The sequence below is a fragment of the Neovison vison genome, chromosome 7 (genome assembly GCF_020171115.1).
Source record: "Neovison vison isolate M4711 chromosome 7, ASM_NN_V1, whole genome shotgun sequence".
NCBI lineage: Eukaryota > Metazoa > Chordata > Mammalia > Carnivora > Mustelidae > Neogale > Neogale vison.
In genome coordinates, this window is record NC_058097.1 from 93,024,594 (window position 1) to 93,168,772 (window position 144,179).

General features: G+C 40.9%; 2 protein-coding genes across 2 annotated transcripts; both read left to right on the forward strand.

Moving 5' to 3' along the window:
* Positions 1-11,514: 11,514 nt before the first annotated feature.
* LOC122913426 lies at positions 11,515-83,692 on the forward strand. Its single transcript, XM_044260165.1, has 6 exons — positions 11,515-11,528; positions 11,589-12,009; positions 44,183-44,278; positions 55,531-55,593; positions 72,526-72,653; positions 83,518-83,692. The coding sequence occupies exons 1-6, from the start codon at positions 11,515-11,517 to the stop codon at positions 83,591-83,593; spliced, it is 798 nt and encodes a 265-aa protein (XP_044116100.1). The 3' UTR covers positions 83,594-83,692.
* On the forward strand, positions 62,473-65,206 carry LOC122912209 (importin subunit alpha-7-like). The gene has a single exon (XM_044257671.1). The coding sequence runs from the start codon at positions 62,647-62,649 to the stop codon at positions 64,255-64,257; it is 1,611 nt and encodes a 536-aa protein (XP_044113606.1). The 5' UTR covers positions 62,473-62,646; the 3' UTR covers positions 64,258-65,206.
* Positions 83,693-144,179: the final 60,487 nt, after the last annotated feature.

Consider the following 144,179-nt stretch of genomic DNA (forward strand, 5'->3'; position numbering starts at 1 on the left):
CAAATACTCAAATGTCCCGTCCGGCGGGACTACAAACGCCTCTGGAACGTCTTCCAGGGCTGCGAGGGAGAAGTCCGAGCCCGTCAGCTCCTTCTGGCCCTCGCCAAATACAAATGGATCCGATCGAACCCCAAACCAAACGCATGCGCAAATTCACAAGTAACAGGTTCAGACGCAGCCACAGACGCAACGAACAGACACAACGAATAGAGTGCTGGCCAGCTTACCTCCTGACAGTGGGTCGGTGGTCCTTGGGTGGGGGGGTCTCGTATCCCGGACGAGCCCCCAAATGAAAGATCCCCCGGGGCTCCAAGCACCCCGGAATGGACCCCTTCTCAGGAGGAGACCCCCGGACCCAAAAACCAAGCCGAGTCCACTGATCAGATGCAAACAGCACGAGGTTTATTGAGTTGACACAGGTACCTGCGGGCGGTCAAGTCTTAGGAAGACTCGCGCGCCAGCCCTTTGTTCAGGGCCTTTTTATGGGGTTTGGGGAAGCAAAAGCATACGTACAGAAGCAGAAACATAGTTACAAGGTTCTTATTGGCTGGTTTGAATGTAAGGCATACTCGGTGTTTGTGGATTGGCTTTGAAGGACCCCGGCGTGCGAAGAGAAAGGTGGGGAGGGGGAGTGAGGAGGGGGAGTTGGACCTTATTACTCAGCAGAGAAACATCCTGCCTACGTGACTAGGCCCACGTACCTAGGCGACCCCCCTTGCCTACATGACTATGCACATAAAGTATCCTGTTGAAACAGGAGACCAGTATCACCCCCTAAAAGCCAAGTGGTTACAGAAAGGCAAGGGAGTGGTTAAACAATTAACTGGGGGAGGGGTCTAACAGGGGAAGGGCGAGCGATTACAGAAAAGCCAAGAAGCAGTTAGTTAATCAATGGCTGGGGGGGTGTCTATATGCGGAGTCTTTCAATTTGACAGAGATGAGAAAGGCATGAACTAAGGCAATGGCAGTGGGAGGGAGCAGGTGAAGAATGACTTGAGATATAGAATAAATAGGGCATGATGGTTGCTTGGATGTGTAGGGAAAGATAGGTAGGAGGTGAGAAAGGCTATAAGTAACATTTGATAATTGATTATGAGGGGTTGGCAAGGAAAAGGAGGAGCTGACCTACATCAGCAAAAATTCCTGCTTTAAGCATAGAGATTGTATCAGGTGGCAGCAACACACATTCAGCATGTGAAACAGAGAGAAGTAGGGCAAGAAAGAAAGTCCTTAAGTTCCTCACCTTTAATATAGTTCACACACATTGTAGAATAAACTCTTTGTCTACCTGACCCACTCAAAATGCCATCCTTCCTTATAAAATGTTTGCCTGTCCCTTCCGATTTTAAATTATCCTAGTATCCACTGTAGCCTAACATATACTTTTTTTTCAAATGGTAAATCATGGGATACCTGCTGACTCTATTGTCTAAGCATCTGCCTTCAGCTCAGGTCATGGTCCCAGGGTCCTGAGATGGAGTCTTGTAGCAGGCTCCATGCTCAGTGAGAAGCCTGCTTCTCCCTCTGCCTGCCACTCTCCCTGCTTGTGCTCTCTCTCTCTCTCTCTCTCTCTGGCAAATCAATAAAATCTTTTTTAAAAAAAGGTTAAAAAAACAAAAACAAAAACAAAAGGTAAATCACATGTTGACAGATTACAAATCTGTAAAACACATGTTGGTTACCTTTTAACCAAATTTCCTATATAGAATTGCTCTGTAATGGAAGGAATTGGGAAGATTAAGTAAGCATAGTTCTCCATTAAAAAAGGAGGGGGCATCTAAAGTGAATCCTTCCAGACAGACAGATATAGAGATCGAGAGAGAGATATGTGTCTACATGAGAGGGCCTAGAGACATTGATACCTCAGTAGCGGCAGCACACCCACTACCCATATCTTGGTTTCTAAGTGCCACTCTAATAAAAGGAATCAGAAAAGGCTGATTCTAGGGACAGGCTGAGAAAATACAGTTTGAACCTGGAGCATCTTGTAGTGTCAGAAAATAACAAAGTTCTTTTTAAAAAAAGCAATTTCTCTGGAGGACTCAGAGAAAACCTGAAAGATCCCCCAGTGGCCAAAGATGGAACAATTTGAACAAAATGAATGATAGAACTCTAGGTTGAGGCAATGTTGAGGTTGGCCTTTTCTCTTCTTTCAATACTCTAAAAATGTTGCCCCACTGTCTTCTAGCTTGCATTGTTACTAAAAAAATATATACTCTCATTCTCATCTTTGCTCTTTTGTATACGATGTGTCTTTTGGGGGGCTGCTTTTAAGATTTTCTGTTTATAACTAGTTTCTAGTAATTTAATTATGATGTGCTTTAGTGTGGTTTCCTTCATGTTCTTGTCCTTAGAGATTCTGGAGCTTCTTGGATCTGTGGGTTTATAGACTTCATCAAATTTTAAAATTTTGGCCATTATTTCTTGAAACATTTTCTGTGCCCCTCCCCATTCTCCTCTGAGGACTCAAATTATATATTAAGCTAACGTGAATCTGTCATACACTGAGGCATTCCACTTCTTGTCCAGTTTTTGTTTTTAATCTGTGTCATTTTGCATAACTTCTATTGTTATTTTCAAGTTCACTAATCTATTCTGCCAAGTCTAAAATGTCATTAATCCCATCCAGGGCAATTTTCATCTTTGACATCTTATACATTATTATTATTATTATATATTATATATTATCATCATTATATATTATTAACTTTATATATTACTAACTTTATTACTAACTTTAACATTATATATTACTAACTCAAGTGGAAACCACAGCAGGATTTCATTGGATAACCTGAATGGCTGACTCTGTTATTCTTCTTAGAAAATATATGGTATATATATATATATATATATATATATATATATATATATATATATTTTAAAGATCTTATTTATTTATTTGACAGAGAGAAATCACAAGTAGACAGAGAGGCAGGCAAAGAGAGAGAGGAAGGGAAGCAGGCTCCCTGCTGAGCAGAGAGCCCGATGCAGGACTCGATCCCAGGACCCTGAGATCATGACCTGAGCCAAAGGCAGTGGCCTAACCCACTGAGCCACCCAGGCGCTCCGAAAATATATGGTATATATAATGGATTTCTTCAGAACTGGTATTTTACTAGGCACCTTGCCTTCAAAGACCTTTTCTAGGACATGTCTAGAGGGGATACTGCAGGCCTGTGTGTGCAGTCTAAGAAGTACTTTCGAGAAGATGTATGCATATGTCTGTTAAGGGGAAGGTGATGTGCAGAGAGAAGGTACGCTGGAGTATCAAAGGAATTAAGTCTTGGACGGGTGATGGGATCGTAGTGTGTTTCATTCCTGCACTCCTGAGTATAGTTCCTTTTACTTTGTGTTTGTTTTCTTAATGTCTGCCATGGTGTTACACTCATAGAACCTCAGCAATTGCTCTATTTCTCCTTCAAGGCCCATGACTCTACTGTCTTTAGTAAGCAATTCCCAGACATTAGTCTCAGTGAAAATTCCACCATTCTAGGTATTTCTCTTGTGCACAGAGGATCTGAGCAACCTAGTTATACTAAGCACACTGCTCCTACATCCCCCTTTTAAGTAACCCCTTTTGGTCCTGCCTCGAATCTGTATCTTTCAATCCTCATTGCTACCATCCTATTCAAGTCACCACCACAAGGTACATGGACCACTGAAGTAGCCTCATACCTGGTTCTCTTACTTTTGTTGTCACCCTTCTCAAATTCATTCCCTAGAAAGCATGGAATGATTGGTTTTATTTTATTATTTCCCTGGAGAATACTGACTGACTTCTGCATGTTGATTTTTGTGTCCTGCAACTTCAATGAATGTTTATTATTTCTTTTTTTTTAAGATTTTTATTTATTTATTTGACAGACAGAGATCACAAGCAGGCAGAGAGGCAGGCAGAGAGAGAGAGAGGAGGAAGCAAGCTCCCTGTTGGCAGGGAGCCCGATGCGGGGCTCAATCCCAGGACCCTGAGATCATGACCTGAGCCGAGGCAGAGGCTTTAACCCACTGAGCCACCCAGGCGCCCCTGAATGTTTATTATTTCTTTAAGATTTTATTTAGGGGCCTCTGGGTGACTCAGTAGGTTGGGCATCTGCCTTCGGCTTAGGTCATGATTCCAGGGTCCTGGGATCAGGCCGTGCATTGGGCTCCGTGATCCTCAGGAAGCCTGCTTCTCCCTCTCCTTCCTCTTCTTCTTCTTCTTTTTTTTTTAAAGATTTTACTTATTTATTTGACAGAAATCACAAGTAGGCAGAAGGCAGGCACAGAGAAAGGGGGAGGCAGGCTTCCTGTCCAGCAGAGAGCCCGATGCGGGGCTTGATCCCAAGACCCTGGGATCATGACCTGAGCCGAAGGCAGAGGCTCTAACCCACTGAGCCACCCAGGCACCTCTCTCCCTCTCCTTCTGCTGCTCCTCACTGCTTGGGCTCTCTCTCTGTCTCTGTCAAATAAATAAATAAGATCTTTAAAAAGAAATTATTTAAAAACTATTTAAATAATTTTTTAAAAGATCTTATTTATTTATTTGAGAGAGTGAGCTCAAGTTGGGGGATGGGCAGAAGGAGATGCAGAGGGAGAAGTAGACTTCCCACTGAGCAGGGAGCCCAATGTGGGGCTCAATCCCAGGACCCTGGGATCATGACCTGAGCGAAAGGCAAATGCTTAACTGACTGAGCCACTCAGGTTTCACGTGTTTAATATTTCTAATAGTTATTTTGTTGTTGTTGTGTCTTCAGGGTTTTCTATATGTAGTATCATATCATCTGCAAAGGTATTTTTACTTCATCTGTCATTAACTGCCTTTTATTTCTTTTTCTTGTTAAGTTTCTCTGGCTAGAACTTCCAGTATTACATTAAAGAGAGGTGGTTAAAGTGCACATTCTTGCCTTGTACCAGATCTTAGATAGGAAGTTCTCATTTTTCCCCATTTGTTATGAAGTTAGATGATATGGCCTTTATTGTTGAGTTAGGCTCCTTCTGTGCCTATTTTGTTGAGTTTTAATGATGAAAGATATTGACAAATGTCTCCTCTGTATCTGTTTATATAATTATGTGGTGGGGGTGTTTTCTTTCATCTTGTTTATGTGGTGTGTCATATTTATTGTGAACATTGAACCATCCTTGTGTTCCAGTGATAAATTCCACTGGTCACGGTGTATGGTCCTTTCAATGTGCTCTTGAATTCAGTGTGCTAATATTTTATTGAGGATTTTTGCATCTGTGTTCATTAGGAATATTGGCTTGTACTTTATGAACTCAGATGCTGGGTGTGTATATTTTTGTAATTGTTATATCTTACTATTGAATTGACCATTTCATCATTATATTATGACCTTGTCTTTAAAGACTGGCTTTGACTTAAAGTCTATCTTGTATAATATAATTATACCACCTCTACTTTCCTTTGATTAACATATGCATATAATATTTTTCCCATCCATTCTTTCTTTCTTTTTTTATTTAAAGATTTTTTAAAAATTTATTTATTCGACAGAGATCACAAAGAGGCAGAGAGGCAGGCAGAGAGAGAGGGGGAAGCAGGCTCCCCACTGTGCAGAGAGTCCGACACGGGGCTCAATCTCAGAACTCTGACATCATGACCTGAGCTGAAGGCAGAGGTCACCAAGCCACCCAGGTTCCCCGTCTTTTTTTATTTCTTTTTTTAAAAAAGTTTTCTTTAAAGATTTATCATTAAGTAATCTCCACATTCAGCATGGGACTTGGACTCATAATCCCAATCGAGTCACATGCTCTTCCAACTGAGCCAGCCAGGCGCACTTCCCATTCTTTCAAGCGTAGCCCGTGTGTCTTTAAATCTGAAGGGAGGTCCCTTGTAGACAGCATACCACTCCATCATATTTTTTTAACCATTCAGTCACTCTATGCCTTTTGACTGGTGTGGTTAATTCAAGTATATCTAAAGTAATTATTGATAATTGAAGACTTACTATAGACCACTTATTTATTTACTTAGATTTTATTTATTTAAGAGAAGGAGAGAACAAGCCAGAGAACACAATCAGGGGGAGTAGCAGAGGGAGAAGCAGTCTCCCCACTGATCAGGGAGCCTGATGTTGGACCCGATCCCAGGACCCTGGGATCATGACCTGAGCCAAAGGCAGATGCTTAATGATTGAACAACCCAGGTGCCCCATCCCTTTTATTTATTTAAAAAATCTTAAGATTATTTATTTTATATAGAGAGGGTATTAGCACATTTTGCTCTGACATGGCAATACTGATCAACAATTGTTAGAAGGTGGAAGAGGGATATACAAGCATCATCCAGATGGAGAAGGCACTTTAAGACCAAAAAATGAAGAAAGCCACTCTGTATGATTTAAACAGTTTTACTCAGGGCAATTTAATGGCAGTGGGGGGTGCGCAGGGGGTGTCAGACAGATGACCATCCAGGTGCTTTGCAGCTATTCTCTGACAAGCCCAGATCTCAATCTACAGGTTTTACAGGGTGAGTTAAAGTGGTGCCATCTGTGTAGCAGAAGGGATGGAGGGGAAGAAACTGTATTATCTCTCCTAGTTATCTAAAGAACTTTAGGGAACCTCAAAACAAGCCTTCCTGAATTCTGGTCATGGCATACATTAACCTCCAAAGGGCTTGGAATACAGCCCTGAGCAAGGTCATTGCACAAACAGAAGCAAGATGTGGGGCCAAAGATCAGGATTATCAGCACACCTACCAGCATTACAATGACATCCTTATCTTGTACTGATTTTAAAATAAGCCTTAGTAGAATCATACCTTGATCTATACACCCTGCCAATGTTACAGCAAATTTCAGTGGATGCTATGGAAATGAAAAAAAAAATAAACTTCAAAAGTCTCCACTGCTCCCTCCAGAACAGCTCTCTACTGTGAGAGTATCATAAGAAAATGGCTTACAAATTTTTCTGGTTTTGGTCCCAGGAGTCAGGAAATGATACTCAAGCTACTAAGTGATACAATCATTATAATCAAATAGCATGACATTGTGCATACATTTTCCTTCTTGTTTAGAAAACTGTTTGTTGAAATTAAATATTCATTCAGAAAAACAGGCAAATCATAAGTATATAACTGATGAATTTTCACCAAATGTACATGTCTGTGTACCCAGAATCCAGATCCAGAAAGAGAATATGATCAGCCCTGTAGAAACCTCTACAATACTGATTATCCTGACTTTGAACAGCACAAATTATTTTTTTGCATTTTTTTAAGATTTTTATTTATTTGACAGATCACAAGTAGGCAGAGAGGCAGGCAGAGAGAGAGGAGGAGGAGGCAGGCTCCCTGCTGAGCAGAGAGCCAGATGTGAGGCTCAATCCCAGGACCCTGGGATCATGACCTGAGCAGAAGGCAGAGGCTTTAACCACTGAGCCACCCAGACGCCCCATTTTTTGCATTTTTGAATCATGTAAAAGGAATCATATTGTCTATATTCCTTTCTGTTTGACTTCTTTTGTTCAGCATCAACCTGTGATTCAGTGATGCTGTTGAGAATAGTTACAATTCATTCATTTTCATTGTTGAGTGCTATTCTACTATGTAAACCACTGTGATTTAGGAGATAATGTATATATTTCTCTCCAAAATAATACACTGACTGCATTACACTGTACAAATTCCTTTGTGTAAAACGGGGTTTCTCAACCTTAGCATGGACATTTTGGCCTACATAATTCTTTTCTGTTAGGGACTATTCTATGCATTGTAGGATGTTTGTTAGCATGTCTGGCCTCTTAGCAACCTCTTCTCTCTGGTGATCCGGACAATAAAGAACATTTCTAGAAATTATCAAATGCCCCCTGGAAAGCAAAATTACACCAGTTAAGGACAGTTGGTTTGAAGAATCTGACAATTTTACAGAAACTTGAGACTGGTATATGTACCATTAGAGAAAGTCTACTTAAAAAAAAAAAGTTCCTCTTGTTTTTGCTTAGATTTAAGCATGTGAGCAAATAGCAAATCTGAAACTATTTCTTTTATTTCTTTAAGATGCATTTTAATTTTGGGGTTTGTTTGAGGGGTTGTTTTTATTTAAATTCCAGCTAGTTAACATACAGTTTTGTATTAGTTTCAGGAGTACTATATAGTGCAATCAATATCTGGTACTCATCACAATTCCCCTCCTTAATCCCCAAGAAACAGACTCTTTTTTTAAAGGCTTTCTTTATTTATTTGAGAGAGAGAGAAAGAGAATGAGAAGAGAGAGGGTCAGAGGGAGAAGCACACTCCCCGCTGAGCAGGGAGTCCAATGCGGGAATTGATCATGGGACTCCAGGATCATGATCTGAGCCAAAGGCAAACACAACCAACTAAGCTACCCCAGGCATCCAAGAAACAGACTCTTACCTCTAGAGAACACACTAATAGTTACCAGAATGGAGGTGGGTGGAGGAAAGGGTTGAACAGGTGATGGGGATTAAGGAGTACACTTGGGACAACCCGATACGATTTCAACAAGAGAGGAAGTGTAAATAGCACGTTAAAAGAGGCAACAAAGTCAAAGGCTTCTGCAAGGTCTGTGTGTGTAATATTTTCATGTTACTCAACTCTTCCCAGAGTCACTGAATGAGGAAAGACAATATCCAGAAAGAGAAAATAACTGAGAACCTTACATAACAACTGCAACTAATTATCTCTACATACATATAATCATATAATGTGCTCTCTGTAATCATCACAACAGTCCCAAGAGGGTGGGTATTAATTACCCCCAATTTGTAAATGGGGAGAATGAGGATTATGGACTTTAAAACACTTTTTCGAGGTCACACAAGCAATAACTGGTGAAATAGATCCCAGCTCAAGTGAGTCTCTCAACTATTACTGCTACCACTTCCTTTTGTCTATTTCTTAAGAGTTTCCAGTGAAAAACCACAAGTGTGTGTGTGTGTGTGTGTGTTTATATTAAGTATCTGATCTACACAAGCCTCAACTATCAATTCCAGCTAAAGTTCTAAAACTTGACATAGACATACCAGGTAAAAACAAGAGGAATGTACTTGTTTATAACTCTCTGGTATGTCACTTGTTCCACTTGTCCCTATGAACATTTCTGCCTTCCAAAACAGGATTAGCAACACACAATATACTGTATGAATCCAGTAGAATGACGTAGGAAAGACTTCCAATACATACCATGGGGCGTTTCTTCCTAAATTCACCCTGTTTGAAACAGTATTAACTGGCTTAATTTCTCCTACAAGCATTCACTGACCATGTCTTACATTCTGGGCACTGAGCCAGGCCATGGGACTATAAAGCTAAGTGAAAGAAGTTCCTTGTTCTAAAGAAGTGTCTGGTATGATAGGCAGAATTCTAAGATGGTCCTCATGATTGTTGTACTCGAGTGTACACATGCTGCATTACCCTTCCACCAGACTGCAGGCAGGACCCGTGAATACATGAGATATCACTTCTGTGTTGAGGCTACTCATCAGTTGACTTTGGGTAAATCAAAAAGAAGATAATCCTGGGTGGACTTAATCTACTCAACTAAGCTCTTTAAAAGGTGAAGTCTCAGAGAGATGTGGGAAGGAGCAAACTGCTGCAGAGAGGACCACTCAGCAAGTAACAGAACAGCCTCCAGATGCTGAGAGGAGTAGCTGACTAACAGCCAGCAAGAATATGGGGCCCTTGGTCATAGGACCACAGGAAATGAATTCCAGCAATAACTTGGGAGAGCTTGGAAGCAGACCTTTACTTGGTTGAGCTTCCAGATGAGTATGTAGTCATCTGACATCTTGATTTTACCCTTGTGAGACCCTCAGCAAAGACAGTTAAAATATGCCAGATTTTTTCCCCACAGAGACACTCAGATAATACACTGGTGCTGACTTAAGCCCCTAAGTCTGAGGTAATTTGCTATGTAACAATAGGAAACTAGAAAAGTATAATTCATTATATTTTTTTAGATTGGGAAATTGGTCTGTTTTATTTTTCTGATTATAAAAGTATACTATTACATATTCATAGCCCCAGATCAGAAGCTTATATGAAAAATATTTTTAATCCTAGAGCCAATCATTATTAAAAAATATTCATTCTTTTTTGATTAATGTTTTTTAAAATGATCAAACATTATTGTTTTACAATCTTTCTATGCTACAATATTGTATTCATATTGGAACTGTAAGAAATAAGTTTCTGTTGTTTAAACCATCCACCCTATGGTATTTTGTTATGGCAGCCTGAACTAAGACACCAAAGTTAAACTAGCTCAAGGCCTGGGAGGGATCTAAGCCAGTGTGCAGACTGTGTCAGAGCACACAAAAATCTTTAAGATTGTGCATGAACTGTTTGAAATGTTAACTTTAAAAATAAAACTGCCAGTTATTTGACCAGCAAAAATGGATTTATTCAGAAATATCAGAGAATTGCAATCCAGGGCAAGCAAGGAAGCTAGTGTTAAAACCATAGACAAGCCCCAAGAACCAGAGAGGAAGGTTCTCTTACAGAGAAAGTTGGGAGGGCTGTTACGAAGAAAAAGTCCACTGGAGTAAACCAAGGGTTTGAAGTATAATGGTTTTTCATTGGTTGGGCTGGTGGAACTGGGGAGAGAACCCTTCTTCCTCCTGCTGGAATAAGACAGTAGCTAAAGCACCATAGACTTGCAAGGGGAGTCTCTCTCTGCTGCGTCTACAAATGATACTCTGGCATGGAAGCTCAAGCTTCTGATTTCCTTTTATTAACTCTCATAGTAATAACACAAGCTGTAAATCAACAATGGATTGATTGGACATATTTTATTGTTAGTTAAGTCTACCTGGGTTTCCCTAATAAGGAGAAAGACGTAAGGTCTTCAAGGTTTCAAGCTAATTTCTCTTCTTTCAAGGAGGCGTTGAATGCTCAACCCTCTAGCAGGAAAAAATATTCTGACCTTATCTGTACTCCAAATTGGTGCAATAGTCCTACCTGTTTGTTACCTTAGCTTTGTAACTCCCAAGTCACTTACCTTTTGAAGCTTGGGTTGGCACCTGCAAAACAGAGATGTGGTATCTTACAAGGTCCTTTATGGCCAGTAATCACGAGAGCAGCATTTACGAAGCCCGGCTTAGTATTGTTTATTTCTATACATCATCACCTTGCCCAGAACAGGCTATTATCATTATTTCAGACGTAAAGTTCTGTGATTCTGAGTAACCAGTTCATATCCGCCTCGTTGGAGCCATCAAGTAGCTACTGACTGGAACAGGGGCTTGCACGTTTCCTCCTACTGTCCTTCCCACGCATCCCACAGCCTCACCGAGCTCCCCAGCAGCTTCTGTAGATTTGGGGGAGGAACATTATATCTTAGATACAGTGCATACAGCACTTTCCCAGTTCTGGATTCCCGACAGGGGTGGGGGGAGTTTTTCCCGTGTCAGAACGTGTCCATTCTGTACCTGACGAGGACACAAGGAATCATTCCAGAGCTGCCGTAATTACAAAAATCCCGCGCCTCTAGGTAGGCTTGCCACACTGGGCGGTGTCTCAGGAAACAGAAAGTACGGTTGGGGCGGTCCTGGGAGATGACGTACTTCCGGTGCGTGGCAGGTCTGGAGACGCGGAGGGGGGGCCCGAGGTGGGCGAGGCGCTGCTGAAGAAGGCCTTGGGAGCTGGCCCGGAGGTTGAGGCGGGAGTTTAGGCGGGGGGCAGGGCGTCCTGACCATCCCGGGCGGCAGCCGGTAGAGTGGCGGTGTTTGCGGCCAGCGGCGTCAGTAGCTACTGCGGTGCCTTCGCTGTCTCCTCAGCGGCTCCAGCCCCAGCCGCCCTTCCAGCCCTACCTGTCGCCGCTGGCGCTGCCGCCCGACGCGCAGGCCGCCGCCAGCCGGGGAACCCATGAGGGCGCGGGCCCTGCCGCCGCGTTCGCGGCGTCGCCATCGTCCGAGAGAGTCCCGAGCCGGCGCGGGCATGGCCGCGGCATGAGTGCCGAGCCGGAGCCGGAGGACCAGGCGGCGTCGGAGCCTGCGGCGGGAGCCATGCCAGAGAAGCGCCCGGGCGAGCAGACCGCCGGCGGCGTCTCGGTGAGCGCGGGCGTGGGTTCCGGCCGCGGTGCTCAGCCGGAGGCCCCGGGTCAGGGGAGCCTGGGCGGGGCCCGGGCGCTGGGCTGCGGGGTGCGGGCAGGGTCCTGCGTCCCCCGCGGTTTGGACAGACATGGAGCGTCGGCTTTGGCTCCGGCTCTCAGAAAGCCCGTCCTTTCCGGGGTTGGCCATTGGATTCCTCACCACTGGGCTTTCCCAGCGCCGCTGCTGGCCACACCGAACTCGAGGGGGTTATTGTTTCAAAGAGCGCTAGACACAGGGCCCCGAGTACAAATAATGTAGTTCTTTCAAGAATTTCCAGACGTGTGCCTGGCGATGAGATTTCCGTGGTGTGTTTCCTGGCCGAGCCTGCATGGACGTGTAGGGGCTTCAACCGGGAATTTGGCTGTGGAGGCTGGGCAGCACCTCCGCTGCTTCTTCCTCCTCCCCGCGGTTGCGCCGTTGCAGGGCAGGATCTCGCAGCCAGCTGCTGAGGCCAGGGCCCGGCTGCGGAGCGTGCGAAGGCCGGGCTCGCGCCCCAGTTTTATGCCAAGTTCAGGCGGCTTCCAAGCCCTGACCTAAGTGGCCCAGATTCGGCAGAGCAGGCTTTGTTAGTGGCGCTTTGGTTTGCTGTGGTGGAATACTTAGCAGAGAGAGCCAGTCATTTCTTAAAGACTTTTGGAGGCGGGGGAGTGTATTTAGGACAGGAAATACAGAAGCCTTACAGTGACTAGAAACTAACACAAAGAAAACTAGAAATTTTAGGAAAATTAAGTGTATGCAGTTGGCTTCACATTTGAACTTAGGTCTTTGTATTTACTTTTAAAAAACGCTACATGATTCTTCCTTGGTGAGGTGAGTCTCCATTAGGAGAATTGGGACGGTGGATGAAGTAGGAGCAGTAAGTAGAACGGAGCCAGAAGAGCGGGTTTCTCATCCTGGTTCTCTAGACAAGGTCTCGACACAACCCTGACACTCAGTGTCTCCTCTGTAGCAGGAGAGCTTAGGAATGTTGAGGGACCCTCCTTGCTCAAGTGAACTCTAGTTTTTGAAAAAGCATTAGGAGTTCCTCGTTCCAAAGACAAGAGTTCCATAGAGAGTTTTGTGTTCGAGGGAAGGAAATTCCAGAGAATTAGTTTTTCTCGTTTTGTTTTTGGTTATTTAAAAAGTAGACTTGTCATCTCCCCCCCACCCCCAAACTAAACCAAACTGCCAGGTCCTCCTCCTGTCTTTGAATTGATAGACCGTAATTACTAACCAGAGGCAACACCAGTAACGTGAGAGGTAGACTCCTTCATCCCTTGCCATGCTTACAACTTCCAGTACGTTACCAAGTCTAGGTAATTCTACGAGACGCAGATTTTAGTTTTTTTTTTTAATATTTTTATTTATTTATTTGTTTATTTGATAGAGAGAGATCACAAGTAGGTAGAAGGCAGGCAGTGAGACGGGGGAAGCAGGCTCCCCGCTGAGAGGCGGCTCCAGCCCCGAGCCCGATGTGGGGCTCGATCCCAGAACCCTAAGATCATGACCTGAGCTGAAGGCAGAGGCTTAAACCACTGAGCCACCCAGGCGCCCCAGATTTTAGGTTTTTATTCTCTGCATCCCTATGGTTCATTTCCTCAGCATTTTGTGCTTAGACTTATTTGGGGGACCCTTGCTTACCTCACATTGGTCTGCTGTCCACGGTGTTGATCAGTGTGATCTAACATGTAAATGTGATAATTACTGCTGTCCTGAAATTTTTTCATTGGCTCCCTTGGTTTATTAGATAGAAAAATAACCTGGCAGGTTGAAGCGTTATAGCATAGTGATTAGGTGAGCATGCTTGGAATCCCAGTTCCCACCTTTTATTACCTGCATAACTTTGGGCAAGTTACATAATATCTCCGAATTAATAATAGTATTTACCACAGAGGATTGTGAGGGTTACTGCAACCCTCCACCTAGTAAGTTCTCAATAAATATTAGCTGTTTTAAAGATTTTATTTATTTATTTGACAGACACAGATCACAAGTCGGCAGAGAGGCAGGCAGAGAGAGCGGGAGGTGGGGGGAGCAGGCTCCCTGCCGAGCAGAGAGCCAGATGTGGGGCTAGATCCCAGGACCCTGGAATCATGACCTGAGGGGAAGGCAGAGGTTTTAACCCACTGAGCCACCAAGGCGCCCCAATTCTCATTATTTTTGGCATGAATGATTGGTCAGTATGTATAGGTGATCCCTGCCAGTCACTTACTAAAAATTAAAGTTCCTAATTTTACGTGCTTAGAGCTAGAACTTTTTTTTTAAAGATTTTATCTATTTATTTGACAGAGAGAGAGAGAGATCACAAGTAGGCAGAGAGAGAGGAAGGGAAGCAGGCTCCCTGCTTAGCAGAGAGCCCGATGTGGGGCTCGATCCCAGGACCCTGGGATCATGACCTGAGCCGAAGGCAGAGGCTTTAACCCACCGAGCCATCCAGGTGCCCCTAGAGCTAGAACTTTTGAGGGATGATTACTCAAGGACCCTTAGACACACTATTCCTTGATTCCTTTTCCTGTGGACCCTGATGCTAATATGATAATTTGGGCACAAGTACATTCCTGCCCAGTCTTTCCTGGTCTCTGAGGGTGCATGGAGTCAGTATTGATAAAATGCAGCAGATACGGACCGAGTTTTCTGACGCTGTACTTGTGAAATGATTAGCACGGGCAGGTGGCACATTTCAGACCCTGGTGCTTTTTGGAATGTGTGGTGGCTGGGAAGGCAAATGAATGCCTTTAATCACATAGGTTCATATTGTATCCTGGCAACCTAAAGTATGCGTCTTTCCTGCTTGCACTTTCTGTCTGGTATCACTTCCAGGAGCTATGTTCTGCAGCCTCCATGACTTGATTTCATTTTAATGTATTGGAATTTCCTTAAAGCTTGATTCCAGTGATACTCATTATTTCAGATTCTTAGAAGCTAATAATTGTGGGGGAGACTGCCCATACACAGGGAATCTGCTGACAGCTTTTCAACCTTGTTTGGCAAAGAGATTTATTGACCAGGAGACTGGCAGAGAAATCTATTGATCTGAGTAATAAAAGGGAATCAAGTATTTACTTCAAGAGATCATTGCCTTGTAGAAAACAGATATGTGTTTAGCAAACAAGTTCTTGTTTTATTATTTCCTCTTTGCTCTATCCTTTCCTAATCATGTGTGTACAAACAACTTGAGATGTTTTATCAGAATTGTTTGCATTATCATTAAATGTATACTTTCCATTATACTTAACCTTCATAGCCAGGTAAGGGGAAAGTTTTTTTTGGCATCATTTACCCATGAACATCTGATGAAAATTAAGAATTTGCTACGGAGAAAACACAACCACGTTTAGCATACTATTTCAGGATGTTCTTGGACTCCAGAAGCCAATGCTTAGAAATGGGTTAAGAATTCTGTTATGAGGTCTCCTCAGGATCAATGTTGTTCTGGTGACATTTGCTGTCTCTTAAGTTGATTTTCCCAAGACTGTTTCCGAAGGTTTTCTATAAAGGTTAATTTTGATTTTTGAGAACAAGAATATTATTTATTATGTAGGCAAATGGAAATAATACTCAAGAGCAGCTTCAGGTAAAAAAATGCTAAAATGACTATGTTATGTTTATAAAAAGATAAAAGGGGATCTAGGGACATTGGGAAAATTATTTCAGTTGTTTCTTGACACTGTTAGGGACCAGTACGATCATTTCAGTAATAGTACTGGCACATTGGCATAGCAACCTCTCTTCAGTAAATTATGGCAGATAAGGGGAGAAACTGAAAGCACTTGTGAGTAGTAGATACATTGCAATTTAGAAAAGCAAATACCTGGTGCTTTCATAGAAACATTTACTGTATTTTGTATTTAGAATTATGTAAATTTCTAATTAGCTCAGTATCATCACAGTTAGCCTTTGTCGTAACACAGACTTATCCTTGCAGTTATGTTGTTCTTAGGTCTCGTATAGGCAGGATTTTGTAGATCTTGCTTCTTAGGGTATTTGAGCATCCTTTCCACCATTTCTCTCACTAGATTAAGTCTTTGAAGGTAGGGACTACAGCTGTGTTTCTTTTAATCTGAAATAGTCTTTAAGGAGATGATCAATAAATGTTAATAAAGAAGTCAGTCTAGCTTGAAGCCAGTTTTTTGGCTTGTCAATGACATAAGCTTGTCTTACTTTTTTTTTTTCTCCTCTTGTCATTTATATAATATGCTTTGGCCTTATAAAACAAGTTGGGGAGTTCTAATTTCTTTTCTCTGAAGGTTTTGTGTAATACTCATAAAATAATTGAAGAACTTTATGGTTTTTAGGCTGGGGTAATGTAGTAATCTAGGTTTTCTATTTGATTTTTCTTTTCCTGTTTTATTAGTAAGTTGTATTTTGTTAGGAATTTGTCCATTTCACCTTCAGATTAACTGGCATGAAGTCGTTCCTAATAGCCTCTTAGGCTTTTTCAAACTACTCTAAGATCCTTACTGTTTTTATTGCTGATGCTGGTAGTTTTCACATCATCTTACAATTTTTTAATAAAAATTTTATTTATTTATTTGACAGAGATAGAGAGCACAAGTAGGCAGAGTAGCAGGGAGAGGGAGAAGAAGGCTCTCTGCTGAGCAAGGAGCCCAATGCGGGGCTCAATCCCTGCACCCTGGGATCCTGACCCAAGCTGAAGGCAGCCGCTTCACTGACTGAGCCACCAAGGCACCCCTTCGACTCATCTTTACAAAAAATAATAGTAATTCTCCAGTGTATCTGGGTAATGATCAGTTTTGCAAATGATGATAATTTTGTGTCTTCTGTATTGCTATGTTGTATGAGCTAGAATATCCAGGAAAAGGTTCAGTAGCAATGGTAGAAGTAAAAAGGTAAAACTTTCTCTTCGTAACAGAAATAGATGAAAAATTCAGTGAAAAAATTCATTGTTAAGTATGGTGTAAACTATATGTATGAGAGAAATATGTTTTATTACCTGACAGAAGCATCTTTTTATTTCTCATTCTCTCTTTTTTTAATGCATCCTCCTCCTTCTTTCCCCCTCTTTATTCCTTTTTGCCTCGCTCCCCACTTGCTTCCAGTTCAGTGTCTCATAGAACCTTCACAAGTAGGCTACAAAGTTTGAGATGTGCCCTGGAGAAAGACATTGTGGCATGTAAGGGCATTGCTTTAGGAGAATTGGAGACAAATTTGTCATCAGTACCTGCAATCAACTCTAATAAATAATCTGCTAAAACATAGAACATCTGCGAAATTGTGTCTGCTTCTGCCTAGCTCCCTGACTTTTTAATACATAGTTTTATATTTGCTTATATTCCTAAAATAGCTTTATTGAAATAAAATTGACATAGTAAAAACTATGTTTAGAGTGTATAGGTTTGTGTTTTGACATATGGATACACTTGTAAAATCATTACCACAGTCAAAATAGTGAATATATCACTCCCAGAAGTTTCCTTGTGCCCATTTTACATCCTTTCTCTCCACCTACTCTGTAGGCAAGCATTTATGTACTTTCTTTCTTATTTTTTTTTAAGATTTTATTTATTTATTTGACAGACAGAGATCACAAGTAGGCAGAGAGGCAGGCAGAGAGAGGAGGAAGCAGGCTCACCGCTGAGCAGAGAGCCCGATGCGGGGCTCGATCCCAGGACCCTGAGATCATGACCCGAGCCGAAGGCAGCGGCCTAACCCACTGAGCCACCCAGGCGCCCCCATTTATCTACTTTCTGTCCCTATATTTTACTTTTAATTTTTTGGCATATGCTCTTTTTGGTTTGGCTTTTTTTCCCCTCAACATAAATTGAGATTTATCCGTATTGTATATAAATCAGTGCATTCTTTTTTTGTTGCTGAGTAGTATTCCATTGCCGAGATGTGCCACAATTTGTCCATTCAGCATTGATGAACATTTGGTTTATCACCAGGTTTTGGCTAGTATAAATAAAGTTGCCGTGAGCATTTGTCTACCAATCTTTGTATGGGATATACTTTTATCAGAATGGAATGGATGAATCATAGAAACAATACATAGGTGTACTGTTTAACTTTTTAAGAAGATTGCCAAACTCTCCTCTAAAGTGATTGTACAGTTTTATGTTGTCACTAGCTCTGTGAGGGCTCCACTTCATCCACATCCTCAACACTTAGCTTTATTTTTTTTTTTATTTTATTTAATTATTTGACAGAGATCCCAAGTAGGCAGGGAGGCAGGCAGGGGGCGGAAGGGAAGCAGGCCCTCTGCTGAGCAGAGAGCCCAGTGTGGGGCTCGACCCCAGGACCCTGGGATTGTGATCTGAGCTAATGGCAGAGGCTTTAACCCAATGAACTACCCAGGCGCCCCTCAACAGTTAATTTTAGCCCATGTAATAGGTCTGCAGTGTATCTTACTGTGTTTTTAATTTGGATGTCCCTGTGGCTTATGATGTTCAACATCTCTCTGTAAGTTTACTTGCCATCTTTATATCTTCTTGTTGAAGTGTCTGCTTAAGTCTAGCCTATTTTTTGTTGTTGTTGTTAGGTTATTATCTTAAAATTGCTTTTGGAGAGTTCTTCATATATTTGGGATGTAAGTCCTTTATTAAATATATGCTTTGCAAAAATTTTCTTCCAAGCTGTGCTTCTGGAAGAACAGAGTTTTTAATTTTCATGAAATTTAATTTATTTATTTGTTCTTTCATGGATGGTGTTTTTGGTTTCACATCTAAGAAGTGCTTGTTTCCTGTGTTTTTAGAAGTTTTTTAGATTTTTACAATTAGGTTTATGACCATTTTGAATTAGTTTAAAATATGGTGCAGTGTGGTTGGAAGTTCTTATTTTGTGTATGGATAACTGATTGTTGCGTGCTTTGTTGAAGAGGTTTTTTTTTGTTTTGTTTTAAGATTTTATTTATTTGAAAGAGAGAGCCTGTGGTGGGGAGGGGTAGAGAGAGGGAAAAGGAGAGAGAGAATCTCAAGGTGACTCAGTGCTGAGCACAGATCCTGATTTGGTGCTCAGTCCCAAAACCCCGAGATCCTGACCTGAGCTAAAACTAAGATTCCAATATTTACCCAACTGAGCCACATACACCCCCTGAAAAGAACTTTTTTTCCACTAAATTGTCTTTGCACTTTATTGGAAATTCACTTTCAGTTGTCCATATATGTGTCAGTCTATTATGGATTCTCTGTTTCATCTATTTATCATTATATCAGTACCACTTAATCTGTATTACTGGAGGTACCTAATACTTGAAACAAATATTGTAAGGCTTCCAACTTTGTTTTCTTTTAAAATTATTTTGACTATTCTAGGTCCTTTACATTTTAGAAGTATAGAATCAGATTATTGACTAATACCAAAAAAACCCAAAAACCTGCTTGTATTTTCATTGGTATTTTGTTGACTCTGCTGATCAGTTTGGGAAGAATTGAAGACAACATTGAGTCTCCTCATCCATGAATGAGGTGCTGCTCCATTTATTTTAGGTCTTTTAAATTTCCCACCTGTATTGTAGTTTTCAGTATATAGCTCTTTCACGTCATTTGTCAGATTTTACCGTAGTTCATATTTTTTGATGCTATTGTACATACCAGTGTAAATGTATTAAAAATGTGAACTCTTAAAAAATTCAGATTTATAGTTGTTTGTTGCCAGTATATTGAAATACAGTTGATTTAAGAAATTCTCTTAACATTGCGATATATTGCAATATTGACTATTTTAACCTTTTTTTTTTTTTAAAGTGGGTTCCACTCTGGGCCCAGTGTGGGGCTTGAACTCACAAACCTGAGATCAAGACCTGAGCTGAGGTCAAGAGTTGGATAGTTGGAAGCTTAACTCACTGAACTATCCAGGTGCCACTGTGCCCTTTTTTAAAAAATTTATTTACTTATTTGAGAGAGTGAGCAAGAGAGCATGAGCAGATGGAGAGTAAAGACAGAGAGGAAGAAGCAGGCTCCACACTGAGCAAGGGATCTCAACCCCAGGACCATGGGATCTTGATAAGAGCCAAAGGCAGACAGCTAACAGACTGAGCCACTCCGGTGCCCCAATGCCTTAACCATTTTTAAGCATGCAGTTTAGTAGTGTTAAATATATTTATATTATTGGGAAACCAATCTCTAGAACTTTTTCAGTTTGTAAAATTAACTTCTATGTCCATTACATGGCATTTACCCTGTCCTCTATTCCCTAATAACCACCTTTCTGCTTTCATTTACTTTAAATTTGCCTACTCTAGATACCTCATATAAGTGGAATCACAGTCTTTTGTGACACTCAGCATAATAGCCTCACTGTTGTTGTTGACACATGTTGAAATATGTTATCTTTAAGATTGTTGAAGACTGGGGTGCCTGGGTGGCACAGTGGGTTAAAGCCTCTGCCTTTGGCTCAGGTCATGATCCCAGGATCGGGCTCTCTGCTCCGCAGGTAGCCTGCTTCCTTCTCTCTCTGCCTGCCTCTCTGCCTGTTTGTGATCTCTGTCAAATAAATAAATAAAATCTTAAAAAAAAAAGATTGTTGAAGACTGGTAGTGTGACTCAGAATTTCCTTCAAGACTGAATAGTATTCCAGTTTATGTGTATACTGCGTTCTGTTTCTGCAGTTATCTGTTGAGTGTTTCATTGCTTCTAGGTGGTGGTGGTGGTGGTGATGATTTGACTATTGTGAATAATGCTTTTGTGAACATGATTGTAGAAATAAATTTCTCTTTGAGATCCTGCTTTCAGTTCTTTTGGAGACCTACCTAGAAGTGGAATCACTGGATTATTGCATAATTCCATTTTTAATTTTTTTAAAAAATTTTATTTATTTATTTGACAGAGATCACAAGTAGGCAGAGAGGCAGGTGAGGGGGTGGTGGGGAAGTTGGCTCTGTGCAGAGCAGAGAGCTTGATGTGGGACTCCATCCCAGGACCCTGGGATCATGACCTGAGCCCAAGGCAGAGGCTTTATTTAACTCACTGAGCCACCCAGCTGCCCCTCCATTTTTAATTTTTGAGGCACCACCATGCTGTTTCCCTTTGTGGCTGCACCATTTTAAATTCCTACCAACACTACACAAGGATTCCAGTATCTCTACATCCCCACCAACATCTGTCATTTTCTGGTTTTCATTTTGTTTTGGAGAGTAACCATCCTGATGAATGTGAGGTGGTATCTCATTTTGATTTTGCATTTCACTTATTAGTGATTTTGATCATCTTTTCATATGTTCATTAGCCATTTTATAGTCTTTTGCTTTTTTTTTAAAGATTTTATTTATTTATTTGACAGAGAAAGAGATCACAAGTAGGCAGAGAGTCAGGCAGAGAGAGAAGGGGAAGCAGGCTCTCTGCTTAGCAGAGAGCCCGATGCCGGGCTCGATCCCAGGACACTGAGATCATGACCTGAGCTGAAGGCAGTGGCTTAATCCACTGAGCCACCCAGGCGCCCCTTGCTTTTTTTTTTTTTTTTTTAATTGGGTTGTTACTGTTGTTATTTTGAGTTATTGGGGTTCTTGATAAATTCTGCAAATTATCGTCTTATTAGACAACATGTGTTGCAAATATTTTCTCCATAGGTTGCCTTTTCACTCAGTTGATTGTATCTTTGGATGTGCAGAAGTTTTAAATTTTGGTAACATCCAGCTTACCTGTTTTTACTTTTGTTGTCTCTGTTTTTTGGTGTCATATCAATATATCATAGTCAAATCCAGTGTTAAAAGCTTTCCCCTTATGTCATTTTGTAGGAGTTTTAGGTCTTTTTTTTTTAAGATTTTATTTATTTATTTGACAGGGAGAGAGAGAGAGCACAAGCAGGGGAGCAGCAGACAGAGAGAGAGGGAGAAGCAGCAAGCTCCCTTCTGAGCAAGGAGCTCGATACGGGCTCCATCCCAGGACCCTGGGATCATGACCTGAGCCAAAGGCAGATGCTTAACCAACTGAGTCACGCAGGTGCCCAAGAGTTTTATGTCTTACATTTCCGGTTTTGGTGTATTTTAAAAGTTTATGATTTTGATGAAGCCCAATATCTTCTTTTTCTTTAGTTGCTGTGGAGCCATGTCTAAGAATCTATAACTAAATTCAAGATTTACCTCTGTTTTCTTCCAGAAGCTTTGTGGCTTTAGGTTAGATCATTTATCTGGTCTGAGTTAACTTTTGTATATGGGGTAAGGTAGAATTCCAGCTTTATTCTTTATATGTGGAAATTCAGTTGTTTCAGCATCATTTGTTGAAGAAACTGTTATTTCCCTTTTGAATGGATTTGGCACTTTTGCCAAAAATCAGCAGAACATAGATGTATGGGTTTATTTGTGGAAACTCAGTGCTAGTCAGTTAGTGTATATGACAGCCCCTCTCTCTTCTGCTCTCATGTGGGCAAGTCACTGATGTTTGCTGTGTACTGTGATCTTTGAGTTGGGGATCATGTTTGGGACAAATGGGAGTAACTTTCAACCATATCTTTTTCCAATTGAAGGCAGATGGCCTGATTCACAAAAGCCTGATGCTCTAGTTCATCTGATGTTTTCAGGTCATGTTGAGAAAGCAAGTGAGGGATTAGTGGAGATTGTTCTTTTGTCCAGGTACACACTGAACCAGGCCAGACTCCTTAGTGTGGGAAAGGCAAGGGGGTGGATAAGTAAAGGGCTGCACCTGGCCTGAGGAACTGTCTAAATTTGGCTCCTGTCACCTCTTCCTTAGGTTGCCGCAGTCCGTGCTACTTGTCATATATATGTGCTGTTTCTACTTGTGGAGAACTTTGGGCTCTCTAAGAAAGGTAGTTTAAATAATAAAGTGGTTAGTAGCATACACTCTGGAGGTAAATGTGTGGGTGGAACACCAGCCTAGGCACTTAGTAACTGTGTGAAATGGGCTAGTTACTTGAATTCTCTGCATCTGAGTTTTGTCACCTATAAAAAGGGAATAAAGTATAATTTAGGATACTTTTTGCCTTAGTATAGCTTAGGATTTTTTGTGGTAGCTCTTTAGAGTGTTTAGAATTTAAAATTTTATTTTAATTTTTAATTAAAAATTTTATATTCTATGAAATGGTAGCAGGGATAGTATCTTCTGTTGATACCATTGCCCCCAGCATCTAGCTGACATAATAGACCTCAACAGATGTATGTTAGTGAATTAACCACTTAGAATTGAATGTTTTCATTCTTTTTTTATGAAGATTTCATTTATTTATTTGACACAGAGATCACAAGTAGGCAGAGAGGCAGAGAGAGGGGGAAGCAGGCTCCCTGCTGAGCAGAGAGCCCAATGCAGGGCTCCATCCTAGGACCCCTGGACCAAGACCCGAGCTGAAGGCAGAGGCTTTAACCCACTGAGCCACCGAGGTGCCCCGAATGTTTTCATTCTTAAAGAAGATTGATATAGGTAGAAATACTTACAAAAGCAGTCCTTGGCATCTTGGTTTGCTTTAAGTCAGGTGGTGTTGGCAAATTAGAGAGTTTGAAAAGTTGAGTTAGGGGCGCCTGGGTGGCTCAGCGGGTTAAGCCGCTGCCTTCGGCTCGGGTCATGAACTCCGAGTCCTCGGATCGAGCCCCACATCGGGCTCTCTGTTCAGCAGGGAGCCTGCTTCCTCCTCTCTCTCTCTCTGCCTGCTTGTGATCTCTCTTAATAAATCTCTCTCAAATAAATAAATAAAATCTTTAAAAAAAAAAAAGAAAAGTTGAGTTAAAAGAAGTTATCTTACAAATGTTTAATAAATGCTTAGTTTATCCAACATCATAGTCATTGTATTTATTCAGCTATTTAATGTGGTGCTGAGAAAATTTTCATAATTTTTGTAGAAAAGTTATTTAATCTGAAGAAGCAACAAAATTGCTTTTCTTACTGGGATTCCAGTATTAGGAGGAAGAAAGCAAAATGTTCAAGTATAATTATTTGTTTTAAAATTATTTGTGTTCTTCATCTTTGTGTTTATATTTTGAAAGATTTCTGATAAGGAATTTATTTTTGATGGAGCAAGAAGTACTAAGTGTCTAAATTTTTAAAATACTAAGAGCTTATAGTGAAACAAACATCTAAATGCCTTCATTACTACTGAAGAGATGACTTTGAATCTTATGGGGTTCCAGTTCCAGTTTTCAATTAAAATGTATTTTAAAATCATTTTCTGCTTAGAAGTACAATGGAACCAACAGTTTACAGTTACAGTCTTAGTTCCTTAGCTTACCCATTAAAATCAAACTAAAATACTTCATTTTTAATAGCTTAACATTGTTCATGGTGTAATGATACACTTGATAATAATGGAATTTTTTTTATTGTATTTGATGGGAGGTACAGGAATTTTGTGCTTATTTTGACAGTATAATATCACCAAAGACCCGAGTGGGCTCATCCATTCATATACTCTGCTCTTCCCAGGGTGCCAGTTTTTGATCTTTAGGATTGACCACATTTGGTCTCCAGTTGACTGTCGTTGCTAAGTATCACATGCTTACACAACAGCGCCCTCACACTGGAAACAGTAATGTTTTGATATATGTCCCTAGAAGAGTGAAGGAAAGTCCTTAAACCCCCTGACGTATTTCCCCTCATATCTCACTGGCCAGAATTGGGTGATACAGTTCATTCCTATTTTAAGTCATTGAATTATCCTGGTCAAGTTGGCTCATCAAGATTGAGCTACGGACCTGAAAAGTTCTCAAGCCTGTAGTGGCAGGAGTGACTACGTTCTCTTTCCGCACACAGTTGCTAAATCTGAACACAGTTGGGAATTTGTTAACAAATATGTCTTGGGTGGTATGGGAAGTCAGCTTTTTCTGTCACAAAACCTGTTACCTGCTGAGTTCAGGGTACGTTTAGAGAAGTACTGTTGAGATCCTTGCCTTTGAGAGGTGTTGTGTAGTATAGGAGAGAGAATAGTTATGTGTGGCAAAGAGGCTATAGGGATTTGGTGGGGAAGCACCCGCCTCTGCTCAGGGTAGTTAAGAAATGTCAGCAGCTTCTCAGATACTTTATCAGGTTACTGATATTTATAAACTCCCCTTCGTATTCCACTTACATTGGGGCCAGCAAACTTTCTTGTGTTAAGAATCTGATGTAAACATAGCTTTGGAGTAATTTTGGAAATCATGAACTGTGAGTCCTTCCACTGTACTACTTTTTTTCAAGGTTGTTTTGACCCTTCTGGGTTGTTTACATTTCTGTGTGAAGTGTAGGATTATCTCATCACGTTCTGTAATAAAAGACTGCTGGGATTTTGATATGGATTGCATTGAATATGTAGATCCATTCTTGGAGAATTATATTAACAATTTTCTTTAAAGATTTTTATTTGTTTATTGACAGAGAGATCACAAGTAGACAGAGAGGCAGGCAGAGAGGGAGAAATAGGCTCCCTGCTGAGCAGAGAGCCGGATTCGAGACTCAGTCCCAGAACCCTAGGATCATGACCTGAGCTGAAGGCAGAGGTTTAGCCCACTGAGCCACCCAGGCACCCTATATTAACAATATTAAATATTCTGATTCATGGGCATGGAATACCTGTATATTTATTTCAACTTTATTTTGTTTCAGTATACAACTTTAACTCTTTGTTAAACTATTCCTAGGTTTTTTATGCTGTTGTAAGTGGAATTGTTCTATCAATTAAAAAAAAATCTGATGGTAAATATTTTAGGTTTTGCAACTGTTCAGCTCTGCCAGTGTAGCACAAAAGCAGCCTTCGACATGCTTAAATGAATGAGCATTGCTAAATTTCAGTAGAACAATTTACAAAAACTGATGGTAGATTTAGACTGTGGGCTATAGTTTGCCAGCCCCTGCTCTAATATTTCCTGTACTCTTTCCTTTCCTCCTTCAGGATGCTTTTGGTATTCTTGTCCATTTATTTTTTAAAACTTTATGTTAGTGTAGTTTAGACTTACAGAACAATTGCAAAGATTATATAGACAGATTTCATAAACCCCACACCCATTTCCTTCTATCATTAGCATCTTAATTAATATGGTATATTTATAAAAATTAGTGAACCAATGTCCATACTTTACCATTATCTAAAGTCCACACTTTGTTTATTCATATTTTCTTGGTCTTTACTGAATGCCCTTTTTCTGTTCCAGTATTTCATTACATTTAGTTGTCATGTCTCCTTAAGTTCTTCTGGGCTGTGGTAGTTTCACACACTTTACTTGTTTTTGATGACCCTCACAGTTTTCATGAGTCCTGGTTGGACATATTGTAGGATATCCCTCAGATGGGATTCATTGGATGTTTTCCTCAATACTAGGGTGAGATTATGGGCTTGGGGGAGGAAGCCCAGAAAAATGAAGTGCCATTTTCAATACATTATATGAAGGATTACGCATCGGGGTCTCTGCTCAGCAGGGAGCCTGCTTCCTCCTCTCTCTGTGCCTGCCTCTCTGCCTGTCAAATAAATAAATAAAAGCTTTAAAAAAAATCACTGTTGATGTTAACATTTTCCCTGAGGTAGTGTTTTTCACCTTTCTTTATAAAGTTACTCTTTCCCCCTCTTTCTATATTCACTCTTTGGAGGAAAGTATGTGCACCCCACATTCGAAGAATGGGAAGTTATGCCTCACTTTCTTGAGTGCAGAGTACCTATGTAAATTATTTGGGGTTCTCTGCTTAGGAGTTTTGTCTGTTTTCCCCTATTTGTTTACTATGTCATCTTTTTAGTATAAACATACTTGTTTTACAATTTGAGTTATAATCCAAAACAGCTTTATTTTGTTGCTCATACTGCTCCAGCTTTAGCCATTGGGAGCTCTTTGACATATCCCCATGTTTTTGTTGTTTTCTTAGGTTTTGTGTATTTGTTGTTAGTTGTTATTGTTGTTGTTTTAGCACTTACATTCTGGCACTACAAGATATTCCCAGTTCCTCTTGTATATTTCCTGCCTTAGTCCTAAAATTAACCATTTCTCCAAGGAGCCCTGGCTCCTTTGTTGGAAAATTGTATTTGAAACCAAGACCTGGGTACCAGATACTTAAAGTGCTGTTGGGCTGCCAGAGTGTCATTACTTTTAGGTTCTCAGGTGACAGGTCAAGGAAAATATATGTGTGAATATTAGTCTGTGTATATACATATATCTATAAATATTTCTATATGTGCCTGTCTGTATCGGTGTGAAGCTAGAATAAGTTCATAATGATATCCATATCTAATCTGTTATCACATGGCTCATTCTATCTCTCCCCCTTTGTTTATTTATAACCTTCCACTCAGGCAGTGAAAAAAGTAACTCCCACCATTTGCCATCCGTTTACTTAATTGTTCAGTTCCAGGACACTGGTTTCAGAATTGTTATCTCTACCCCTGTGGGGAACACATTTTTCAGTTAGAGTACAGTGCTTATGTGAAGTTTCTTTTGCCTTCAATCTAACAGACTCTACTCATTCCTAATGTTACTTAGATCACAAACTTTCCCCCTGCTCTCTCCAGTGAAGTTGATTCATACATTCCTAATACAGTTAGCTCTTTGTCACATTCTGCAGTCGAGGCTGAGATTCTCTGACCTCTAAATATTTTTTTAAATTAACATGTATTAAGGTTCACTCTTTGCATTCTGAAAGTCTGTGGGTTTTGATACAAATACACAGTGCCACTTATCTACCATTACAGTGTTACATGTAAGTTTCGCTGCGTGAAAAAGTCCCATGTGGTTCAACTGTTTAACTTACCCTTCCACCAGTAGCAACCACTGATCTGTTTACCACCTCCATAGTTGTACCTAAATGGAATCATATACCATATAGCCTTCCAGACTTGCTTCTTTTCACTTAGCAGTATGCATTTAAATTCTGTTCTCCAGCAATTGCATGGACTGCATAAGTGACATGTTGGGCATCTTCTCATATAGTTAATTTCTGTATCATTTTTGGTTAGGAATCTATTCAGATTCCTCTCTCCCAACCTCATTTTATAATTCGGGGATTTATTAAGTCATTTAACAAGAAATCTGATGGAAAGACAGTTTTGGGATTGGCTCATTTAGCATATAAGCAGTATAATCAAGAACCCGGGTACTTTGTGTTTTCTGTGTATTGACTTGTCTGGCTCTTGTGGTCTCAAGGTGGCTGTCATAGTTCCAGCCTTCATGAAGTCCAGAGGCAGCCAAGAGACTGCCTGTTTCTGTATCTTTCTCTCATCCTTTTTACCATTGCATTTTTTAAAAAGATTTTATTTATTTATTTGACACAGAGAGATCACAAGTAGGCAGAGAGGCAGGCAGAGAGAGAGAGAGAGAGAGAGAGAGAATATCAGGCTCCCTGCTGAGCAGAGAGCCCAATTCGGGACTCGATCCCAGGACCCTGAGATCATGACCTGAGCCGAAGGCAGAGGCTCAACCCACTGAGCCACCTAGGCGCCCCTACTATTGCATTTTTTAATTGAGATATAGTCACATAAAATTTACTAGATTCAAGTGTACTATTCATTTATTTTAGTATATTCACAAGTTTTTGCAACTGTCACCACTGTCAGAACATTTTCATCTCCCCAAAATGAAACCCAGTACCCATTAGTAATCGTTCTTCATTTTCCCCTACTCTCAAACCTTGGCGACCACTAATCTGCTCCCTCCCTTTGGAATTGTATAATCTGGGCATTTCACTTAAATGGAATCATACTATAGTGTTGCCTTTCCTCCTGGCTTTTCTTACTTAGCATTATGTTTTCAATGTTCATCCATGTTGTAGCATGCATTGATACTTCATTCTTTTTTACGGCTGAATAATATTGCTTTGTATGAATATACCACTTTTTGTTTATTCATTCATCAGTTGGTAGACATTTGAGTTGTTTCCACATTTTGTTACTGTGAATACTGCTGTATGAACATTTGTTGATGAGTTTCTGTATGAATATATATTTTTAGTTGTCTTAGGTATTGGAGTACAATCGCTGGTAATTATATGGTAACTGTTCATAATTTTGAGGAATTGCCAAACTATTTTCCACAGTGGTTGTACATTTTATATTCCCAACAATTCTGTATGAGGACTGTTTAAATCCTCATGAGTGCTTATTACTATATTTCTTAAATATCCATTCTGGTGGTTCTGAAGTGGTACATCACTGGTTTTGATATTCATTGCCCTTGTGGCTAATGATGTTGAACATCTTTTCATGTGTTTATTGATCACTTGTGTATCTTCTTTCAAGGAATGTTTCTTTATACAAGCTCTTTGCCCATTTTTAAATTGGGTTACTTGTTACTTTATAAGTGAGTAAGAGCTCTTATAAGAAAGAGCTCTTGATTCAAGTCCCTTATCAGGTATGAGTTTTGCAAATAGTTTATTCCACTCTATGGCTTGTCTTTTGTTCTTTGAGCAGTGTTTTTCACAGTGTAAGTTTTTAATTTATGCAGTCCAACATATTAATTTTTTTTTATTTTGGCGTGGATAGTGAGATTAGTGCTTTATATACAAACTCATGAAGCTAAGGGCCCTTCTTTTAGCTCTGTGATCTATTTGAGTTTCTTTTTTAAAAATTTTTGGTAAAATAAACATAACTAAAAATTCACCATTTTAGCCATTTAAGTACATTACGGTTCAGTGGCATTTAAGTACATTAACATTGTTGTGCAACCATTACCCATTGTCCTTCTCCAGAGCTTCATCATTTGAAACTGAACTCTCTACCCATTGAACAGTAACTCATCATTTCCCTTTCTCTCTAGCCTCTGATAATCACCATTCTACTTTCTGTCTCTTTGAATCTCTACATCCTTGCCAACACTTGCTGTTTTCAGGTTTTTAAATTTTTTTTTCTTTATAATCGTAGCCATCCTAATGACCATGAGGTACTATCATTGTTGTTTAACTTTGCATTTCCCTAGTGATAAGTGATGTGGAGCATCTTTTCATGTATTTTTTTTTGTCCTTTGCCCATTTTTGCATCTATTTGGTTTATAAGAGGTTTTTTTTTTTTAAGAGGTTTTTTTTAAAAGATTTTATTAATTTATTTGACAGACAGATCACAAGTAGGCAGAGAAGCAATCAGAGAGAAGGGGGGAAGCCGACTCGCCGCTGAGCAGAGAGCCCGATGCGGGGCTCGATCCCAGGACCCTGAGACCATGACCCGAGCCGAAGGCAGAGGCCTTAACCCACTGAGCCACCCAGGCGCCCCTGTAGGAGTTTTTTAAAACATATAATCTGGGTATTCCTCATTGGATATATGACTTGTAAATATTTCTTCCATTCTCTGGGTTCCCTTTTCAGTCTGCTGATAATGCCCCATGATGCACAAAAGTTTCTTTTTTTTTTTTTTAAGATATTTATTTATTTATTTAACAGACCACAAGTAGGCAGAGAGGCAGGCAGGTAGAGAGAGGAGGAAGCAGGCTCCCCACTGAGGAGAGAGCCCGATGCGGGGCTCGATCCCAGTACCCTGGGATCATGACCTGAGCCGAAGGCAGAGGCTTTAACCCACTGAGCCACCCAGGTGCCCCCAAAAGTTTCTTTTTGATTAATCAGATTATCTATTTTTTTTCTTTTGTTGCCCTTTTTTTCTTTATGGCATTGAGGAAAGCATTGTCAAATCCAATGTCATGAAACTTCCCTCCTGTGTTTTCTTCCAAGAGTTTATAGTTTTAGCTTTTACATTTAGTGCTTTGATACATTTTGAATTCAATTTTTGTACATGATGTGAGGTTAGGCCCAGCTTTATTATTTTGCTTATGAATATCCAGTGTTCCCAACACCATGTGTTGAAGAGACTATTCTCCATTGAATGGTCTTAGGACTCTTGTTGCAAATCATTCGGCTGTTACACGGTGTTTTTTTCTGTACTCTTATTACTATATTCGATTGGTCTTTAATGTCTGTTTTTATGCTAGTACCATAACTGTTTTGATAAACTTTGTAGTATGCTTTAAATGCATGAAATGTGAGTACTGGAGGTTTTTTTTTTTTATTGTTTTGGCTGTTATTTCGGGGTCACTTGAGATTCCATATGAATTATAGAATGAGTTTTCCCTTTTTTGCAAAAATTGTAATTGGGATTTTTTGTAGGGATGACATTGAATCCATAGATCATTTAGGGCCATTCACATCTAGACAACATTAAGTTTCCTGATTCATGAACATAGAGTATCTTTCCGTTTATTTTTGTCTTCTTAATTCCTTTCAGCAATGTTTTGTCGTTTTCAATGTTAAAGTATTTTGCCTGCCTGGTTCATTTTTCTTGTAAAAGGAATCGTTTTCGTAATTTCCTTTTCAGATTGTTCATTGTTAGGGTATAGAAATGCAACTGAGTGGTGCCTGGGTGGCTCAGTCAGTTAAGTGGCTGCCTTCTGCTCAGGTGGAAATGTCAGGGTCATGGGATCTAGCCTTTCTGCAGGCTCCGTGCTCAGCAGGGAGCCTGCTCCTCTTCTACTCCCACCCCCACCCCCGCCTTGCACCCTCCCCATTCGTGCAGGCTGTCTCTCAAACAAAGATATTAAAATCTTTAAAGAAAGGTGCAACTGATATTTGCATGTTGATTTTTTTTTTTGGTCCTGCAAGTTTGCTGAATTCATTTTTAGCTCTAATTTTTTTTTAAATAAACTTGAGGGTTTTCTATGTGTAAGATGATGGCATCCCCAAACAGAAATGATTTTACTTCTTCCTTTCCAGTTTGGATGCTTTTTTTTTTTCCCATATGTAATTACTGTGCCTAGAACTCCCACTACTATGATGTATAAAATTGTGTTGAAAGCAGGAATCCTTTCCATGTTCTGATCTTTTTTTTTAAGATTTTATTTATTTATTTGACAGAGAGAGATCACAAGTAGACAGAGAGGCAGGCAGAAAGAGAGGAGGAAGCAGGCTCCCCGCTGAGCAGAGAGCCCGATGTGGGGCTCGATCCCAGGACCCCGAGATCATGACCTGAGCCGAAGGCAGCGGCTTAACCTACTGAGCCACCCAGGCGCCCCTCCATGTTCTGATCTTAAAGGAAAAGTTTTTTCAGCCTTTCACTATTGACTTTGATGTTAGGTGTGGATTTTTCATATGTGGCATTTATCATTTTGAGATAATTTCCTTTTATCGTTTTTAAGATTTTTTTTTTATCATGAAAGGCTCTTGAGTTTGTGAGATGCTTTTTCTGCATCAGTGGAGATAATCATGTATTTTTCCCCTCTTCATTTTAATGTGATGGTGTTCTGTTGATTGATTTTCATATGTGAACTTTTCTTAATTCCAGGAATAAATCTCACTTGGCCATGGTATTAGAGAGAGCCCTTTTAGCAGGTTGCTGAATTTATTTTGTTAGTATTGTGTTAAGGATTTTTGTATCATTAGCATAAAGAAAATTAATCTGTAGTTGTCTTTTCTTGTAGCATCTTCTTTTCTTCGGTACAGGTAAATGCTGTCTTCATAAAATGTGTTAGGAAGTGTTTCTTCTTTTTTGAGAAGTCTTTGAGAGTGATTGATTTTAATTCTGCTTTAAATGTTTGGTAGAATTTTCCTGATGAAGCCATGAGGTCCAGGACTTTTCTTTGTTGAGTAGTTTTTGATCACTGATCCAATTCCCTTACTAGTTCTAGATATATTCAGATAGCCCATTTCTTAATGATTCAGTCTTATTAGTAGGTTGGGTGTTTCTAGAAATCTGTCCATTTCATCTAGTTTACCTAATTCATTGGCTACAGTTGCTCATAATACTCTCTTATAACCTCCCGTTTATTTCCTATTTTAGTGATTTAAATGTTCCCCCTGTTTTCATGGTCACTTTCCCTGTTTGGATAGTTTGATGATTCTCTGTTGCTTTTCTGTTCAGTATTGCATTTATTTCTGCTCTAACCCTTTATTATTTCTTTCCTTTTTCTTGCCTTGGTTGGTTTTGCTTTTCTAGTTTCTTACAGTGAAAAGTTAGGTTATTGATAGCAGATCTTTTTTTTTTCTTAAATAATAAGGCATGTACAGCTATAAAATTCCCTGTAACCACTGCTTTAAAACAGCATTCAACAAACTTTGATATGTTTTCTCATTTTTGTTCATCCGAAAGTTGTGATCTTCTTGTGATTCCTTATTTGACCTATGGTTGTTTAGGTGTGTACTGTTTAATACCCACATATTTGTGAATTTTCCATATTTTTTTATGTTACTGATTTCTAGTTTCATTACATTGTGGTCCAGAGAATGTAGTTTATATGATTTCAATCTTTTTAATTTATTTAGACTTGTTTTATGGTATTTCTGTGTACATATGAGAAGAGTATACTGCTGTAGTTGGGTGGAGTGTTCAGTAAATGTTAAGTCTAGTTAGTGTAGTGTTACTAAAATAGCCTATTTTACTTCCTTGTTGATCTTCTAATTGTTCTATTCATTATTAGAAGTGGGTATGGAAGTCTCCAATTATTATTATTGAATTGTATATTTGTGCCTTTTATTTATTTATTTTTAAAGATTTTTATTTATTTATTTGACGGACAGAGATCACAAGCAGGCAGAGAGGCAGGCAGAGAGAGAGAGAGGAGAAAGCAGGCTCCCTGCTGAGCAGAGAGCCTGACGTGGGGCTCTACATGACCTGAGCCGAAGGCAGAGGCTTTAACCCACTGAGCCACCCAGGCTCCCTGTGCCTTTTATTTTTAAAGGGTATGAGTGCCAGTGGGTGAGGGAGCATGAATAATTTGTTACATAATATAAATATCTTTCATATTGACTATACAGACGTCCTGTAAGTCAACATGAAAGATTCATTCTCCATTGAAAAGATATGCAGAGCAATGAACAATTTGTAGGCATATACAGCTTTCTAAAAAACACAGGAAGTTCTGTTTCACTTGTAATCACAGAAATGCAAAAGAAAATGATATAACCATTAAGTCTAATTAGCAAAAAGTATGTAGTCTTAGAATATGGGGAGATTCAGATATTGTATTGCATTTTATTTTATTCTCAAACATTGTTACTGATACTATAAGTTACTCTTTTTTTTTTTTTTTGTAAAGATTGTATTTATTGGGTGCCTGGGTGGCTCAGTGGGATAAGCTTCTGCCTTCTGCTCAGGCCATGATCTTAGGGTCCTGGGATCCAGTCCCCCATCGGGCTCTCTGCTTGGCAGGGAGTCTGCTTCCTCCTCTCTCTCTCTCTGTCTGCCTCTCTGCCTACTTGTGATTTCTGTCTGTCAAATAAATAAAAATCTTAAAAAAACATAAAGGTTGTATTTATTTATTTGAGAGAGAGAGCATGAGAGGGGAGAATGTCAGAAGGGGAAGCTGACTCCCCACAGAGCTAGAACCCCAATGCGATGTGGGACTTGATCCCAGGATTTTGGGATAATGACCTGAGCCTAAGGCAGTTGCTCAACCACCTGAACCACCCAGGTGCCCCTGTAGGTGACTCTTTAAACTTTTTTTTTTGGCAACCTCTTTGAAGCTTTTTAGTTTTCTTCCGTTTTGTTATGAATACTCCCCCATATTCATCACCCTACTTCAATAGTTAAAAACACACAAGACCAATCTTATTTTATCTGCGTTTTCATTAAACTGGTCCTCACATACCAGCTAAATTGAATCCAAGCTTTGTGTTTGTTTCATTTTGGCAAGAATACTTTATAAGTGGTCTATTTCTCGTGTGTTGCATCATACATCAAATAACCTTTGACTCTATGATTTAATTGATCAGGTTTCAGGTCTTATCAGCTTGATTATTCCCTTATAAAGTGCCTCATCAGCTTTTACCTCAAGGTTTTAACAGCTAATGGTTGTTGCCTAGATGGACTATATTAGATTACAAAGTGGCAGGATTTTAAGTTAATCATTCTGTCATTCATTATCAAAAATTTTTTTTATTTTTTTTTTATTTGACAGAGATCACAAGTAGGCAGAGAGGCAGGTGGGAGTGGGGAAGCAGGCTCCCTGCTGAGCAGAGAGCCCGATGCGGGATTCTATCTCAGGACCCTGGGATCATGACCTTAGCTGAAGGCAGAGGCTTTAACCCACCGAGCCACCCAGGTGCCCTATTATCAATTTAAAAAAAGAAAAAAAAACTTTTCTTAGTCAAATATTTGGTTATGCTAAGATGCAGAAAAGCAGGATAAATGCTTTCTTTTTCCCTCTCCTTCGTATTTAGCAGTTCTCAGAATAATGGATTAGTTTTCTGGCATCCTCCAAAGATCTCTGGACTTGGAAATTTGAACACATATAATAATGTTTTAATCAATGGCAGACATTACTCTCTTTACTCAGTCTTTGCCCAGTGGGAGTTAACTTCAGGTTGGCTCCTGAATCCTTTCAGTATGACTGTAGTCTTCAATAACATCTTCGCTTTTGGCAATGTAAGTTCCAGAGTCAATTGTATTTTTTTTTTTGTTAAGAGAGAGATCACAAGTAGGCGAGAGGCAGGCAGAGAGAGAGGAAGGGAAGCAGGCTCCCTGCTAAGCAGAGAGCCCAATGTGGTACTCAATCCCAGGACCCTGAGATCATGACCTGAGCTGAAGGCAGCGGCCTAACCCACTGAGCCACCCAGGCACCCCTCAATTGTATTTTTTACCCCAAATCTGGAATTATCTATTTGTCCAAAAAGTCCTATTTTTTTTCAAAGTGGGAAATGATATTGAAGACCACAGTCTTGGACCCTGGGGCGGGGGGTGGTATTCACTCCTGAAGGGTTGCTCTTTTTTTTTCCTAGGTCTTTTCAGTGCCTCAAACTAGAAAATTCTAACTTTTTCATTAAGGTAATGCAGATCATAATGTGTATATATTTTTTTAAAGATTTTATTTACTTATTTGTCAGAGAGAGAGAGAGCCAGAGCGAGCACAGGCAGAGTGGCAGACAGAGTCAGAGGGAGAAGCAGGCTCCCTGTGGAGCAAGGAGCCCGATGTGGGACTCGATCCCAGGACGCTGGGATCATGACCTGAGCCGAAGGCAGCTGCTTAGCCAACTGAGCCACCCAGGCGTCCCAATGTGCATATTTTTTTAAACCAAATTTAGAATTTCAGATTTTTACTATTTTGATTTAATATTTTATCTTATCTCTTACAATGAAAATCTCGTTCCCTAGTGACAATAGCATGGTAACTTATTATATTCTACTTACACTTGAAAGTTTCAAAAAATAAAAAGTGTTATTACTACCAACATGATTGCTTAAAACAGTTTAAAATTTCATTTTCTTTTACCCTTAGGATATAGCTTCTAAGAAAATTCATTCAAATTCTGTGTTTTAAAGCAACTAAACCACAACTCTTGATACATGGGTAGGTTTACGAATTTAATTTGGATTTGATTTTGTTTTAGAATTAGCTGAAGCAGTTCCCTGGTTCCAAAGTTAAATGTATGAACCAACATAAGAAATCTAGCTTCCATCCTGTCACTTTCATTCCCTTCTCTCCTTCCTGTATGTAATTGCTTGGGTGCTTACTTTTCGTGACCTCTTGTGTTTTGTTCACTCAAATAAATGTGTGTGCAAACGTATTCATACTCTTCAGCCCTCTCTCACGTGAAAAAGGTACTAACATTGCACATTATTCTATACCTTGCTTTTTTGGTGTTTTATTTGTTTGGCAGCAGTAGTGTTCCCATAGCCTTGTGCACATGACACTTCATATTTCTGCCATATTGTCTGTGTAAGAAATCACTACAGTGGGGTTATTGCTTCAGAGGATAAATATATAAGTAATTTGGCTAAATATTGCCACATTGTTCCATTTCTCATCCCTTTAGCAGTGTAAGATCATATTGTCAAACTTCTGAAATTTTTACCGTTCTAATAGTGAGGAATTAGATGAGTATGGCTTGATTTTCCATTTTTCTTGTAATAAAGTTGTTGAAGGGCTGTTCTATGAACTGTTAATATCTCTTACCCATCTTTTTGTTGGGTTGTTAGTCTTCTTGATTTTTCTAGAAACACTTTAAATGTTAGAGCTGTTAGCTGATTAGCTGACATAGTAAGTTAAAGTAGTTTTTTCACTCACAGTTTGTACAGCTTTTTTTTTAAAGATTTTATTTATTTAGAGAGTGTGCATGAGCAGGCTGAGAGGCAGAGGGAGAGAGAGAATCTCAAGCGGCCTCTGTGCTGATTGTGGAGCTGTATGTGGGGCTCAGTTTCACTACCCTGAGATCATGACTGGAGCCAAAACCAAGAATCTAATGTTTAATCTACTGAACCCTCCAGGTGCCCCTGTACAGCTTTTTGATTACAGTTGGTTGAATTTTATTTATTTACTTATTTATTTATTTAAGATTTTATTTATTTATTTGACAGAGAGAAATCACAAGTACACAGAGAGGCAGGCAGAGAGGAAGGGAAGCAGGCCCCCTGCTGAGCAGAGAGCCCGATGCGGGACTCGATCCCAGGACCCTGAGACCACGACCCAAGCCAAAGGCAGCAGCTTAACCCACTGAGCCACCCAGGCACCCCAGTTGGTTGAATTTTAATTATAATTTGATTACAGTTGAATAAAAAAGAAAGTGGTATATCCACATAATGGAATATTATTTGGCCATAAAATTGAATGATGAACATGGATGATTCTTAAAAATATGCTAAATGGATGAAGCAAGGCAAAGTAGGCCACATGCTGGATGATTCCATTTATATATGATTCTAGAATAGGCAAATCCATAGAGACAGAAAGTATGTTAGTCATTGCTAGGAAATGGGGTGAGGGGAGATTGGGGCGTGACTGCTCTTAGATATGAGGTTTCTTTTTGGGGTAATGAAAATATTCCAGAATTAGATAGTGGTAGTAATTTTACAACCTTGTGAATATACTAATAAACACTGTATGCTTGGAAATGGCTAATTTAATGGAATGTGATTTATAGCTCAAGGAAAAAATTAAAAATGCATATCATCACTCTAATCATGAGAACATTAAACAAATTCAAATGGGAGGGCATTCTACACAATAACTGGTAAAGAGTATACCAGTGGTCCTCAAAAGTGTCAGGATCATGAAAGTAAAAAATAAAAGTCTTAGTAGCTATCTCAGGTTGGAAAAACCCAAGGAAACATGAGAACAAAATGCAGTGCTAAATCCTGGATTAGATCCTAAACCAGGAAAAAGAAAAGATGAGTGAGAAAAATGGTGACATTCAAATAACATATAAATTAGCTTAAAGTAGAATAGCAATGTTAACATTTAGATTTGGATAATTGTACTGTAGTTATCTAAGACATTAGTATTTGGGGAAGTTTGGTGAAGGATATACTGGAACCCTGTACTGGTTTTGTAACTTTTCTGTGGGTTTTAAATTGTTTAAAAAAATAGAGTGGGTGACTCGGTTGAGCATCTGAGTCTTAGTTTTGGCTCAGGTCATCAGGGTCTTTCTCCCTCCGCGCCCCCCCCCCCGCCCCTTGCACATTCTCTCTCTAAAATAAATCTTTTTAAAAAATCATTTAAAAATAAAAATAATTATTAAATTATTAATTGCAGCAATATTAAAAGTGGAAACTCTCTAGTAAGCAGCAGTAGTGGAATGGTTAAAATTATGGTACCTCTGTACAGTGGAAATATGTGTAGATATTATAAAGAATGAAGATTTGCATTCAGTGACATGGAAATAGATAAAGGTAAAAAAGGCAACATGTGTATTGTATTACCAGTTATGAAAAAGTATGTTTTTACCTATGAATGTACATGCATAAAAATATGACAGATTTCTAACATTGTGAATACCTATGAAAATTAGAACATGTATATTGCCTTAAGGTTTTACAATGTTCATATATTAGTGTAACGGTTGTAATTTCTTAAGTATATATGTTCCATGTAAAATAACGCAAAAAGAGATTTGTCTCCTACTTTTAAAACATTAGGTGGAAGAGAAATGCTAAGTGCAGTTATGTATTCCTTTAATACTGGCTTTCATAAATTTGATTTTTTTTAAAGATTATTTATTTATTTATTTGACAGACAGAGATCACAAGTAGGCAGAGAGGCAGGCAGAGAGAGAGAGGAAAGCAGGCTCTCCGCTCAGCAGAGAGCCCGATGCAGGACTCGATCCCAGGACCCTGGGATCATGACCTGAGCCGAAGGCAGCGGATTAACCCACTGAGCCACCCAGGCACCCCATAAATTTGATATTTTGCTTCTTTGTATTCAGGCTCATGAGCTGACTTTTAGGAATATGTGTTCAGTGAATCTTTGGTTGTTGCTCTGTTCTACTTTGAATGAAATCCCAGGGAATACTTGTTTTGCACAGTGGGTTTTTTTTTTTTTTGATAACTAGTTATAAACTTCTGAATAGCCAGAGTGATGTTAAACCCCTACTCACTTCTCTTTGGGAGAGAATTATGATAGGCTTATTTAACAGGTCTGAGTCTAGATGTTGTTTACCTTCTTAAGCAACACAATGTTAATTCCTCAAATTAAGAAAAAAAATACTCCGTGCTTATTATTTCCTATTATGTGTAGTATACAGTCTTTACACAAAATGCTGGAGACCATGTTTTTTATTCACCTTCAAGCTAACTTCAGTATGTTAGGAAAATCATTAGTTCTCACCGAGGACCTTCTGGCTCCATTTTAGAACAGTTTCCCTTTATTGATTTTCACAGTTATGTGTGGACTGAGTGATGAGACTGGAGAATTACCAAAGGGATCTCAAGAAAGTTTAGTTTAAACTTAATCATGAGGGCAAAGGGGAGGAGGTTGTATCACTTAATGATTGCTACATAAGAAACTACCCCCAAATGTAGTGCTTTAAGATTTTTTTTTAATTTATTTGACAGAGAGAAATCACAAGTAGATGGAGAGGCAGGCAGAGAGAGAGAGAGAGGGAAGCAGGCTCCCTGCCGAGCAGAGAGCCCATGCGGGACACGATCCCAGGACCCCGAGACCATGACCCGAGCCGAAGGCAGCGGCCCAACCCACTGAGCCACCCAGGCGCCCCCCAAATGTAGTGCCTTTAAAACACCAACCATTTATGACAATTCTTTGGGCTAAGGTCAGCTTGGGTTTCTTCACTGGATTTGTGTGGAGTCACTCATGCTTCCATAGTCATCTTCAGGCTTGATGGAGTTGGGTGATCTTAGCCTTTGTTCCTCTGCCAGGCAGCTGGTAATGGCTGTTCACGCTGGTTGGTCCAAGTGGCCTCAATAGGGAGGACTTCATATGCTTTCCTCCTCTTGTGCCTATAAGGCATTTCCATGTGGTCTTGAAGGCCTTTGGAGTCCATATTGTCACTTCACTTGACATCTGTTGGTTTGTTGTTAAGCCAGCCCAGATCGAGGGAAGTGGAGAAATAGACTCCACCTTATTATGGCATAGACAGCACAGTCATATTGCAAAAAGATTATTATGTGCACAGAAATTCAGAATTTGTAGCTCAGTTTTTGTAGTCTTCTGCAGGTGTCATATGTTGACATATGTATTTTAGAATGGTCACTCTGTGGTATCCAGAAAGATTTGGAGAAGGCAGGGTAGAGAAATAAGGTAGAGTGAAGAGGCCATTGCAGTCATCTGTGGGAGAGATGGTAGTAGGAATGAATAAAGACATCACCACATACTTATCTTCTAAACATCTCAACCTGTTCCGTACTGATTTATAAAAGGGCAAATGGAGAGGCAAGCCATTGAACTAATCCAGAGAGGCTGCACTAGATCAGGCTCAACTGGAAATTTGTTAAAGTTTTTCTCATTACCTCAGATAATTTAAGTGAGAAAGTTGTGATACTTTTTTTCATCAGCATACTGGCCACCAAGAGCTTGAGAAGAATTGGATGGACGGCAGACTTAATTTTGTTACCTTCTTATGTCTAGTTGCCCACACCATACCAAGGCCTGCCTGCCTATCATAGTACATTTCTTTTATGTATCACAGGTATTGACTAGTAATAGTTGATAGGTCAATTAAAGTAATTTAGGTAGAGGTGAGAATAAGAACGTGTTTTTATTTTAGAAGAGGTGTTTGTTAGACAATTTCTAATCGATACATCTAAGCATATAATATGTAAACAAAAAGGTAGCGTTGTCTGGTTTTTTGCAGGGTGTTAAAATAGCATAATATCCTAAAAATATATCACACAGTTTAAAGTGTGTGTCTGTTCTTATGTTTAATCAGCATTGCCATCACATGGATCTTTATCTCCATAAATAGAGCTTCATTGCCTAGGAAAAAGCACCAAACCATGGAAGCTGCAAATGAGAAATAGAGCTGCTTTCTTTGGCTTCCTGTTGTGTGCATTTTCAGAGTTTCGTGAGATTCTTATATGCATGATGCTTAATAAATAAAATGAATGATTCAAAAGCAATTGACATTCTCACCCAGTGTACGGAAGCAATTGTTTTTTATAGTGTATGGTTGGTGACTATCAGAATTTTTACCCAAACAGCTGGGAATTATTAGTTAATGAATGTAGGCTCATTTACTTTTTAAAAATTATTTTTTGCTACCACTTCTACATCTTTTTTCTGTAGATTTTAAAAACAGATTCCAAACATACTGTCATTTCACAAATACATTACTGTGTACCTCTAAGAGATAAGGATCTTTTAAAAACACACCTTACTTCAAAACCATTATTACAAAGAGTATAATTCTTTAGTATCAGCTAATACCCAGTCCATTTTCAAATTTCCATGATTGTCTCAGAATTGTCTTTTTTCAGGTAGTTTGAGTCAAATCCCAGAGTCACACAGTATTGCATTTGGTTAATATTTCTTAAATTTCTTTTAATCTGTATACTAACATCATTCTCCCTCCTTTTTCTTTTTTTCTTTGCCCATACCATTTCCTTGTTGAAGAAACTGGAACATCTGCTTTAAAAATTTTTCCACATTTTGGGCTTTGCTGTTTAAAGGCTCAGAGAAAAGATATTAGTCTCTGAAGAAGAGCTCCTTCTTCCATCTCCTATATTTTGTGGAGTGCTTAGTACTATAGTGGGGTAAAAGGAGGGCTATTTGGATACATCATTGAACAAAGACAAAAATTTTTTCCTTCCTAGCATTTAAATTACCATTCCATGGGCAGTAGACAGAAATGAATCATAAAGTTTGTTGGAAATCCTCTAGAAAACAGTAAGAGCATAACAAGCAGATAGGGAGGTGTGGGACCTTGTTGGACAAGGGGGATGTGGGGCTGAATGCCCTGGAAGTCTAAGAGGGCAGAGCAGAGGAGTTGCCAGGACCTGATTTATGTTTAAACGGAGGCACTGCCGCTGCTGTGCAGCGGGTGAAAGGGCAGGGGTGGAAAGCTACTCTGTAACCTGGGAAAGAGATGGTAAAGGATTAGATAGAGGGCAGTGCGGGGAGAGCCAAGGGTGAAGGCCAAGTTTCTATCTCTAGCAGCTAGAACGACTTCATGCGGAGGGTCTCAGAAGGCTTAATCAGAGGCAGAGGCTGATTAGTTACTGCCATTTCCGTTCACTATTCTGTTGGTAAAGGACTACTGAAAACCAGTGCTTTTTTTTTTTTTTTTTTTTTTTTTTTTTATTTGACAGAGAGAAATCACAAGTAGATGGAGGTTATGTTCATGGCCTTTTGTTTTGGAGGGGTTGAATTGTTAGATGCTTAAATATTTTCTCTTTTAAATTTTGTAAAATGCTTTCTGTTTTTGCCTCATCTCATGGCATTTTAAAGTACTTTTCATCGGACAGTGTGAAAATTTAGAAATTTACAAGTTTGTATTTTTAATAACATTTGTTCTTGGCTCTTTGGAATTTTTCAAAACTATAAAAAATTAAAAGTAAAATTATATTCCCTTCATCTAAATTCAGCAGTTAACATTTTTGACATTTGCTTTAGGAAATATGTTTGTTTTGTTTTTTTGTTGTTGGTTTGGTTTTTTTTTTAATTTTGTTTTCCAATTTATTTACTTTCAGAAAAACATTATTCATTATTTTTTCACCACACCCAGTGCTCCATGCAAGCCGTGCCCTCTATAATACTTACCACCTGGTACCCCAACCTCTCACCCCCCCCCCGCCACTTCAAACCCCTCAGATTGTTTTTCAGAGTCCATAGTCTCTCATGGTTCACCTCCCCTTCCAATTTACCCAAATTCCCTTCTCCTCTCTAACACCCCTTGTCCTCCATGCTATTTGTTATGCTCTACAAATAAGTGAAACCATATGATAATTGACTCTCTCTGCTTGACTTATTTCACTCAGCATAATCTCTTCCAGTCCCGTTCATGTTGCTACAAAAGTTGGGTATTCATCCTTTCTGATGGAGGCATAATACTCCATAGTGTATATGGACCACATCTTCCTTATCCATTCATCCGTTGAAGGGCATCTTGGTTCTTTCCATAGTTAACATTGGCGACTGTGGCCATTGCTGCTATAAACATTGGGGTACAGATGGCCCTTCTTTTCACGACATCTGTATCTTTGGGGTAAATACCCAGGAGTGCAATTGCAGGGTCATAGGGAAGCTCTATTTTTAATTTCTTGAGGAATCTCCACACTGTTCTCCAAAGAGGCTGCACCAACCTGCATTCCCACCAACAGTGTAAGAGGGTTCCCCTTTCTCCACATCCTCTCCAACACATGTTGTTTCCTGTTTTGTTAATTTTGGCCATTCTAACTGGTGTAAGGTAATATCTCTATGTGGTTTTAATTTGAATCTCCCTGAGGGCTAATGATGATGAACATTTTTTCATGTGTCTGATAGCCATTTGTATGTCTTGATTGGAGAAGTGTCTGTTCATATCTTCTGCCCATTTTTGATGTGTTTGTCTGTTTCATGTGTGTTGAGTTTGAGGAGTTCATTATAGATCCTGGATATCAGGTTTGGTTTGTTTTTGTGTTTTCAGCAAAACCATTTGACAGTAAGTTGTAGACATCAAGAACACCCATGTGATTATCTAATATAAAGTCCATATTCATATTTTATCCTTTTGTTCCCTTCTCCTCCAGGATCCAGTCCAGGATCCCCCATTTTGTTGTTGTGACTCTTGCCTCCTTCAATATGTATGAGTCTCCTGACCTTTACTTTCATCTTTTATGGCGTTGACATTTTTAAGGAGATTCCACGCCTGTTATATTACAGAACGTCCCACAGTCTGGATTTGTCTGATCATTTCCTCATGATTAGATTCCAGTGAAATGATGCAGATTTACTTCTACCTTTTAAAGACTTAAAAATATAAACATAGGAATGGTGAGGGGCTTACAGTCTTCTGTAAACATCACTTCCAGTTATGACCAAGTGGTAGCAAAGGGGGGCCTAATCTTGACAATGTCCTAAGTTTATTTTATACAGCATTTATTTTGTGTATTAGATACCATTTTAGCAAAATGGATTTCTTTTAGCTCGCTACTATTTTTCATAATAACTTTCTTCCTTTTTTAGCTACAAGGCTTTGGCAGACCAAGTGTATACCATGCTGCTATTGTCATCTTCCTAGAATTCTTTGCGTGGGGCTTGTTGACAACTCCAATGTTAACTGTAAGTATTGCTGAACAGGTCCTTGTTTATGAAAGCAAAACATGGGTTCTTAAGCATGTATCTCCAGGGCCAAATGTTTAGGCATGTGTTTGAGAGACTCTCTTGATAGCGATTTGAAACAGCTTCTTCCACTGGGTTGTTTCCACTGTGTACACAGACTGTGAACTACCTGAGCAGCAAAACGCCTGGGCTGCACTTTAAATATTCTTGGGTAGCAGGGTCCTCCCACTGACCCAGAATCTTGGAAGTGCTGTGAGTGAACTGTAGGTATTTGGGAATATGCACTAGGGGAAGTTATTGCAAAGTTTTGTTGAACTTTGTAACTTACTTTGTGTGGATGTAATGGCCTTTGACCAAGAACATAGTAAATAGATTGGTAAGTACCTTGTAACAGTGAGAGTGATCATTGTTAAGAATGTTTAGATTTCCATATTTGGTAGCTGACTTACCTATAGCCACTTTTTGCTGAGGCTGCACTGAATTTCTTAGCAAGAACCTCAATGTTTGATATATGTTGTGGTTAGAGGAAGGGAGATGTGTAAGAAAGGATTGGCATGTAGATTTTGGGTGCTTAATTACTATTTTATTTTGTTTTTTAAAATATTTATTTGAATGAGAAAGTGCATCTGTACATGCATACACGAGCAGGTGGAGGAGCAGAGGGAAGGAGAGAATTCCAAGCAAATTCTATGCTGAGGACAGAGCCCCAGACAGGGCTCAATTTCAGGACCTTGAGATCACAACCTGAGCCAAAATCAAGAGTCAGACACTTACTCGACTGAGCCACCCAGGCACACCCCAATCACTAACAATTATACTAAAGATATTTTTAAATGGAAGAAAAAGATACTTTTTATATTTCAGTTGTCTTAAATTGTTCTTTAAAAATCATTGGTGGTTAACTCTTCCCAATCACCATGTTGCCATGCCAGAGAATCCCTTTGGATACAGATGAACTTTGTTCCAAAATTAGCTTTAGAAAATAGGGTACTTTAAAGAGGCTGTTAGCCTCACATTAGACTTCGCTATTTTTATTCTTCTGGTGCATTAAAAATGAAATTTGATTAATTAAAATGACAGCTTGAATGGAATAGTCAAAAGATTGCCTGTGTTTTTAAACCTCTGTTTTATCTTTTCTCATTACACTACCTTTTCCTTCCTAATGCTTTACTACAGAAGATAACTGGTTATTAGTTAGTGGGGTAAGTGGTCCCCATTTTAAGTTGACAAGCCTGCTATGTTCACCCCTGTTTGGACTGCCTATGACACACTAAGTGCTGAGGAGATACTTTCTTTGAATAATAGGGATATGCATTGTAGGCTCACATGTGTGTCCTTGAGGGATTTCTTTGAGATGTATTTTCAGTATGAGTATAGACATACCAGGCTTCTTATTGTAAGGAAATAAGTTATTTAATTTTTAGTCTTAGCTCTCTGACTCTGTCCATGTCCGTCCCCCGTGTCTCTTCCCCTCACACCCCTGCCCTCGCTTATGTGTTAAGCGTCCTTTTTTTTTTTAATTTATTTTTATTTATTTATTTATTTTTTAATTTGACAGAGAGAAGGAGATCATAAGCAGGCAGAGAGGCAGGCAGAGAGAGAGAGGGAAACAGGCTCCTTGCTGAGCAGAGAGCCTAGTGCGGGCCTCGATCCCAGGACCCTGTGAACATGACCTGAGCCGAAGGCAGAGGCTTAACCCACTGAGCCACCCAGGTGCCTTGTTAAGAGTTTAAATAGTATTTTTCTAAGGCAACCAGAAATCTCCTATAGTGGTTCAGCAGGTTTCTCAATACGGAGTTAATCCTATAATCACGCTCTGGTAAGAATTCAAAGTGAAGTGAAGAACAACTTAATGTTTTTGAGGCCTTGTTAGAAATTCTAATACCGGGCACCTGGGTGGCTCAGTGGGTTAAGCCGCTGCCTTCGGCTCAGGTCATGATCTCAGGGTCCTGGGATCGAGGCCCGCATCGGGCTCTCTACTCAGCAGGGAGCCTGCTTCCTCCTCTCTCTCTGTCAAACAAATAAATAAAATCTTTAAAAAAAAAAAAAAGAAATTCTAATACCACTTTCCAAACAGTTAAAATCTTTGGGGACCTTTTTGGCCCTAGACCAGATTGTCAGATCTTTTTTAGTTTTAATTAATTAATTAATTTTCGTATACATCCAAAGACTGATACTGCCCAATGCAGATAATTTTCCTAAGGGTTCTTTGTCCTCATTAGACCCTCGAATGCAGCCTTAGAAACCAAATAAAATGCTGCTTTATTTCCTCTTTGCAGTTTCTGAGCAGTTTCCCTGCTTGCAAAGATTTGGTTAAAATAAACATGTGTGAGAAGTACAGGGTTGCTGGCATCACTCTGACACACTATATTGTCATAGAAGAAGTGTTGCTGAGTTAAGAGGTGGGTTCTTTCTCTTTTTTTTCTGAGCTCTTGGTGTTGCTAAATTAAGCTAAATGTCCTTTACTGTACTATCTCACTTAGCCTTTACACTATAGTTTGCTACCTCTGTTTCTGTTCTTGCGGGGGTTGTTCCTTCCTAAAATATGGGAAGAGTTCCATATTTTAAAGAAAAAAGATTATCTCTGGCATATCCCCTCTACTTTCTCCCTTTTCTGGTTGGACAGAGAACTGATAATGTTAGGTTTTTTGATAAGGAAAGGATAAAATTAGGGTTTATTTCATTACAGCAGGAGTTCATTTATCCTCCTCTTTTATGTTGGGGTTTACTATTGTCATATAAGTAGTTCTTGGCATCCTGCATCTATCATCCACTTTGGTGTAACTATTAGAATGATGGTTCATGTGTGGGTTTTTTCCATGCTATAACTAGTGGACAGCACTCTGTCCTGTTCCCTTCAGGTGAGAAAAACAGCCTGATAAGGATTTGGAGATACAGAACAGTACCTGCATATTAATATGTTGTCCAGTCTGACTGTCTGTATCCTAGCACTCAGTAGAAATGGTCTGTTTGAAGTAGTATATGGAATTGGAGACTTTCCAAGATGGCGGAGAAGTGGGAGACCTTAGTTTTCAGCTAGATTGCTGTCAAATCATTCTGAATACCTGTGAACTCATCCTGAGATCTAAGAAAAGAATTGCTCCAGTTCTACAAATAGAAAAGTGATCACATTCTGCAAGAATGACAAGACGGAAAAGCTCACCTCAAAAAAGAAAAAGAGACAGTACTGACAGCCAGAGACCTAATCAGTATGGATATAAGTAAGATGTCAGAACTAAAATGTGGAATAATGATTATAGAGATACTAGCTGGCTCGAAAAAAGCCTAGAAGACGCTGGAGAATCCCTCTCTGGAGAAAGAAAAGAACTAACATCTAATTAAGGTGAAATAAAAAAGGCTATTAATGATATGCAATTCAAAAAAATGGTAGCGGGGCACCTGGGTGGCTCAGTGGGTTAAGCCACTCCCTTCAGCTCAGGTCATAGTCTCAGGGTCCTGGGATCGAGCCCCGAATCGGGCTCTCTGCTCGGCGGGGAGCCTGCTTCCTCCTCTCTCTCTGCCTGCCTCTCTGCCTGCTTGTGATCTCCATCTGTCAAATAAATGAATAAAATCTTTAAAAAAAAATGGTGGCTCTAACTGCTAGGTTAAATGAGGCAGATGGCTGCCATTCCCATTGGAAATACGGACTTTAGCCCTGCTTATAGTCCTCCCTATGCCATTGCTGCTTTTCTAAGTAGGTCTTAGTTCGCATTCCAGGGCTTGGGGCTGTTACACAGCCAGGGTGCCAAGACTGGTGGCAGGTTCTCAGTCAGCCCCTGAATGCTTGGTGCTTAGCTGGCCAGGGTATTCATGGGGATGGGTAAGGTTTAATTTTCTATTATGCTGGTACACAAAACGATTTGTGTTTTTACCCTGTCTAGTGATTTTGATAAATTCAGTTACTAATCCTAAATGTTCATCAACAAGTTTTTACATACACATTCATATATTTTGTGAATGACAGTTTTTAGCTCCTCCCAGTCCTTTTTTATTTTTCTTATTGCACTGCTGTGACATCCAGTACAGTGTTGACTAGAAGCAGTCATTGCAGGCATCCTTATTTCATAGATGACCTCTGGTGGAAAGTGATCTGAAATTTAAAATTCACCACTAAGCATGTTATTTGCTATAGATTTGTTTTTGCCGATATTCTTTTTCAGAGAAAGGAAGTTCCCTTCTTCCTGTTTCTCTTACAGTTATCCTAAATAGGTATTAAATTTGATCAAATGAATTTTCTGCATACAACCAGATAACAACTAGATTTTTCCATTATTTGAGTAATGTGGTCAATTATATTGATTTTTTTAAAAAAGATTTTGTTTATTTACTTGACAGACACAGATCACATAGGCAGAGAGGCAGGCAGAGAGAAAGGGGGAAGCAGGCTACCTGCTGAGCAGAGAGCCTGATGTGGGCCTCGATCCCCGGACCCTGGGATCATGACCTGAGCCGAAGGCAGAGGCTTTAACCCACTGAGCCACCCAGGTGACCCATATTGATTTTTTTTTTTATTAAAAGATTTTACTTATTAGAGCTTGAAAAAGAAAGATTACAGGAAGGGGCGGGTAGAGGGAAAAGCAGACTTCTCCCACTGAGCTGGGAGCCCAATACAGAACCTGATCCCAGGAGTCTGGGTTCATGACCCAAACTGAAAGTGGACGCCTGACTAACTGAGCCACCCAGGTGCCTGGTTATACTGATTTTTGAATATTAGCCCACCCTTGCATAAATCCCACTCAGTTTTGACATATATTTATAACTGGAAGCTTGTCCTTTGCTCCCCTTCACCCATTTCATCCTCCATCTTCTGCCTCTGGCAACCATTAGTCTATTCTCTGTATCTGTGAGCTTGTTTGTTTTATTTGCTTCCACGTGTTAATGAGATAATACGATATTTGTCTTTCTTTGTTTGACTTATTTCTCTTAGCAAAATGCCCTCATGGTCCATTGATGTTTCAAGTGGCAGAATTTCCTTTTTTAAGGCTGAATGATATTCGTGTGTGTGTGTGTGTGTGTGTGTGTGTGACAATTTCTTTTATTTTAAAAAATTTTATTTATTTAGGGACGCCTGGGTGGCTCAGTTGGTTAAGCAGCTGCCTTTGGCTCAGGTCATGATCCCAGCGTCCTGGGATTGAGTCCCACATTGGGCTCCTTGCTTGGCAGGGAGCCTGCTTCTCCCTCTGCCTCTGCCTGCCACTCCGTCTGCCTGTGCTTGCTCTCGCTTCTCTCTCTATGACAAATAAATAAATAAAATTTTTAAAAAATAGTTTTTATTTATTTATTTATTTGACAGAGAGACAGCAGGAGAGGAAATATAAGCAGGAGAAGTGGGAGAGGGAGAAGCAGGCTTCCCACGGAGCAGGGAGCCTGACGTGGGTCTTGATCCCAGGATCATGACCTGAGCCAAAGGCAGATGACTGAGCCATCCAGGTGCCCCTTAATTTTTATTTATTTTATTTATTTTTTTTTAAAAGATTTTGTTTATTTATTTGACAGACAGATCACAAGTAGGCAGAGAGGCAGGCAGAGAGAGAGGAGGAAGCAGGCTCCCCGCTGAGCAGAGAGCCTGATGTGGGACTTGATCCCAGGACCCTGAGATCATGATCTGAGCGGAAGGCAGAGGCTTTAACCCACTGAGCCACCCAGGCGCCCCTTATTTTTTATTTTTAATTGAAGTACAGGATAATACTAGTTTCAGGTATACAGTATACTAATTTGATAGTTCTATGCATTACAAGATGCTCACCATAATAAATACTTACCATCTGTCACCATACAAAGTTATTGCAATCTTAATCACTATATTTCCTGTGCTCATAAGCTATTGTAAGTATATTGTCTTAATTTCTGAACATTTGGGGACTTTTCTAAGTTGTATTATCCAAAATCATATTATGAATTATTTTAGTTCTTTGAAATTTATTGAAGCCTGTTTGGTATACTCATATAGGGTTAATTCTGGTAAATTTTCCATGTGATCTGCAAAGAATTAAATATTCCCTGGTGTAGTATTCTCTACAGGGTAAGTATGTTAAATTTGTTAATTTTGTTTGATGTCTTTTGTATATTCACTAGTATCATTTGTCTACCTGTTCTGGCGTCTTGGAAGAGAGATGTATTTCTCTCCTACTTTTTACATTGTTGTGCAGCTAAATTCTGTATTTTTTTTAAACACTGCAGTACATTGTAATGTTTTGTACAGTCATTATTTATCCTGGATTACACATTCTGATGTTCTTCCTTTTTCTGTATTTTTGTGCTTTTTCCAGTAATCAGTTCTTGAAGACTTTTTTTTATACCTATTTTGCTTTGGTGCAGGTCCCTGTGCAGCACATTATTTTTAATATATGTAGCATTTTTTAAAATCTCTTGGAGGACATTTACACTTATTTTAAAACTTTCTTCTGTTTCCTATCATAATTTGGTTATTTGGCAGTAGGGTAGATTGTCTTTTCCTATTTGTGCCTTTTAATGATTTTTAGATTTCTTATTGAATTTTATACATGCTTATATTTACAGATGAGGGGGTAGATCAGAGATTGTGAAAACAAGTATCTTCTGGGGCCAGGCAATTAATGTAAATGTCAGAAGTGGGGTGGAATACGTGCGGCTTTGGCCACAGCAGCCACTGTCTGCTTACTCAGCTAATCAGTGATGTAGCACTCAAGCCCCATGTTTTCAAATTTTCTGACTTCGTGTGACATGCTAGAAAACCATATGGTATATGACTTTTTCCTGAAATTTACACACTGACAGTTACTGCACTTTAGGAAACACAAAGACAAATCAGAAAGAATATCAGCTTGTGAGTTTGCCACCTGTGCCCTAGACACCTGTGGTAGTTGGAGTATTGTTCTCCAGCCCAGGTGGAAGGCCCTGTTCCTCAGAACTGAATGCAGGCATTGCTTGTAGGAGCTCCTGATTTCCGACAGTGTGGTTGTTCAGAGAGCCCTCTATAACGAAGTAGTTTATTATGTGATCATAGGGCTTTTTGCTACTCTTGGCAGACCTAAGGGACCTGGGGCATTATTTTTTAATCCTACCCATTTGGTTCTGCAGGTAACCCATTTAGTAGTCTCAGTTCAGAGAACTCTGCTGTTTGATTCTTATGTTGGGCTCTCATAGGGAGCATTGCAGCTTTGAGAGCAAGATACAGGAACTCATTTTATAACCTTTTAAAAACCTGTTGAACTATGGCTGTTTTTCCTCCTCCTCCAGTTCTGGGTCTTGTTTTTGTCTTGGTTTGGTTTGGTTTTTTTTCCTGGACTCTGGAAAATTTATGTTTTCAAAGATCTTTTTTTCCCTCCCACCTTCACATGTTATTGTTACTTGAGCTCTTTCAGGGTTTCCTGTCTGCTGTGTGTCATCCACTATTCCTAGCTTCCCAGGAATACTGTAAATGTAGTTTCCTAGAAGTGGAATTTTAGGTAAAAGTGCAGAATTACAGCTGTGCATATATAATGTGTAAGCAAATACATACATACATATATGTCTCCGTGCTTACATACATTCAGTTATTTGCTTCATTGTACCAGAAGTCAGTTCAACCCTCTAAACTTGCAGTTATTAGGAAATACCATTATAGAGATGCCTGGGTGGCTCAGGTCATTATCCCAGGGTCCTGGGATTGAGCCCCACCTCAGGCTCCCTGCTTAGTGGGGAGTCTGCTTCTCCCTCTCCCTCTGCTGCTTCCCCTGTTTCTGCTTTCTTTCTGTCAAGTAAATAAATAAAATCTTTTAAAAAAAACCATTATATTTAATGCTTCCAGTAGTCTTGAAGAATAAAGGCAATTTCTTCCTTAAGTTTTATTTTATATAGGAAGAAGTTAAAAATAAAAGTTTTGATTTTATCAGAAATGTTTAATATACTTTTTATTGTTAGGTTTAATTTATTATGGTAACAGTTACTGTCTTTTGTAGTTAAATTATATACTGTATTTAATTTTTTTAAGTTATAATAAAATGGGTAGAATATTACCTTTTTTTAAAGATTTTATTTATTTATTTGACAGAGATCAGAAGCAGGCAGAGAGAAAGGAGGAAGCAGGCTCCCTGCTAAGCAGAGAGCCCGATGTGGGGCTTGATCCCAGGATCCTGAGATCATGACCCAAGCTGAAGGCAGAGGTTTTAACCCACTGAGCCACCCAGGTACCCCTCGTTTTTCCTTATAGCTGCTTTATTTTATGAAGGCTTATCTTATTTTTATTGACTTTAGTTTTACTTCCTTATCCAGTAAGATTTAACCGCTATCTTCTCCCTCCAATTAGAAAAAAGTAGAAGAGGTTTGAAAAGCACTGATTGAAAATTCTTAGAGGAACTTCCTGCATCGTCTCTCACATAGCCAGATACCCCATCAGATCTTTGTAGTTTACCCTTCAGCCCAATAAATGCATACTCCATTGTTCATATATGGATACGGTTTTGCCAAATGTAAGTGGCTGTGTTCTGTTTCTGCTGCGTCATCTGCACAAGTGAATGCATGTTCTGGTCCTTCTGAGTGTAGAGTTGTTTTAAGGGAAGTCAGAGGACAGAGATGGAGGCAGGGGAGGATCAACACTGGTGCAGCAAGCAGGCAGCCCTGGAGTTGGTGTGGTATTAACCGGCCCTTCCCCACCTTCTGTTTTGCTCTGGCAGAAACTGAGGAAGCCTGTGAGCAAGGGGAGTCTGAGGAATGTCTGTCTGCTCTCAGCCTCAGTTCGACAGAATATATAAGAATATATAAGGTTGTGAGGCAGTGGATACCCACACCCAATGGCATGCTCAGGATCAGAGAAACATTTTTAAAAATACATTGACTTTCTTGTGTTTTGCTGTTTCACTGTATTTTTGTGATGCATGTAACAAATGATACTGTGAAGTAGTTCTGATACTGATTTGGATCCTGTTTTCTTTAAAGAAAATTTTATATCTCTGTATCCTATGAAGTGTTATTTTTGAGATTTTGCTGAGAACTTGAGATTTTTAACTTGAGCTATTTGCTTTCATTTATTTGCTTTCTTATTTTTCCAGTACAGATAGGTAGAGTTCAAATGCCACTAGCTGAGATGACAAACCTTTTCTAAACCTTAAGAATAATCTTGTTAGGAAAAAGGTTGGAAACAATTTCTGTGAAATTGTTTCATAGCATTCCGTGTGAACTTACTGAAGTCTGTCAGTATCTTCACCCTAATCTAGGACAGCAGTGTCAGCACAAATGAGGTGAAGAAATGTAAATACTTTGTTTATTTACCTCCTTTATTCTAATGTCATTAAGTCTTCTAATACACAATGAAAAATAAAACCTACAGGACACATCATTTTGTTGTGTGCATCACTGTTTGTTTATATTCACCATTTTCTTTGCTGTTTATGTTGCATCTCAGATCTTACATCTGTACTATTTTCCTTCTTCTGGAAGTACATTATTTTATATCTCATTAGGTGGAGTCCGTAAGTTAGTAGACGTACTGCTGTAAGTTTTGCTAGGTTAAAAATTGTGCTCAAAGTACATTTTAGCCAGGTATAGAATTGTAGGTTAGCATTTGTCTTTTCCCTGTTATGTTGATGATAGGATAGCATGCTTCTTTTCTGGGCTCCATTGTAACTGTTATGAAGACATTTTAACTGGAACTCAATTGAAGGCAGTCTGTATCTCTTGCTGCATTTAGGATTTGTTATTGTTGTTGTTTTTGGTTTTCTGATTGTGAGTTTGGATTTCTTTTTATATTGCTTAGAATTTATTATGCTGCTTTAATCTCTGCCCTGATATCCATCATTGGTGTAGTTCATTCTCGGCCATTGGCTCCTGAAATGTTGTGTCTGCCTCATTTTCATTACAAGACAAGTTTCATTGAAATTGTGTCATATTTTCTTATAGGATCCTCTGTGCCTTTTACTTTATCTTTTATTTTTTGTCTTTTTTTCTCTCCATGCTGCATTTTGGATAGTTTCTTTTCTTTTCTTTCTTTTTTTTAAAGATTTTTATTTATTTGTCAGAGAGAGAGAGAGCAAGCGCATGTGCGCGAGCACAAGCGCACAAGCAGACAGAGGCAGAGAGAGAAGCAGTCTCCCCGCCAAGCAAAGAGCCAAATGTGGGACTCGATCACAGGACCCTGGGATCATGACCTGAGCCAAAGGCAGTGGCATAAGCGACTGAGCCACCCAGGCATCCCAGGATAGTTTCTTTTGACCTACTTTTGGGTTCAATATTTCTCAGCCACGTCTAATCTTGTTAAACATATCCATTGAGTGAGTTCCTAACTTGAGTCAATATGTTTTTTTTTTCTGTTTTGGAATTTCTTTTTGTTCTTCTTAAAAGCTGTGTGCTTTCTTACAGCTTCTAGTTCAAAAATTTCAAGCTTATTTTCTATATCTTGGAACATAGTAAAAAAAAATATATATATATATATATGTATTTTTAAAGATTTATTTATTTGAGAGAGTGAGCATGCACATACCAGTGGGGGGAGGGGTAAAGGGAGAGGGGCAGGCCGACTACTTGCTAAATGAGGAGGATGATGTAGGACTTGATCCCAAGCCCCGAGATCATGAACTGAGCCAAAAGTCAGATGCTTAACCAACTGAGCTGCCTAGGTGCCCTAAACAATTTCATTTTACCTTATTTCTGTTAAGTAATTCCAAAATGTGAAGTTGTTGAGAGTCTGTTTCTATTATATACATATTCTTTGTTACTGTTTGTTGCTCATGGTATCATATTTCCTTTTGTATCTCATTACCTTTTTTTTTTTTTAATGCCCTGGTCATTGTATTTGAAAAACATATATGTGTGGTTGATTTGAAGCCTAGATGATGCCTTTTGAGGATTGATTTTAAATTTTTTCTGTTAGATATCCAGAGGTGCTACAAGTTCAGAATCACTATGATCCAAATTGAAGGCTTGGGGTTTACTAGACTACCTAGGTCACATAAACCTGGGCTGCAGGTTCATATATTGAGCTTATATAACCTTTTGTGGTACCTGCTTAAAATTGTTAGTAGTGAAAGGTGTAGCCAATTAACAATTTATGTTTGCTGCAGATGCTTTTGTAAGAAAAACATCTGAGTTCTCCTGTGTAGGTTCTTGCCTTATTTAGATTTTTGCCTCATTGTTTTTTATGTTTTTGTACTTTTGGGTATTTTCCATATTTCACTGATACTTAAAGTGCTTTCATTCCAGGGTTCATCTTATTTACCTAACCTAATATTAACAGAGGCAAAAATATTACCTTTTAATTTGTTGTCGAATTTTTCTTGATGTGTGTTTGCTTTTTGTAGGTTCTACATGAAACATTTCCTCAACATAAATTCCTTATGAATGGTCTCATTCAAGGTGTAAAGGTAAGAACAGTTTTTGTGTGGTTCACAAGGAACCAAAGACAGGAATCCTTAGTAGTTTAACTCTGGACATTTGAATGCGAGGTGGGGAAATAATCACTATTTGTTCTTGAGACCTTAATCTAAACTTTTACTTGGATTATCAGTGTCATAATGAAATACAACCCAAGTCCATAAGGCATAGAATGGTTTACTGGTAAAAGCGGTACTTCATTTTTATTAACATGTACACAGCAGTTTATAAAGAGTTTATGTGAGGCTTTTAATTGCCTGCCTATCATGATCTTTTCTACTTTTGATATTGACTTTGATATTGAGGAAGAAGGCAGCATCAAGATTTCATCAGCTATATAGTAGTCTTTCGTCAGAGCTTGTGTTTTAATCAAAGCTAAGTTCTTGACCATGTAATTATTAATTCATTGTTTAATGTGACATTTATCAGAAAAGTTTATAAATCAGAGATTAAAATAGAATGTTATGTTCCAGTCCCACTTTACAATATGATTAGTATACGGGAATAGTGTCTAATGTGTTCCTCTCAGCTTAGACGGCTTTGATCTGTGAGCTGAGGAGCACACTTCAAATTATACCCTAGTTATATTTATTTATTTATTTATTTTTTAAAAAAAGATTTTATTTATTTATTTGTCAGAGAGAGGGAGAGCGAGAAAGCGAGCACAGGCAGGCAGAGGCAGAGGGAGAAGCAGGCTCCCTGCTGAGCAAGGAGCCCGATGTGGGACTCGGTCCCAGGACACTGGGATCATGACCTGAGCCGAAGGCAGCTGCTTAACCAACTGAGCCACCCAGGCGTCCTCTACCCTATTTATTTATTGAATTTGCAGCTTTGAGCAGTATTATTTGTAATGAATGACATTTATTCTTTTCCTATTTTCAAAAAGAATTTGAGAGTGCTTACAATAATGGCATTTTATTTTTTTAAAGATTTATTTACTTTAGGGAGCATGAGCAGGGGAAGGGGCAGAGGAAGAGAGAGAATCTCCAGCTGACTCCCCACTGAGCCCATTGTGACCCTATGTTTTCACTTAACCCTAGAAATACACTGAGGAGTACTAGAAATGCTGGATCATATGGTAACTTGATCGTTTTAATTGACAGCTTTCCTAACCCTCTCTCTGGCAAGTTCTATGGGTGACTTAAGCCTTGGACAACAATTTCTTCTATCTCTACACTTCCTGGATGACATTATCAGACTCACCACTTTCAGCTCTCAAATATTTCCCTAGACCTTAGACTTACATAGCCAGTTGCCTTATTGACACCTCTTTTTCCTTGGCTGATAAGCATCTCAAGTTCACCATGCTGAAACTGAGTTCCTGATCTTCCCCTTTAGCCGGACGGGCTCCCAAGTCTTCCTCATTTCGATTATTGGTCATGCCATTCTCACTCAGACCAAAATCTCTGGAGTCAGCGTTGACTCCCTTCTCTTCCCAAAACCATTCCATCAGGTGATTCTGTGTTGTGCCTCCAAAATAGATCTATAGTGAAAACATTCTCTGTCTCCTTTCAGTAGAGATCCTGAGAAAATAGAAGCCAGCTGTGGTCTTAACCAATCCCATCCCCACTCAGTTGTCTCCTCTGGCATCATCCTTGTTCTCTTCTGCACTCCTGGTGACCTTCCTCTAAGCAAAGCTTCCTTAGCCTGTGCTTGCCAGAGGGCTTTGCAGGTTCTGTTTTTTTCTGCTTGATTGCTTTCCCCCCAGATACTGACCTCACTCTGTGAACCTGAGCTTTTCACCCAGATGTCATTTTTTAGGAAAGCCTTTACTGACTATTGTGTTGAATATTGTAACCTGTTGTCATCACTTTAGTCCCTCTTCTCTGCTTTTTCTTCAAAAGCACTGTAATTTCACCTCTGACGTGCTGTATATTTTGCTTTATGTTGTTACTGTATGTCCTTCTCAACCTTTCTCTTTAGACTAGAACCTTCTTGAAGGCATGAATTTTTGTTTGCTTTGCTTACTGCTATCCTCAGCACCTAGAACAGTTCTTGGCAAATGACACATGTTCAGTAAATATTGTTGACTTAATATTTCTTTCTAGTCTTTTTCTACACATTTTTAAATAGTCAAGATCCAGCTTACACAGAGACTAACAATTTATCTTTGTTCTTGTATCAGCCGTCACTAATTATATAGCATAATAATTTCTCTATGACATTAAAAAATCGTACAAAATATAGGCAGCCCTCTTTTTGCACATTCTAGTATGCACAGATTTCAGTTATTCAGGTTCAGTTAAAAAATACCAATCCCTGCAACAGTACAGCTCAAATCTCCCTCACTGTGGTCTGTTAACTGTGAGTAATAGCATAAAGTACGAACTGCTGCTAGCTCCTCAGTCCACAGAACACTGCATAAATCACAGGTGAAACACCATCATCGGTAACCATTCGTGGCACTTCAGAATGTTGGTGACTGGTCACTGTGCATCTCTTAGTTATTGCACAGAGAGCAAAGCATGCCGCTGTGTTGCCTCCTTGGCTCCAGTGATAAACCCCTATAACACTTCACAAAAACGGATCATTGAAAAGGAACTGGCCAACAAGAGTGGAAGTGCAGTGGAGTAATTACTGATAATGCTAGAATTGAGATTCGTGTAGAACCTCTGCAGAGTCATAAAAGAAATAGGCTGGTTGGGTGTAAATCCCGAGGAACTTATTAAGATAAACTCAGCAGCATAAAGGAGAACAGTGTGATGAAGATGTCCCCGGGAAGTGATGTCAGCAAAATGTTTCACACTGAAGGAACTCACAGAGAAGGTATTTCATAACACTGACAACATAAAGGACAAAACGTTGCAAGCTGAATGAAATTTAGAAAGGCATCTGACAGTTTGCCAATGCACAGAAAATACTGACTGCACATCATATGTTATATGGCTTAGTAGGACAGCAAGCACTGTTCACGTGACTCTTGATAAGATTTTTATAAAGAAATAAAACACTTTATTTCCTAAGGTTTGAGATTACAGTCTAAATAAATATTAGCAAATTTTTTTCTTTTCATTAGTTATTAAGAGATTTATAGCATACATTAAGAGAATTACTTTAAGAAGTGGACTCGGATGATTTGGGGTTAGCAAGTCTGAAATTTGTCGGGCAGGCTGAACTCAGGCAAGAGTTGATCCTATAGTCAGTCCCAAGGCAGAACTCATTCTTCTCCTGGAAACCTCAGCTTTTGCTGTTAAGGCCATCAGCTAATTGGATGAGCCTCTCCCCATATTGTTGAGGGTGATACCCTTTACTTTAAAACCAACGGCAACAAAATAACCTTCACAGGAACCCCCACACTACATTTGATGAAACAACTGGGTGCTATAGCCTAGCCAAGGTGACAACATCACAGTAGTTGTAGCTATACTTTGTCAGAAATGTTACACCAGGGTGCCTGGGTGGCTCAGTGGGTTGAGCCACTGCCTTCGGCTCAGGTCATGATCTCAGAGTCCTGGGATCGAGTCCTGCCATCGGGCTCTCTGCTCAGCAGGGAGCCTGCTTCCCTCTCTCCCTCTGCCTGCCTCTCTGTCTACTTGTGATCTCTCTTTGTCAAATAAATAAATAAAATCTTTAAAAAAAAAGATTTAAAAAAAATGTTATACCAGACTGAGAGCCAGGTGTGACTTGGCAGGTGAAGTCTCGTTGTGACTGCTGGTTGATAGCAGCAGGTGGACTGACTGTAATCATTTTCAACATTAAAACCAATTGGTCTGATGACCTGACATCTGCCTTGTAACTTGTTGAAACTTTTTTCTTCAGCAGCTATGTTTTATATTTATGACAAAAGTACACATATCAGTGTCCCAGACTCAGCAGGTCATGTGTCCAGGGTTTTATGCCTAGAGTGATCAGTATGAAGAGGGTGGCGCTAAAGCAGGAAGTGATGATCTGGTCTAGCTTCAACATCACAGTGAAGACTGGGGAAAGGGGAAAAAGTAGAAGGCCCAGCAGGCCAGTTAATGGGGTGGCCACAGGGGTTCACATGCAGATGTGCTGCTTCTCAGTCTAGACTTGACCATCAACTTTGATTAAGGAAATGGCAAGTAGATCCTCTGCCAGGATGCTCTTCCAGGGATATTTAATATGTCAAGTTTCTGCAGTGCCCGGAGCTGCTGCTCATCTGTCTCATTCTGCTATTTAAATGAATTAAATCAGCGGTAGTAGCTTAGCATAAGTAAACACGGAAACTTTTGATTTTTTTTAAGGTTTATTTATTTGAGAGAGGGAGTGCGCACAAGTGAGGGTAGGGGCAAAGGGAGAGAGAGAGAATCTCAAGCAGACTCCCTGCCGTGGGGCTCCATCTTACAACCCTGAGATCACTACCTGAGCCAAAACTGAGTCAGATGCTTAACTGACTGAGTTACCCAGGCGCCTCTCGGTTGATGTTTTTAGGAATTAAAGAGTCAAAAACAAGATATCTTTAAAGTCCCCTCACGCTACTCTTTGATATTCGTAGGTACAGATTTGTTCCCCCCCACACACACACACGGAATAATTCTTAATTTGGACAAAAATTTAAAGATTATCCTTTTTATTATCTGCAAATAAAATTGTCAGACAACCTACTTGAGAAATGACTTCATGTTTTAAGTACAGTCTTTTCATGGTAGACTGCTAATTCATCCATTTAATAAATTAGGTGTGGGGCGCCCGGGTGGCACAGTCAGTGAAGCATTCCGCTCTTGGTTTCAACTCAGGTCATGATCTCATAGTTGGGGGACAGAGCCCTGTATCAGCCTCCACACTCAGCACAGAGCCTGCCTGGGATCCTCTGTCCTTCCTGTTTGTGTGCTTTCTCCCCCCAACCCCCCAAATAAATATATCTTTAAAATAAAATAAATAAAATAAGAGTACCCACAAGTGGGAAAGACGTGTGCTTTAGGTTGGAGACCCTGAAATGTTAACAGATTAAGAATTGGTTTGAATTGTGGACTTACGGGTTGGGACTCGGGTTCTGGAGCCACCTCACATCTGAGCTGAAACCTGCCTCTGCTGCTTATGAGCCTTGGGCTAGCTGCTTACCCTGATAGCACCAAGTCACAGTGTCAGGACATGTGTGTGGAAGGTGTGGAAGAGTCTGGCATATGTGGATCCTAGCTGTTACTGTTACTACTTTAGAACATACACTGAGCTTTCCTGGAGTCAGGATTTGAAGTAGGCACCTACTACTTGTAAGTAGGAAAAGTCAACTTATATTTTAATTAAAACAATTTCACTTTCATCTGCTTTTTATTTCTTCTTTCTTTTAGTGACTCTTTCCTACTTTGCTCCTTTACCTCAGAACAAAACGACCACGCACTAGCCTTCCTGCCCATATCATTATTTCCTTAAAGGCTCTGGCACCAACTGTTCTTTGACCCTTCTCCAGCTTTGCAGTTTCACTTTTCCAAACTTTAATCAAATTAAAATCACTTTATGTGTCATATTTCTCATTTGCCCTCTTGCATTGATTGACGTGTACCCTCTGAAGGGAAGCTCTTTACTGTGCGGGGTCTCAGTGGGCCCTAAGTCAGAGAGGTAACCCTGTGTTAATACTGTTTTTGCATGAAAATATTTGTTCTAGTCAATTACACAAATTGGTGTATGATTCCATTGGTGTATGATTTTCTCTGATCTTCTAAGAAATGAGAAATTGAACAAATCTAAAATTGATCTAGAATCTAGAAAATGAACAAATCTAATTTTGGGGTAACAAGTCTATATGTTGCAAGTTCCTCATAGCTTATTAAAGAACACTGAAAATTTGTCATAGTATGTGAACCTTTTCAAGGAAAAGTGAAAATTTTCAGAAGTAGTTAAATGACTTTGTACTCTATTCTGTGAAGCCATTGCTCCCTTGCATTCATTTGTAAAGTTAATTATGCTATTTGAAAGAAAACAAAAAAACACTCTTAGGTTTAAAAATACTGACCCAACTGTTTCAGTCAAATATTTGCCAACTGCATATGTTAAGGAAAATATATGCTTAAAACTTTCATGATGGCTATATGAAGTGTAAAATTCATGTGTGTTTGCTTCAGGTAAGTTTTATTTGTCATTCTATGTATGCTTTAAAATGTTACTTGGAAAAAAAATATTACTTGGGTAATTGCATTTAATTGAACGATAAACTCTAATTAGAGCCGAAAAGTCATGTCAGAAATACTGGCCAAGGCACCTGAGTGGCTTACGTTGGTTAAGTGTTTGCCTTTGGCTTGGGTCATGCTCCCGGGGTCCTGCTCAGTGAGGAGCCTGCTTCTCCCTCCCTCTGCTGCTTCTCCAGCTTGTACCCCCACCTCTTTCCCTCTGTCAAGTAAGTAAAATAAAATCTTTATTTTATTTATTTGACAGAGATCACAAGTAGGCAGAGAGGCAGGCAGAGAGAGGAGGAAGCAGGCTCCCTGCTGAGCAGAGAACCCGATATGGGGCTCGATCCCAGGACCCAGAGATCATGACGGGAGCCGAAGGCAGAGGCTTTAACCCACTGAGCCACCCAGGTGCCCCAGTTAAAATAAAATCTTAAAAAAAAAAGAAAAAAAATACTGTCCAATTAATTATGCCACCATACACACCCACGTCTGCTGGGAAGTTAACTAACTGTAGCGACTGTGTGAGCCGTTGGTGAATTTTGCCGTCTGCACCCACACCGTGTTGCATCTCGTACTGGTTGGGCTGGGACAGCATAGTACCCACTGATCCTCATTATGTTTGGATTTCATGTTTGCAAATCTGCCTACTCAGTGAGTTTATCTCACCCCAGATCAGCACAGTGCTTCCGTGGTCATTCATGCCCCCCTGGGTGAGGGGGAGTGTCAGGTACCAGCCCCTCATTTCTAGCTGAGTTCGAATTTGTGTCTGTTTGAGGTTTTACTCTGTACCTGTGTACTTGTGGTCCATTTAGTGCTACGTTTTTTGCATCTTCGTGTCTTTTGTTGGTGATTTGGCTATTTAAAATGTACCCAAGGAGAATCCCTCAGCACACTCGACTTTCTTTAATCCGCCATATTGTCTGCTGAAGCTACCGCTGAAGCTGCCACCGCCAAGTAGGAGCAAGCGGAGCCGCGATGGAGACCATGGCGAGCCCTGGGAAAGACAATTATCGAATGAAGAGCTATAAGAACAATGCCCTAAACCCTGAGGAAATGAGACGAAGAAGAGAAGAAGAGGGCATTCAGCTCCGGAAGCAAAAGCGGGAGCAACAACTTTTTAAACGGAGAAATGTGGAGCTGATTAATGAAGAAGCCGCCATGTTCGACAGTCTCCTCATGGACTCCTATGTGAGCTCTACCACTGGGGAGAGTGTGATCACACGTGAGATGGTGGAGATGCTCTTTTCTGATGATTCTGACCTGCAGTTAGCAACGACACAGAAATTCCGGAAACTTCTCTCCAAAGAGCCTAGTCCTCCAATAGATGAAGTTATCAACACTCCAGGAGTGGTGGATCGTTTCGTGGAGTTTCTGAAGAGGAATGAGAATTGCACATTACAGTTTGAAGCTGCCTGGGCTCTAACGAACATTGCCTCTGGAACCTCTCAGCAGACCAAAATTGTCATCGAAGCAGGGGCAGTCCCCATTTTCATAGAGCTGCTTAACTCAGACTTTGAGGATGTACAGGAACAGGCAGTCTGGGCACTGGGAAACATAGCTGGAGACAGCTCCGTTTGCCGAGATTACGTCTTGAATTGTTCCATTCTTAATCCTTTGTTAACACTTCTCACCAAGTCCACACGATTGACAATGACACGGAATGCAATCTGGGCCCTGTCAAATCTCTGCCGAGGAAAGAACCCACCCCCAGAGTTTGCAAAGGTCTCCCCTTGCTTGCCTGTGCTGTCTCGCCTACTCTTCAGCAGTGACTCAGACTTGCTGGCAGATGCTTGCTGGGCCCTTTCTTATCTGTCTGATGGCCCTAATGAAAAGATCCAGGCAGTCATAGACTCTGGAGTCTGCCGAAGATTGGTAGAGCTTCTAATGCACAATGACTACAAAGTGGCCTCTCCTGCCCTGAGAGCAGTGGGTAACATCGTCACCAGGGATGACATCCAAACCCAGGTCATTCTTAACTGTTCCGCCCTCCCTTGCCTCCTCCACTTGCTGAGCAGCCCCAAGGAGTCAATCCGGAAGGAAGCTTGCTGGACCATTTCAAATATCACTGCTGGCAACAGGGCTCAAATACAGGCTGTCATAGATGCAAATATCTTCCCCGTGTTGATTGGAATTCTTCAGAAAGCAGAGTTCCGTACAAGGAAAGAGGCAGCCTGGGCCATCACCAATGCCACATCAGGAGGAACCCCTGAGCAGATCAGATACCTCATCTCACTCGGCTGCATCAAACCCCTGTGCGACTTGCTGACTGTGATGGATTCAAAGATTGTGCAGGTGGCCCTCAATGGGTTAGAGAACATCCTTCGGCTTGGAGAGCAAGAAGGCAAGCGCAGTGGCTCAGGGGTCAATCCGTACTGTGGCCTCATTGAGGAAGCCTATGGCTTGGATAAAATTGAGTTTCTCCAGAGCCATGAGAACCAGGAAATCTACCAGAAGGCCTTCGACCTCATTGAGCACTACTTCGGTGTAGAAGATGATGACAGCAGCCTGGCTCCCCAGGTGGATGAGACACAGCAGCAGTTCATCTTCCAGCAGCCTGAGGCCCCTATGGAGGGCTTCCAGCTATAATGTCTGCCTCCGGGGAGGGGAGGGGATGGGAAGCACCACCAACCAGCGGAAAAGCAGCCCTCTGGTGGGCGGGAAACCAGACCCCCCATCATCAGCCACCACACACCTCTGCTGCCCTAGAAACTGCTCTTGACCTGCTCCGCCCCCTTCCCTGGAGGGAGCACCCTCTGGACAGACAGAACCATCTGAGGCTCACATTTGGGTTTTGTGACAAGAAGGGGACGTGTTGGGTTTTTCTTCCTTACACTATATTTTGGCTGCACATATGTCTTTAACCCAGGAGCCCAGGGGTAGACAAAGGAGGACTGAGGTAATCAATTTTGCACCTTTTAATTTTTGGGTTTTTTTTTGTTTTTTGTTTTTCCTTTAGTGGTGACTTCCTTCCCTTTTATCTTCCTTCATCCTTCCCAGTTCTCTGCCCTGATCTGTGTTAACTCTTATCTTGGGCACTTGAGCAGATAGAATATTCCAGAGGTGGGGGGTGGGAGGGGAGGGGAGAAATTCAAAACAAAGTGTTCTTGCTCTGACAGAATATTAATCTTGTATGCTTGGATTGAGTTATTTAATTTTTTTTTCTTTTGTACATTTTTCTTGTATTAAGATTGCTCTTTCCAAGAGCCATGAGTTCCTGGTTTTAGGAATCCCAGCTGCCAGCATGGTCTGGGACTGGAGGCTGAGAGGGAGGTCACTATGAGAAAAAGGTTCCTTCCTCCCTCTAACCCCTTCCCAGACTCTTTAGTTTGGGAGAACTCCTTCCCTCCAGGGGCACGTACACCAGTGGGAGTGGAGGGGAGGAGCACAGGCCTTCAGATGGGGCTTCCTATATGTCGCTACTGATCCCATGTTTCCTATCCACCTTCCAATGGTGCGACCCAACTTCATTTGTTTACTTGAAAATTCCCCTCGGAGTTGAATGAACCTCTGAGGTAGCTGTATTTTCTCCTAAGCATGAGACAGGGGGCAGCGATCCTTCCTCTCTCCTGAGGAGAAAGTCCTTGTTCTGGTGACCCATAAGTTGCAGAGAAGGTGGAGTGAGAGTGTCATGTATTGGGATAGCCAGGGATCCCTGCCTTTGGCCTTTCTTCTTCCTCCTCTTCTTCCATAGTTGGATCATGTATATTTTACTTCCAAAGGAGAGAATGTCAAAAAGTTCTGTATTTTTTTATATTCTATATATTAGGTAGGTCAGTCTTAATTGGTCTCAAGAGGAAGAACTGTCTGTAATTTCTATAAGTAGGATACTGTGAGGAAGACCAAAAAGAGAGGGGGAAGCCGCTTCGCTCAGGGAGCCTGAGCTTGGTCCTTTTCCTCTCTGTTTAGGTTCTGGGCCACCACCTGGGACCAACCCTTAGCTCTGGAACCTTTATATAGCAGGTCAGCCTGGTCTGATAGTCCCAGTACCTGAAGGGAGCAAGGATGGCCCCGGGGCCCAGAGAAGTCTACCACTCTAGTCCTTATTGCTAAGCATCCTGCTTATATCAGGAAACCCAGAAAGCAGTCTGCCTTCTCAGATTCAGTCTTAAAGGCCCTGGCCATGTAAGGTATCACACACAGCTGCCTCTCCAGTGGTCACAGAAACTTAGCAGCCTTGGGACTTTTGTGAGAGTTATTGCTATCTTTCCTGTTTGGGATCCTTGGACCTGGTTTGGGTTTTTCCCATCCTTGTGACAGTTATAATCCTAATGCCTTTTCTCTTTGAGTAAAGCTAGTACGATGCCTCAGTGGCTTGCCTACGCTTCGGTGGATTACATGAGAGTAAAGTCCAGTTGTTGGGGAGAGGAGTGGAGAAAGTTGCTGCCTAAGTGTAGACCAACTGTGGAGCTGTGGGCACAGTCTGCCCTGCCCCTGCTTCCCCACCGTGGTCAGTCCCGTGCCTGCGCTGAGCTGTAGTTGCCCTTCCCCAGAGACAGTGCCATTCTTACTCCCATTCCTGCACATCCCTTCTGGCTCAGGTTAAATCCCTACCCCTCTGCTTACAGATCTAAAGTTCAGGTGCTCACTATCGGCCATTGGTCTTGAATTTGCCCTCTCCTAGTGTTGAGATCCAACTCCAGAACCATTTGCTGAGGAAGGTGGTGTGGGGCTTGCGGTTATCCCTGAAAAGTCACACCAGTGCTGTGCCACCTTAGTACATCAGACCTTAGTACCCTGACCTTAGTACATCAGATGCTATTGTTCAGCTTAGGAATGACAAATACTGGCTCACAAGGAGGCAAGGGGCGGGACCTCTGTCACTTGGCCCACTGACTCCATTAAAAAATTTTCCCCTACAGTTCAAAGAAAAGCCACCTGCCCCTACCCCCTTGTCCTTATCCCAAGGGCAAAGCACTTTAGTAGGACCTATTTTGTACATCTCAAGCAATAGTTGAGTCCCTGTCGTTGGGGCCAGATTTTTATTGTGAGACATACACACCCTGCTTTTCACAGCTACTCCTCTAAAATCTTGCACTTCAGATCTGGGGCCTATACCAGATGGAAGACTCTTTTTTGATCGTCTGGCTGCTGCTTAGAGCCAGTTTTCTCCAAGGACCTGAAAGGCTGAAGTCTCCCAGGGTGCAGCATGAGGACAGATTTCTCATAAAGTGGCCTCTAGGAGCATTCCTTCGTTGACATCTTCCTCAGACTATATTTTCCCACTATTTCCTTCGACCCCTCTTTCAGTCCACAGGTGAGGTTCTTCCAGCCCCCAGGGGCAATAACATTACCTTCAGTGTCTCCTCCTCCTCTCCTTTGGTTCTTTTGGAAACCAAAACATTATTTCTGTAGCCCAACCTTGACAGCCACTCTTCATGGGCAGCCCCCATCTGGGCATCAGACCCTGGCCTCAGTGAGGTCAAAATCTGCTTTCCAGTAGATTTCTGAAGGAAGGGGCTCCGCAGCCTCTTTTAGGGCATAGCTTGAAAAGACATGTTTTTGGAATCTTCACATGCTGGCACATGGCTTCTATATCAATTTTAAGATCTCTGTTGGAGCTGGAGGTATCTAGGTGTGGATTTGAGGATAAGGAGCCTCTTTCTTAGCTGAAGTGTTCAAGGACTGTTGGAACAGTACCAGCCATTCTTTATTGCCAGCCCCTCTGGTTATCCCACCCCCAACATCCACTCTAGTACTAATAGAGTCTCTGGTGTTACAAGTCTGCCTTCAATTCCGAGCTGTTCCCAGGTAACTATGTGGCCTTGGCGTTGGCTGCCACCTTCCAGTGAGACCTCACAGGTTCCACTTTGAGCTGGCCAGTCTGGTTACGTGGGGCAGTGCGGACAAATGACCTTTCTGAGGAGCAGGCACTGATGACCTCAGCTTTCGGGGACCCCTGCTCTTACCCACCCCCTTACCTAGAACCCTTAGATCTCTTTCTACTCTTTTCCCTGAAAGCCACTTTCCAAGAGCCCTATTTTTTAGAGCTAAACTGCACAGATCATAGCTGCTACTGTACTTGGTCAAGGACAAGTGAAAGAAAGCTCTCAGGCACACTTTTCTAATTCTCTCAAGTCACACTAGTTTAAAATGAAAACCATCTGGCAGAAAGAACTAGATTTCCATGTTCTCACATCTACATGTTTCCCTCTATGCCCTAGAGCTACTTGCTTTTAACAAACTAAAAGGGAAGGAGATGAATGCCTAACAGTGCTTCCCTCTTCTCCCTGAGACTCACTCAGCTTGGTTTCCTCATCTGGGATTCTTCAGTAGATTCATCTGTGAGCTCAGATTCTGGATTTTCAGTTGAAGGCGGGGAGCCATAGGGAGGACGGGCAGGCTGGAGGCCTCCCTGGCAGGCTGGGGAAAGGTGTAAGGCTTTGCACTGAACCATAGGAAGTACTTATTACCAGTAGCAACATCTTCTAGGTAGGACTTTCCTAGAAATTGCTAGAAGTCCTAGAAACTGTCCTAGAAGTGAGTGAGTGTGAGACTGCAAAATTGCTCATAGTAGGTTTCTTCCACAGCCGTTTAGGATTGCACATTCTAGACCAATCTTGTCCAGTATTTTTTCTGTGTCTTAACTTTTGAAGACTTTTGTTAAGCCAACCAGCTGAGAATTTGGCCCTGAGGGGATCCATGTAGTAGGCACTAGCTGCTCTTTGGCCAAGGCCTTTGTAAATGATTCAGTCATCCCACTGTCTACCCCCCAGCCCCATCCCCACTTTAAGACCATGACAAGGGAAGAATTGGAAGACAATACCAATCAAGTCTGTGAATTAAAGCTGTTATTTTCCTCTGAGAGAGCATTTTGCATCAGACCTGGAGTATGTGCAGAACCAAAACTGGGTGTGGGAGGCAACATTAAATTTTGGGCCCAGAACACCCAGGAAAAAGGTTTCTATAGTGTGTCCTAAAGGTCTCTCCAGTGGGTTTGGGCCTACCTCGCTATTTCTTGGCCAGCCTGACTGCTCATGTCCTTGTTGGCACATACCTAAACCCCTTTCCTAACACTAGCCCTGCTCCCCTGTGTAAGTTAGATTTTCAGCTCCTGGTTTGGGGAGAGAAAACTCTGCCATGCCCTGGGGCCAGTGAAGAAGTCAAAGCTCAGATCCTGAAACTGGCTGGGAACCTCTTGACTCAAGATATCATTCAAGAGTTCCACCTCTACTAGAACCCTCAGACCCTAGAGTCAGGTATTGTCTCCTATAGCCAGGTTCCATGGGATCTGCCTTTGAGTGATGACTAAAGAAGCTAAGGAGGGGTGAAGGGTGGGTATGAGGTCCCAGCCACCGAGGTCAGACTGGATGTCCTTCAAAAACAGTTTGGGTTCCCAGCTAAAGACCCTAGGAAGGTGAATCAAAACTTTTTCCTCATTGGTTTATTCTTTCCAAGTCCATTTGCTTTTAGTTTTCTAAGAACTATATACTCTGGCTATTTTCCATGTTCTCAGGGCCCCTGGGTAGACAGAAAAGCTTGATGATTTCAGAGCAGACATAGGCCAAGAAACCGTGGCATTGAGTGTGCTGAGTCCAGACAAGTGATATTTATATACACATCCAAATTTGAAGAGAAAATGTATTTCTTTAGGTTTCAAATACTGTACTAGATATAAAGCAAAAATAAAAAACCTGTTGCAAAGTTCTAAAAAAAAAAAAAATGTACCGAAGGGTAGTGCAGCAGTGCTGATTAGTATCTTTAAGCGTGGGAGGTTGTGATGTGCCTTACGGAGAATATACTGTCAGATGAGCCTCATTCAAGGTATGAGTCATGGTGCTGTTGATTTAGAGTTCAGTGTTCAGCGGTCAACAATGTATATTAAGGATAGTGTCTTTAAAGAGAAACACACATAAATCATGGTTGTGTATTGATCAATTAATGGAATTAGGTGACCAGAGCCTTACAGGAACCTAAGGAGCAGTGGCTCCACATTCTCTAGTTCAGTGTTTCTCGCAACCTTATAGAACATAACCGCTGTGGGTAATGAGAATCAGCGGTATTTCTGATCAAGAAAAGGGGTCTGAGGTCTGTCTGGTGTTACTTTTTAAACATTTTGTTCTCATTTGCAGATTCTGTCAGGGTTCAAATACCCTCAGTCTGTTGCTCTCACAATGTGGTCTGATAGCATCTGGGGCCAGGTCAGGTAGTAAAGACATCACTCTGGCATAGGAAAAGTGATTTTTAGAAATTCATGTTTTCCAAAGAGCCAAGCACAGTTGACCTTGAACAACCCAGGTTTGAATTACATGGGTTCACTTGCAGACTGTTTTTTTCTTTTGGCTGTCATGTATTTTTGGTTATGATCTTTCTAACATTTTCTTTTCGTTAGCTTACTTTAAGAATACAGTATGTAATACATAAAATATACCATACCAAAATACCATTGATCAACTGTTTACATTATTGATAAAGCTTCTGGTCAACAGTTTAATTTTGGGGAAGTCAAAAATCATGTGTGGGTTTTTTTTTTAAGATTTTATTTATTTGAGAGAACACACAAGCAGAGGAAGAGGGAGAAGCAGACTCCCCCGCTGAGCAGGGAGCCCGACATGGGGCCCGATCCTAGGACCCTGGGATCTTGACCTGAGGTGAAGGCAGACACCTAACGACTGAGCCACCCAGGTGCCCCCATATGTGGATTTTTGACCACATGATGTAGAGGGTGTTGGTGCCCCAAACTGTGTTCTTCAGGGGTCAGCTGCACAAGATTGTATGTTAGAATCTTAATTAAAAAGGTGGTCCAGTGCCTGGGTGCCTCAGTTGGTTAAGCAACTTCCTTCAGCTCAGGTTATGATCCTTGAGTTCTGGGATGGAGTCCCGCATTGGACTCCCAGCTCCACGGGGAGTGTGCTTCTCCTTCTGACCTCCCCTCTCATGCTCTCTCTCTCACGCTCTCAAATAAATAAATAAAATCTTTTAAAAAGGGGGGGGTAGGTTGTCCCAGAAGATGTTTTCAGTATCTATTACTGTTACTAAGAATTTGATTAAAATAATATTTTAATGGATAGATTACCATTTAAAATCCATAATCTGGAAGACAGCATTTTTTTTTCTGTAAAAACTGTGTTACTTTAAATATTTCTTTAATGTTTGGCCTTTTTAAAAGATTTTATTTATTTACTTTTCAAAGAGAGAGGGAGAGAGAGCACAAGCAGGGGAGTGGCAGACAGAGGGAGAAGCAGGCTCCCCACTGAACAAGGAGACTGATGTGGGACTCAATCCCAGGACCCTGAGATCATGACCTGAGCCAAAGGCAGACGCTTAAGGGACTGAGCCACCCAGCCATCCCGCCTTCTCGTTTTTTTGTTTAAAAATGGCATCTTTGTGTGAAGTCATTGTGTGAAGTCACATTGTGTGAAGTCTCAAGTGTGGGAAGTGTATGCAGGCACAGCGAAGTCCCATTGGCACAAAGGAAAATGGCATATCAGAAAACTAAGAAGTACTACATATAGCCAAAGCACAGAATGTGCGTTAGGTGCCGGATTTGGGAGGGTACTGTGTGTATGCAATGCTGAGCAATTTCAGATACACAGCAGCAGGAAGTATAATGAACACCCATGTACTTACCACCCAGTTTCATTATTTATCAACATTTTCCTACTCGTATCTCCTCTGTCTCAGTTTTACCCTACTTATTTTTTTTTTATAAAAGCTAAGTTCAGAAACTCATTATTTCACCCATAAGTACCCGCTGAAAAATTTTAATCTGTGCACAGTGGAGGCTATGGCAGGGTTTTAAAGATTTTTTATTATTATTTTAGAGCGAGTATGAATGAGGGGGAGGAGCAGAGAGGGAAGAAGGAGAGACTCTAATGCAGTCCCTGCACTGAGTTCAGAGCCCGATGCAGGGCCCAGTCTCATGATTCCAACATGACCCGAGCTGAAACCAACAGTCGGACGCTTAAGTGACTGAGCCACCCAGGTGCCCCAAGAGCACCCAAGACCAGGGTTTAAAGAAGGGATTGAACAGAGGTTTGAAGCTCATAAGGGGAGCACATCCTGTAGAATGCCAAGTGGGCCAAGTGGGCAAGAAAGTGTCTTCACTGCAGCACATGATTTGGAGCTATGCATATAATTAAGTTTCTGGCCTCTTCCTGCATGCTTGGTGTGTGTTCATCTCTTGGGCCATCTGTAGGTGTACATCATATCACTGCTTCTCCAGAAAAATAAGCTCCCCCCCCCCGCCATTTTCTGTTTTCTAACAGCATGCTTAGAAATTCGTTAGGATGGTTGGGTTTTTTTTTGTTTTTGTTTTTGTTTTTTTTCATTTCCAGTCCTGTTTTTATTTAGGCAATAAATAAGTGAAATTGTAATGGTAAATTGACTGCTCTAGGCAGTGAGACCATGCTAATGGGCTGACTTGTAATGATGTAGGGTTTTTCATTGTTCAGTTATCCACTGTGTAGTACATCATCAGTTTTTGATGTAGTGTTCAGTGATGCATTAATTGCGTACAACACCCAGTGCCCGTTGCAGTAGGCGCGCTCCTTAATACCCATCACCCAACTACCCTATCCCTCCCCTCTCTCCCCTCTGAAACCCTCCACTGTTTCCCAGAGCCCATAGTTTCTCATAGTTCCTCTCGCTTTCTGATTTCTCCCCCTTCAGTTTTCCCTTCCTTCCCCAGTGGTCTTCCGTGCTATTCCTTATGTTCCACATATGTCTAAAACCATATTATAATCGTCTTTCTCTGCTTGACTTATTTCATTAGAATGTTTTTAAATGACACTTTATATTTAATGTTTCAAATTAGTCTGTTTTGGGGCCAGTGAAATAAATTGGAGCATTCAGAAAGTAAGAATTACAAGTGATTGGGGGACCACATTGTAAATTTGTTTCTGCTTTCCCATCCAGGGCCTGCTGTCTTTTCTGAGTGCCCCCCTCATAGGCGCTCTGTCTGATGTGTGGGGTAGGAAACCCTTTCTCCTCGGCACCGTGTTCTTCACCTGCTTCCCAATTCCATGGATGAGGATCAGCCCTTGGTGAGTGGCTTTGTTTTGGGTCACATGTGAATGATACGTCTGCAAAGCATTTCTTAACCATTTCAAAGCAATTGATACTTGTATTTATATTTGATTTCTTTGGTAATACTGAAAGCCGATTTGGGCTCTAAGATGTATAAAGATGTCGCTAAGGGGGACACCTGGGTGGCTCCGTGGATTAAAGCCTCTGCCTTCGGCTTGGGTCATGATCCCAGGGTCCTGGGATCAAGCCCCGCATCGGGCTCTCTGCTCAGCAGGGAGTCTGCTTCCACCTCTCTCTCTGCCTGCCTCTCTGCCTACTTGTGATCTCTCTCTGTCAAATAAATAAATAAAAATCTTTTTTAAAAAAAAGTCTCTAAGAGCAGCTGTTGTTGCCATCAGGTCAGTTAAAGGGCTGGGAGGGGCTGACAGTCGCTGTAGTCACCCCTTTGGCTCAGCTGATTGCAAATGTGTTGTCATCTCACTGCTCTCTAGGGCACCGATGAAAAAAGTTTACATCAATAGACACGAGTCACTTTTTAGTACATGGTAGTGAGACCAAGAGACTGTTCTAAATCATAATGTGAATTTGATCTTATTTTTTCTTGATAAATAAGGAGAGAATACTTAACATATAACTAAATACCAAAGATGGTTTGGAATTTGCATCTGAGCTGTACCTTAGTAGTTTTTCTTGGTTCCAGAATATGGTATTTGGCCAAAATTTCTGTTCCTGAGCTGCTCGCCCTAAGGTGTAAAGAACACACCTTAAAATGAAAAGTTTTGTGTGTGCATGTGTGTGTGTGTGTGTGTGTGTGTTAATGCATTAATATTTCTTTTTTGGATCATGTGAAAATGTCCTTATTTGATCATATGATAATTTTATATCAGTATTTGTTGCATTATAAATATGTTGGTTTGGTGGGTCCTTTTATTTTCTGTGAGATGATGAATTTTTATTAAATAATTATTGAGTCTTTCCGAGAACAAGTCATGCTTTTCCATGCTTTTCCAATAAATGAGGGCTTTTTTAAATGTCCTCTCGATATCTTAAAATATTTTTTGTTAGATTTTCCACTGATTTTGCCTCTTCCCTTCCCATTTTCATACTGTTGCTTTTGCTTATATTGATTAATGAATAATGCTAAGTAAAAGTGATAATGGACTTAACATCTCATGTATATAAAGCAAATATTGTAATGTTTCATTATTTGAGTGTTCATTGCATTGAAAAATATTGTTACTATGAAGAATTATATTAATAGATTTTCTTTTTTAATCTTTATTATGCTAAGTTGGTCATCATTAGTCATTAGTCCTTGATGCAGTGTTCCATGATTCATTGTTTGCGTATAACACCCAGTGCTCATTGCAATACGTGCCCTTAATACCCATCACGAGGCTAATCCATTCCCCATCCCACTCCCCTCTGAAACCCTAAGTTTCCCGGAGTCCATAGTCTCTCATGGCTTGTCTCCCCCTCTGATTTCCCCCACTTCATTTTTCCCTTCCTATTCCTAATGTCCTCTATGCTATTCCTTATGTTCCACATATAAATAAAACCGTATGATAATTGTTTTTCTCTTCTTGACTTATTTCACTCAGCAGAATCCCCTCCAGTTCCATCCATGTTGACTTAGAGGTAGGTGTTCACCCTTTCAGATGGCCGTGTGGTAGTCCACTGTATATACACAACCACATCTTCTTTATCCATTCATCTGCTGAAGGGCATCTCAGCTCCTTCCACAGTTTGGCTGTTGTAACATTGCTGCTGTGAACATTGGGTGTATGTGCCCCTATTTGGGGTAAATACTTAGTAGTGCAGTGGCTAGGTCATAGGGCAGCTCTGTTTTTAACTTCTTGAGGAACCTCTACTGTTTTTTTTCTTTCTTTTTTTAATTCTTTTTTATTTTTTATTAAAAAAATTTTTTTTAATTTATTTGACAGACAGAGGTCACAGGTAGGCAGAGAGGCTGGCAGAGAGAAAGGAAGGAAAGCAGGCTCCCTGCTGAGCAAAGAGCCCGACTCGGGGCTCAATCCCAGGACTCTGGGATCATGACCTGAGCTGAAAGCAGAGGCTTTAACCCACTGAGCCACCCAGGCACCCCTCTACTGTTTTTCAAAAGTGGCTGCACCAGCTTGTATTCCCACCAACAGCGTAGGAGGCTTCCCCTTTCTCCACATCCTCACCAACGTCTGTTGTTTCCTACCTTGTTAGTTTTAGCTATTCTGACTGGTGTAAGGTGGTATCTCATTGTGGTTTTGACTTGAATTTCCCTGATGGCTCATGATATAGAACATTTTTAATGTGTCTGTAAGCCATTTGTATGTCATCTTTGGAGAAGTGTCTGTTTGTTCATGTCTTATGCCCATTTCTTGACTTGAAAATTTGGTTTTTGGGTGTTTGGAAAGTTCTTTATAGATCTTGGATATCAGCCCTTTATCTGTAGTATCATTTGCAAATATCTTCTCCCATTCCGTGGGTTGCCTCTTTGTTTTGTTGACTCTTTCCTTTGCTGTGCAAAAGACTTCTATCTTGATGAAGTCCTAAAAGTTCATCTTCACTTATGTTTCCCATGCCTTCAGAGACATATCTTGCAAGAAGTTGCTGTGGCCGATGTCGAAGAGGTTACTGCCTATGTTATTCTCTAGGATTTTGATGGATTCCTGTCTCACATTGAGGTCTCTCATTCATTTTGAACTTATCTTTTTGTACGGTGTAAGAGGATGGTCCAGTTTCCTTCTTCTGTATATAGCTGTCCAATTTTCCCAGCACCATTTATTGAAGAGACTGTCTTTTTTCCATGGGATATTTTTCCTGCTTTATCAAAGATTAGTTGACCATAGAGTTGAGGGTCTATATCTGGGCTCTCTATTCTGTTCCATTGATCTGTGTGTCTATTTTTGTGCCAGTACCATGCTGTCTTAGTGATCATAGCTTTGTAATGTAGCTTGAAATCAGGCAACCTGATGCCCCAGCTTGTTTATCTTTTTCAGTATTTCCTTGATGATTTGGGGGTCTTTTCTGGTTCCATACAAATTTTAGGATTGTTTGTTCTAACTCTTTGAAAAATGCCAGTGTTATTTTGATAGGGGTTGAAAGATTGCTTTGGGCAGCATAGACATTTTAACAGTGTTTATTCTTCCAGTCCATGAGCATGGAATGTTTTTCCATCTTTTTGTGTCTTCTTCAGTTTCTTTCATAAGTGTTCTGTAGTTCCTTGAGTATAGATCCTTTGCCTCTTTGGTTAGGTTTATTCCAAGGTATCTTAGGGGTTTTGGTGCTGTTATAAATGGAATCGATTCTCTAAATTTCTGAATCTACAGTTATATTATCAGTGTATAGAAAAGCAACTGACTTCTGTGCCCTGATTTTGTATCCTGCCACATTACTGTATTGCTATATGAGTTCTAGTAATTGGGGCATGGAGTCTTTTGGGTTTTCCACATAAAGTATCATGCCATCTGCTATGAGAGTTTGACTACTTCTTTGCCGATTTGAATACCTTTTATTTCTTTTGTTGTCTGATTGTTGTTGCTAGGACTTCTAGTACTATATTGAAGGAAAGTGGTGAGCATGGGCACCCTTGTCATGTTCCTGATCTTAAGGGAAAAGCTCTCAGCTTTTCCCCATTGAGAATGATACTCGCTTTGGGCTTTTCATAGATGTTTTTTATGAATTTGAGGAATGTTCCCTCTATCTATATACTCTGAAGACTTTTAATCAGGAAAGGATGCTGTACTTAGTCAAATGCTTTTTCTGCATCAATTGAGAGGACCATATGATTCTTGTCTCTTCTCTTTTTTTTTTAAGATTTTATTTATTTATTTGACAGAGAGAGATCACAAGTAGGCAGAGAGGCAGGCAGAGAGAAAGGAAGGGAAGCAGGCTCACTGCTGAACAGAGAGCCTGATGCGGGACTCGATCCCAGGACCCTGAGATCATGACCTGAGCTGAAGGCAGCGGCCCAACCCACTGAGCCACCCAGGCCCCCTCTTGTCTCTTCTCTTACTAGTGTGTCATACTGATTGATTTGTGAATGTTGAACCACCCTTGCAGCCCAGGAATAAATCACACCTGGCTGTGATGGATAATCCTTTTAATGTACAGCTGGATCCTGCGGGCTAGGATCTTGTTGTGTGTGTGTGTGTGTGTTTTTTTTTTTTTTTAAGATTTATTTATTTATTTGACAGATCACAAGTAGGCAGAGAGGCAGGCAGAGAGAGAGGAGGAAGCAGGCTCCCTGCTGAGCAGAGAGCCCGATATGGGGCTTGATCCCAGTACCCTGGGATCATGACCTGAGCTGAAAGCAGAGGCTTTAACCCACTGAGCCATCCAGGCGCCCCTAGGATCTTGTTGAGTATTTTGGCATCCATGTTCATCTTGGTCTGTAATTCTCCTTTTTGATGGGGTCTTTGCCTGTTTTGCGGGTCAGGGTAATGCTGGACTCATGAATTAGTTTGGAAGTTTTCCTCCTGTTTCTGTTTTTTTGAAACAGCTTCAGGAGAATAAGTATTATTTCTTCTTTAAATATTTGGTAGAATTCTCCTGGGAATCCATCAGGCCCTGAACTCTTGTTTTTTGGGAGGTTTTTGATCACTGCTTCAAAAGATAGTTCATTCTTCTGCCTCGTTTACCCTGGCAGTCAGCGTATCCAGTGTAGACTGCATTTCATTTGTATTATTTTTATGTTTGGCCTGATTAGATCTCATTTCTGCTCTTAGAGATTCTATGTCTTTGCTAATATTTTTCTCAAACCTAAATATTGACTTCATGATTGTTGCTCTGATGTCAGTTTCTGACATCTTGGTTATATCCATATCCATTAGGTCTGTGGTAGAGGCCACAATCTCTGATTCTTTCCTTTGTTGGGGGTTCCTCCACTTAGTCCTTCTATTGTGGGAGGCGGTTGAGGGAATGTACAGAGTCCAAAGTATTAAGCACGACCCAAGCAAGATGCACCTGTTTTATAGGGACCTTAGGGTTGTCAGCCTCTTCCAGCCTGTCTTCTAGGGATGGGCCTGCTGCGGCTGTTACTCAGGCAACCCTGCTTGGGCAGAGTTGCCATGCTCCCTGTTGGGGTGTGGGGTGTGGGCTCAGTGAAAACTGGTTTTGGGGGGCTTTTGTTCCATGGCTGCTTTCCCAGGCGGCTTTCCACGTTTCTTCCAAGAGTCAGAGCAGTAGTGACCACATCCAAGCCTCTGTCTCAAGACAGAGAAATCACAGTCTGCTCTTCACTGAGCTCTCCAGGCCACACTGTCTCCATTTCTGTCTGCACTGCTAAAACCCACAGCCTCCCCAGGCCTCCACAGTCTGCACCCCACAGCAAAACTCCCAGTGGTGATAGCCAGGGCCAGGCATGTCTCTGCCCTTTGTGCTTCTAAAACCACAAGCCACCCCCAGTTCCACACGCACACCTGTAGCTCCTGGATCCTGTCTGGGGCCTGCACTAAAGTCTCTTCCTGGCCACCACAGGTCCACCAGTCTGTACCTGGTTCCCAGCATGGGGCGCTCTTGTGCTCCTGTGTTATATCACCTTCCCAGCGCCAGCGCATGGCTGCTTCCTCTCCCTTCTGCTTATCTTCCAATATCTGCGCAGCATCACGGCTCCTCACTTCATACCTTGAGATTGTTGGAGATACTCTGTTTGTGGAGATCCAGATATATATTCTTACATCTCAGGCTGATTTGTGAGTGTTCAGAATGGTTTGGTAGATACCCAGCTAAATTCAGGGGAATGGTTGAAATAGAGTTCCCTACTCCCCTGCCATTTTTTTCCCGATCCCCTTATATTATTTTCTAATAATATATTTCTAATAATAGATTTTCTAATACTGAAATATCCTTATGTCTCAGGATAAACTCTACATTTTGTTCTGTGGAATTTTGTTTGGTCGTATCTTAACTAGATTTTTTTTAAAGCATCTGTGCCTGTGAATGAAATTTTAGTCTTAAATGCATTAATATTGTTATGATTTCTGCTTTTATGTAGCTCTTTTACTTATTTTTAAGATTCTGAGAGAGAGCGAGCATGCGCATGTGTGTGCAAGAGCGGGGGGAAGGGCAGAAGGAAAAGAGAGTTTTGCTCCCTGCTGAGCAGGGGCCCCACATGAGACTGAGTCCCAGGACCTGGAAATCATGACCTGAGCCGAAGGCAGACACTTGACCAGCAGAGCCACCCAGGCGCCCCTGTGTAGTATCTCTTTTAAGTTATTTGCTGTATGTGTCTTTTTCTTAGCTAAAGCCAGGAAAATTTAAGTTTTTATTTCTCTTTTATTGGCTGCCTTTAAAACCATATCCCCTTACTCTTTAATTTTTTTCAGCTGCATGTACTGACTCCCTTTAAGCAGTTACAGACTTGGTGTGTTTCTACTTCTTCCCCATCTTATCATTTTATTAGTTGTCCTTTGTATCTTTAAATATACATGTATTTGTTTTTAAATTTATGTTTTGGTTTATAATCTTTACATGATACTTTGGTTCTGATTATAAAAATGTATGCACACTACCTTTCTCTTCATAATTAAAATAATCTGGATTGCCCCATAATCTGGAAAGCCCCATAAAGGACCACAGCTGGCACAGGAGGGCACCAGCACCGAGGCGTCAGCACTGATGCCAGGCCCGCAAGGCCTCCTGGCGCAGCCCTGACTTTGCGGGCCCCAGCTAGACTTGCCGGTCCTGTAGATAACTGGCAGTAAATCCTCCTGTAGGGAGAATTCCTGTAAGGAATAGCAGCCTGCAAACTTTCTTTCTTTTTTTTTTTTTTAAGTTCTGTCATCTTAACATCTGACAACTTAGGGTACACATAAAGGTTAGTCACTGGTCAACATCCTGACTCCTATGACCAAGTTAGGGTTGGGTTAAAAAAAAAACTGATGGGGGTGGGGCGCCTGGGTGGCTCAGTGGATTAAGCCGCTGCCTTCAGCTCGGGTCATGATCCCAGGGTCCTGGGATCAAGCCCCGAATCGGGCTCTCTGCTCTGTGGGAAGCCTGCTTCCTCCTCTCTCTCTGCCTGCCTCTCGCCAACTTCTGATCTCTGTCTGTCAAATAAATAAAATAAATCTTTAAAAAAAAAAAACTGATGGGAAAGGAGTATCTCAGTGGGTATTTCCCATCATGTAGAAAAGCTGCACAAACATGGTGAATGAGGCTTCTGGCCCTTTCTCAACTCTGCTGTTCCGAGCCACCATGCAACCCCCCGCCAGAGATGGCCCCTGTGTATTGGCAGGCTGCAACCCATGAGCTAAAGACCTGTGGCTGGTGCCTAAGTCAGATTTGTTTTCTACACATCCAGTCTTTTAAAAACATAACCCTGGAGAGCAGATGTGTAAGTATTGACTGCCTGCCTCAATTCTGTATGTCATGAAACTGTGACCAACATTTTCTTATCATAAATAAAGTCAGTGAGTCAATCAAGCAATCCAGATGAACCCTTCAGCTCTAAAAAAAACCCTGAACAACTGTTGGCTTTCTAAATCCCTGATGCAGAGACCCCGCTCCCCCATCCAGGCTGCAGAAAGGCATTACTTAGGCTCATGTGTACCCACTTCAATGTCCCCAGTATTGGAAGGATTAATACTGTGATGAGCCACCCCTCTTGCAAACCTGTCAGTCCCCCAGGAATGGAGGTTCCATGTTACTGTCACATATTTTTCCTTCAGCCTGAAACTCATTGAACTCACTCTACATTCTTCCAGTCTTGGAATGTCTTTTTAAAATGAAATATTTGATTGTCCAGTTACTGCTGAAGAGGATGAAGGGGAAGAAGAGAAAAATGAGGTACCCTGAGAACAGTGAGCCAGCCAACATGAATCACTTGGTCACATGTAATTTTTTTGAACAGGTTCAGCCCTGGTGTGAAATATCATATCCTCCATTTTTCATTTTTTGAGGGACCTCTACACTGTTTTCCAGTGTGGCTGTACCAACTTCCACTCCCACCAGCAGAATAAGAGGGTTCTCCTTTCTCCCAACTTCTCCAATATTGGTTGTTTCTTGCCTTGTCAGTTTTTGCCATTCTACCTGTTGGAAGGTGGTATCTCAGTGTGGTTTTGATTTGAATCTCCCTGATGGCTAGTGATGATAAACATTTTTTTCATGTTTCTATTAGCCTTTTTTTTAATTCATTTATTTGACAGAGATCACAAGCAGGTGGAGAGGCAGGCAGAGAGAGAGAAGGAAGCAGGCTCCCTGCTGAGCAGAGAGCCCGATGCGGGGCTCGATCCCAGGACTCTGAGATCATGACCCGAGCCGAAGGCAGCGGCTTAACCCACTGAGCCACCCAGGCGCCCCTCTCTTAGCCATTTGTATGTCTTCTTTGCAGAAGTGTCTGGTCGCATCTTCTGCCCATTTTTTGACTCAATTATTTGTTTTTTGAATGTTGAGTTTGAGAATTTCTTTATAGATCTTGGATACCAGCCCTTTGTACTGTCATTTGCAAATAAGTTCTCTCATTTTGTGGGTTGCCCCTTTGTTTTGTTGATGGCTTTCTTTTGCTGTGCAGATGCTTTTGATCTTGATGAAATCCCAAAAGTTCATTTTCACTTTTGTTTCCCTTGCCTTTGGAGGTGTGTCTAGTAAGGAGTTACTGTGGCTGAGGTCAAAGAGGTTGCTGCCTGTGTTCTCCTCTAGGATTTTGGTGGATTCCTGCCCCAGTCTGAGCTCTTTTATCCAGACTTTTCATGAGAGACAACAAAGTGATGGTTGACAGCATGGGTGAAATAGGTGATGGGGATGAAGGAGCTGCTTGTCCTGATGAGCCCTGGAGAATGCATTGAAGGGTTGAATCACTCTGTTGTATTCCAGAAACTAATATATGTGAACTATATTGGAATTAAAGAATTACAAAAAAGGAAAATAATTTGCAGACTGTGTTAGGTGTATGGAAATGTTTAGTCCTGTCTTTCCTATTTGGTTTTGTTGGTAAATCTAAACCTATTATAAAGTGAAAAGTTTATTAGTAATCATTGTTTTTTATTTTTTAATGCATAATGTGGCATAATTAGTCCTACCATTACTTACTAGTAATTGACACCTATTCTCTTCTATTGTTTTATTTATTTATTTATTTATATTATTTAAACATTTTATTTATTTATTAGACACAGAGAGAGAGATCACAAGTAGGCATATAGGCGAGGGGAGGGAGCAGGGCCTCCGCTGAGCAGAGAGTCCGATGGAGGACTCGATCCCAGGACCCCAAGACCATGACCCGAGCCAAAGGCAAAGACTTAACCCACTGAGCCACCCAGGTGCCCCTGTTGTTTTATTTAAGTAATAGCATTTATTTACCAAAATTGAGTAATACACAATATAGAAATCACAGAAAGAGCAATTACAGATGTTTTATGTTACGGTAAAACATATATAACATTATGTATTTTATCATAATGTAGTTTTCTAATCTAGAATGTGTGTGTCCTTACATGGTGCTCTGTGAAGTTGGTGCCTGCCATTCCAAGGGCTAACTACCCATGGAGAGAAAAATTATGGTTGTAATACTAGAATGATTAATACCAACAAAGGCTATTTAGAAGTTACTGGAGGGGATAAAAGAGAGGTGATATGGGGGGACCGCCTTGGTGACTCAGTTGGTTAAGCATCAGAGTCTTGATTTTTGCCTCAGGTTATTATATCAGGGTCATGAGACTAAGCCCAAATCAGGCTCCACACTGAGCATGGAGTCTGCTTAAGATTCTACCTCTCAGGTGACTGGGTAGCTCGATGGGTTAATCCTCTGCCTTAAGCTCAGGTCTTGATCTCAAGATCCTGGGATCGAGCCCCACATCATGTTCTCTGCTTGGCGGGAAGCCTTCTTCTCCCTTCTCTCTGCCTGCCTCTCTACTTGTGATCTCTCTGTCAAATAAATAAATAAAATATTTTTTTCCAATTTATTTATTTTCAGAAAAACAGTATTCATTATTTTTTCACCACACCCAGTGCTCCATGCAAGCCGTGCCCTCTATAATACCCACCACCTGGTACCCCAACCTCCCACCCCCCCGCCACTTCAAACCCCTCAGACTGTTTTTCAGAGTCCATAGTCTCTCATGGTTCACCTCCCCTTCCAATTTACCCAAATTCCCTGCTCCTCTCTAACGCCCCTTGTCCTCCATGCTATTTGTTATGCTCCACAAATAAGTGAAACCATATGATAATTGACTCTCTCTGCTTGACTTATTTCACTCAGCATAATCTCTTCCAGTCCCGTCCATGTTGCTACAAAAGTTGGGTATTTATCCTTTCTGATGGAGGCATAATACTCCATAGTGTATATGGACCACATCTTCCTTATCCATTGATCCATTGAAGGGCATCTTGGTTCTTTCCATAGTTTGGCGACTGTGGCCATTGCTGCTATAAACATTGGGGTACAGATGGCCCTTCTTTTCACGACATCTGTATCTTTGGGGTAAATACCCAGGAGTGCAATTGCAGGGTCATAGGGAAGCTCTATTTTTAATTTCTTGAGGAATCTCCACACTGTTCTCCAAAGAGGCTGCACTCATTCTCCATCTCCTTCTAGCCCATCCCACCCATTCAGTCTTTTTTCTCTCTTTCTCAAAAAAAAAAAAAAAATGTATATGCGTGTATGTATATATATATGGTTGATTTCAAGATACAGTTAATTGTTAATGTTTATAGGAAGGGAACATGATTAGATTTTTTATTTTTTCACTACTGCAATGTACTGTCAATTGCTGTTCAACTTGTAAAGCTGCACTCACTAATACTTATTTCAAGAATAGTGAGCACTCTTAAGCCTCAGATTTATGCCTTCTGAGACTCCAAGGAATGGGAATCTTTTCCTGGAGGACAAAAGTGTTCATTGTTCTTGGCACAAGGTATATGCTGTCAATAGTCCTCCATTTCTTGTTAAAGGTGCATGTCTTTGTTCCTGGCAAGATTTGAAGAGTGCTTGGAAGAAGACTTGCTTGAATTGAAACTTCTGGAGTGAAAGAGTGGGGTTGGAGTAGTCATGGGACAGAAGTTACTTGTTATTCAAGAAGAATCAGTGTTGGGGGCGCCTGGGTGGCTCAGTGGGTTAAAGCCTCTGCCTTCGGCTTGGGTCATGATCCCAGGGTTCTGGGATCGAGCCCTGCATCAGGCTCTCTGCTCAGCAGGGATCCCGCTTCCTCCTCTCTCTCTGCCTGCTTCTCTGCCTACTTGTGATCTCTGTTTGTCAAATAAATAAATAAAATCTTTAAAAATAAAAGAGGTATCAGTGTTGGGACTGTAAGTGATCAGGAAAAGTAAGGCATCCTGGCAGTCATTTGGTGCGTGATGTGCAGCACTACACGAATTTCTCAGTATTTCAGATCCCATGGGTCATGACAGGGAGGAGAGGAGAGGAGAGAGTTGGTGCCCTCTGGTGTCTTCACTGGCAAGCCCTGTCTTGTCCACATAGTGGCTGCCTCCCGCAGTTGCCTGCAGCTCTTTGCCTGAGGGTGTGCATTGGCTTCTTTGGCCATGGCAGTGAGCTCGTCAGCCAGGTAACCAATGTCCATAAGAGCAACATTCATTCCATGCAGGTCTTTTTTGCACTTGGATGGGATGACTCAGGGCTGTTCTGCATGTATTTAAAACATTCTTAGTGGATGGAGACAGAGTTGCCCAAGCAGTGACCTCTAAACTAACACCCTGTCTGTGTGTCAGCTGCACTCCTTCTTCACATCTTAGCTCCCATCATTTCTTCCCACCAAAGATCCTTCCAGAGAAACTACTTATACTCACATCCTTGTCTTAGAGTCACTTTCTGAGGCACCCAATGCCTCATAACTCCTAGTGCTGCCAAGAATGGTGGGTGTTGTTCCTCTGTGTCCCAGGAGAGGATCTACCTTTTAAAACACACACAAAGCTCAGTCATGAGAATCAACTTACATTTTTCCCTTGTGTAGGAGAACTGAAAATCCATGCATGCAAGGCAGTAGAGTGATCTAGATAATAGTGAGATTATTCAACTTGTCACACAAAGTGGAACACTCAGGCTGGAAGGAGACATACATTGTAGTATCGTTATCAGTGGTAGTGTTACTGAGTTCAAACATCCATGACCCTAAGTCATCCCATCCATGTCTTGAAGGTTCTTCTTTGACTCCCATTTTGTCCATAAGGGTAATTCTTGGCTATATGCTCACCCTCAACTCACGCCCAGTCCTTATCTTTATATCCAGTCCTAGACTCACTCTCATCCAACCCTACCTCCCCTGCTCCCACTTTCCATGTCCCTTCCTCCCTTTCTGCTCCCCAAAATTTCCCAAGATCCATCTTGGCTCCAGACTCCTACTCTTCAGGTGTTGGAAGTTCCTTGGGTCCACCATCTCTCCTGATCCCCTCTGGTTAGTAGGAGGGGGTGTGAGTATGAATGAAGGTCTTGCTCTACCTTTCCTTATGTCCTGGCCCTCCAAGGGGGAATGGGCCCCAGTCTGGAGTCCAGGATTGCCTGGATATTAGTCTATCTCAAAGAAGGAATTGAATTCAACTATAACTATACATTGGAAATCAAGGAAGTCTCAATATATTTCAGAAGAATGAAACCCACAAGGGTTGTTCTTTGATCATAATTGCACATGTGCTGGATTAATCAAGAAAGGATAACTAGGATTTCCCCATATATTTGGAAATTGAATAGCTTTTTGAATAAAACTGCAAAAGGGAATCTCATAGGAATAACCGGTATGATCTGAATGAAAATGATACTGCTTGTGTGGCATTAACATAGACTTCCTTCAGTCCTGGGAATTCAACTTTGGATAGAAAGATTTATGGTGTTCAAATCATCCCATATTAACGGAGAAGGTGTTACACCTAAAACATCTCTAGAAACACCACTTATCTCTGTAACCTCACTAGGTGTCAGTGTGGGGTTTACATTATGTACATACATGGAAAAATGACAAGCTGATTCTCATGCTTGCTCTGTGTGGGATCTCCATGACACTTACTAATTTAAGTCATCAGGTTCATCATAAGCTTTTCTGTCAATGGACTTCTGGACAGCACCCAGACAGTGTGGCACCACCAGGAGTCTGAGAGTGGGAGAGGAAGAGTCAGAGGTAACAGGGATAGCGAGAGGAAGGGACAAAGGGGAATTGCATGAAGACAGGTGGGACGTGGCCCAGGAGTGTGGAGGGGGAACCATGGCCCACGGAGGAGGGGCTTTGAGTGTTGGGGCAAGATCAGAGTTCTCTGATCCAGGGCTCCAATCTCCCTCCAGTGGCCATTTCACTTGGGAAGGTGAGTCCCCGTTATTTGGCCTGGGGATGTGGGACCTAACCTCAGGATCTGTCAGGGAGAGAGGTGGCTTGAAGGAGAGCATGCTGCTCTTTGGCAGGTAGTTTCTAGTGCTTGCCCTGTGGGGAGGTGACCCTGAGCCATCTCCCTCCCTGCCCCTGTCCCTGCTACATTCCTCCTGCACCAGCAGGGCCTAGCTCAAATTCCAAAACCAGGCCCCAAGTCCTGCAGCCTGGAACTGACACAGAGGCACAGCTGATCTCAACCCAGAGTATTGAGAATAAGGTCCTTATTCTCCCTCTGGAGCTAGCAATGTGCAGTAGGATGAGGGGTTGCTATCCTCAGGTTCACTGGCCATCCTGACACAGGATGTTAGGTGAATGGCTTCAATCCCTACAGCCTTCTCCTACAACCAAGCAGAAATGTCATACTTCACCAAGCTTTCTTCTGCCTGTGAAGAGATGGCAGTTAGTACTCGAAAGTAAAGTTTGTTCCTTACCAGACTGATGGAAATGATTTCATCCATCTACCATGTCTAAAGAACCTTTCATTGAAAATACAATCTAAAGAGACATGCAGTAAATTTATAACACATGTGAAGCTCCCTCTAGGTTTTCATTTTGACCCTGTCACCTATGTGTCACTGAACACTTTATTAGCGTGGTCAGAATAAACTCTCACGATCAAGATCATGGTGCTAGATGATGACTTGGATCAGTGTACTTTCATATATCCTGACCTGACTGGAAATTATTCCTAAGAGGAAGAAGAAGGAAAGAAAAATTACAGTAGTGTAATTGTGTAGTATGACAATTTTGGTGGGCAAATGCATTTATCTTTACATTTTTAAAAAATATTTTACTTATCTATTTGACAGAGATCCCAAGTAGGCAGAGGCAGGCAGAGAGAGAGGGGGAAGCAGGCTCCCTGCTGAGCCAAGAGCCTGATGCAGGGCTCATTCCCAGGACCCTGAAATCATTTCCTGAACCAAAGGTGGAGGTATCACCCACTGAGCCATCCAGGCGCCCCTGTAACTCCATTTTGTATGTCAGTAATCTTTATTATTGAATGTAGTGGTGCAAGCACTACACATTATGTAGTGACATTGTCAAGTTCGGTTCATTCTTCACTCACACAGAAAGAAGGAAGTGATTTCTTTGTGTCTGAGGCGCTGACACAGAGGCCTGCCTCCGTGTAGAGAACAGGCTCCCTGGAACCAGAGCTGCCTCCGTGCCTCCCGCTGAGCAGCCCCAGTTTACAGCATTGCGGGAATTCCCAGGGAAGCGGGCAGAGGGCGCCCAAGTGCCTCAGGCCAGCAGGGGCGCTTTGTCTGCCCATGCGCCGCAGCAGACTTAGGGAGCAGAAGGCTCGCCATGGCGTCATCTGACGCTGCTTCCTCACAGCCAGAAGGGTTTCTGCCACCAGCTGAGGACCCAGTGCCCCTCAGAGGGCCAGGGCTGCATTTGCAGCCAGTTCTGATGCTACCCTGGAGAGACCCTCGGGGCTTTGCAGCAGGTTGGTGCCTCCTGTGGTGTGATGCAGAAGTGGCCTTGTTGGCTGAGAGCTGAGGAGGGGGCTCTGGGCGGCTTCCAGAAACCTGCTGGTAGGTGAGCCGCCTCATTGTTACATTTTTGGTGTTGTTCCCACGGTTTGGTCCTCATTTTCCTCAAGGATATTTGAACAAGAACTATTTTACTCAAGGATCCCTGGATGGAGGGCTCACGGGGATGCCATACTGGAGATGCCATGGTTGGTTGGTTACAGAAGCAGGCTTGTTTCTTGGAAGAAATCCTGACTCAAGAGGAACAAGAGCAGCATGTAGTTGGGAGCTGAAAACACAACCTGCTGACTCTCAGGGTGTCTTAGAAGAATGCACTTGGGGCCCACTTGCCGATTACTGCCACAATCAGAGCCCCAGGTAAAAACAAAGTGCCGTCCAGTTTGTAACCTTCAAGGTTAGAAGTATCAGCAAATGTTGGGTTTGTTGAGAAGGAAGGAAAACTGAATGCAGGCCAAAAAAGCTGTGACTGATCCTTTGGCACATTGGGGAACTTAGGAGAGGTTCACTGTGGTCAGTGACAGAGGGCAATTTGAAAGGCTGTTAAGAACCAGAAGTGCATTGGAGGCATCTGGTAGTACAAATCTTTATGGCTTTTCATGGGGGAGGCCTGTTGGAGGAGGTGGGGGGGGCTGGATAGAGCGATGAGAATAGAGTTCTGCTAGTTGGAATAGTGGGACACCCATGTGCAAGATCAAGTCCATGTCCTCCTGTTGGTTCCCCATTTATTTGGAGTGGTAGTGTGTCAGAACACCCCCTACCAAAACCTCTTCCCTCTGCTGTGACATTCCCCTTATGACTTTGTCCCTTCTGATCAAGATTTGCCTTGATAAACGAAATAAGTCAGTCAGAGAAAGACAGGTACTATACGCTTTCACTCATTTGTGGAAATTATGATATAAAACATATGAGCAAAGAGAAGTTAAAAAGAGGCAAACTAAGAAACAGACTCTTAACTAGAGAACAACCTGTTGGTAATCAGAAAGGAGGTGTTGGTGGGGCGGATGGGTTCAACAGACGATGGGGACTGAATTGTATTCTTGTGATGAATGCCAGGTATTGCATCGAACTGCTGAATCATGATTATACAGCTGAAATGAATACAACAGTGTGTGTGAGTTAATTATACTATAAATTAAAACTTCAGGAAAGTTTCCTTGGAGGAATTTCAAATCAACAGTCAAGCTATTTGTATTTAGTGGGTTTGTGTTTCAGTGCCAGCAAAGCCTTTTCTAGTTGGCATATCCCATGTTGGTTGAGTGTGCATGACAGTTGTAAACTACTCAAGTGAGCCTTGAGGAGCAGAGAGGTTTAAAAGGGAGAAACTCTCACCCACTCCCCTTGTGAAGGCTGTATCTCCTCAAGATTGAAACCAGTGAGCCAGCATCACCTCACTGGGGATGGTGGTAACACAAAGGATTTGAGGAACAGCAAGTACAGAACCAAAGTAAGGAGACAATTCCAAACCATATGTTGTTTCTAAACCAGAACTCTAGATATGATAGGAGCCAGCTAAAAATATATATTGGCACTTGTTTGGACCGAAGGAGGGAGGGTTTCTCCATATGAAGGCCAACTCAGAATCCTGTATGCCTCCTGGAAGTGTCCTCCACGAGTGGCTATGAGCAAAAGTGAAATACTGTGAGAGTGCACTGAATGAAATCAGGGAGCGTGTTTGGGACATAGAGTACACTGAAAAATGTGAAGCATTCATTAGAGAATGTGTTGTAGACTAGGAATACTTCCAGGACATTTCCAAACAGTATTGTTCTTTCAAAAGAACAGTTTAGAACTCTATGTGTTATCAAAAGCGGTCTGTTATGTTGTAAATTCAGAAACCATGCATTTGGCTTAGAATCAGGATTCAGTTAATAGTAGAGGTAAAGGAATGACTTTTGAATTCTGAACCATCTAAATGTCTAGAAATGCTCACGAGATCAAAATTAGTGTTTTCTGGAAAGGCCATAATCCAAAGAAGTTTCCTCCTTTTGCAAGAGACTCAGAGATGCAGAAAATGAGGTGTTCTTTGCACAGAATATGGAGAAGGAGCAATAGTAAGGAGAGGGATGCAGGCCTGGTCCAGACATGTGGGGAAGGCTGTCTCCCCAGATGATTTGTATTTCAGTTGGTGCAGTATTAACCTTCTTGTGACCAGATGATGTATAGGTCAAGTCAGGCTTTGGTTCTTCCTTTAAAGGTGTCCCGTGGACCCAAGCGTCCATTCCCTGTGAGATTGGGAGCGCAAGGTTTGATTAGCAGTATTGGAGAGAGGCTTCTCGGGGGAGGTTGGAGAGAATCTTTGTGGAGATCTTTCCCAACAGATCTCCAGGTTGCAAGATGTGGCGGTCAAGGTAAGTGTCCCCTGGGAGTGCACTGTGATAAAGTCTGCTCTACTGCAGTGTGGTTAGGTTGAATAGAGGCAACTCAATCTTTGCTTTATTGAAATACATTCCCTTTTCCCCACTGTGGGTCCAGAGAGGCAGTGGTCGAATGCACAGTGTCCAGTGACTGTTTGCAAGTAGGGACTCTGATTTCCAAAAAGGGGTGGACTTGAGATTTAGGAGGACGGCAATCCCTTTGACCCAGGGAGCTGGAAAGTCTCTGTTGATTTTGCCAAATGAGTCCCCAGTATTGTGGTCATTGTGTGAGACTAACTTTGAAGATAGAGGACAGTAACATACAAGGAAATTGTAAAACTAGTGAAACATCGCAAATTGGTGGAGAGCCTGCATGGTAGAATGGGTTTCCTGGTCACTGTGTATAGTTCAAGAGGGCTTCCCTGGGAGAGGTAATTTTTTCTAACAGGATTTTAAGTCCCCCAGTGAGAAAACATGAAGACAAGATGAAGAACGAGTGAACGGTGGCCGCCCTGGCCTCAGTCCGAGTCAGACTGTTAGTGGGAGAGTCAGGGTTGGCCAGGAGCCGCCCTAGCTGGGAGCCCTGTCACTAGGCTTCTGCATCTGCACCACCCTGCCTGCAGCTGTGCACTTTCTTGGGCCTTTAGTCCCAGTGTCCAGATTTGTCTGTGTTCCTGATTTCTCAGCCCAAATACCAGCTCTCAGTGGGGCCTTCTCAGGGCCTCAGCTTTTATTCTAATCTGTCATAGAGAGAACATATTGGATTCTGAGGTCACTACAGCAATAGGAGTTGAAGTACATAAAGAACCTGCTGGGGCTCCTGGGCGACTCAGTCGGTTAAGCAGCAGAATCTTGATTCCTGCTCAGGTCATGATCTCAAGCTTTTGAGATTGAGCCCCAAGTGGGGCTCTGTGCTGAGTGTGAAGCCTATCTGGGATTCTCTCTCTCCCTCACCTACCCCCCCTTCTCTCTTCGCTCACAAGTTTGTCCTTTATCTGTCTCTGTCTCAAAAAGAAAATAATTGGGCAAGTGTCTGGTCTCTGACCATTCACTGTTCTCATGTTTAAATGAAAATAGCTCCATACCAATGAGTGTCAAAATATGTTCATTTAAGTCCACAAAATACACGAAGAGTGTAATACCTGAGCCCAGACAGTGGCAATTCTCATTTCAAAGATAAAGCAAAGAGCACCCTTACTCTATTAAAATTTCACGTACTTGCCACAATGAAGTAAAAGATAGTTAAGAGAATGGCTACAATCAGAGATTTATATGTGAGATGTGAAGACAGTTAGTTTCTATTACATATAGACTCACAGAGTTGGCCACACGCTCAAATGTTCATCCCAGGCCTCAGATCCACTATGGGAGGTAGAGAGCATTTGGGGAAACCTAAGGTCCCATTGTCCTAACCCAAATCCTTTTGCCTTACAGGCTAATTATTTTGTAATCTGAAGACTTCCTTGACCTCCATCAACCAGGCTCCAGTGAGTTTACATTTAGTAAAAATATGCATGTTATCTGCCTGGTGGTCTGAATGCTTTCCCTGCCCATCCTGTCCCCTGTGCTTTGTCTCTCCTGGTATCTCCCCAATAAACTGTTCACAGTTCTGTCTCTGTGTCAGTGTCTGCCTTCAGGGGGACCTACAGTCCCTCTCCTTCGAGGGCACAGAGTGAAGCCTTCAGACACAGATAACACCCTGGCAGCAGTGGCGGGATGGATAGAGCAAGATTACCTTTTGTGGTACTTCTACTGCAAGGGACCCCAGGAACACTTCCGGGGAGGTTGCCCAGCTTAAATTTAGATCCGATGGTTTTGTATTAACTCTGGTGACAGATCCTCTTGAGCACATGGACCCTGCTAGTTTGGGGGGGGGTGTTGTGATCAGCCAGACAGGTGGCTGTCCCCAGGCAGTAGTCTGCTGTGACAGCAAACAGTGAGGTATCTGGAGAGGTCCTGAGAACCTGGTGAGGCTCTGAGAACCTGGAGGACCTGCGTCAATCCAGGTTTTGTGCAGTGGTTTCACCTTACCAGCTGCCCCCCAGCTACAGGGGGGCCTTGAGTGGAGCTGATGGTGGCAGTTTTCTTGGTGAGACCCATGATGCCCCACAGCCCTCCCACAGTTTCCCTACTGAGGGGTGGACAGGGCAGAGGTCAATAACAGGAGACCCATCCCTTCCTCAGCAGCAGGAGGAGTTGGGGGTATGCTTCTGTCACCTTTTAGGCCCTTTTTGCCAGTCCCTTCTGCCGTAGAGCTGCTGGATCCTGCAAAGCCCTCCTTCCCAGGTCATGGACGCAGCCATCCTTCAGCAGCTTTGGGGTCATGGCTGGGCCACGGAAGTATCAAGGTCTGTCTGTCCACATGTTGCCCAGGAGTGACTGGTAACTGCACTGTGACAGTCAGGGTTAGCCAGAGAAGACTTTGTAAATGGGGTAGTCACGCCCTGTGTGTGGCAGGCCCTGGGCTGAATGAGGGCAAGAGAGAGGGGGAGACAGGAGAGGTGGTTCCCTGTGGTGTTCCTGGACAGAACTGCACAGAGCGGGGGTCCTGAGGGTCTACGGAGTGATAAAGAGACTGTTAGGGTGAGACACTGAGTGAGTGGTGGGGGGTTTGGGCAAGTGCTTGCAAGAGACAGAAAGTAAGGGAGACAGGGTAGAGAGAAGCAGAGACAAAGAAGAATTTCAAGGATGAAAAGTGGTTGCTGGTCTAGGTGTGTGGAGGTTGAGCATTGACCATGTTGGAGGACGTCTAGGCAGGGGCTCTGAGCATTTGGACCAGAGATGGTGGGAATCCTGGGCATGGGATTTCCCTGAGCCCACAGCTCAGACCTCTCTAGGGCTGAACTTTGCAGAGGCCGTTTCACTTGGGAAGATGGGCACATCTCTTTTTGCATGGGGTTGTGGGGCCGAGCCTCAGGATCTGTCAGGGAGAGAGACAGCTCCCTCTCTGACCCTTCAGCTGAGATGCCCTGACCTCCAGCATTGCCGGGATTCCCAGGGTGGCCAGCAGAGGGAGCCTGTGCACCTCCAACAGAAAGGGGGTGGGCTCCCTGCGTGTGCAGCCATGGCCAGCAGAGGTTGTGCCATGGGCCTTTCTGACCCAAGGAGCCTCAGCAGGAAGGGCTTCTGTAGCCGCCCAGGGATCCAGGTCCAGTTTCAATGCTCCGGGTTAGAGAGCCAGAGCTGTATTTCCAGCCGGTTCCCCCAATGCCCTGGGGAGACCGTGAGGCCTTTGCAGCAACTTCTTGCCTCCCAAGGTATGACAGAGAAGCTGCCTTGCCTTGTTGGCTGAGTGCTGAGGTGGGGGCTCTGGGAACTTCCCCAGTAGGTGAGAAAGTACAGGCGATTACATATTCGGGCTCTTCCCAGGGTTTGCTCCTCATTTTCCCTGAGGGCATTTGAACAGCCCTATTTTACCCAGGGGTTTCTGGCTTGAGTGGTCAGGGGACACCACATCAGAAATGCTGTGGTTGGTTTGTTACCGATGCCGACATGCTTCTGGGGAGAAATCATGACTCAGCTTCCGAGGAAGTGGAGCTACATGGACTTGGGACAGGAATGAAGGAACTGCTGACCTTCAGGACCTTCTAGAAGGAGGAGCTTGCAAAAAACCATGCAAAAAGAGGCGCACCCATCTTCCCAAGTGAACTCTCTGAATTCTGCTAGACGCAGTGCCCCAGGTAAGAGCACAGACTGTCCTGCACTGAACCATGCTTTTATTACTTTTCAATGTTTATTATTTCCAACAATGTTACAGTAGTTGGGAAACAAGTGAAAACCTGACAGGTACCTGATACCATAAACTTTCCTTCATTTAGCGTTAAATTTATAAGGAAAACAGGAATTGTTTTATTTATCCTTTCTGGTCTTCACTGGAAGGAAACTCATCAATAGTATCTTCACAACATGCCTTTTACCTCATCTCCTTTTCTCTGTTTTCGTTTTAAATGATTTTATGCAAGTACAGTGGTGAGGAGGGGGAGGCAGAGGCAGAGGGAGAAGGTGACTCAACACTGAGTGGGAACCCCAACGTGGGACTCGATCCCAGGATCCTGACATCAAGACCTGATCCACCTAGTTGCCCCTGCTTATCTCCTTCTTTTCAACTAAGATTTGCCATGTTTTCTATTTTTCTCATGAGCCAGTAAAAATCTTCAGCAGTTTTAAATTGGTTGCAGTTCAGTAAGAGCTCTTTCGCAGGATTCCACTGAGACTTCTTCTGTTCAAAGTGTCAAGACCACTTCTCAATATGCGGAAGATTGTACTAAGCAAAATTTGTGAATCAGTGTTTACAGAAAAGCTGCTGCTGGCTGTTGAAGATATTAAAATAGATGCTTAGCTCCACTGATTCATGCACTTCCCACTTTTTTCTTTTCCTTTGTTGCTTATTTCTAATTCAGATATCATATTCATAACTCTTCCTGAGTTTTCCATGCCTCACACGTACTTTCAAGGTTCCTTTGTGATTTGTAAAGAAAACAGACCTCCTGGTGAGCATGCAGCTTTGTGTCCCTTCAGGATTTGTTGTTTACATCTCTGTTAACGTTTCCAACCCATTTGAAATTATCATGCCACCTTGACATATTACAAAAGAAGTGTAATCTATATGCATCGTATGATTTCATTTAATTATGGTGTATTTCTTTATTTGAGATTTTCTGTTCATGACTAAGGCCTGCGAATATCTCCCAAGTTCATTGAATTTGGAAAAATCATATATCCTAAGTATGAAATTTTGAAAGTTAGCATATTGGAATATGAAATTGAAAGATGCATGTTTGCATCTCCTAAATGGAGATGACGTCTCTCTTAAGTTAAGGTTATTTGCTGAGCAAGGTGCAAGTGGATGTAATCATTGTGGGGGAAGAAAAAAATGTCTTCCATTCTTTTCCAAACATGCTGCGGTTGCTCCATTATCTTATGTTTGGATATGGGCAATTATTTTTTCTTTTCAAATTTTTATTTAAGTTCTACTTAGTTAACATGCAGTATATGGATATAAGCAATCTTATGATGGTATCCATTTTTTAACCATTTATTGATTTTATAAATTAACATATCCTTTTTTCCTCTCCATGGTAAGAAAATCAACAAAGGTATCATCTGTTTTTATGACCCAATTCTTTGTTTTTAGGGTTTTATTTATTAATCTGAGAGAGAAATAGAGAGCATGTATGGAGGGGGTTAGGCAGAGGGAGTAGCAGACTCGGCTGAGCAGGGAGCCTGCTGCATGGCTCGATCCCAGGACCCTGAGAGAAGACCAGAGCAGAAGGCAGGTGCTTAACCGGCTGAGCCACCAAGTTACAGCCTTATGACATTCTTAATATGACACCTCTTATAACTGAAGCTTTTCCTCACTGATGGGCTTTACCTTTTTCCCCATCAATAACCAGGGGATAGCATTTTTCTTTGAATATTCTCAATAGTGTTTCAGGTCTAACATAATGTTGTAATAGCATTACAAGTTTTTTGAATTTTTTATACATATAAGACTAGATCTTATTATCACTATATGATTAGGCATATAGACACTAGAATAATCTATAATACTCTAAATTTAGAATCCTTCCGGAGTTTGGGTTTTCAGTATTTTCTTGTGATCCCCTAAGATGTAAATTGTTTATTGCACAAAACTTAACATCTAAATCACTCCCAAAATATTCTTGCATTTTAAAATATTTTTTTTCATTTGCTACAAAGCATAATGGAATAAATTATGAGTTTGATAAGAAAATGTTTAAACATTTTCTTTATCATAAATAAAGTCAGTGAGTCAATCAAGCAATCCAGATTAATTCTTCAGCTCTAAAAGACCCTGAACAACTGTTGGCTTTCTAAATCCCTGATGCAGAGACCCCGCTCCCCCAGCCAGGCTGCAGAAAGGCATTACTTAGGCACATGTGTATCCAGTATTGGAAGGATTATTACTGTGATGGGCCACCCCTCTTGCAAACCTGTCAGTCCCCCCAGGAAAGGGGGTTGCATGTTACTGCCACCTCATGGTCACATCTTTTTCCTTCAGACTGAAACTCATTGAACTCACTCTACATTCTTCCAGGCTTGGAATGTCTTTTTAAATTTGAAATATTTCATTGTCCTATTAATGTTGTAGAGGATAAAGGGGAAGTGCAATGTCTATTTAAATTTGAAATATTTGTTTGTCCTATTACTGCTAAAGAGGATGAAGGGGAGGAAGAGAAAAATGAGGTATCCTGAGAACAAGTGAGCCAGCCAACATGAATCACTTGGCCACATACAATTTTTTGAACAGGTTCAGCCCTGGTGTGAAATATCATATCCTCTATTTTTCATTTTTTGAGGAACCTCCAAATTGGCTGCACCAACTTCCATTCCCACCAACAGTGTGAGAGGGTTCTCCTTTCTCCCAACTTCTCCAACACTTGCTGTTTCTTGCCTGGTCAGTTTTTACCGTTCTACCTGGTGGAAGGTGGTATCTTTGTGGTTTTGATTTGAATCTCCCTGATGGCTAATGATGATGAACAGTTTTTCATGCATCTGTTAGCCATTTGTATGTCTTCTTTGCAGAACTGTATCGTCACATCTTTGGCCCATTTTTTGACTCGACTATTTGTTTTTTGGGTGTTGAGTTTTTAAGTTCTTTATAGATATTGGATATCAGCCCTTTGTCTGTAGTGTCATTTGCATATACCTTTTCCCATTCTATGGGTTGCCTCTTTGATTGTTGACAGTTTTCCTTTGCTGCACATAAGCTTTTGATTTTGATGAAGTCCCAAAAGTTCATTTTCACGTTTGTTTCCCTTGCCTTTGTACGTGTGTGTAGTAAGGAGTTTCTGTGGCTGAGGTCAAAGGGATTGCTGCCTGTGTTCTCCTCTAGGATTTTGATAGATTCCTGCCTCAGTCTCAGTTTTTTTTTCCAGACTTTTCATGACAGACAACAAAGTGATGGTTGCCAGCATGGGTGAAGTAGGTGATGGGGATGAAGGAGCTGCTTGTCCTGATGAGTTCTGGTGAATGCATGAAAGCGTTGAATCCCTCTGTTGTATTCTAGAAACTAACACTGTATGTGAACTATAATGGAATTAAAAGTAAAGGAAAATAGTTGGCAAACTTTGCTAGGTGTATGAAAATGTTCAGTCCTGTCTTTCCTATTTGGTTTTGTTGGTAAATCTAAACCTATTTTAAAGTGAAAAGTTTATTCATAATCATTGTTTTTTTTATTTTTTAATACATAATGTTGCATAATTAGTGCTACCATTACTTCGTAGTAATGAACACCTATTCTCTTCTGTTGTTTATTTAAATAATAGCATTCATGTTACAGAAATTGAGTAATACACAACAAAATATAAATCACAGAAGGAGCTATTACAGATGTTTTATTTAAGGTAAAACATATGTAACATAATGTATTCTATCATAATGTAGTTTTCTAATCTAGAATGGATGTGTCATCTCATGGTGGTCTGGGAAGTTGGTGCCTGGCATTCTAGGGGCTAATTATTCATGGGGAGAAAAATCATGGTCATAATACTAGAACCATTAATAATATCAAAGGCTATTTAGAGGTTACTGGAGGGGACAAAAGAGAGTTGATAGGGAGACTGCCTGGGTGGCTCAGTTGCTTAAGCATCAGAGTCTTGATTTTGCCTCAGGTCATGATCTGAGGGTCATGAGACTAAGTCCAAATCAGGCTTCCACACTGAGCATGGAGTCTGCTTAACAGTCTCCCTCTCCCGTGCCTGGGTGGCTCAGTGGTTTAATCCTCTGCCTTCAGGTCATGTCTTGATCTTAGGGTCCTGTGATCGAGCCCCACATCATGTTCTATGCTTAGCGGGGAGCCTGCTTCTCCCTTCTCTCTGCCTGCCACTCAGTCTACTTGTGATCTCTCTGTAAAATAAATAAATAAAGTCTAAAAAAAAGGTTTCTCTTTCTCCCACTATCCCACCCCACCCATTCAGACTTCTTTCCCTCTCTCTTTCTCAAAAAAAAACAAAAACAAAAATGGGGGTGCCTGGATGGCTCAGTGGGCTAATGTCTGTATCTTTGGCTCAGGTCATGATCTCAGGTCCTTGGATCAAGCCCCTCATCAGGCTGTCTACACATCAGGAGTCTGCTTCCTCCTCTTTCTCTGCCTGCCTCTCTGCCTACTTGTGATCTCTCTGTCAAGTAAATAAATAAAATCTTTAAATATATATATAAATATATATATATTTAAAGATTTTGTTATATATATATGAATAATGTATGTGTATATATGGTTGATTTCAAGATACATAGTTAATTGTTAATGTTTATAGGATGGGAACATGATTACATTTTTTATTTTGTCACTATCACAATATACTGTCAATTGCTGTTCAGCTTGTAAAGCTGTGCTTATTAATACTGATTTCAAGAATAGTGAGCACTCTTAAATCCTATGCCTTCTGAGACTCCAAGGAATGGGAATTTTTCTTGGAGGACAAAATTGTTCGCTGTTCTTGGCACAAGGTATAGACTGTCGATAATCCTCCATCCCTTGTTAAAGGTGCATGTCTTTGTCGCTGGCAAGATTTGAAGAGTGCTTGGAAGAAGAGTTGCTTGAACTGAAACTTCTGGAGTGAAAGAGTGGGGTTGGAGTAGTCATGGGACAGAAGTTACTTGTTATTTAAGAAGTATCAGTGTTGGGACTGTAAGTGATCAGGAAAGTAAGGCATCCTGGCAGTCATTTGGTGTATGATGTGTAGCACTACACTAATTTCTCAATATTTCGGATCCCATGGGTCATGATAGGGAGGAGAGGAGAGGAGAGGAGAGGGTTGGTGCCCTCTGGTGTCTTCACTGGCAAGCCCTGTCTTGTCCACACAGTGGCTGCCTCCCCCAGTTGCCTGCAACTCTTTGCCTGAGGGTGTCCATTGCCTTCCTTGGCTTCTTTGGCCATGGCAGTGAGCTCGGGAGCCAGGTAACCAATATCCTTAAGAGCAACACTCATCCCATGCAGGTCTTTTTGCACTTGGATGGGATGACTCAGGGCTGTTCTGTATTTAAAATGTTCCCAGTGGATGGAGACAGAGTTGCCCAAGCAGTGGCCTCTAAACTAACACCCTGTCTTGTGTGTTGGCTGCCCTCCTTCTTCACATCTTAGCTCCCATCGTTTCTTCCCACCAAAGATCCTTCCAGAGAAACTACTTATACTCACATCCTTGTTGTAGAGTCACTTTCTGAGGCACCCAACCCCTCATAATTCCTAGAGCTGCCAACAATGGTGGGTGCTGTCCCTCTGTGCCCCAGGAGAGGATCTACCTTTTAAAACACACACATTCTTGGGAGATCTCAAAGCTCAGTCATGAGAATCAGCTTACATTTTTCCCTTGTGTAGGAGAACTGAAAATCCACGCATGCAAGGCAGTAGAGTGACCTACATAATAGTGAGATTATTCAACTTGTCACATAAAGTGGAATGCTCCAGTTGGAAGGAGACATTTATTGTAGTATTGTTATCAGTGGTACTGTTACTGAGTTCAAACATCCTATCCCTTGAACGTCCCTCTTTGACTTCCATTTTGCCCATAATGGTACTTCTTGGCTATGTGCACACCCTCAACTCATGCCCGGTCCTTATCTTTGTATCTCCTTGACTCACTCCCATCCATCCCTACCTCCCTTGTTCCCACTTTCTGTGTCCCTTTCTCCTTTTCTGCTCCCCAAGATCCATCTTGGCTCCAGACTCCCACCCTTCAGGTGTCAGAGCTTCCTTGCATCCACCATCTCTCCTGATCCCCTCTGGTTAGTAGGAGGGGGTGTGAGTACAAATGAAGATCTTGCTCTACATTCCCTCATATCCTGGCCCTCAAAGGGGGAATAAGACCCAGTCTGGAGTTCTGGATTGCCTGGATATTAGTCTATAGCAAAGAACAGATTGAATTAAACACAAATATGTTAAACTGTAGGCCTTTGCTGGGCACCGGAAAGAGCACCAGCATATTTGTGGGAGGGTAGAGGTCAGGAGACACAGTCTGGTTGGGCCTTGCCCTAAAAGATGATCCACATGTGAAGCCAGGAAATAAAAAATGCAAGGGAAGGAAATGTAAGTAATGGGATGTCATGTTTATTGAATGTTTATGTCAGGTATGCTCCAAAGACCTTTATTAATCAATCTGTTCTCAGGGGACAGTGACCTACAGTACATAAATCTCATTGTCCTCCCCATTTTGGAGGTGAGCATGATGAGGCTCAGAGACAGGCACACAGCTAGGGAGGGAGGAAACTAAGATACCAACCAAGAAGGAGCCTTCCCTTCCACTCAAGACTCTCTAAGCTTTTGTAGAGCCACTTGCCACTTGATAGTTACTGGTGAAGGGAGAAAGGGGGTATTCAATCCTAGTAGAACTCAAAATATTCTGAATGGAGGAGAGAAAATATTTTTTTCTTTTTTTTCCAATTTATTTATTCTCAGAAAAACATTATTCATTAATTTTTCACCACACCCAGTGCTCCATGCAAGCTGTGCCCTCTATAATACCCACCACCTGGTACCCCAACCTCCCACCCCCCCGCCACTTCAAACCCCTCAGATTGTTTTTCAGAGTCCATAGTCTCTCATGGTTCACCTCCCCTTCCAATTTACCCAAATTCCCTACTCCTCTCTAACGCCCCTTGTCCTCTATGCTATTTGTTATGAGAGAGTCAATTATCATATGGTTTCACTTATTTGTGGAGCATAACAAATAGCATGGAGAAAATATTTTTTTTAAAAATGCAGGCCCTCCCAGGAAAGGGTAGTTTCAGATTGCCTGTCTTGGGGGAAGACGCCATATTGACCTCAGGTCAGGGCCTTCTTAGTCCACCTCTGATGAGGCTACTTATCAACCAGGACCTTGATCAGACCCTTCAGGTTGTTTCCCAAATTTCCTGGACTCTGGTGTAGACTGAGAGACTTTTGTACCCAAGCAGATGGGAATCCTTTCTCAGCATCTGGGTTTCTGTGCCTGAACTTGTGCGGACTGAGAAGGAGGATATCTTCATGTGAAAAGGATGCAGGAACCAGCTTGAAAGGGTCACCATTGACCAAATCAAGACAACCTGCACCAAAATGAATCATGGCAGGAGTGCTTTCCCAACACTGAATAATAATCCGTAAATCTAGAGTACTACTTAAGAGAAGCTTTAGAATCAGGATTGGAGAGAAGCGAAAGATCCTTACAAAAGATTGCTCAGAAATAAAGACAGAAGTAGAAAGTGGAAAGAAGAAATCATCTTTCAAAAGCATATGTAAAAATTCAGCCACCAGTTTTCAGTACATGCTAAGGTCTTTGGGTGAAATGATGTTGGAGCACAAGACATGGACTGTGGGAACCATGGGGAAATTAACACCACTTCTTTCTAGTGAAACTAGGCTATTGCCATGTGGCTCATGGGGCAGAATCAAAGTGAAAGGTATGATATCAGATAATAACCAATTTTAAAAGAAGCAAAAATAGAGAATTCTGGACAAATAAAGAGCAGATCAAGAGATGGTGAATGTAAAGTTGAAGAGAAAAGGGTCCCAATGAACATGAATGGACAGGAAGATCAGGTAAAAATCCACTACTTGATCAACCAACCAACTGACCAACCATTGTAAACTTTTGATATGATAATCCTCCAAAAGTTAACATTGTAGATATTTGGAAAATAAAAGAGTGGAAAAACAATGAACCATGCAAACAGCAATGAAGGAATGCTGCTCTGACTATAGTAATACCAGGCCAAAAGCATTAATAGATACAGAGAAAGTTGGTACACAGCAAGCCTTAAAAGACTATACAACCACCAAGCCGATACTGCAGGAAATATTAAGGGGGCTTCTTTAAAGGAGAAAAAGCCCAAGCACAGAAATATAGAGACCATCTACAGAAAGAAAGACTTCAAAGGTAACACGATGTCAATAAAAACGTATCTATCAATAGTCACCCTCAATGTGAATGGCCTAAATGCTCCCAGGCACAGGGTTGCAGATTGGATAAAACGACAGGACCCATCGATATTTTTCTACAAGAGACCCATTTTGAACCTAAAGATACACCCAGGCTGAAAGTGAAGGGATAAAGAAGCATCTTTCATGCCAGTGGGCCTCAGAAGGCTGGGGTAGCGATTCTCATATCAGATAAATTAGATTTTAAACTAAAGACTGTAGTCAGAGAAACATAAGGACACTACATAATCCTTAAAGAGACTATCCACCAAGGTGATCTAACAATTGTAAATATCTATGCCCCCAATATGGGAGCAGCCAATTACTTAAGAAAGCCGTTAATCAAGATAAAAAGTCATATTGATATGAATACACTAATCGTTGGAGATCTTAACATGCCTCTTTCAGAAATAGACAGATCATCCAAGCAGAAAATCAATAAAGAAACAAGAGCATTGGGGGGACAAGATGGCGGGGTAGTAGGAAGAGGCGTCTTTTCAGCTGGTACCCCAAAGTGAGCTGATTACCTACCAAAGAACTCTGATCACCCATGAAATCAGCCTGAGATCAGAATTATACACGTCTGGATCTCTACAGGGGGCAGAAGATGCCAGTGAGCAGGTAAAGCGGAATGGGAACGGCGGACTGATATCAGAAGATAAACAAAAGGGGGAGGGAGCCACCAGTGGCGACTGGTGGGAAAGTAATACCCCAATACGAGCGAGCGAGAGTGCCCTGCGTCTGGGGACCAGCAGTAACTCGGAGACTGGTTGAAAGCACTCCAAAAGAGCAAAGGATCGCGGGGGGGAAATTGTGGGAATCGGGGCGGCTAGGGACAGGGGCTTAAGTCCCCGGTCCCAGACGGCCTCCCCGGTGCGGAGGCAGAGAGAGTGCGGTGGAGAAACCAGCTCCTGGTCCCTAAGCCGCCAGCACGCCCCAGAGCGAGTGGGTTCCGGCTCCTGTGAGGGGATGGGAGCCGCGCCGGTCTGCAGAACGCGCGCTAGCCCTACCACAAAGCTAGAGATGCGCGCCCACGTCCCTGGAGTTAAGTCCCTGGGTTACTAAGGCCCCGGGGGCGCTTCTTGACCCACGCCATTGTTTCAAAGCCTAAGCCGCGCGAGCGCACGAAACTCTTCCCCAGACAGAGGTGCGCAAAAGCCCAGCCTGCGGCTTACGGACCAGTGCCCCGTTCTCAGTGCCCCAGACGCGCGCCCGACCCACAGCCGCCGCTGAAAAGAGGTGCGCGCAAGCGGGGCACTCCCAGCCCGGGCCAGTGGCAAAATCTCAGTGTGCGATCGCTGCTTGGAACCTCTCTGGCGGTGGGGAGCTCCCAGACAGCCGCCACTGCCTTGGCTTTGGGGACAAGCAAAAGATCCTGCGACCCAGGGTCTGCAACTTGGAACCTGCACTGCCAGCGGCCAAGGGGGAATTTATTCAGCTTCTGCACCCAGACTGAGGCTTCTCTCTGAGACGGAGATCAGGGTGCGGTTTGATTTCTTTTAATACTACAAAAACCATCAAAGGCGGTCAAGGTGAGAGGAAAAAATGTGAACAAGCAAAAAGAAACCGCCAGAGAACAAAAGCCTGAAAAAAAACCAGTTTCCCCAGAGCCCACCCCCTTGAGGGGGGCGGGGGGGACTCAACTCAGGAAACATCATTGACTGACAACCCACTTGGCAGGCCCCTCCCCCAGAAAACAAACCAAGAAAGAAAAAAAAAAAAGGACTACAAGAGAACCACCACTACTTCATAGGAAAACTTGTATTATTCACACGTTTCCACTATTCTGGTTCATATATATATATATATATATATATATATATATATATATATTTTTTTTTTTACACATAGGTAATTTTTTTAACCTATTTACCACCACAGCGAGCTGCACAGTGCAGCAAATTCCATAATACCTTTCTAACCTGAACTTTTTGATACATACACCTATGTTTTTCTTTTGCATTTTTATTTTTTGAATTCCTTTTCTTAAAATTTTAGTTTAGTTTAGTCTACTATATTCCTTTTTATTTTTATCCTCTAATATTCATATAGAGTTAACTTCAAAGTAATCCCCTTTCCCCAATCAATACTACCCCTATAGGTAAACCAATTTTTAATCCCCTTTATCTTAGGAAAGTTGAGTCCTTTAACAAAGATATCAAGATACATCCAGGAAAAATCAAAACAACCTTCCTCGCACACACTGAGAATTTATAAGAACTCTCCCATCTTTTTCCACCAGTGTTTCTGTGTTTTTTGAGTTTGTCCTGATAGCATATAAATTTTACACTTGTGGTTCTTTTTGACGAGGTTCTTTCTTTATTTGCATATATATTCTTTTTTTATCTTCTTTCTCTTGCCATATAATTGTATCAGTCTTTTTATCTCTTTTTGTTTGTCTAATTCATAAATCTTACCTTGGGGCCCATCTGGGCTGAACCTTATCTTTCATCTCCCCTTTCTTTCCTGCTCTCTCTCTCTCTATCTTTTTTTCTTCTTCTTTAACTTCTTTTCCTTTTATTCTTTTTCTTTTTCTTTTCTTTTGTCTCTCGTTTGGGTGGGGAATCCTGATTGCTCAGAAGTGTTCCAGGGTGCAACTTGACTGCACCAGAGTTGATACATCCAGCTACATCTGTTCAGTCTTCTCCCACCAAAATGACTAGGAGGAGGAATGCCCAACAGAAGAAAAATACAGAGGATGGACCTTCTGCAACAGAGCTAACGGCTATCAACATAGACAATATGTCGGAAAGAGAATTCAGGCTAACAATTATCCAGGCAATAGCTAGGTTGGAGAAAGCCATGGATGACCAAACAGAATTGATTAGGGCCGAACTGAAAGCGACCAGACAGGATGTTCACAATGTTAGGGCGGAGCTTAAAGCTACCAGGGAGGAGGTCCACAATGTTCTCAATGAGTTCCAATCCAATCTAAAATCTCTCAAAGCTAGGGTAACTGAGACAGAAGATAGAATTAGTGAGCTGGAAGACAAACAGATAGAGAGAAAGGATCAGGAGGAAGCCTGGAACAAACAGCTTAGATCCCACGAAAGCAGAATCAGGGAAATAAATGATGTCATGAAGCGTTCCAACGTCAGAATTATTGGAATTTCTGAAGGGGAGGAGAAAGAAAGAAGTCTAGAAGATATCGTGGAACAAGTCCTTCATGAAAATTTTCCGAATCTCGCGAATGAAACCAGCGTTCATGTACTAGAGGCTGAACGGTCTCCACCCAAGATTATACACTCCAAAAAAACATCACGACACCTGATAGTCAAATTGAGGAATTATAATTGTAGGTATAATCTCTTGAAAGCCGCCAGGGCAAAGAGGCTCCTTACTTACAGAGGGAAGCCCATCAGAATAACGTCAGACCCGTCCACAGAGACCTGGCAAGCCAGAAGAGGCTGGCAAGATATATTCAGGGCACTAAATGAGAAGAACATGCAGCCAAGAATACTTTATCCAGCAAGACTGACATTCAAAATGGATGGAGAGATAAAGAGTTTCCAAGACCGGCAAGGCTTAAAAGACTATGCAACCACCAAGCCGATACTGCAGGAAATATTAAGGGGGGTTCTATAAAAGAGGAAAATCCCCAAGAATAGCATTGAACAGAAATATAGAGACAGTCTACAGAAAGAAAGACTTCAAAGGTAACTCGATGTCAATAAAAACGTATCTATCAATAATCACTCTCAATGTGAATGGCCTAAATGCACCCATAAAACGGCACAGGGTTGCAGATTGGATAAAACGACAGGACCCATCCATATGCTGTCTACAAGAGACCCATTTTGAACCTAAAGATACACACAGAGTGAAAGTGAAGGGGTGGAGAAGCATCTTTCATGCCAATGGGACTCAAAAGAAGGCTGGGTAGCGATTCTCATATCAGATAAATTAGACTTCAAACTAAAGACTGTAGTCAGAGATACAGAAGGACACTACATAATCCTTAAAGGGACTATCCACCAAGATGATCTAACAATTGTAAATATCTATGCTCCCAATATGGGAGCAGCCAATTACTTAAGAAAACTGTTAATCAAGATAAAGAGTCATATTGATATGAATACACTAATCGTAGGAGATCTTAACACACCTCTTTCAGAATTAGACAGATCATCGAAGTAGAAAATCAATAAAGAAACAAGAGCATTGAATGACACATTGGACCAGATGGACCTCATAGATATATACAGAACATTCCACCCTAAAACAGCAGAATACTCATTCTTCTCAAGTGCACACGGAACCTTCTCCAGAATAGACCACATACTGGGTCACAAATCAGGACTCAGCCGATACCAAAAGACTGAGATGATTCCCTGCATATTCTCAGATCACAATGCTTTGAAACTGGAGCTCAATCACAAGGAAAAGTTCCGAAGGAACTCAAACACCTGGAAGCTAAAGACCACCTTGCTTAAGAATGCTTGGATCAACCAGGAGATCAAAGAAGAACTGAAACAATTCACGGAAACCAATGAGAATGAAGACACTTCGGTCCAAAACCTATGGGATACAGCAAAGGCGGTCCTAAGGGGAAAATATATAGCCATCCAAGCCTTGCTCAAAAAAATTGAAAAATCCAGAACACACCGGCTGTCTCTACACCTAAAAGAACTGGAGGATCAACAACAAATCAAACCAACTCCACACATAAGAAGGGAAATCATCAAGATTAGAGCTGAGATCAATGAGGGAGAAACCAGAGATACAGTAGAACGTATCAATGAAACTAGAAGCTGGTTTTTTGAAAGAATCAATAAGATCGATAAGCCACTGGCTACACTAATCCGAAAGAAAAGAGAGAAAGCCCAAATTCATAGAATTATGAATGAAAAGGGAGAGATCACAACCAACGCCAAGGAAGTAGAAACAATCATCAGAAGTTATTATGAACAGTTATATGCCAATAAGCTTAGCAACCTAGATGAAATGGATGCATTCCTGGAAAAATATAAACTACCAAAATTGAACCAGGAAGAAGTCGACAACCTGAATAGACCGATATCTAATAACGAGATTGAAGCAGTGATCAAAAACCTCCCAAAAAACAAGAGCCCAGGACCTGAGGGATTCCCTGGGGAATTCTACCAAACATTCCAAGAAGAAATAACACCTATTCTCCTGAAGCTGTTTCAAAAAATTGAAGCAGAAGGAAAACTTCCAGACTCTTTCTATGAAGCCAGCATTACCCTTATCCCCAAACCAGGCAAGGACCCTACCAAAAAGGAGAATTTCAGACCAATATCACTGATGAATATGGATGCTAAGATTCTCAACAAGATCCTAGCCAACAGGATCCAACAGCACATTAAAAAGATTATCCACCATGATCAGGTGGGATTCATCCCTGGGCTACAAGGATGGTTCAACATTCGCAAATCAATCAATGTGATACAACAAATTAATATGAGAAGAGAGAAGAACCACATGGTCCTCTCAATTGATGCAGAAAAAGCATTTGACAAAATCCAACATCCGTTCCTGATTAAAACGCTTCAAAGTATAGGGATAGAGGGAACATTCCTGAACCTCATCAAATCTATCTATGAAAGACCCACAGCAAATATCATCCTCAATGGGAAAAAGCTTGCAGCCTTCCCATTGAGATCAGGAACAAGACAAGGATGCCCACTCTCACCACTCTTGTTCAACATAGTATTAGAAGTCCTAGCAACAGCAATCAGACAACAGAGAGAAATAAAAGGTATCCAAATTGGTAATGAAGAAGTCAAACTCTCTCTCTTCGCAGATGACATGATTTTTTATATGGAAAACCCAAAGACTCCACCCCCAAACTACTAGAACTCATACAATTCAGTAACGTGGCAGGATACAAAGTCAATGTGCAGAAATCAGTGGCTTTCTTATACACTAACAATGAAAATACAGAAAGGGAAATTAGAGAATCGATTCCATTTACTATAGCACCAAGAACCATAAGATACCTGGGAATAAACCTAACTAAAGAGGTAAAGGATCTGTACTCAAGGAACTACAGAACACTCATGAAAGAAATTGAAGAAGACACAAACAGATGGAAGACCATTCCATGCTCTTGGATCAGAAGAATAAACATTGTTAAAATGTCTATACTGCCTAGAGCAATCTATACTTTTAATTCTATTCTGATCAAAATTCCACCGGTATTCTTGAAAGCGCTAGAGCAAATAATCCTAAAATTTGTATGGAATCGGAAGAGACCCCAAATCACTAAGGAAATATTGAAAAACAAAAATAAAACGGGGGGCATCATGTTACCTGAATTCAAGCTTCACTACAAAGTTGTGATCACCAAGACAGCATAGTACTGGCATAAAAACAGACACATAGACCAGTGGAACAGATTAGAGAGCCCAGATATGGACCCTCAACTCTATGGTCAAATAATCTTCGACAAAACAGGAAAAAATATACAGTGGAAAAAGGACAGTCTCTTCAATAAATTGTGCTGGGAAAACTGGGCAGCTATATGTAGAAGAATGAAACACGACCATTCTCTTACACTGTACACAAAGATAAACTCAAAATGGATAAAAGACCTCAATGTGAGACAGGAATCCATCCAAATCCTAGAGGAGAACATAGGCAGTAATCTCTTCGATATCAGCCACAGCAACTTCTTTCAAGATATGTCTCCAAAGGCAAAGGAAACAAACGCGAAGATGAACTTTTGGGACTTCATCATAATTAAAGGTTTTGCACAGAAAAGGAAACAATCAAGAAAACAAAGAGGCAGCCCACAGAATGGGAGAAGATATTTGCAAATAACAGTACAGATAAAGGTTGATATCCAGGATCTATAATGAACTCCTCAAACTCAATACACACAAAACAGACAATCATATCAAAAAATGAGCAGAAGATATGGACAGATACTTCTTCAATGAAGACATACAAATGGCTATCAGACACATGAAAAAATGTTCATCATCACTAGCCCTCAGGGAGATTCAAATTAAAACCACATTGAGATATCACCTTACACCAGTTAGAATGGCCAAAATTAGCAAGACAGGAAACAACATGTGTTGAGGAGGATGTGGAGAAAGGGGAACCCTCTTACACTGTTGGTGGGAACGCAAGTTGGTGCAGCCTCTTTGGAGAACAGTGTGGAAATTCCTCAAGAAATTAAAAATAGAACTTCCCTATGACCCTGCCATTGCACTCCTGGGTATTTACCCCGAAGATACAGATGTCGTGAAAAGAAGGGCCATCTGTACCCCAATGTTTATAGCAGCAATGGCCACAGTCACCAAACTGTGGAAAGAACCAAGTTGCCCTTCAATGGATGAATAAATAAGGAAGATGTGGTCCATATGCACTATGGAGTATTATGCCTCCATCAGAAAGGACGAATACCCAACTTTTGTAGCAACATAGATGGGACTGGAAGAGATTATGCTGAGTGAAATAAGTCAAACAGAGAGAGTCAATTATCATATGGTTTCACTTATTTGTGGAGCATAACAAAAAGCATGGAGCACATGGGGAGTTAGAGAGAAGGGGTTTGGGGTAAATTGGAAAGAGAGGTGAATCATGAGAGACTATGGACTCTGAAAAACAATCTGAGGGGTTTGAAGTGGCAGGGGGGTGGGAGGTCGGGTTACCAGGTGGTGGGTATTATAGAGGGCACGGATTGCATGGAGCACTGGGTGTGGTGAAAAAGTAATGAATACTGTTATGCTGAAAATAAATAAATAAATAAAAGATTTAGAAAAAAAAAGAAAGTTTGTACAAAATGATAAAAGCTGTAGTTTTCCCAGGAAAATAAAACTGTGGATCTTAGTTACTTGGACGTCAAACTTATAAAGGAGTGTTTGACAAGATTGCAAGTAGAGGAGCACCTAGGTGGCTCAGTCAGGTAAGCATCTGCCTTCAGCTCAGGTCATGATCCCAGGGACTTTTGATGGAGCTGTACATCCAGCTCCCCATGCAGTGGGAGTCGGCTTCTCCCTCTCCCTCTCCCCTTTCCCCTACTCATGCTTTCTCTCCTAAATAAATACAATCTTTAAAAAAGTACTCCAAGAAAAATAAAATCCACCCTGATGCAAATTTTCACAGCCCTCCCTCAGCAGCTGATAAAAAGCAGACCCCAAATCAGTAAGGATGCAGAAGATTTAGATGGTTAAACCATCTGAATGTAGGAATAGATACATAATGATACAAGTACATATCATATAGAAGTATGTACAAAATAAGTATATGAAATGTATGTATGGTAATTATACACTTAGATATTATCCTCATATTCAACGAGCATCCTGACACAGGATGTTAGTTAGGTGGACGATTTCAACCCCTGCAGCCTTCTCTTACATCCAAGCAGAAACGTCTACTTCACCAAGCCTTCTTCCGCTAGTTAAGAGATGGCAATTAGTACTCAAAGGTAAAATTGGTTCCTTACCAGACTGCTGGAAATGATTTATCCATCTACCATGGCTAAATCCCCTTTCGTTGAAAACATGATCTAAAGAGACATGTAGTAAATTCATAATGCATGTGTAGCTCTGTCTAGCTTTGTCACCTATGTATCCCGAAACACTTTATTGGCAAGGTTGAAAAGAAAGTCTCACAATCAAGATCATAGTGCTAGATGATGTCTTGATTCAGTGGCCTTTCATATACCCTGACCTGACTGGAAATTCTTCCTAAAAGGAAGAAGAAGGAAAAAAAAAATTAAAATAGTGTAATGGGTGTCAGTGATTTATGTAGTAGGAATATTTGGGTGGGTAAACAAAGTTATCTGTTACTTTACATTTGTACGTCTGTAGTCTGTATTTTTTTTAAGATTTTATTTATTTATTTGACAGACAGAGATCACAAGTAGGCAGAGAGGCAGGCAGAGAGAGAGAGAGAGAGAGAAAGAGAGGAGGAATCAGGCTCCCCACTGAGCAGAGAGCCTGATGCAGGACTTGATCCCAGGACTCTGGGATCATGACCTGAGCCGAAGGCAGAGGCTTTAAACCACTGAGCCACCCAGGCACCCCTGTAGAGTGTATTTATGAAGGGCGTGGAGCAAGCACTACACATTACATAATAACATTGTCAAATTTGGCTTCATTCATCACTCACACAGAAAGGAGAAGGAATCAGTTTCTTTGTGTCTGAGGCGCTGTCACAAATCTCAGTGTAGAGAATAGGCTCCCTGGGACCAGAGCTGCCTCAGTGCCTCCCACTGAGCTGACCCCTGCCCCTGCTTAGAACATTGCAGAGATTCCCAGAGTATCCATCAGAGGGTGACCGCGCACCTCCAGCTGGCATGGGGCTGTTTGTCTGCCCATGTGCACAGCAGCCTCAGGGGGCCGAATGCGTGCCCTGGCTTCATCTGAGGCTGTGTTCTTCAGGGCCCAAAGGGTTTCTTCCACCAGCTGAGGACCCAGTACCGCTCAGAGGGCCAGGGCTGTGTTTGCAGCAGTTGGTGCCTCCTGTGGTGCGATGCAGAAGCAGCCTCATTGGCTGAGAGCTGAGGAGGGGGCTCTGGGCTGCTTCCTGAGAAATGCTGGTAGGTGATCCACCACGTTGTTGCATTTTTGGTATTGTTCCCATGGTTTGCTCCTCATTTTCCTTGAGGGTAGTTGAATAAGACCTATTTTACATAGGGCCTAATCTGTGGATGGCTGGGTTCTGCGATGCCATACCTGAGATGCCATGGTTGGTTTGTTACAGAAGCAGACCTGTTTCTGGGGAGAAATCCCGATTCAAATTAAGAGGAAGAGGAGCAGCCTGTAGTTGGGAGCTGAAAACACAACCTGCTGACTCTCAGGGTGTCTTAGAAGAATGCGCTTGGGGCCCACTTGCGGATTACTGCTGGAATCAGAATCCCAGGTAAAAACAAACTGCTGTCCAGTTTGTAACCTTCAAGGTTAGAAGTATCAGCAAATGTTGGGTTTGTTGAGAAGGAAGGAAAACTGAATGCAGGCCAAAGAAGCAGTGACTGATTCTTTGGCACATAGGGGAACTTCGGAGAGGTTCACTGTTGTCAGAGACAGGGGGCAATTTGAAAGACTGTTAAGAACCAGAAGTGCATTGGAGGCATCTGGTAGTTCAAATTATTATGGCTTATCATGTGGGAGTCCTGTTGGAGGATGTAGGGGGCTGGAGAGAGATGAGAATACAGTTCTGCTAGCTGGAATAGTGGGGCACCCATGTGCAAGATCAAGTCCATGTCCTCCTGTTGGTTCCCCATTTATTTGGAGTGGTAGTGTGTCAAAACACCCCCTACCAAAACCTCTTCCCTCTGCTGTGACGTTCCCTTACGACTTTGCCCCGTCTGATCACGATTTGCCTTGATAAACAAAATAAGTCAGTCAGAGAAAGACAGGTACTATATGATTTCACTTATTTGTGGAAATTATGATATGAAACATAGGAGCAAAGAGAAGGAGAAAGAGGCAAACTAAGAAACAGACTCTTAACTAGAGAACAACCTGTTGGTAATCATAGAGGAGGTGTTGGTGTGAGCGGATGAGTTCAACAGGTAATGCGGATTGTGGCATATTCTTGTGATGAGCGCCAGGAGTTGCATGGAAGTACTGAATCACGATTATACACCTGAAATGAATAGAACAGTGTAATTGTAATTACAGAATTGTAATATAAATTAAAACTTTAGGAAAGTTTCCTTGGAGGAATATCAAATGGACAGTCAAGATCTTTGTATTTAGTGGTTTTGTGTTTCAGTGCCAGCAAAGCCTTTACTGGTTGGCATGTCTCATGTTGGAGGGTATGTGCATCACAGTTGTAAACTACTTAAGTGACCACTGAGGAGCAGAGAGGGTTAGAAGGCAGAAATTTTCACCAGCTTCCCATGTGAAGTTTGTATCTGCTCAAGACTGAGATCAGTGAGTCAGCATCACCTCACTGGGGACAATGTTTCTACACAGGATTTGAGAGACAACAAGGGCAGAACCAAAGCATGGTGACAATTCCAAAGTATATGTTGGTTCTAAACCAGGACCCTGTGTATTAAAGAAGCCACTGAAAATATTTATTGGCACTTGTTTGGACTGAAGGAGAAAGATTTTCTCCCAATGAAGGCCAACTCAGAGTCCTGTATGCCTTCTGGAAGTGTCCTCCATGAGTGGCTATGAGCAAAATAGTGAAATACTGGGATAGTGCACCGAATGAAATCAGGGAGAGTGTTTGGGGACATAGGATACACTGAAAAATGTGAAGCGTTCATTAGACAACTTGTTGCAAGAATAGGAATACTTCCGGGACATTACCAAACAGTATTGTTTTTTGTTTTTTGTTTTTTTTCAAAAGAACTGTTTAGAACTCTATGTGTTATCAAAAGCGGTCTGTTATGTTGTAAATTCAGAAACCATGCATTTGGCTTAGAATCAGGATTCAGTTAATAGTAGAGGTAAAGGAACGACTTTTGAATTCTGAACCTTCTAAATGTCTAGAAATGCTCACAAGATCAAAATGACTGTTTTCTGGAAAGGTCATAATCCAAAGAAGTTTCTTCCTTCTGCAAGAGACTGGGAGATGCAGAAAATGGCATGTTCTTTGCACCAAAGATGGAGAAGGAACAATAGTGAGGAGAGGAATGCAGGCCTGGCCTGAACATGTGGAGAAGGCTGTCTCCCCAGATGTTTTGTATTTCAGTTGGTGCAGTTAACAACCTTCTTGTGACCAGACGATTTACAGGTCGAGTCAGGCTTTGGCGACTTCTTTAAAGATGTCCTGAGGACCCAACCATCCATTTCCTTGGGGTTTGGCTGCGCAAGGTTTGGTTAGCAGTATTGGAGAGGGGCCTCTCAGGGGAGGTTGGAGAGAATCTTTGTGGGATCTTTCCCAACAGAATCAGGTTACAAGGTGTGACGGTCAGGGTAAGTGTCTCCTGGGAGCGCACTGGGAAAAAGTCTGCTCTACTGCATCATGGTTAGGTTGAATAGAGGCAACTCGACCTTTGCTTTATTGAAATATATCCTCTTTTCCCAACTGTGGGTCCAGAGAGGCAGTGGTCGAATGCACTTCGAATTCAAATCAAATCCAGTGACTATCTCCCAGGGGGAGAGACTGATTTCCACAAAGGGGTGGACTTGAGATTTAGGAGTGACAGCAATCCCTTTGACCCAGGGAGCTGGAAAGTCTCTGTAGATTTTGCCAATGGAGTCCCCAGTAGTGTGGTCATTCTGTGAGACTAACTTTGAAGATAGAAGACAGTAACATACAATGAAATTGTTCTAAAACTAGCAAAACATCGCAAATTGGTGAAATGCCTACAGGGTAAAATGGGTTTTCTGGTCACTGTGTATACTTCAAGAGGGCTTCCCTGGGAGGGCTAAATTTTTTCTAACAGGATTTTAGCCACAGAAAAGTCATTGGCCTTTCTCCAAGGGAAAGGGTTTGTTTAGTGAGAAGACATAGGTACATTAACTAACACCTACTTCTATCCATGAGATGAGGAAATTGCATGAAGTCCATTTGCCAAATGTCAGATGGTTCATTGAGTGGTTTAAAATGCCCAGGGGAGGTACGGATTTGTTTCCCAGGATTGTATTTTGGGCAAGTTGGACAAGCAAGGTATGCCCTTTTTGCAGTCTTGCAGAATATATTGTAACATTTCCCCGCCAATAGTGGTTCATGAACTCTCTCAAGTTGTCAGCAGACCAATCTTTTAATGCTGGTACAGTTGTCAGGAGTGGGAATTATAGAATGTGGGGCAGGGCCAGATTGTTCTTTGCTCCAAGCCTGAATTCCCTCTTTTTTATCATTTTGTTTATTTTATTTATTTATTTAATATTATTTTTATTATATTTTTTATCATTTATTTAATTTTTATGTCATTAGATTTGCAAAATTGTTTCTCCTTGTCTGGGCCCAATTCCTGGGCATGTCTGGTCAATGTTAAAGACATTAAAGCCTATATTCTTTTAGGAATTTTATGGCTTTAGATCTCACGTGTAAGTCTTTAATCTGTTTTGAGTCTTTCTTAGGCATGGTTTAAGGAAGCAGTGCAATTTCATTGTTTGTGGGTGGCTGTCCTGTCTTTCCACATCATTTGTTGAGGAGACAGATCTTTTCCCCATTGTGCACTTCTGATATCCTTTGTCATGGATGAATTGACCATACAAGAATGGGGTTATTTCTGGACTGTCTGTTGTGTTCATTGATGTGTGTGTTCATTTTTGTACCAGGCCTTATTGGTTTGATTACTACAGCATTGTAGTATACCTTGAAATCTGGAATTTGGGTACTTCCAGTTTTGTTCTTCTTTTTCAAGATCGCTTTGGCCACTCAGGGTCTTTTCTGTTCTGTATGATTCTTTGTTCTGGTTGAGTAAAAACTGGTGTTGATATTTTGGTAGGATTGCATTAAAACTGTGGGTTCCTTTAGGTGGTATGGACATTTTAATCTTGGTTGTCCCAATTGATGAACATGGCATTTGCTCATGAATTTGTTTCTGTCATCTTCCACTTCTTTCACCAGTGTTGGATAGCTTTCAGAGTACAGGTGCTTCACCTCCTTGGTTAAGTTTATTGCTAGGTGTTTTAACCTTTCTGGAGTAATTGGAAACAGGATTGTTTTCTTAATTTCTCTTTCTACATTTTCATTAGGAGTGTATAGAAATGCAAAAGATCTCTGTATACTAGCTTTATATTCTGAAACTTTACTGAATTCATTAATCACTCTAGTAGTTACTTGGTAGAGTCTTTAGTGTTTTCTCTGTATAGTAGCATATTATCTCCAAAGAGAGAAAGTTTCTTTCCTGTGGCGGAAAACCAATGGGAATCTATGGCTGGCATGTCAACCTACAGGAAAAAAAAATCAGACCAGTGTCTAGAAATATCTGAAAAGTTTATATGTAATCTTTTTTTTTTTTAAAGAATTATTTGTCTTTGAGAGAGATGGGGCAGGGGAGAGAGAGAGAGGAGAGGGGAGAGAGAGGCTCACTTAAGATACTCTGTTGAGCCTGGGCCCTATCTCAGGGCTTGATGTTATGATCCTAAGATGATGACTTGAACCAAAATCAAGAGTTGGATGCTTAAATAACCGAGTCACTAAGGTGCCCCTGAAGGCTTTTTGTCATCTTTCAAAATTTGAAAAAGAAATTCAAATCAAGAACTGCTACATGCTTTTCAAAACATTAGTCATAGTATGCAGTACATTGTTTTTGTTTTTAGTTTTTTAATTTAATTCCAGTTAGTTAGTATATATTACAGGTTTCAGAGGTAGAGGTCAGTGATATCAGTCTTTTATCAAACACAAGGCTCATTACATCACATGCACCCCTTAATGCCCATCACCCAGTTACCGCATCCCTCCACCATCCTCCTCTCTAGAGGCTCTCAGTTCGTTTCCTATGATTAAGAGTACTTCTGGTTTGTGCACCTCACTGGTTCCGTCTGGTTTTATTTTTCCCTCTCTTCCCCTATGATGCTCTGTTTTGTGCCTTAAATTCCACATACTATCACTAGTATGATAGTATGATATCATATGATCATTGTCTTCCTCTGATTTATTTTGCTTACAGTAATACTTTCTAGTTCTATTGTCAAGTTCCAATGTCATTGCAGATGGCAAGATTTCAGTTTTTGATGCCTGAGTAGTATTCCATTGTGTGTATGTATGTATGTGTACACACACACACACACACACACACACACCATATCATCTTTATCTATTCATCTGTTGATGGACATCTGGGCTCTTCCCAGTTTGGTTATTGTGGACATTGCTGCTGTCAACATTTGGGTGCACGTGCCCCTTCAGATCATTACATTTGTATCTTGAGGGTAAATAGCCAGTACTGTGATTGGTGGGTCGTAGGGTAGCTCTATTTGCAATTATTTGAGGAACCTCCGTACTGTTTTCCAGAGTGCCTGTACCAGCTTGCATTCCACCAACACTGTAAGAGGTTTCCTCTTTCTCTGCATCCACACCAACATCTGTTATGTCCTGAATTGCTAATTTTAGGCATTCTGGCTGGTGTGAGGTGGTATTTAATTGTGCTTTTTTCCTCTTATTTCATTTTCTTTTATTTCATTCTTTTGAATTCTATTTCCCTGATGCTGAGTGATGTGAAACATTTTTTCATGTACCTGTTGGCCATTTGTATGTCTTCTCAGGAGAAGTGTCTGTTCATGTCTTCTCCCCATTTCTTGATTATATTATTTGTTCTTTGGGTGTTGAGTTTGAGAAATTCTTTATAGATCTGGGACACCAGACCTTTATCTAATAGGTCATTTCCAATAATCTTCTCCCATTTTGTTGGATGTTTGGTATGGTCCGCTGTTTCTTGTGTTGTGCAAAATCATTTCATTTTGATGAATTCCCAGTACTTCATTTTTGCCCTTGTTTCCCTTTCCTTTGGAGATATGTCTACCAAGGAGTTGTTGTGGCTGAGGTCATAGAGGTTCCTGTCTGTATTCTCCTCTAGATTCCTGTCTTACATTTAGGTCTTTCATCCATTTTGAGTATAGTGTAAGGAAATGGTTCACTTGCATTCTCCTGCATGTAGCTGTCCAATTTTTCCAACACCATTTGGTGAATAGACTGCCTTTTTTCCATGGGCTATTCTTTCCTGCCTTGTCAAAGATTGGTTGACCATAAAGGTAAGGGTCCATTTCTGGACTCTCTGTTCTGTTCCATTGCTCTGTGTGTCTGTTTTGTGCCAGCTTTGTACTAGAGCTTGAAGTCAGGACTTATAATGCCCCCAGCTTTGGTTTTATTTTTCAACATTCCTTTGGATTGTCAGGGTCTTTTGTGGCTCTGTACATATTTTAGGGTTATTTCTTCCAGCTCTGTGAAGAGTTGATGGTATTTTCATAGAGATTGCGGTGAATATATAGATTGCTGTAGGCAGCATAGACATTTGAACAGGATTCATTCTTGTAATCCATGAGTATGAAATGTTTCCCACTTATTTGTGTCTTCCTCAATTTCTTTCATGAGTGTTCCATAGTTTTCTGAGGACAAATCCTAAGCTTCTTTGGTTAGGTTTATTCCTAGGTATATTACAGTTTTGAGTGCAGTTGTAAAGGGGATCGACTCCTTAATTTCTCCTTTCTTCTCCCACATTATATAGAAGTGCTGCTGATTATTGTGCATTGATTTTATATCCTGCCATATTGCTGAATTTCTGCATGAGTTCTAGAATATTGGAGTGAAGTCTTTTGGGTTTTCCACATAGAGTTTCTTGTCATCTGCAGAGTGAGAGTTTGACTATGTCTTTGCTGATTCAGATGCCTTTCATTTATTTTTTATCTGATTGCTGAGGCTAGGAATTCTAGTACTGTGTTGAATAGCTGTGGTGATAGTAGACATCCCTATCATATTCCTGTCCTTAGGGGAAGAGCTCTCAATTTTTCCCCATTGAGAATGATATTCACTGTAGTCTTTTCTTTTGAAGTCTTTGTAGTCTTTTCTTTTCTTTTGATACTGAGGTATGTTCCTTCCAGCCCTACACTGTAAAGACTTTAATCAAGAAACAATGCTATACATGTCAAGCTTTTTTTTTTTGGCATCTATTGAGTGGATCATATGGTTCTTGTCCTTTCTTTTATTTATGGAGTATATTGTATTGATTGATTTGCAGGTGTTGAGCCACCCTTGCAACCCAGGAATAAATACCACTTGGTTGTGGTGAATAATCCTTTTAATGAACTGTTGGATCCTATTGGCTAGTATTTTGGTGACAATTTTTGCATCCATGTTTATCAGGATACTGGCCTGTAATTCTCCTTCTTGTTGGGGTCTTTGTTTTGGGGAGCAGGTAATGCTGGCTTCATAGAAAGAGTTTGAAAGTGTTCCTCCCATTTCTGTTTTTTGAAGCAGTGTCAGAAGAAAAGGTGTTTTTCATTAAATGTTTGGTAGAATTCCTTTTGAGGTAGAATTCCTCTGTGAAGCCATCTGGTCCTGGACTCTTGTTTGTTGGGAGATTGTGACCATTGGTTCAACTTCCTGGCTGGTTATGTGTTCAGGTTTTCTATTTTTTCCCATTTCAGTTTTGGTAGTTTAGACAACTCTAGGAATGCCTCCATTTCTTCCAGATTGCCTAATTGTTGACGTAGAACTGCTTATTCTATGTTCTTATAATTGTGTTACTTCAGTGTTTGTATTTCTTTGTTGGTGGTCAAATACAATTCATTATTATATTTATTTAGTTCCTTTCTTTTCTCTTTTGGATAAGTCTGGCAGGGGTTTATCAATCTTATGGATTCTTTCACACAACTACCTCCTTGTTTCGTTGATCTGTTCTACTGTTCTTTTGGTTTCTAATTCATTGTTTTATGCTCTGATTTTCATTAGTTCTTTTCATCTGCCATGTTTAGGCTTTTTTGTTTTTCTTTATCCAGCTCCTTTGGGTGTAAGGATGGGTTGTGTATTTGATACTTTTCTTGTTTCTTGTGAAAGGCTTGTATTACTATATGCTTTCCTCTCAGGCCCACTGTTGCTGCATCCCAAACTTTTGGAACCATTGTTTTTTTTTTTAATTTTCTTTTTTTTTAGGGTAATTCTATTTTTTATATTTATTTATTTATTTTCAGCATAACAGTATTCATTATTTTTTCACCACACCCAGTGCTCCACGCAATCTGTGCCCTCTATAATACCAACCACCAGGTACACCAACCTCCCACCTCCCTGCAACTTCAAACCCCTCAGATTTTTTTCAGAGTCCATAGTCTCTCATGATTCACCTCTCCTTTCAATTTACCCCAACTCCCTTCTCCTCTCTAACTCCCCATATCTTTCATGCTATTTGTTATGCTCCACAAATAAGTGAAACCATATGATAATTGACTCTCTCTGCTTGACTTATTTCACTCAGCATAATCTCTTCCAGTCCCATCCATGTTGCTACAAAAGTTGGGTATTCATCCTTTCTGATGGAGGCATAATACTCCATAGTGTATATGGACCACATATTCCTTATCCATTTGTCCATTGAAGGGCATCTTGGTTCTTTCCATAGTTTGGTGACCGTGGCCATTGCTGCTATAAACATTGGGGTACAGATGGCTCTTCTTTTCACTACATATGTATCTTTGGGGTAAATACCCAGGAGTGAAATGGCAGGGTCATAGGGAAGTTCTATTTTTAATTTCTTGAGGAATCACCACACTGTTCTCCAAAGAAACTGCACCAACCTGCATTCTCACCAACAGTGTAAGAGGGTTCCCCTTTCTCCACATCACCTCCAACACATGTTGTTTCCTGTCTTGTTAATTTTGGCCATTCTAACTGGTGTAAGGTGATACCTCAATGTGGTTTTATTTTGAATCTCCCTGAGGGCTAATGATGATGAACATTTTTTCATGTGTCTGACAGCCATTTGTATGTCTTGATTGGAGAAGTGTCTGTTCATATCTTCTGCCCATTCTTTTGATGTGTTTTCCTGTTTCATTTGTGTTGAGTTTGAGGAGTTCATTATAGATCCTGGATATCAACCTTTTGTCTGTACTGTCATTTTCAAATATCTTCTCCCATTCCGTGGGTTGCCTCTTTGTTTTTTTGACTGTTTCCTTTGCTGTGCAGAAGCCTTTGATTTTGATGACGTCCCAGAAGTTTATTTTCGCTTTTGTTTCCTTTGCTTTTGGAGACATATCTTGAAAGAAGTTGCGTTGGCTGATATCGAAGAGGTTACTGCCTATATTCTCCTCTAGGATTCTGATGGATTCCTGTCTCACATTGAGGTCTTTTATCCATTTTGAGTTTATCTTTGTGTATGGTATAAGAGAATGGTCGCGTTTCATTCTTCTACATATAGCTGTCCAGTTTTCCCAGAACCATTTACTGAAGAGACTGTCTTTTTTCCACTGTATATGTTTTCCTGTTTTGTCAAAGATTAATGGACCATAGAGTTGAGGGTCCATATCTGGGCTCTCTACTCTGTTCCACTGGTCTATGTGTCTGTTTTTATGCCAGTACCATGCTGTCTTGGTGATCACAGCTTAGTGTATAAGAAAGCCACTGATTTCTGCACATTGACTTTGTATCCTGCCACATTGCTTAATTGCTGTATGAGTTCTAGTAGTTTGGGGGTGGAGTCTTTTGGGTTTTCCATATAAATAATCATGTCATCTGCAAAGAGAGATAGTTTGACTTCTTCATTGCCAATTTGGATACCTTTTATTTCTCTTTGTTGTCTGATTGCTGTTGCTAGGACTTCTAATACTATGTTGAACAAGAGCGGTGAAAGTGGTCATCCTTGTCTTGCTCCTGATCTCAATGGGAAGGCTGCAAGCTTTTTCCCATTGAGGATGATATTTGCTGTGGGTCTTTCATAGATAGATTTGATGAAGTTCAGGAATGTTCCCTCTATCCCTATACTCTGAAGTGTTTTTATCTGGAACGGATGCTGGATTTTGTCAAATGCTTTTTCTGCATCGACTGAGAGGACCATGTGGTTCTTCTCTCTTCTCATATTAATTTGTTGTATCACATTGATTGATTTGCGAATGTTGAACCATCCTTGTAGCTGAGGGATGAATCCCACCTGGTCATGGTGGATAATCTTTCTAATGTGCTGTTGGATCCTGTTTGCTAGGATCTTCTTTTTACATTTTCATTTGTTTCCATGAATTTGTTTCTATTCTTGTTTAATTTCCTAGTTGACCCATTTATTCTTTAGTAGGATGCTCTTTAGCATCCATGTATGTGAGTTCTTTCCAAATTTCCTTTCATGATTAAGTTACAAATTCACACAGCACTGGGGTCTAAAGATATGTGAGGAATAATACCAGTCTTTGGTGCTGTATGAAATGTGATTGTGACCCAGTATGTAGTCTATTGTGGAGAATGTTCCATGTGTACTCAAGAAAAATGTCTATTTTTTTTTTGCTTTAGGATGGAATGTTCTGAATATATATGTGAAGTACACTTGGTGCCCTGTGTCACACTTACATTGGCTTAGAATAAGGAGGACTTTCTAAACTGAGGGAACTAATACCTATCCTCAAAGAGCAATTAGTTGGTTTAATATTCTGAGTGAAAGTCACATCATTCACTCTTCTTAACAAGATGCAGATTGAGAGAAGCAGTGGTATTTTGAGAACAGCATGGCTGCTATGGTAAATCCATTCCAAAACAGCCACCTTGGTGTTGCAAGCAAACCTGTGGAGAAATAAATGGCAAGTAATGTGCATGGGCTTGCACAACTCCCAAGAGTTTGCACAGGGAGAGTTCTTAAAATCTTATTTTTGTTGCTAGATATGCCCAGATTCAGGTGTCTGTGCCAGAACTTGAAGAGAGATTATAGACTGTGAGGACATCTAGGTTTCAGGAGTGTTCTTGTCCCAAATCAACTAGTAGTGAACAAGGGTACAGAATCTTGTTGTATCACACATGTCAGGGTAATACTGTGTGGCAGTGATGGCAATAAGAGCCCAAAAGAACAGGGCTTCTTGTACATCTACTTTCAATCTGGAGCGCTCAAACTCTGAGGGGTACACAAAGACTTTCCAAGGGGAATAAATCAGTTGGTATTTTCAAGAGAATGAATTTCTAACTCTTTAGTGTTCATATGTATGCTTTCCTAAAACAGATCTGCTTGAGAATGCACCTACTGTGTTGCCATTCTATTTCTCCCTTCATACCCTATCATCTCTCACAGTCACACATCTCTGCTTTTCAAAATAAACATTAAACTTTAGTTCATTCTGTATATTACTATAGTACATTGCTGTTAAGATTGAAAAATTCTAAGGCTATCAGAGAAAACAATTAAAACAAGACACCATAAGCCCATGGTAAGATGCCATGCCTTTCCTTGTCATGTCCTATTATCTATCACATCATTACAGGAAGTAGAACATTAAAAATAGATGGCAAAGTCTATATTCAGATACATCATAGAGGGAGGAGAAGGGTTATTGACAATTTACATCTAGTAACCTCACTTCCTCTATCAACTGTTAACAACCAAATGCATTGCTCCTAAAGATGAATGTCCAAGCCTAAACAAAGAGAGCTCTCATAAAACACACAAAGGCAAGCGAAGGAAAATGAAGGCACATACTTCATCCAGGCAACATATTTTTAGTTGGGCTTTTGTCTTACCTACTCATATCCTAGAATTCACTTTAACAAGGAAAAGGATTGTAAAGGGGCTGTGTATACACACAGAAGTATGAATCAAAATGAAGGCCAACTTTTCTGATAGAAACTAAGTCTGATTTAGCTGAGTGGTTTGACAATGAAGTCTGCCTTTATATCAATTAGGTGATATAGCACATAGTTTTATAAATGAGTTCTATCTGCAACTTCAAGGTGCAGAGAAAATTGTTTAAATACATAACATTTTTGGGGGCGCCTGGGTGGCTCAGTGGGTTAAGCCGCTGCCTTTGGCTCAGGTCATGATCTCAGGGTCCTGGGATCGAGTCCCGCATCGGGCTCTCTGCTCAGCAGGGAGCCCGCTTCCCTCTCTCTCTCTCTGCCTGCCTCTCCATCTACTTGTGGTTTCTCTCTGTCAAATAAATAAATAAAATCTTTAAAAATAAATAAATAAATACATACATACATAACACTTTTTTGCCGCTGTTGTACTGTGTTCACATAGATGTAATGAGGTGAATGTTTCAATTTTTCTAAGTTTTTGAGGATATCAGGTTAAACAAAAATGAGTCAGGGAACTATTTTCCAGGCTTATTTTGTGGGGGCATGAGTCAAGAATTGGGGGGAGGGCTTTCTTAGGTGTCTGGGCTGGTTTTCCATTCGCTGAGAAGATGGTAATGCCTGACAGACCAAGACTCTGTGGAGGTGTCGTGGAGTTGTCAGGAGAAAACCAGGAGAGGGCAAAAAACATGTTCATGCTGAAGGTGAGAGAGGAACTCTGAACTTCTATTTAAAACTATTAGTATTTGATCTATTGGGTGAAGCAAAATATTTGCTCATTCAACTTGCATTTTTCTAGGTGCTAGATAGACAGTAGTGAATACGGTGAGAACTTTTCTGTTATCATCTAGTTTATAGTGGGGAAGAGGACTAAAAGAGTGAATAAATTAATACCATTTCAGATAGTGAAGAAAACTATAAATAAGAGGTAATTTGAGAGTAACTAGAAGGAAAGTGCTATTCCAGATTGTATGGGTCAAAGAGAGGCCTCTGATTCAACTTTTGGATTAAAATGTACATAATGAGCCAGCCGGGGATAATTCAGTGGAAGAATGCTCTACACATAGAAATCACAAGTGCAAAGGCCCGGAGTTGGAACATGCTTGGTCTGTTTGAGGACAGAAAGATGGTCAGTGCTTCTGCAGCAGCTGAAAGAACAAAGGGGCAAGTGGAAGGGGGCCAAACTGGGGAGGAAGGCAAAGACAGGTGGTGTGGTGGAGCCTTTTAGGCACCCTAGGGAGTATGGCTTTTATACTCAGTACAATGAAAGATCTTAAAGCACTTTAATCAAGAGAATGAGATCTGATAATTAGTTTTAAATGATCACTCTGGCTGCTTTGTAGAGAATGGACCATGGGAGAAAGAAGAGAAAAGTGACCAGTAGGCTGATTGCCATGGTATAGGGCAGAAGTGGCTAAAGAAGTGGGATAGAGGCTAGAATGAGGATATATTTCAAGTAGAGCCCATAAGATCCATTCCTGAATTTACACAATTGATAGAGTTAGGAGCACAGATGACTGCTGCATTTTAACTGTTAACTGAGATTGAGAAGATTAGAGGCAGATTTGATAGGAGATTTCAAGCTCCTCTTTCTTTCTGGACATGTTATGTTTGAAATGCTAGTGGACGTCAGTATGATAATGTTAACCAGACAGCTGAACACACAAACGTGGGGCATATCAGAAAAGTTAGGACCAAAGATATAAACTGAGGGGTCATCCACATATGGTTAGTACTTAACACCATGATACTCATTTGACTTGTATATCCTATGTACTGCATAAACTGTAGAGAACAGATGAAAATAAATGGAATTCGGATCTTCGAGAAGTTGCTTGCCAGAGTTTCCCTTTTCTTAGTTATTCCTCAATCTGTTGTAAAATTAGGATTGCAGTTTTCAATATAAATTGTATGAGGCACTGAAGAGTTAGAGAATAGGATTGATGCCACTCATTAGAAACACCTCATGCATAGAATATTTTGGAATTACAGTGTCTCTTTCCACTTAGTTCCAAATTTGAGTCTTGATCAAGTGGAACCTAAGTCACATCTGGAACACTCACTGTAAAGAATCTAGGGTTTTTGTAGCCTTTGCTGGCCAGAAAGTTACCTTAGAAGGAGTTTGGAATGGATGGTTAATGAGCTAATCCAGTAGATGCCCCACTGGTAAGAAAAATGTGGGTACTGGCTTTTAACGAGGCTTTGATTCTATAAAACATTTGAAGAATATTTATTAGAATTTTTCTGTGCAGAATTTTTTTCTTCTGGTATGTTAAAGGGAAGAAACAGCTATAGAGCCCTATGGAAAACTCCTTGGAAGCTGCAATCCAGCTTTCTAAATCAGTTTCTTAATTGTGAACCAAAAATAAGAGTTGGTGAATTGACAGCAAAAACAGAACTGGGAGGGACACCTGGGTGGCTCAGTGGGTTAAGCCTCTGCCTTTGCTCAGGTCATGGTCTCACAGTCCTGGGATCAAGCCCTGCATCGGGCTCTCTGCTCAGCAAGAAGCCTGCTTCCCCCTCTCTCTCTGCCTGCCTCTCTGCCTACTTGTGGTCTCTCTGTCAAATAAATAAATAAAATCTTAAAAAGAAAATAAAACAGAACTGGGGAATATAATCAGTGAATCTGACAAACAAACATTCTTGCCAAATGTGTTGCTCAGTTTGGAGATTTTCTTTTTTTATTTTAATTTGCTTGGGGAGAAAAATTTTTTAATTGGTAAGCATACTTATAGTGGAATGTGAATGGTCTTTAAACCTTCACACATTACTGTGTTTTATACCATATGAAGGATGTACAATTAACAGAATGCAAAATTGCAAGTACAAGCTCCTATGTTCATTGCAGTATTAGTCACAATAGCCAAGACTTGGAAACAATTTCATTGTCCATCAACAGATGAATTTTAAAAAGTGATACACACACACACACACACAGAGTAATATTATACAGCCAAAAAAGGGTAATCCTGCCACATTTGACAATATGAATAGAACTTGATTGCAGCATTCTAAGTGAAATATGTCAGAAAAAGACAAATATGGTGTGATATTACTTGTCACTGGAATCTAAAAAAGCCAAACTCAACAGTAGAATGATGGTTGCCAGATGTTCAGTGGTGGGAACAATGGGGAAATGTTGGTCAAAGGATATAAATTTCTAATTGTAAGATGAATACGTTCTGATGATCTAATGTGCAGCATGATAACTATGGTTAACAATACTCTTATATTTGAAAATTTCTATGAAGGTAGAGTTTTAATGTTCTCAGCACAGCAAGATAGTAATTATTGAGGTGGAGGTGTTACCTAACCTTATTGTGGTAAATATTTCACATTATGTAAGGGTAGCAAATCATCAAATTGTACACCTTAAACTAGACAATGTTATATGTCAATTTTATTTCAATAAACCTAGAAGAAGGGTTCAAGATGGTAATGTAGAAAGACTGAACTCATCTTCTCCCATGGACACCAAATCTACACCTGAATTTGGAACAGTTCCTCCTGAAGAACAATGGAGGGCTGGTTAAACAGCTTCTACATGACAAAAGATGGAGGGATTACATTCAAAATACTGAGAGAGACAGAGACACAGTCAATCGGAACCCCACAAACAACGTATGAACTATAGTGGGGAGTGAGACCACTGAGGTACCTATGTACAGATATACTTACCCTGGGGTACACCAGAAAACCCCAAAAGTTTAAAGGGAAACATGAAAATACTTGAAAGAAACCCATTTACTAGTCCCAGCACATCTGCCAAATGGTGGGAAAACTACTGAAACTCTTTTTCAGGCTGGAGGTGCTACAGAGTGCCAGTGTTTCTGTCCCACTTCCATCCTGATAGCACAGAAGGGAACAAAGCTTGAATGTTCTAGCCAGCCTGATGCCTAAGAAAGCCCTGGGCCCCCAGTTCCCCTCAGCGGCCCCTCCCAACTCTGTACATCGCAACTTCTGGCATTCTCCCAAGGCTGACATGGTGTGGTGTACACAGGACACTCCCAGCTTGCACCTGCTATATCTCTACCCATGTTGTTAGGGCAGTCCCAGCACAGTGCACTTGGGACCCCCATCTCCTGCACCCACTCCAGCTTCATCTACCTTGCCAGGGTAGCCCCCAATGCAGAGTGCCCTAGTACCCCAGCCTATGTCTGTTTTAGGTAGCCAGCAAAAGCCCAAAGCACACAGTCTACACGAGGATGTTCCTCTAAAAGATCCCTCCTTCAAGACTAGGAGAGGTAGGTATTTTGCCTAAGTCTTAGGCAAACACTAAAAATCAAACAAAATGAGGAGGCAGAGGAATATGTTCCACATGAAATAAGAGAAACCTTCACAAAAAACCCTAAATGAAACAGATAAGGAATCTATTTAATAAAGAGTACAAAGTCATGGTCACAAAGATGCTTATAGACTGGAAAGAGTAGATGAACTCAGAACTTCAAGAAAAAAAAATATTTAAAAAGAACCAATTCAAGTTGGAAGAATGCTATAACCGAAATGAAGTACTCTAGAGAGTCAATAGTAGACTAGAGGATGTTGACAAATAGATGAGTGATCTGGAAGACAGGGTAATGGAAACTAATAAACCTGAACAGTAAAAACAAAAACCTTAAAAGATTTGTTAAGAGGGGCACCTGGGTGGCTCAGTGGGTTAAAGCCTCTGCCTTCAGCTCAGGTCATGATCTCAGGGTCCTGGGATCGAGCTCCGCATCGGGCTCTCTGCTCAGCGGGGAGCCTGTTTCCCCTCTTTCTCTGCCTGCCTCTCTGCCTACTTGTGATCTCTCTCTATCAAATAAATGAATAAAATCTTTAAAAAAAAAAAAGATTTGTTAAGGGACCTCCAGAACACAAGCATACTAACATTCACATTATAGGGATCCTGGAAAAAGAAGAGAGACACAAAATGTCAGAAAACTTATTGGAAGAAATAATAGCTGAAAACTTCCCTAACTTGGAAAAGGAAACAGAAATCCAGATGGAGGAAACAGAGAGCCAGGAACAAGATGAACCCAAACAGGCCCATACCAGATACATAATAATTAAAATGTCAAAAATTAAAGATTAAAAAAATGTTCTCTTACAGCAATGGCCTAAGAGTTATGCTGTTAGAGTCAAAAACCTCTCCACCTCTTTTCCACCTTCTGCTCGGAAGCTGCAAAACAGCAACTATGCATGAAAGCATAGTGGACAGGCTAGTGTCCAAAATGGCAATGCTTGTTGGGAGTGCAATTGCCTGGAACATAGCATCCAGCTCAATCGTCAGATGCAAAGTGACAAGACCACTGGGGGAGGAGAGGATTCCTTCAACAACACCTCCTGTGAGATGGATGCTGGCAAGGAGGTGCCCAGGGCAATGTTTGTTTTCTTTTCCAACAGAAAAAGTATTTGACAAAGTACATGAAAAAATCATGTATGATAATACCTGTCAATGAAGTGGGTTTAGAGGGAATATACCTCAATATAATAAGGTCCATATATAACAAACCAACATTTAACATCATACTCATTGATGAAAGCTGAAATCTTTTCCTCTAATACCAGGAATAAGACAAGGATGTCCACTTTCACCATTTTTTGTCAACGTAGGACTGAATATCCTAGATGTAGCAATCAGACCAAAAAAAAAAACCAAACAAACAAGAAAACCCCAAGAAGTCAAAGGCATCCAAAGGTAGGGAAGAGGTAAAACTGTCACTAGTAACAGATAATTATATAGAAAACCCTAAAAAAATGTCCATCAAAACATCAGAATAAATTTAGTATAGTTTCAGAATAAAAAATTAATATACAGAATGTGTGTGTTTGCATAAGCAGAGTTGCAGAAAATGAAATCAAGAGAATAATACTATTTGCAATGGCATAGAAAAACACAAAGTAACTAGGAATAAATTTAACCAAGAGGTGAAAAACATATACTCTAAAAATTATAAGATATTGATGAAAGAAATGAAGACAACATAAATAAATGGAAAGATATGCTGTGCTCATAGATTAGAAGATTCAAATGCTTATACTATCTAAAGCAATGTACAGATTCAATGCATTCCCTATGAAAATACCAACAGCATTTTTCACAGAACTGAAAAGAATCTCAGAATTTGTATGCAACCAGAAACAATCACAAATTACCAAAACAATCCTAGGAACAAAGATGAAGGTATCATAATCTCAGCTTTCTTTTAATTATTATTATGTCCAGTAAGCAACTGTATAGTACATCATTAGTTTTTGGTGTAGTGTTCCATGATTCTTCAGTTAGGTATAACTTCCAGTGCTCATCACAACACATGCCCACCTTAATACCAATCACTCTGTTACCTCTTCCCCCACTCCCTCCCCCTCCCCTCTGAAACTTTCAGTCTGTTTCCTGGGATGCATGGTCTCTCATGGTTCATCTCCCTCTCTGATTTCTCTCTCTCAGCTTTCAAACTATACTCTAAAGCTATGGTATTGAAACTGCATGACATGGGCACAAAAATAGACACATAGAACAATGGACCAGAACAGAGAGCTCAGAAATAAACCCATGCTCACATGGTCATTAATCTACAACAAGGAAGACAAGAATATATAATAGGGGAAAGACATTTTCTTCAAGAAATTCTGTTGTGAAAACTGGACAGCTACATCTAAAAGAATGAAACTGGATGACTTTCTTTTACCCAACACAAAAATAAACTCAAAATCAGTCAAAGGCCTAACTATAAGACCTGGAACCTTAAAACTACCAATAGTAAATGTAGGCAGAAATCTCTTGGACATTTGCTTTAGGAATATTTTTCTTGATCTCTTCAAAGGAAACAAAAGAAAAAATAAATTATTAGGACTACAGCAAAATAAAAAGCCTTTGTACAGTGAAGGAAACAAAAAGGTACCCTACTGAAGGGGAGAAGATATTTTCAAATGATGTACCTAATTAGGATGTGTGTGTGTGTGTGTGTGTGTATTCTTCTATAACTCAGCAATAAAAAATAATCTAATTAGAAAATGCACAGAGGACCTGAATAGGCCCTTTTCCTAAGACGAAATAAATTGGCCAAGAGATACTTAAAAAGATGCTCAACATCACTAATCATCAGGGAAATGCAAAACAAAACCATAAAGAGGTATCAGCTCATATCTCTCAGAATGGTAGTATCAAAAAGATAAGAAATAAGTATTAGAAAGGATGTAAAGAAAGAGAGACCCTCATGTATTCTTGGTGGGAATGTAAATTGATGCAGCCATTGTGCGAAACCATGAATAAAATGAAAACACTAATTTGAAAAGATTATTGCCCCTCTATGTGTATTGCAGCATTACTAACAATAGCCAAGATATAGAAACAACCTAAGTATTCACTGACAGATAAAGAAGATGTGGTACAACAATGGATTATCTATAAGAATAAAATCTTGCCATTTAGTGACTATGGATGGATCTGGAGGGTATATTATGCTAAATTAAATTGGTAAGAAAGAAGCGCACCAATGTGATTTCACTTTTATGTGGAATCCAAATGACAAAACAGATGAACAAAAATTGAAATATACTCAAATACAGAGAAGAAAGTCATGGTTTCCAGAGGTCAGTGGGTAGTGGGATGGGTAAAATAGGTGAAGGAGATTAAGAAGTACAAACTTGCTTTTATAAAATACATAAATCATGGGAGTGAAAATACAGTATAGAGAATACTGTTATAACATTAATTTCGTATGGTGACAAAAGGTAACTATACTTACTGAGAGGAGTATTTTGTGAAGTATATAACTGTCAAATCACTATGTTATATACCTGAAACTATTTTATGTCATTTTTACTTCAACAAAAAAGGCTGAAAATTTTTTTCAGGAAGAGTAAGATAGGTGTATAAAACTAATAGATGTATAAATTCCTGTACTTCCTCTCCCTGAAATTTTTTGGGATGTCGACAAGGATATCTAGAACTTATTAAAAATAGTATTGGAGACCTCTGAATGCCATGTGAATATCTGGTTTGGGGAAGAATAATTAGTATATAGTAATTGCCTAAATTGATTAATCTGTGACTGTAAAGTTTGATTCATTTAACTTAAATCCTAACAATAAATTTAAACCTTACCCAATAGGTTAGATCTGAGTTTTTTATTACCAAGCCTTTTTAAAAAAAAATATTTTATTTATTTATTTGAGAGACAAAGAGAACACAAGCAGAGAGTGAAGGAGTGGACAAGCCGACTCCCCACTGAGCAGGGAGATGCCACTGGGCTCCATCCCAGGACTCTGAGATCATGACTTGAGCCAAAGGCAGAAGGTTAACCACCCAGGCACCCTATTACCAAGCTTTCTAAAAGTGCTTTACCTATATTCTTACTTGATCATCTTGAGTTTTTAGTAACTGGCTAAATTTAAGGTAGAATATTTGATTATTTCTATCTTTTAAGGATTGAAAAATGGTAGACCAAGGCAATGATTATTGGTATATTCACAGAGCACTGAGAATTAGAGTTAAATCTTATCAATCATTACTTGGTATGTTAGGAAGAGTGCTTTGTTAATAGTTTGTCCAAAATTGTTTATTATGTCTATAAGTAATGGTTGGCATGAGAATTGAGTAGATATAGTCACCTGCAATTTGCTCCTTGAATCTGAAAATTTCTAGAAAACAGGAAACACGTTTAAACTCACTCAATCTGACAAAAATCTTGAATGACAATGGTAGTGAACACTGTAAAAACTCAAGGGAATGGTGAAGCAAAGTGGCAAAACTGCACACCACCAATTGAGAAAGAAGAGCACCAGCTGAAGTGAAATGAGGACAAGAAGTAGAGAGTGAGGCAGCCAGGATTTGTCATTTCCCATGTGACTGAAGAACCAACAGAGTCCAGAAGCCCTGGATTTGCCTGTTCAAATTTCCTCTACTAAATATATATGGCAACTCCCTGTATGAGACTGGTCAGTTTAAGCCTGTGAATTGCTTTCCTGGAAGAAAGAGAGTTTCCTTTTTTTCTATTTTTTAAAGATTTTATTTATTTATTTAACAGGCAGAGATCACAAGTAGGCAGAGAGGCAGGCAGAGAGAGAGAGGGGAGGAAGCAGACTCCCCAACGAGCAGAGAGCCCAATGCGGGGCTCGATCTCAGGGCCCTGGGATCATGACCCGAGCCAAAGGCAGAGGCTTTAACCACTGAGACACCCAGGTTCCCTGAGAGTTTTCTTTTTTAGTGGTAGGATTGTCTGTATCCATAAGTTTAACCAATTCTGGAACACTTCTATCAGGAGTTAAGATATATTATTCTGTAATTACGACATTGGTTAGGAGGTTTTGGGTTCCAAATGAACAGAAAACCCACTTCAGATTGCACTGAGCCATCATGAAAAATTATTTGCTTGTAATGAAAAGTCTAGCAATAGGTCAACAAAATTTGGTCAGGGCACCACTTGATTTTTCTACAATTTTCACCACTCAGCATTTATCTGTTCACCCTACCCAACTTCCATTAGGGTTACAGAATGGCTACAGCAGTGCTGGGTCTTACATTCACGTACCACATTATCCACACTCCCCCCCCAAAAAAAAGAAAAAAAAAGTTGGGACTGGGGAGTAGTTTTCTTTTCCAGCTACTGAAAACAAAGTCCTTAACTTCACTAATGCTGAATCAAGCAAGATGCAGAGTCTACCCTTGAACCAATGACAGTTCTGGAAGAATGCTGTGTGCTGATTGGTTCCTGCTATTAAGCCTCAGTCCTGCAGCAGGGGAGGTGGTGTTGCTAACAGAAGCTCTCACAACAATCCACGGCTGCTGCACGATGAGGACAACCTCAATGTTCACACACAGAAACCCAAGACATGAACCCATGTGCACTTGCTCTCAATGCTCTTGTCCAATTTTCTTTTCCAAATTGCACAGAGGTTTGCTGGAATGTCTACCGAGGGTAATTTGAAAGATTTTAATGTACAGGGCATTTAATGTACAAGGCAACCTGCAGGGGTGGGAGTGGAAAATCATCTTGTTGGGTTCCTATAAGTTAAAGCCTTCTGGAAGAATATTCTGAGGATGCAGAGTTTGGGCACTTAATAATTGCCCAGGATTGAGTTTAATTAAGAATAATCAGGAAGGGGAGGTTATTTTTTTAAAAGATTATATTTATTTGACAGACAGAGATCACAAGTAGGCAGAGAGGCAGGCAGAGAGAGAGGGAAGCAGGCTCCCCGCTGAGCAGAGAGCCCGATTCGGGGCTCAATCCCAAGACCCTGGGACCATGACCTGAGCAGAAAGCAGAGCCACCCAGGCACCCCAGGAAGGGGAGGTTATTATTAGCAGTCTAAAATTAACTTCACAGAAGTGGAAGAGTCAAAGAATTGTCAACTATGTTCAAAGGCAAAAACTAAAATCTATTTCTTTTCTTCCTATCCCCAAATGAATGTACATGAAGCTTAATGGCTTTGTAATTATATAAGGACTTTTACTCTTCAATACCTTCTTCAGACTGCATTTTTTAGTGTCTTCTTACTAAGTACTTAATTTTCCCCATATGGCAAATAAAATATAAGTGAATGCAGACTTTTTAATGTATGGATGCCAGATGCTGGGAAGAAAAACAGATTTAGAATGCTACAAGATTTTAGAAGTCTGGAATACTGGGAGATTTCCAGAATATGAATGGCTTTATTTGTAGTGTGCAACATGGGATGTGAAAAGAAGCTAGGGCTCCTGAGGGCAAGAAACCTCAATCCTCATACAGAGTCCCCTCCTGCTCTACTCCATACACTTCTTTTTGTTGTAGGATCTGGATCAGAATTGAGGGCAACTGATAAAGAGCCTTTTGTGGAGTATAGAGTAGATACAGTGTATAGAGTGCCTGTCTATACAATCTCCGTGGCAAGGTCCCATGAGGCTGGAAATAGTTCTGTATGTATCATGAAATTATTCTGACCCATCTAACAGATCTCTATTTTTACATGACCCCAGGCCTCAAAGGCTAGGAACACTAGGTGGCCAAATCCATCTAAATTTTCTGGTTTTGCACTTTGGATTCTAGTTCTGGCTTTCTCTTACTAGCTGTGAGACTTGAGGCCAAAGATTCCACTTTTGTGATCTCTGTAAGTGATGAATAACGAAGCTCATTCATTACAACACCATTAATAGGATCAAATTAGGGAACACATGGGCATTATAACATGACAGAGAATTATTAATCTCTCAAACACCAAAAGCGGTCTGGAGTGTTGCAGCAGTCCATTCTTTCAACATGCCTGAAATTTCTTTTTATAGTAATTCTAATTGCAGAACAATATAATTTGGCCATTCTAGAAAAACAGAGCACAAAGATGCTTCTACTCTATAAAATTAGATACTAGAAACTAATATATGCAAGCGTTGTGGCTGTTGCCATCCAGGTAGAACTATAATTCAATCTCTGATAACAGGGATCCGACTTTACCATTAGTGTGTTTTCTGTGATTTTACCCGCTCTAATGAGCTGAAGAAAGAGAATGCCCACTGTGAGATATATAAGTATTAAGAGGCAGGAGAAATGGATTTTGATGGAGAGATGGAAGGATATATGTCCCTCTTGAGCTTAACTCTAAAACCCCTTCGCATGACAGTACAAAGATTGATATCCCGGATCTGTAAAGAACTTCTCAAACTCAATACACACAAAACAGATAATCATATCAAAAAATGGGCAGAAGATAGGAACAGACACTTCTCCAATGAAAACATAAAAATGGCTATCAGACACACAAGAAAATGTTCATCTTCACTAGCCATCATGATGATTCAAATTAAAACCACACTGAGGAGAAGGGAGTTGGGGAAAATTGGAAGGGGAGGTGAACCATGAGAAACTATGGACTCTGTAAAACAATCTGAGGGGTTTGAAGCAGCGGGGGGTGGGAGGTTGGGGGAACCAGGTGGTGGGTATTAGAGAGGGCACGGATTGCATGGAGCACTGGGTGTGGTGCAAAAACAATGAATACTGTTATGCTGAAAATAAAAAAAATAATGAAAATTAAACACACACACACATTGAGATACCACCTTTTACCAGTTAGAATGGCCAAAATTAGCAAGACAGGAAACAACTTGTGTTGGAGAGGATGCGGAGAAAGGGGAACCCTCTTACACTGTTGATGGGAACGCAAGTTGGTGCAGCCACTTTGGAGAACAGTGGAGATTCCTCAAGAAATTAAAAATAGAGTTTCCCTATGACCCTGCAATTGCACTACTAGGTATTTACCCCAAAGATACGGATGTAGTGAAAAGAAGGGCCATCTGTACCCCAATGTTTATAGCAGCAATGACCACGGTCACCAAACTGTGGAAAGAACCAAGATGCCCTTCAACGGACGAATGGGTAAGGAAGATGTAGTCCATATACACTATGGAGTATTATGCCTCCATCAGAAAGGATGAATACCCAACTTTTGTAGCAACATGGACGGGACTTGAACAGATTATGCTGAGTGAAATAAGTCAAGCAGAGAGAGTCAATTATCATATGGTTTCAGTTATTTGTGGAGCATAACAAATAGCATGGAGGACAAGGGGCGTTAGAGAGGAGTAGGGAATTTGGGTAAATTGGAAGGGGAGGTGAACCATGAGAGACTATGGACTCTGAAAAACAATCTGAGGGGTTTGAAGTGGCGGGGGGGTGGGAGGTTGGGGTACCAGGTGGTGGGTATTATAGAGGGCACAGCTTGCATGGAGCACTGGGTGTGGTGAAAAAATAATGAATACTGTTTTTCTGAAAATAAATAAATTGAAAAAAAGAAGAACTTCCATCCACACTGCACCATATTTTAAACTAATTCAAAATGGTCTTTTTCCGCTTGACTTATTTCGCATAAACCTAATTGTAAAAATCTAAAAAAAAAAAAAAAAGAATATGTGGTATATATACACAATGGAATACTACGCAGCCATCAAAAGAAATGAAATCTTGCCATTTGCGACAACATGGATGGAACTTGAGCGTATCATGCTTAGCGAAATAAGTCAAGCAGAGAAAGACAACTATCATATGATCTCCCTGATATGAGGAAGTGGTGATGCAACATGGGGGGTTAAGGGAGTAGGAGAAGAATAAATGAAACAAGATGGGATTGGGAGGAAGACAAACCATAAGTGACTCTTAATCTCACAAAACAAACTGAGGGTTGATGGGGGGAGGGGGGTTGAGAGAAGGGGTTGGGGTTATGGACGTTGGGGAGGGTATGTGCTTTGGTGAGTGCTGTGAAGTGTGTAAACCTGGCGATTCACAGACCAGTACCCCTGGGCATAAAAATATATGTTTATAAAAAATAAAAAATTTAAAAATCGAAAAGAAAAGAAAAGAGAGCTATAGTAAGGATCATAAAATTTAATCTCTAATACTGTAGTGTTTTTGCTCTAACCATTAAAATGCTTCCACTCAGAAATAAAAATAAATAAATAAATAACATTCTATTCTGCTAGAATTCTTCTGTTCTGCATTAATCAAGATCTATAAAGAAAAGACAGTGAACCTCCTCTCAACCTAATTTTGTAGGAGATCCCACAAACTGGCTTTCATGCCTGTTCAGAGGTTTCTGAAAGAGAAGAGGATGCACTAAGCTGAAAAATAACAGGGAGATCCCCCATGTGACTCTGTAATGGCATCATTAAAAAGGAGTGTTTAATCTCTGCAATCCCTGACTTTCAAGCAGCCAGTATTGTGTGAATCAGAAGGTGAAAAGACTCAGCACTGAGGAGCTCATGGTAGTAAATATGAAGTATCTATAAAGGATTTAAAAACAAAACAAGACCAAAAAAAATCACCTCATTACAAAGAATCTTTCTTTTAGTTTATTCTTGGCTCCATTTTCCCTGAGGTTATTTCTTATCCATCCCTTTCTTGGATATAAAATACTTGCCACTCATATTTTCACCAGCTTATGTAAGTTTCATTGTGTGCTGGAATCTTCCTAGTCTCGGTGGAAGCAGAGAAGCAAACTGGGCAGGCAACTGGAGGAGTTCTTATTACTACTATTTCTTCAGTTTTGCCTGCACTGGTCAGGCTATAAATGGAGTTGGGTGAGAAAAGGAGTCTGGAGGAGAGTGCTGCAGGGATGCCCTTTCCTGGCCCAAGCTGATCAGAGGCATAAAACCCATCCATAATCCTAGACCCTGCTTGTTTGAAGCAGTTTCTGTTTGAGACATTTCTACTCCCAGGACCCCATTCTTCTCCCTCCAAATAGCCCCACAAGGGCCACATAACAGGAAACATGGATTGGTATAGCAATTACTGCTTAGCCCCAAACATAGGTGATTTATGACTCATCAGTTATGTAGCACATATGACAAAGAATTCAGAGGACTCCTGGTGATGTGCTATCACAGTGTGAAGTCCAGTTGTAAACCTGACTTTATGCCACCCATGTTGAGTGGAAGGAGCATTGGAGTTCAGGGTATCGAAATGGGTTTCAAAGCTTGGCTCAATGGTTTAATTTCCCTCATGCCTGGTCATTACAGAATGGTGAAACCTCACTTGTATAACAGAGCCTTAGAAGGGTGGAATGAGAATGAAAATGAAGGTTCTTCATAACACAGTCAAATACCATATACAAGTGAGATTCTGTCTGGGCCTACAGCCATTGGGTTTTTAAAGGTGGTCTTTACAAGTTTGGTGGAGTTCCCCTATTGGTCCAGAATAGAGAGCCAGAGACTAATACTAATGGGTATGCCCCTATGTCTAAACCTCTGGGTCTATCCAAAATATATCTAAGTAATTTGACATCAAAGACTGATGGAGCTGGGGAAATGGAGCTAATATGATGCTATCTCCTCCTTCCTCTCAAGTATAAAACCAAAAATTGAGAAATACCACCCCATCATCTATACCTACCTCCTATCTCCCCACATCTTATCATTAAATTTCTTTTGCTTAAATACATGGTGTCTTCAGATTCAGAATAGGAGGAGCTGAAATGCTGGCTAACAAGATCACAATTGTAAATCTGGACTGGGGTGAGGAGGATACAGAGAGGGGAAGGATTTGGGGATAGAAAGAGCCCCAAAATCCAGGTCTCTTCATCTATTTCCCTCCAGAAATAATACTAAAATACATTGAAAAGGCAAATTTTAAAGACACTTAATGATAGGAAGTCACAGTGGTTAAAAAAAAATCAAGTTATTTGTGATAATAGCCTTGTGATTGTGCTGAAATCAACCATCGTATACCCCTGGAAAATAATTCCATGTTGCTGGAGAATAAATATAACCAGATAATTCTTAAATAGTACAAAGAACAAAAAGCCATCAAACAAAACATCTACATAATATACCTAGAAATTTAAAAAATATCCTTTCTTTTCTCTAAAAGGTGAGAAATTTCAGAAAAACTGGTTTTCTATGTCAACAGCAAAGATAACTCTTCCACTGTTCTTCCTTGCGAAGGGTAGGCCTGTTCCATATGTGAGGTTTTGCATTCCCTGGAGTCTTCAACAACCAGCTCTGCCTCTGGTAGGCATTCAACAAATATTCATTGAATCAGTTTCCTTAAACCTTGGAGGGTCTTAAGTGTGGGTATTTGTGTATTTATGTGTATGCGTTTGTCTCCCCCCATCTGTGCCTCCCTCTGCCCATCTGTCTGTCTCTCTCTGGCTCTGATTCCATGTGTGTGTTGCTTTGGCTCTATGTGTAAGTCTCTTTTTCTGTCTGTGTGTGTGGCTGCGTGTGGCTGCGTGTGTCTCTCTGGCTCTGGCTCTGGCTCTGTGTGTCTCTGTCTCTCTGGCTGTGTGTGTTGCCCTGGCCCATGTCTCTCTGTGTCTGGCAGAATAATGGTAATAGCTCAGCAGCTTTTCCATACACCTGCCTGGTCTCCCTCCAGGTCTAATGACTCAGCTGGTTCTGTTGGAGCCTCCAAGTGGACTTCCAATTTGCCCCTCTCCTCAAGCCAATATATTCTCTGTTGCTACTAGTAGGGTCTTTGTGAAATATAAATCTGATTATGCATTCAGTCAATATTTACTGAAGTCCTCTGCCAGCCACTACCGTAGGTTCTGAAGTTTCTTCCTCAGCAGCTTTCCATCATGTATGGAATTATGTGCTAGTCAGCCTCCTCTCCTACCTCCCTTACCCAACCCACATGCTGGCTTTTCAGTCATACCAGAGTCCCTTTGATTTCCCAAGAGAGGTGTGCTGAGTCATCCCTTGTCTTTGTTCCTTCTGCAATGAAAACCCTTTTCCCCATCTTGTTCAAATGAAGTGTTCCCTTTATCCTCTAACACGGAGCTAGGTAGCTTTTCTATAGAGGCTTCTCTGAACTCTTTCTAATCCAGATGGAGGGCAGCATTGTACATTGTATGTCAGAGGGCCACAACAGCACTTCCAGCCCTTGCTTGCAGATTACGCAAGTGTAATACATAGGTCATAAATACAGCACTGGATGGTAATGCTTTCTTCACATTGCTATCCTCCTCCCTGCAGTGCAAGCTCCCTGAGCATCTTGGCATGCCCAGCTCCGTATAAGGTATGTAACGCACGTTTGTAGAGCAACATAGGTGTAACTGTGTGTCTGTCTTCTATACCTCTAAATGTTATTTTTTAGGGCCTTTTCTTCTCATTCCACAGATCTTTCCTAGGCAATTTCAACTCTTACTTTTTTTTTTCTTTTCAGTGTTCCAGAATTCATTGTTTATGCACCACACTCAGTGCTCCATGCAATAAATGCCCTCCATAATATCTACCACCGCGCTCACCCGACCCCTCATGGCCCCCCTCCAAAACCTTCAGTTTGCTTCTCAGAGTCCACAGTCTCTCATGGTTTGTCCCCCCTCCAATTTCCCCCAACTCACTTCTCTCCATTTCCCAATTTCATCCTCTTACCTGACACATCTATACGTTGCTAACTCCCTAAAATTTATTTCTAAAACCTCCCTTCCAAGTTCCTGCTCAGATACCTGACTATATAACTAGTTATGTCTTCCTGAATGTATCCCAGACACATCAAGAATAATATCCAACAGTAAAATTATCTTTTCTTCAAATCAAATTATCTTTTCCACTTGTCAGTTTTAAGTGCTACCCCAAATCCAGACACCCTCAAGCCAGAAATCAGGGTTGTGTCTTTGAAAGTTCTTTCTTTCTCAAACATCCAGTTCATTGCCAAATCTTTCATTTGACCTCTGGTTCTGACTTGAATCTTTCTTCATCATCAGTGCTTTTCCTCTGCTCTCTCTTGTCTCATCTACTACTGAACCTCCTAACTGTTCTCTCTGCTACCATCCTGCCCCCTTCAATCTGTGCTGCACAATGCAGGCAAGCTATCTTTGGGGAAAAAAATAATGCAAATAGCATTCTGCCCTCCCTCCTTAAAACTATTCAGTATCTTCCCATTTACAAAAGGATAAAATTTTTCAAGTTCTTAGCATAATCTGCACAACTCTATGCCAGTGGGCCCCTTCTTTCCTCTCCAGGCTTTTCTTGCACTCCTCACTTTTTATGCTGTAGACATACAGCCCAGAATTCTTCCTACCAAATGGAGACAGACACATAACAGAATTCAAATTCAGATTATACCAGTTACCAGGGAAGGCAGATATGCCCTGATTAAATTATGGCTGCCAGTCATCGTTCAAATGGCCAAAATTGCTAATTAAGAGACCAAGCAATAGAATATATGTGTAACTGAGCAGTACCTAAGGTGGGAAAGGAATATACCAACTTATTTATTTCAGCGAAAAGTAGCTGGAATCGTTTAAGGTATAGTTTATCTTGGGAGAAAAAATAGAATAGATTAAGTGATAATGGCTGTTCTAAGGTAAGTCTTTTCCTCTGATGCTCACTAACATATTGTCACTTTCTTCCAAGTCTCTTTCCAAACACTTTCCCAGCTCTTGATCACTGAAAATATATTATAAATATGAGAGAACTTCAAATCCATACTTTAATAAACTACAAACCTAATTATATTTGGAAAACTGCCCCAAGGCCCTGTTGTATATTTCAACAATATACTCAACCAAATTAACGGTTAAGGACTTCACCTGACTAAAACTGTCCTATTCATGAATTTCACCAAAAACAGTTTTCACACTTATCATAAGTAATGAATGAATCCCAGGTTATCAACACGCAAAACACATTTTATGATACATTGCCTTTTCTTTCCATTGCATTTCTTTTATTGCTTAGAGATCTTCCCCAGGGATAAGCCAAGATGATTTTCAAAAAAATGAATTGGAAAAGATAGCAACCTTTAAACTATTATTTTTCTTACTGTGGAAAAGTTTCATCACTGTAGTCAGTGTTTTTAATAATCCAGATAAAAAGTAGTTATAGGTTGGTAATTTCAAATCTAGTTCAGTGTCAGCAAAAACAAACCCCAACTGGTCCGATTTTTATTACTTATGGACGCAGCATAGCATAATATAATAGCTTTGGATTTGGAGTTCAGAAAACCTAAGTTTGAATCACGTGGGAGCATAAATTTGGAAAAATAACTTTTCTGACCCTCAGTTTTCTCCAGATAATATTACATCGACTAGGAGGTTGGTGAGTTGAAGTGAACTTAACTACCAGTGTAGTGTTTGACATGTGGCAGGGGTTAAAAACTGCAGCTTTCATGAATTGTAATGATGTAAAGTTCTCTATCTTCCCTTGATCTTATTCACAAGGGAGAATGATGCCTTTGGTATTCATATCGCTGAGTTGTTGTAGTTAATACGGTGATTAATTCCATTGATTTCCTAAAGGATGTGGGTTTTCTGGAAAAGATAGGTTTATTCTATCATGGTTCACTTGAGAGTTTGGTGACATTGGCATTACTACTATTGCCAACAATATATAGATTAACATCCTTTAGAGTTATCCTCGAGTTCTGGGATTATTGTGGACCAATACAGCTTCCATTTGTAGTTCCATTCTAAAGGGAAAGACCTTTCTGTTTAGCTCTAGAATTTCTAACTGTTCTAGGAAGCAAACACTAGTTCATTTTTGTATTTAGTGACTTAAGTATTTGTTGAATATGGACTACACACCATTCTAAGCAAAGAGGAAACAGAAATGATCAAAAATATAAAATCCCTGACAACTGTCAGGGAGACAATACACATACATAACACGTAAGTAAATCATATATTCTGCAAGATGGTGAGGAGCACCATGGAGACTAGAAGACAGGGAATTCTAATTCTTAATTTTAATTCTTCTAATTTTAGATATGGTGGCCTAAAGGGGTATAATTGAGGTACACTTGCATAAAGACATGAGGGAGATGAATGAGAAAGCCACAAGGGCGTTTGGGGGAGAAACGTTTTAGGCAGAGGGAAGAACAAGAGCAAGGGCCAAGATGCAAGAGTGTGTTGATGACTAAGGAATAATGAAGAGGCAGCGTGGCTGGTGACAAGTGAGCCAGGGAAAGGACAGGGAGAGGCATCAGAAGCAGGGCCTTGAAGGCATTAGGACTCTGGTTTTTACAAAGCCAGTGCTCTAACCCCTGAGCTATGGAGCCAGGACTCTTGTTTTTAATGCAAGGGAGAAGGAAAGTCACCAGAGGTATCTAAGTGTAGATACGTGTGATCTGAGTGGAATAAAGGAATTTGTTTACCCTTTTCATGCAGCAGATAACCTCTTGTTCCTATAGTTTCTGCAGCCCACCTAGAGGTCTGGTCCCACCGTTGGTCCCTTCAAAACTCGAGCTCCAGGGGACTCTTTGTGTCCCCTGCAAAATTTGGGTCACTACAGTCCATCCCAATGTAAAAACTGTTCTGTCACAGTCTAAGAGATTCTGGGGTGGGAGTCAGTTATGTAGGATGTGAAATATGCTCTAGCAGTGTCTAAGAAATGGAAAATCAGAAAAAGAAAGCAGGAGTGGAGAGAATAAATATCAACTAACCATATACCCCTCCCTACAGCCTCTAAAAACTACCATTTTACTTTCTATGAGTCTACTTTAGGAATTTCATTTAAAGGGAATCATTTTTTCTTTTTCTGTTTATTTCACTTAGTAAAAGGTCTTCAAATTTTACCTAGTATGTAGCATGTGTCAGAAATTCATTTTTTAAAGGCTGAATAATCATCTATAGTATGGATATACTTAAGCTCTTTTAAAGTCTACTGCTTCAGCCCAACATCACCACCTTGAACATTCCTTCATCCATTCAGGTTATCACAACCTCCTCAGACAGTGATTTTGGGGAGGGTCCTGGAAGAGGCAGGGAGCTAAAAGTGGAGACAAGAAAAGTTACACTGAGATAGAAGGCATCCAGGATGACTGGCACTGTATGTAAATTTAGAGTTAGAGAGTGACATGAGATTATTAGCTTCACTTGGCTTCAATTTATTTTTATAGTACATGTGGGTAATCTAGAAAGTATTCATGGAGTAACCAGAAACCCACAGCCTTCTGGGGCAGTCCATTCCAATTCTGTCTCCATTTCAGGTACCAGCACTAAACTTTGAGTTTTGTGGAACAATAACTTGTGATATAGCTCTGAGAGAGAGGGAGAGAGGTCCCAGACGACATACTATTTATAAGGGGGGAAACATTACTCCTGCCTCTCATAATTCATTGCTTATTTGTTTTTATGATAAAACTATTATTTTAATGTACATGTTAAGGGGACAAAATGCTATGCAGTAAGCACCTTGGAAAGTTATTTGGTGTCAGTAATATAGAGGTACGTCTCTCATCCGCAGGAAAAAGAAGTTTTCTTGACAATCTCAACTAGAGTGGAGTCACACTGAGGTGAGAAGAAACCGAAAAGTATGGGAGAGAAAACAAAGAGCTGATACGTCTGGAAGACTTTCATCTGAGAAATGGGCTTGTGAGGCTGATGACCGCTGTTGGTGATAGAACCTATCCCTTAACGCCTCTTCAGAAGAGGCTGCATCTTCCTATAGCATACTAGGTCCTTTCTGTGAAGAATTCTCTATTCAGAACCTGAAAAATAAAAATCAAATGTATATACTGCACTGCCTTAGGGGGAAAAAAAAACACCTCTGGATCTAAAGGCAAATATAAAACAGAGATGAAGGGATAACTGAAAACCAGTAAAGATCATTTTCTAGTTACAACATGTAGGTGTAGTAGATTTGGTTAAGCCATATAACACTTTTAGCCTGTTATTAGCCAGTTTGAAGAGTCTTCTATCAAGACTCTTTGAAGTGACTGATACAGCAGATACAACTTTTATGAAAGATTTTGAAAACCTCCAACATAATGTCTTAGGTTATTAAACAATGCATTTGCTAACCCTCATGGTCTAGGTGGAAACACAGATTATAGAAAGCAAGTAATGAACACCCATTTGAAAATAAGGTAGCAGGACAGGGACATTATGGGAAGGACACTGTGGTATGCTATCAAAGTTAAGAAAAAGGTCAGCAACCAAGTCTTGGATACAATAGGAATCAGGCCACCTCAAAAGTTCTTATTCCAAAAACTAATAGACTGTAATGGATTGTCCT

Bases quoted from the DNA above. Each gene is read 5' to 3' on its own strand.
- LOC122913426 (XM_044260165.1), top strand. The intron at 55,594-72,525 runs GTAAGAACAGTT...TTTCCCATCCAG, and splicing joins GTCTCATTCAAGGTGTAAAG to GGCCTGCTGTCTTTTCTGAG. The intron at 72,654-83,517 runs GTGAGTGGCTTT...TTCTTGTTAAAG, and splicing joins TGGATGAGGATCAGCCCTTG to GTGCATGTCTTTGTTCCTGG.
- LOC122912209 (XM_044257671.1), top strand. From the start codon at position 62,647: ATGGAGACCATGGCGAGCCCTGGGAAAGACAATTATCGAATGAAGAGC.